At 39.8% G+C, this 122071-nt stretch overlaps 4 protein-coding genes across 4 annotated transcripts; all 4 read left to right on the top strand.

Annotated features, from left to right (window-relative positions):
- Window positions 1–25470: 25470 nt before the first annotated feature.
- On the top strand, window positions 25471–46897 carry LOC116320515 (NLR family CARD domain-containing protein 3-like; the record flags this gene model as incomplete). Its single annotated transcript, XM_039607038.1, has 9 exons — window positions 25471–25705; window positions 25848–27127; window positions 27167–27705; window positions 27790–27963; window positions 29755–29928; window positions 30080–30235; window positions 42929–42975; window positions 43151–43670; window positions 46333–46897. Coding segments are annotated over 9 exons (3690 nt in total), but the record flags the coding sequence as incomplete, so codon positions are not given.
- A 17866-nt stretch (window positions 46898–64763) lies between these two features.
- Window positions 64764–81692, top strand: LOC116320513 (protein NLRC3-like). Its single transcript, XM_039606482.1, has 12 exons — window positions 64764–64806; window positions 65613–65750; window positions 65835–65933; window positions 72181–72262; window positions 72429–72648; window positions 72920–74750; window positions 77294–77467; window positions 77927–78100; window positions 79305–79460; window positions 79812–79858; window positions 80026–80576; window positions 81190–81692. The coding sequence occupies exons 2-11, from the start codon at window positions 65662–65664 to the stop codon at window positions 80568–80570; spliced, it is 3417 nt and encodes a 1138-aa protein (XP_039462416.1). The 5' UTR covers window positions 64764–64806; window positions 65613–65661; the 3' UTR covers window positions 80571–80576; window positions 81190–81692.
- Window positions 81693–89410: 7718 nt separating this feature from the next.
- Window positions 89411–99365, top strand: LOC116320512 (NLR family CARD domain-containing protein 3-like). The gene is made up of 11 exons (XM_039606488.1): window positions 89411–89469; window positions 89554–89652; window positions 89744–89854; window positions 91739–91817; window positions 92936–93164; window positions 93965–95765; window positions 95862–96035; window positions 96266–96439; window positions 96718–96873; window positions 97989–98035; window positions 98211–99365. The coding sequence occupies exons 3-11, from the start codon at window positions 89793–89795 to the stop codon at window positions 98759–98761; spliced, it is 3273 nt and encodes a 1090-aa protein (XP_039462422.1). The 5' UTR covers window positions 89411–89469; window positions 89554–89652; window positions 89744–89792; the 3' UTR covers window positions 98762–99365.
- Window positions 99366–103729: 4364 nt separating this feature from the next.
- Window positions 103730–118919, top strand: LOC116320529 (NACHT, LRR and PYD domains-containing protein 3-like; the record flags this gene model as incomplete). Its single annotated transcript, XM_039606489.1, has 13 exons — window positions 103730–103788; window positions 103873–103971; window positions 104632–104730; window positions 106297–106395; window positions 107347–107425; window positions 108525–108753; window positions 108918–110727; window positions 110997–111170; window positions 111453–111608; window positions 114252–114425; window positions 114959–115114; window positions 116772–116818; window positions 116994–118919. Coding segments are annotated over 13 exons (3714 nt in total), but the record flags the coding sequence as incomplete, so codon positions are not given.
- Between the last annotated feature and the right edge of the window lie 3152 nt (window positions 118920–122071).

Below are 122071 nucleotides of genomic sequence, written 5' to 3'. Positions count from 1 at the left end.
CGCTGGACGTGGACGGCGCGCTGGACGTGGACGGCGTGGACGGCGCGCTGGACGTGGACGGCGCGCTGGACGTGGACGGCGTGGACGGCGCGCTGGACGTGGACGGCGTGGACGGCGCGCTGGACGTGGACGGCGTGGACGGCGCGCTGGACGTGGAAGGCGTGGATGTAAAGATGCATCCTGCACGTCGACCTCCGATGGCGGTGCGCGCTTCTCCGGCCCGCCGAGCCCCTCTCTTGATGGTGGCCGCTCCTCCCACTCGCTGAGCTCCAGCTCGGGCTCGCTGAGCTCCTCCGGCTCACTGAGCTCCACCGCTGGCGACGCGGGCTCCTCCCGCTCGCTGAGCTCCAGCTCGGGCTCGCTGAGCTCCTCCGGCTCACTGAGCTCCACCGCTGGCGACGCGGGCTCCCCCCGCTCGCTGAGCTGCTCCTCCGGCTGCGACGCGGGCTCCCCCCGCTCGCTGAGCTGCTCCTCCGGCTGCGACGCGGGCTCCCCCCGCTCGCTGAGCTGCTCCTCCGGCTGCGACGCGGGCTCCCCCCGCTCGCTGAGCTGCTCCTCCGGCTGCGACGCTGGCTCCCCCGCTCGCTGAGCTGCTCCTCCGCCGCGACGCGGGCTTAGATGGTTGATCCGGAGGCGAAGATGGTGATGCGGTAGCTGCAGGCGGTGAAGATGATGGTCGAGCGGGTGATGTGGATGGTGAAGCCGAGAGTGCTGCGGTCGCTGCAGTCTGATGAGACGCTGGTGGAGAAGTAGCTGCAGAGGGCGGAGGTGACGATGGTGTGGCAGCTACTCGTGGTAGACTGGGCAGCGATGCAGGAACAACAGACGGGTGAAAAGATGGCAGAGTTGGTCCAGCAGGCATACCGGCCTCCAACTGAGGATGAAGATGAGAGGTTGACTGGACTAAAGACTGAGTTATGTGCTGGGCAGCAGACTGAGTTACGTGCTGGGCAGCAGACTGAGTCGAGGATGATATGGCTAACATGAAGGGTAGAGAGGAGGAACATGTTACCGCGGGCTCTACAATGTCCAGGGAGCCAGAGGCAACTGAGGTCTCCAGTTCGGCCTCTGGGGAGGCCTTGGGGAGAATCCCAGCCTCCTGATTGCCTGTAGTGGCAGGTTCATGTTCTAGCACCGGGTCCTTTAACAAATCAACAGTCACAAAAACAGTTTCAGGATGCATATTAGCACAGTGCAGTAACTCTGAATTAACAGCCTCTGTCCATTTAGCTGCCGCACCAGCGCCTTCAGAGTTCACCGTCCCAGAGCTAACTGGCTCAGAAACTAAGGCTCCGCATCCAGCCCCAGAAAAGCAGCCATCACTACTCCTTACATTAAGAAATGACCCAGAATTAGCTTCCGGCCCGCCTCCACTTTCTGGCAACGCAGACCCTTTAAGCTTATCCTCCATTGCGAGCCCAGTTTTATTATTAACTGACTGGGCACTGTTCCTAGGTTTAGACGAAGCCATCTCTGGTTTCATAACAAAACGTCTTTACCAACATCAGAGTCCGTCTCACTCACTGCGGCTCCTTGTGCGGCTAGTCCTGAGTCAGCTGGTTCCTCCGAAACCACAGGAGTGAGGTGAGCTTCGATTTGACGAAGATGACGCCGACGCCGTCTCTTTCGTGATGGCGGGGCCGCGTCAAAGGAATCTGTCCCCTCCTGCTCGTGAGAGACTGGATTAAGTAAGGAGACAGAGTCCGGTTTACTCACTGTGGTTACCAGCGCTGCCGATCCTTTGTCTGCCGACACAGAGGACGCTGAAGGAACGAGAGGAGATGGAGCAGGCGCCGTCTTCCCTGCAGTGGAGGGTCCAATAGGTGAGCAGCAAGCGGTGGTGGAAAAACTCTCCACCTATGAAGAAAAAACCAAGCAGCAAGGGCTGCCAGGGAGGCAGCCGCATCCTCCTTGCCCGGACAGCCCAAACCAAACAGTTCGAAGCTGGAGCTTGCCCGCAGCTCAGTTATAATTTGAATGAGTTTATCAATATCCAGAAAGCTCGTAGAGAAGGTAGTGGAGGAAAGATAATTATCAAAAACACTACCTGTATGTGTCTCATGTGTGGATCCACAGCCTGGGTTACGCTCTGGCAGTAACCCCACAGCTGTGTGAGCGATCCCTCCTCCGTGGCAACTCTTGAGTCTGCTGGGTCCATGGTGGTTGGTGGGATTATTCTGTCACGGTCTGCCATGCAGACCGTGGGGACGAGGAAAGTAGGACCCAAAACGCGGGACTCTTCGATGCCACAGTGCACTTTATTTACAGTGACCAGACAGGTAAGTCCAACAATAAACTCAAAGGTGCAATATTCCAATGGTGCTCGCCTCCTGCTCCCAGTGCGTCCCGTGCTGTAGCTCCCTTAGTGCGTGTGCTCCCCAACTCGCTTCTCCGCTCGGCTATCCTGGAGGAAGACAGAGAGTCCACAATTAGCCACACGCTAGCCGACAAACACGCTCACGCTGCTCGCACGGACTATACCAGTTCGGAGTAATAATCCCACGCCGACTGTCGCCATGAGTCCAGGTTAAATACCTCTCTCAGCAGGGAGGGATGATTACCAACAGCTGGTCAGGTAATCAGCTGCAGGTGGGCGGTAACAGTGAAGAGGGACTCCCAATGACGACAGTCGCCAGGACACGCCCCTCCCACGGCGTGCACTTCTGTGAACAGCCCGAGGACCAGGGAGAGAGAGAGGAGAAGCAAACCCACACGCAAACACACACTACACATTCAACTGTGGACCGAACAGTAGACGACACAGCCCCTAAATAATAATAATAATAATAATAATAATAATAATAATAATAATAATAATAACAACAACAACAACAACAACAACAACAACAACAGTCCATAACGGCTCACGGACCCCCGAGTCCTCCAGAGCCGGGTCCGTGACAATAACACTCCATCACTTTTACCTGTTCCCATGCAAGGGGTGACTGAAGCATGCACAGTAAGTCGGGAGTAAGTATATACAGTACAGTAAGTATATATATATATATATATATATAGAGAGAGAGAGAGAGAGAGAGAGAGAGAGAGAGAGAGAGAGAAAGTAAATAATACCCTCACGGGAGAATCGATATCTCTCTATGAGCACACCGTCGCGCCGAGCTAAAGGATCCTGTCTATCCCGCAATATACGCTAAATTCTGTAAACTCTCCTTATCAATCTTGCACCTTCCTTGCTCGCAGACAAACGGACAGGACATGGCTGCGACAGACTTCCCAAATCCACCTTCGCTTTTATAGTCGTGGTCTCTCATCTTGATTGCACGTAGTAATTTACTATTACTACTCTAAAATATGAATTACATCTGACATGATCTACTACATGTAATAGAATGATTAATAGTACATTTCCCTTTTTTTCGGAAATGACCTGTATGTATCTGTATGAAATCAATAAAAGAATCAAATACATTATCTTTAGTTACATTGCTAATATTTATTTATGGTAAAACAGTGGCGAAATATCGCTCTTGCTTTCATATAACTGCAGCGGACATACCTGAGTGGCCGCGATCTAATCCTGTTTACATAAAGTAAACCTGCTCCCGAGCAGGTTTACGCTTACGGATCTGTTGCTATGACAGCAAGTCCCAGATGAGCTTCGGAGAACCGAACGATCCAAGATCACGCGAAATCGTCAACATTCAAATCCGGCTAACTTACTTAGCGAGGTACGAAGAACGGGCCCCAGGCAATCACAAGATGGTTATCAGAATGGATTCGTGCTGGAGCACCAATCCCAAAAGAGGCCATTTGTGATTTCTCTTTAGCTTTACTTGGTGCTTTAGTGAAGGCTTTAACACATCGTTCAGATTTGAAGAGCTACATTAATGAATGCGCTGGTGTCTTGCTTCAGAAAAAATCCTACAAACTACCACCATGTTTCATCCGAGTGGATGTGGCACACTTCATCAAAATGATTTGCCAGTGGGACTGTTTGAGAAAAAAAGCCTGATCAGGTAAAAGACTTGCGATCAATGGCACAACTTGTCAAGTCCCAATCCTTGGAGGAAGAGAAGGTCCTAACATGCAGCATTGCTATTGTGGTATTAAGTGAGACAGAAGGCAACAACAGTTTTGAAAGCCCCATTATGTCAGAAGTGTCCTAATCAAATCTCAAGAGAAAAATTGCAGATGAGACTATGTTTGTTTCTAATGATGAGGAAGAAGAAGACATTAGATTGGATCCATGCACAGAAATGAACACTGACTTAAGGCGGTGGGTGGCAGATATTTGTAAGGAGAGCAGGTGCCATGCTGAAGTTAATGGTGATCGAGACAATATGCACTATCTACCTGAGCTCGTCCCACACCTAATAAGTTTGGGCGGATACCCACCACTCTGGACTAGAGTAATGGTTCCCCTATTTCAGAGCAAACGCACTGCAACTTCATCTAATGTTGAACGGAGTTCAAGAACATTAAACATCGCCTGTTCAAGCATGAAAATCTCCCTTTTAGGATAGATAAATTCATTGCACGTCATCTTGGTTTCATTGAAGGCAACATGCGGATTTGTTCTGCAAAACAAATACGAAAAGAAACAGAAGTTGCTGGACAGGATGGTAAAGTAAAGCTTCAGAATCCACACCAGGCCTCCACAAACTGGAGAGGTCTTGCAGTCCCACCAAAGAAGAGGAAATTGACTTCATACTTCTCCCCTGGTCCTGAATGGCTCCACTCAGATCCAGCTGTAAAAAAACAAAAAACAAAAGTAAAGCTAGGGCTGTTAAAAATGGAAATAATCAACAGCCAGTCAAGCTTGGCAAAGGACAACACTGTGTCATGAACACCTGTGCCTTTGATGCCTTCTGTCAAAGTCTGTGCTCTGCTTTCTGTGACTCTCTGCTCAAAACATGTTGAATAGTTCAGAGGAGAGTAAAGTATTCCAGCTTGTGAAATCCCTTGCTTCAAGGGGTGTCATTCAACATACCTATTCTTTGAAAGCAGAGTTTCTGAGTTAAGTATTCTGCCCTGTTCAGTTGAAGACTGGTGTGCATCATGTTGATGCACAGTGCCATGTGTCCACAGTAATTCAGAAAACAATGACAGATAATCAAAGTGTTAACTTCACTCACATTGAACAGTCTATTTTGCATACTGTGTTTATACACAGGTCAGGCATAACATTATAACCACTAACAGCTAAAGTGAATAACACTAACCTGTTAGTTGGTGGGATACATTAGGGAGCAAGTGAATACCTTGTCCTCAACACTGAGTTAGAAGCAGGAAAAATGGGCAAATTTAAAGATTTGAGTGAGTTTGACAACGGCCAAATTGTGATGGCTGGACGACTGGATCAGAGCATTTTCAAACGTGCAGCTCTTATTATGTGTTCCCAGTCTGCAGTGGTCAGTATCTATAAAAAGTGGTCCAGGGAACAGTGGTAAATCACTGACAGGGTCATGAGTGACCAAGGCTCACTGATGCACATGTGGAGCAAAGGCTGGGCCCTGTGGTCCCATGAATTTCAACTTAATATTAATGAATTATGAATTAATTACATCATTACAAAGAAACCTTCCATTTCCACAGATTAATTTCACTTCAGATGAACGTTACACTAACTCACTGAGTTATTTAATCTAGAAATGACAATCAGGCTGACCTGATAATAAGCAACTCCACGCATTGATTCCCAGGCCACCCCCCATCCCCACTCAGCCTTTCAGATCACAGCTTCCAACATTTGCTTCAGACTACATCCCCAAGGTGAATAAAACACCATCAGCAGTGAAGTCTGTAGATCTGGTCGGAGGGGGTGTGGTGGATTTCTAAAAGCCTGAATCCACATCATTTCACCCTGAAGAAATTCAGCAAAATTGTTAAAATATGCGACCTGACAGAACCCAATGAGACGCTGAGGAACTGTTTCAAAACCACAAACTGGTAGACTGGTAAAGAGGGCCAGCTTTGTCCTGCCCAGTCACCTACACCCATAGAGCCCCATTATTTACCTTTTTCTGTTTTTACTTTTCTAATATATCTCTAATTCACTTTCTTCTGTCCTGTATGCTGCTGTAACTAGTAGTCTTTCTTCAGTGTGGCATCAAATCATTTCTATATCTGTGTATTTCTATCCAGGATCAGTCAAAATCATCAGTAATTTCATCCATGTATTGATTAAAGTGTATGTGTCCAAATATTCATTTATCAGGGTCTAACAGTATGTATATGAGATGTAATGTCCATGTGTGCATGCTGAAAGAGACTGTGCTGGTCTGACCCCCCTCCTCCTTTCAGGGTGGAGCCTGCTGGAGTCCGATGGTTGAGACCAGGTCTGAGGAAGTGTAAGTGTGTTTTTAATGTGATTCATGAAAACAAACCAGCACACATTCAACCATCTTCAAACTGTCACATCACTCATTCACATCTCTGATGTCAGGAGTCATCATCAAAGTGTCAATCAATGAACAGATGATGGATCAATAACTGCAGCTGGATTGTGTTTGTTCTCTCCATCAGATTCCTGTCAACTCACAATCGACACAAACACAGTGAACAGAGAACTTAAACTGTCTGACAACAACAGGAAGGCGACACGTGTGGAGGAGGTTCAGTCATATCCTGATCATCCAGACAGATTTGATTATCCTCAGCTGCTGTGTAGAGATGGTCTGACTGGTCGCTGTTACTGGGAGGTCGAGTGGAAAGTAGAGGTTCAAATATCAGTGAGCTATGGAACAATCCGAAGAAAAGGAGACAGTAAAGACTGTGTGTTTGGAAGGAATGATCAGTCCTGGAGTCTGTTCTCCTCTGATGTTAAGGGTTACTCTGTCGTACACGGTAACAGAGAAACATATCTGTACCCCCCATCCTCCTCCTCCTCCTCCTCCTCCTCCTCCTCTGTCTCTAACAGAGTAGCAGTGTATGTGGACTGTCCTGCTGGCACTCTGTCCTTCTACAGAGTCTCCTCTGACACTCTGATCCACCTCCACACCTTCAACACCACATTCACTGAACCTCTTTATCCTGGATTTACAGTCTGGTTTCCTGGTGCTTCAGTTACTCTGTGCTGAGTGTAAAGAGTTTCCTCCTGTTAGAGAAACACTCTGACTCTTGAACAGACAGTCTGTACATGTTTGTCTCTTTCACTCAGAAACACGTTTTCAGATTCATGGATTCAATCAGTTGATGTTTTATAACTGTTCTAAATGATTCCTTGTAAACTTCTTTATAATTGGTCAAGATGGAAGCTACGATTATTCCAGGATCCACATCTTGTTTTTCTTTTCCACTTAAAGCTTCACAGTGACAATCAGTATGTTGTGTTTCTCTGAAGCTCAGTTCAGCTGAGACACTTCTGCAGCAAACAAAGTGCAGCTGACTGAATAGAAAATCTCTGATTTCTGAGAGGAATCACTGAACAGCAGTTACCCAAAAGATGGATTTAAAAACTGCTCAGAGACATTCACACATCATTGTCTATGGTTACAAGTTTAACGAGCATCCAGGGCTCATTGTGATTTTTACTTTTGCTGTTAGAATGATGAAGCGATAGCTAGACTTTCGCTTTCCTGTAATGGCATTAAACGATCCTTTAGAAAACAGTTATAAGTGTATTAGTTCCCGGCTTTGTACATTGCTGAATCATTATTTTGTCTTTCTGGGTTCCAGTTTTCTACTTTTATTGTAAGCCTGTTCGGTTTCCAATCTAAAAATAAAACTGTCTGACTAGCTCGCATATTACAGTTTGATTTTCCTGTTTGATCAGCAGAAAAAATAGATATCTTATACTAGGGATGGATCGATCCGATGTAGCTGACAGCTGGTAACTGTCCAGGCGCGGGTCTAGCAAAGTTTTGCCAGGGGGCCAGGTAGGGCATTAACAGGGAAAAGGGGGCACAAAGACATACTTTTCTTTCTTATTATCATTTAAAATGTCTAGCTTTTAATAAATAATTACCTGAATCTTACAACCAAAGTTTTCATCTGATGTAAAATGTATAGAAGTCCATTATTGTATATAGTAACTATTAAGTCTAATATACCCTAGTAAGCTATAGTACTTTTTCCTTTGGGAAGGTACCATCTGTGCAGTCTGCAATTCTGTTGAAGAAAGATGTTGAATCTATTTAATTATTGTAGAAAAATAATTGATTTCAGTGAATTTGTTTTACACATGCATGAAATTAAAGTCGATTACGTCGATTAAGCATCATGAGGTGGAGGGTGGGGGGTGGTTCCCTTTTTTTTTTTTTTTTTGCTGGGAGTTGGCAACCCTATTAGTTAGGTTGTTTAATGTTTCTGCTAAGTACTCTTGAAAATACCAAAATAGGGAGGATGGAGTAGGTTTAAGTTTATTAGATTGATCAGTATTGCTGAACTATGGAATATTTTGGGTGCAGTGTATTTTTTGGATAAAGGTATAACAGAATCGCTTTAGTGTTTTGTTTTTTAAAACTTGAGTATGAACTTCTACAAAATGCAGCAAGATATTTAAAAAAAGAGTTTTATTGATTATAAAATACACTATATCGGATTCATATCGGTATCGGCAGATATCCAAATTTATGATATCAGTATCGGACATAAAACAGTGGTATTGTGCCATCTCTGTCTTATACATGTTCAAAATATGATGAATTTTCAGGGAATGCCTAAATGTGAATGTTAGGTCTAATTGTTGAATGTTGCCATTGTGTTTCTTAAATTTGTACAGTCTTAGTTCAAGCAGTATTATCAAAGCCATTCCTTTGATCCTGAGCACCTCTAACCACTTTGTGTTGGGGGAGGCTTTATTGTAGATACATCCTATCTAGAAGATCTGTTTCTTGTGTTGTAAGCTTCCTGCTTTTATGACCCTTTTGGTCAGCAGGAGGTCACACAAACGCACACACACACACACACACACACACACACACACACACACACACACTTACTTACATACAGAAGTTCACACATACACATACAAAGCCTTGTCTTAGAACCATGTGGGCGTTGCTTTGCTGTGTGAACTGTCTCTCAATAAAAGGCAGCAGGAGGAGGCCATCGTCGGGGTCATTTTCGTGCTGGACACAGATGAGGCCTCCCTTGCGCAAGTAATCGATCGATCGCTGACTGTCTTGTTTTCTTTCATGATGAATAAGTCTCTAGAATTAGCGGGTTTGTGGGAACAGACCCAACAGTGAAAGAGTTTGACTCTAAGTTGATGATTTGTCCCTTTCCCTTTGCATTTCAAATGTATAACTAAAGACAGTATTTTGGTTGGTGTAGACCAGGGGTCTGCAACCTTTTACACCCAAAGAGCCACTTGGACCCGGTTTCCACGCAAAAGAAAACACTGGGAGCCGCAAATACTTTTTGACATCTAAAATGAAGATAACACTGTATATATTGTTTTTTATCTTTATGCTTTGTGTGAACAACTAAGGTGTGCTGCTTATGAAATCCATGAAGTGCTACAGAGAAAATTAAATTATATTTATGTAATCAACACATTTTGAACTCTTAAAGAAATATAACGAAAGGAAAGACACCCAGCTGAACTAAAATGATCCATGTAGCAAACAAAAACTGTTGTCAGCCGCCACCCTTATATCGCCTTTGGGCTGTTGGAGCCTTGACCTGACTCTTAAAAAATAATTGGAAAAAAGCTCTATGCTGCTGAAAAATGAAAAATAGATATTTGCAAAATTCTGCCTAAATATGTATTTTACCTGGTTAATGCGCTTGGCGGGCGTGGTTTGCAGCGCCGCTGCAGGGAGGCGGACGCACCTGAGCGACACCCGCAATCACGCCTCGCTGCCTTTACATCTGCGCTATCTGTGCTGTGCTCTTGGTGGTGTGTGTCGGGCTGTGAGCTGAAAAGCTACAGCCGGCTGTATGCGTACAGCAACCGTGTGTGAAAAGTGCTCAATAAAGAGATTCTCAAAAGCATGCTCATGGAAACATCGTCGGGTCTGCCGTGATTTGTTTACAATGGGACTTCTGCTCCTGAACCTCTGCGCACAGAGTCCGCAAATCGGGGCTATACGAAGTCAGTTTACGCAGGACTGTAAGCTGTCATCTGTCAGGCGTGAACGGTGTTTGTCTTTAACATAGTTCACGGTGGAGAACAGCTGCTGACATAATGTGGATCCGAAGATCCATAATTGGCCTACCTGGGGTTGAAAGTCTCGATAAATGCATGGCGTTTCAAGGGATACCGGCTTCATGCGAGAGTGTGACTCTTATTTTGAGCGATGAAAAAATAATAGAATATAATTTTATTTTTATATTTTAATATCACAATAATCTTCCAGTTTAGAACTACGAGTTAAAAAGAACTAACATAAATAAAATACGCTTCAGCTAAATACTTCTAATTTATTTTCCCAAACCAGGCGGAGCCGCACTTTAAGGACTAAAGAGCCGCATGCGGCTCCGGAGCCGCAGGTTGCCGACCCCTGGTGTAGACTCACAACTTAGGAATGTATGGAGCCCCGCAAGGGACATTGGAGAAAAAAAATGAAGATGAACTTTTGCAAGATCCCGAGTTACTTCTGCGAGACCACGCAAAACTTTTGCGAAATCTCGCATCCTTTGGAGGCCGCCAGGTCGAAGCTGACTGGGAGGTCAAGGCACGATGTGCCGGGAGTGCGGAGTTCTCGCCGGCTCTAGTGGGCCTCGACCTCCTGATCAGCTTTGACCTGGCAGCTTCCAAAGGATGGTGGGTAACAGATGTCTCCAAAAATGTCTGAGCACTTTTGCAAATATGTGATGTCTTGATAAACCGAGCAGATATTTGAAGTTTCCACAGCTACATTCTCGCCTGAAAATATTTTAAACATTTATTTTGTGATCGAGAAAGAGTAATATTAAAACTAAGTAGCTGCCGACATTGTTGGAAACTGGAATTGGCTTGGCCGTGCTATGAATTCTGGGATAGGTTGGGCCACGAAGGATATACCTGATTCATCAGTCAAATTTGGGAAAATGAAGGACGCATTTGGAGCAGCCTTCGAATTGGGACAGCCTTTGTTGCCTGGCTGTGACATAATTGGCCTTCAAATGCGGCCTCCGAAGGATGATATGGCCTAAGTCAGGATCTCGCAAAAGTTCTGCGAGATCTTGCAAAAGTTCATCTTCATGTTTTTTTTTCTCCAATGTCCCTTGCGGGGCTCCGTAGGACTCTGTACTAAATGGAGGGATAGTAACTGCATGTGTATATGTAAGTGTGTAAAATCTGCAGATAGTAAGATTAACAGAAACAGTATTTTGTCTGTATCCGCCAATTGTAGAAATTCATCTCATGTAAACAATAACATGGCACACAGCGCAACGTCAAAAACAGTGCACACCTTTGACGTTGCGTGAGTAAATCTGTTTTACTCGTCCACACCTAAATGCAATAGCGTTTAGGTGTCTGCGTTTATGGCGATAGCCATAGCGTAGACAGATGGAAGAGTAGACCTGCACTCACCATCATCCCAGAACTTTTCATCTGTACATAAATGAACATGAATGAAACAGCGATCTCTGTATGGAGACCAGTTCCAGGGGCAAACCTCTTTGCTGTCTCCTGCAGACTTAATATATATTTATGAGTGTTTCACTTTACACAGTTCAAATTTAGACAGGTTCTCTGCTTGCAGGCTTTTAGTATATGCAAAGCAATACATTCAACCAGTTGAAAAACTTCCACTTTCCTTGGTTTTGTCATGATTCGCTGTGTGGCAGGAAGGATTGGACCCAAATGCAGGACTCGTAGATGGGAGGTTAAACTTAAAGCGCAGCTGTATTGCTGAGAAAATAGACTTTACAAAAACAAAACAAAACCTCAAAGCAAAACTAGAAATTAAACTGGTAACAGGAACTAAGACACTTACACTACAAAGCTAACAGGAGTACAAGAAAAAAACACAGCATGAAGAGGGTACACACAATACAAGGTAAGGAAAACACAGGGCTTAAATACACACTGGAGTAATCAGGGAATATAAGACAGGAGGGAAACACAGCTGAGAGAAATCAGACTTAACAAGACAAGGGAAGCAAAACTAGACACATCGACACAGACTTTCAAAGTAAAACAGGAAACATGACAGGCACAACTTAAAGCAAACACTATGACATCACAGACATGGGAACAGAGGGAACACAGACATGGGACCAGGGCAGGCACAGAGACAGACTAGACACAGAATAGAGGGGCTCAAAATACAAAAACAGAAACCAGAACACAGGATAATAATAATAATAATACAACAAGAGAATCAGAATATAACCCATAATACAAAATCAAACCAAAACATAAGAAACTCAAAATGCTGGGTCAAACTGACCCAGAACCATGACAGGTTTATTTTTATCATCTGGAAGAGCTTAAAGCATACAATTCGATTATTAATTAATACAGTTGTTATTATTTATAAATAGATAGATGACAAACACACCAAAAAATACCAGTGGAAACACACACTCACCTCTCACAGTAGTTTTCTGTATTCCACTTTCATTTTTGGTGCCTGAAATTGAACAATTCCATTAGTCAGAATTTATGTTAAAATAACTGTAGACGTAGATATAGATATCCAGCAGTATTTTTTTTTCTCCCTCTACTTAATACTGGTCTAATGTCTTACTACATGAAACTGTGATTTAGAATCCAAAGAAACAATTATAGGAAAACAGTCACTCACCTCCAGGAGATTTCGCGATTTGAATTTCATTCTTGGAAACATTCAAACTGTCAGAAAAGATGTGGAGGAAAAATATCAGTGTCCTCCACCTGTAAAACCATCCCATAATAACCATAAAGAGTCTGTAGGATTTGGTCACAAAAAAGATCAGAAATTAGATATTAATATTTTTTACCTCAATTTGCAGGGTCGTAATACACAGTCACTAAAATGTTTTATCAGCTGCAACTCCAGCAGTATGAAACAGACTTTATATTTCAAACATAAAAACATTTTCTGCATCACCAGTTGAATGCAGGTAAACTCAGCTGTAACTTCACTGCAGTGCTTCCTTCTTAGTTTTTTGTAGTGAAATACTGCTTCATCAGGTTGCCTATATATATATACCGTACTTCGTCATCAGAAAATCTATAGTGTAATAAAATAAAAGTGTATAAGTGGTATAAGGAGTATTTACTAAATGTGACAGCTTGCAGTCAGTAATGTAGCAGAGACAGAGTCTGACTAAAGAGACATTGCAGTGAGATCTGTTTGATCTGCAGAGACAGTCTCTCTCTACTACGAGTATGTTTGACTTTAACTGTCACACAAAATGAATCAGCTTTGTAAACCCTCCAACAAACATTTACAGATGCTTAGAAACATTTCCACTCCTAAAAACAGAACTTGATTATAAACTAATCAGTTACTAATGTTCCCCAGCCCCCGCTTTCCCACACACTCCTCCTACTCTCACTGTTTCCTTTTTTAAAGCTTTACTGTCTGTCTCCTAAACTTGGTGGTGCAGCTGGTCGTCTTTGTGTGAATCTCCATGTGAAGGTAATGGAAGCAGTGTGTTATTTTTTTTTGTCGGATTAATATCACCTGTGTACAGCTTAGTTCCAGCACAAACAGCACAAATCATAGCATTGTTCATGATGACGGACTCATATGAACAATCATTTGTAAGCCTCTTAAACTTTCTTGCACTTTTACACTAAGTTTTATGGTAGTGCTTCTCCTTCTTTGGTGATTATTGTTCAACAGGCTGAAAAAAGCTGTAATATGTTTTTGAAGCATAGTTAAATTGTTATTTAATAGACTATCACATATCATAATTAGATTTATGATACTGTGTTAAGACACAGTAAAGCTGTGTTTTTGTGTGTCTGTGTGTGTGTCTGAATTTTGCGGTAGTGCACTTCTTAATTGATGATCCGCCTGATTGGACTGGAAAATTATTTCTAGCATAAATTACAGTTTTATATTACAGAAAAAATTTGATATCTGGAAAAATAATTTAAAAAATTCATGCTTACTAGTTGACACTAAATTTTTAACTGATTTCTCTTTTCATCTCAGCCCACTGTGTGATTCCACAGACATTTCTCCACAAATTCAACAAGCTCATTGGAATATTATTACCACATATAAAAAATCCATTTAAAAAATGTTTCTGAATTGTCTAAATGAAAATCTCAGTAGATTCTTGATTCTCGCCTACTCTACAGCCGGCATAGTTTCATTTCAAACTGCTGCCATATTTTTGCCAAATTAAAAAATCAGTTCTACTCAAATTCAACAAGGTTAATTTAATAAACAGTGATTAACAAAAGAGTATGCTCATATTTCATTATTTAATCTAAAACCCATCAAAAATATTGTTTCTTACAATAATCCTTTCTCTTATTGGAGATCAATTTATTTTGCTAATTTTGGTCATTCCTAGTAACCCAACCATTCCAAGTTTACCAGTGTGATATGTTTTCATTTCCACGTACGTTATTTAGTATATAGAGTATTGCTGAACACCTTGCCTTTTTCCTTAATCAGTCCCACACCACTGCCCCAAAACATAACCTTGGGAAGACGGAGCAAGAAAACACAACCATGACATCAGGACTTGACAAAGTACAGCAGAAGATGGGGACAATAAATACACACCGGATAATGAGAAGAGAGCCAACAGGTGGGAGACATGGGTGGAAAATACAGACATGATGATGCAGGGGAAGTAAACAACACGAGTCACAAGAAGCAATACCTTGAAGAGGAAAACAGGAAACACGGATTGTTGGGGAACATGGGTTAAATTACACAGAGGAAAAAAGACTAGACAGCGGAACATGTGATGGGTAAATACAAACAAGACTGGGAAACCAAGGAAGACTGATGGGAACAAATCAGGATTAACCAGATGGAGGAAGTAAAACACAAAACTAAGCACACGAGACATGAGATGATTAAAATAGAGGAACTAACACACACGTATGTACACGTACGTAACACACATACAGAGAAAACAAAGGGAAATATAACTGAATGTGAAGACATGCCAAATGGGGAAACCTGACAATGACACACACATAAGACAGAGAGACAAGACAGACACAGGGACTTGATTGAAGAACAGAAAGGGATCACTAAAGCAGATAGCTAGTATTACAAGACCCAGAAGACAAACCACAATTTAAACAGAGACTACATGGGATATAGTAAATCCTAAAGGAAACTATTAACCATCCTAAAATAGAAAGAGCAGACTCTCAAAATCAAAGAGGAATCACAAAACCCAAATTCCATGAAGAAATTACCAAAACACAAAACCCTGGATAAAAAACCCAGAGATCCTAACAAATAAAGAAGGATAATGCAGTGGTTGGAGATGAAACTTTGCTATAATGTAGTACGAGTGGGTGAGAATGGTAAATGGGCTTGTTCTTATAAAGCACTTTTCTACTCAAAGTGCTTTATACAAATGACTCATGTTTGTATGCAGAAGAGCTTCTATCTAACATTCATACTCTGATGGATGCATCAGAGAGCAACTCGGGGTTAGTATCTTGCCCGTTTCAGATGCTGAGTGGTGCAGACAGGGATCAAACCACCAACCTTCCAATTAATAAGTGACTTGCTCTAACTGGCTGCAGCTACATATTTAGAAATACTGATTCTGTGTACATCAGGGCAACTTTGTCCCTACATGACTGATTCTAAACAGCATTGAATATATTTTTGAGGAGTTACTGAACATCTACAGAGAGTCTGGATGTGCTCTCACAGCATTTTACACTGAAATATTAAAAACTCTTAAATACAGATAAAATATTGCTGGAACATGAAATTTAAAAAAGAGATATCTCTGTTTAAACGTGAACTACATCTACAGGCAAACAGAACAAATGATCACATGAATAATGTTTCCAGTGATAAATTATTAATCTGTGAATATTTATCTGTCACGGTTCTGGGTCGTTTTGACCCAGCATTTTGAGTTTCTTATGTTTTGGTTTATTTTTGCATTTTGGATTGTTTTCTGAGACTCGTGTGCTTTGCTGATTATTATTAGAATTCTATGTTTCTGTTTATTCGTGTTTAAGGATTTGTTCTTCGGTTGTGTCTCATGTTTAGCGTTGTTGAGTTCCATGTGTTATATTCTGTCTGCCTCTCAGTGTCGAGTCTGCGTCCTTGTGTGATGGTTTCTTGTTTCCTGTTTTATTGTGAAAGTCCGTGTCTTATGTGAGTGTCTTCAGTTTGCCTCCCTTATCTCGTCTTGTCAATTACTTCCAGCTGTGTTCCCCACCTGTGTGTAATCTCCCTGTGTTCTCTGAGTGTATTTAAGTCGTGTCTTCTGTTGTTGTAGTCGCTGGTCTGTCTATCGATCTCCTGTGTATCTACCATGTTTCAGCCGTGTGTTCTTTCCCCCCCTCTGTCTATCGTCATTTGCCTCTGCCCATGTTGCCTCCTTCATGTTCGTGTGTTGTAGTTTAGTTTTCCCAGTTCAGGTTGTCTTTAGTTCTATATTGCCGTGTTCAATTTGTGTTTATTTTACAATAAACCTTTGCATCTCCACTAGAGCAGGGCGATATGACCAAAAATATTTATCACGATATACATTTGAAAATTTGCGATAATGATATAACTGACGATATAATTGACACTAGACAAAATACTTTACAACTCCACAACTTTATTAGTACAAAAAAAAACAACCCATCATGTATTTTCACTTAAACAAGCAGCTGTTTTTTATGTGCATTAAAGTTATATAAAAATGTAACAGTGCAAATGCAAATTCCTTGCTGACAGTTTAACCAAAAGGCATTTCCAGTGGAAATTGGCCGACATATACTCAGCATATATAATATCCACGATAATATTATGTTGAAGCACAGGACGTATCACTCCGCGAGGCTCATGCCTACGATAGCCATAATGCTCCGACACTCCATCAAGCGGTGCGGGTTTGTAGCTTAGCAAAGTCATACTAAAACATTTTACAGACTTTCGAGCGCTGTGTACCACATAAAATCGTTTCGAGGTCAGTAAACACAATCAGAATTCATACATAAGGCACACGGGATTATAAGGGGCACTGTCGATTTTCAGAAAAATCAAAGGATTGATTTTAAGTGTGCCATTTTCCAAAAAACACGGTAATAACGACGGCCTGCTAGCATGCTCTACCAAAAATAGTGCTTTGTATCTGATGGACGAAAGCTAAACCAGTTCCACACCACTGAAGTTGCAGCATTTTTACAAACCAGTTCTAGTTCATCCGTTTCATTCAACGATCCGCTTTTGCCCTTCTCATTCTCCGTCGCCGCCATGTGCGTATGAAAACAAAGGCACTGCGCATGCGCGTTTTACCCATATTCTATCGTGATATTTCATTTTCTTATCATTGCCCAACATTATACCGGTATTACCGTGAACGGTATGATATGGCCCAGCCCTAATCTCCACTAGTGCCTGCAATTGGATCCTCCTTTATTTTTCTCCACACGGCTCTTCTCACTCGCCGTGACATTATCAGCTTGAAATGAAAATGATAAATCAGAGTCCTTTTCATGGATCTTTGTTGATCTTTCTCAGAAATGTATTAAATCAAAGTGTTTTTAAAAATGATGATAGATTTCTCTGTAGTAACAACGGTTTAATGTTGTAATTTTAAAGCTGTGAGCTGAAATATTGTGTGTGAAATAATCAGCTTCAATTTGTTCCATTGGTTCATTTTCTGCAGGCAGACTGCAGACTGGGAAACACCAGTCCTTCTTAGTCCTTCTACTCACAACACATAAGAATCCAACTGGAACACGTCCTCTTACTGAAGTCTGCACTACGAAGCAGGATTTGATCTTATCCAGGTAATGTCAGGGTTCTTACAGGGGTATGTTCCCAATGGTAACTTCTGCATCCTCTTCTGTCTCTTGCTCTTGACGAAGGCGGTCACACTTTTCTCCTCTCCTCCTCCTCCTCTCCCTTAGCTTCCCTGCTTAGCCTCTTATGTCCTTGTCTAGTCTCGTGTTTTTTGTATTACTTTTCCCTGGAACAATTGCAATTGACACCCCTTTCTCAACGAGAAGTCTGGGCTCGGGTGAGCCTGAGTGCTGAAGATATCTACCTATTCGGAACCATGATAACAGGGTTCTTGCTGATCGGAGCTGGCTTGGCCCTGGCTTATCGAAGAATTAAGAAAGCGGAACCGGCTGTTCAAACCCCCACAAGGCTGCCCGCTGGGATTGAAACGATGGGACGAGGCGTGAGTTTCTCAAAATGGGCTCATTGAGTGCAGCACGGATAAGATCTTGGAGAAGCTCACGGCTGCCGTGAATACTCAGAATAAGATCTCTGAGTGAAAAACTGGATTACATCTTGGAGAAGCTCACTGCGGTCGTGAGTTCTCAGAATTGGCTCTTTGAGCAGAAGAAGGACAACATCACGGAGCGTAAGTTTGATAACATCATGGAGAAGCTCACGGCTCTCCAACAGGAGATTGAGAGACCAGTGTTGGACTGTTAGAACAGCTTTGAAATTCATATGAGTTGTTCGCACTAAAGTAAAAAACACCATCACTTCATGCGGATACCCCTTTGGCGCCAGCTGCGGTCTCAAGGCTGGAGCTGAACAACGACACCCTGATAACGACTGTGTTTAGACTGTTCTTCCCATTCCATGCAAGGCCACCTGGGTTGGCTGGAAGACTGTTTACTTAGCCTGGCAGGGCAAAGGACACTGTCTCAGCTGAACTCTGGACACACACACGCACACAGACATATATACACATGCAGATATACACTCATCTCCCCTCCCCCCTCCAAACGCCTTCAACACTTATTCCCCTCCGATGCTGACGGTGGATCAAGGAGACCAGCGCATTGGCTGCAGGCCCAGATGTAGTGTCTACATTGGCTGTCTCTCACCCTTTACCCATCCCTGTTGCTTGTCATGTGTTTCTTTGGTGTATTAAGAGTTTTTTCATGTGCTATGTGCAGAGGTGGGTTTTTTTCTGTTCTCAAACTGATCTCCCTGTTGGAGCTCAGTCTGGGGGGGAGTTATTTTTTTCCTCCTTATCCTTCCTCATGTGGTGCATTTTCCATTGTTATACCCCTCTGACCTGTCTTCCCCATGTGATGTTTTTGTGTAATGTATGTATGGTCAGAGGGTAAGATGGCGCCGCCATTGTGTGCAATAGGTCGGCAGCCTTAACATGAAATTTCCCCTTGTGGGACTAATAAAGGTATCTTATCTTATCTTAAGAGTGGCAAGAAGAAAGCCATTGTTAACAGAAAACCATAAGAAGTCCCGTTTGCAGTTTGCCACAAGCCATGTGGGGGACACAGCAAACATGTGGAAGAAGGTGCTCTGGTCAGATGAGACCAAAATGGAACTTTTTGGCCAAAATGCAAAACGCTATGTGTGGCGGAAAACTAACACTGCACATCACTCTGAACACACCATCCCCACTGTCAAATAGTAAATGGCTTTCTTCTTGCCACTCTTCCATAAAGGCCAACTTTGTGCAGTGCACGACTAATAGTTGTCCTATGGACAGATTCCCCCACCTGAGCTGTAGATCTCTGCAGCTTGTCCAGAGTCACCATGGGCCTCTTGGCTGCATTTCTGATCAGCGCTCTCCTTGTTCGGCCTGTGAGTTTAGGTGGACGGCCTTGTCTTGGTAGGTTTACAGTTGTGCCATACTCCTTCCATTTCTGAATGATGGCTTGAACAGTGCTCCGTGGGATGTTCAAGGCTTGGGAAATCTTTTTGTAGCCTAAGCCTGCTTTAAATTTCTCAATAACTTTATCCCTGACCTGTCTGGTGTGTTCTTTGGGCTTCATGGTGTTGTTGCTCCCAATATTCTCTTAGACAACTTCTGAGGCCGTCACAGGGCAGTTGTGGAGCTGTTTTGCAAAGAAGAATGGGCAAGAATTTCAGTCTCTAGATGTGCAAAGCTGGTAGAGACATACCCTAAAAGACTGGCAGCTGTAATTGCAGCAAAAGGTGGTTCTACAAAGTATTGACTCAGGGGGCTGAATAATTACGCACACCCCACTTTGCAGTTATTTATTTGTAAAAAATGTTTGGAATCATGTATGATTTTCGTTCCACTTCTCACGTGTACACCACTTTGTATTGGTCTTTCACGTGGAATTCCAATAAAATTGATTCATGTTTGTGGCTGTAATGTGACAAAATGTGGAAAAGTTCAAGGAGGCCGAATACTTTTGCAAGCCACTGTATGGTGGTGGCAGCATCATGCTCTGGGGGTGCTTCTCTTCAGCAGGGACAGGGAAGCTGGTCAGAGTTGATGGGAAGATGGATGGAGCCAAATACAGGGCAATCTTGGAAGAAAACCTCTTGGAGTCTGCAAAAGACTTGAGACTGGGGCGGAGGTTCACCTTTCAGCAGGACAACGACCCTAAACATAAAGCCAGGGTAACAATGGGATGGTTTAATTAAACACACCCTACTTTGCAATTATTTATTTGTAAAAAATGTTTGGAATCATGTATGATTTTCGTTCCACTTCTCACGTGTACACCACTTTGTATTGCTCTTTCACGTGGAATTCCAATAAAATTGATTCATGTTTGTGGCTGTAATGTGACAAAATGTTGAAAAGTTCAAGGGGGCCGAATACTTTTGCAAGCCACTGTATATCATTAGGTCTTTGGTTCCTGTTTTTACTTTATGGTCATTCTAGTAATGAGTTACAGTTTCTGTGATATTTTGTTCTGGTTCATGTCTGTCTATAATAATTAACATTAGATGCCTCGGGCTTTATCCATTTGTTCTTCTCTCTGTCTTGCTTCTGTGTTAATGCCTCAGTCCTCTTGTGTTCCCTTGTCTCTGACAACTTGTTAAGTGTGTATTTATGTCTGTGTGCAGCTTCACCGTGTGCAGCTAAAAACATCTGTTTAAAAAACAAATAACATAGATGATGCATATGTACGTGAAAGTGGTGTATACACAGGAGTCAGGACGACACCTATAAGTGATTCACTTTATGATATTTTACAAATGAAGGCAAAGTTTCATTGAACAGTAATTTGTGATGTTTAACTTTGCATTACCATAATAGTGAAGTTTCAGACAAAACGGGAATGAAAAGCTGGCACGGAGTAAGCAACCTTGCTGCTGCTGGCTCCTCCTACACTCTGTTATCATCAATGGAGCTCCAGTGGAGAGGGTGCAGTCCTTCAAGTATCTTGGTGTCCACATCTCCTCAGACCTGACATGGGCTGCCCACATTCAGGTCCAGACCAAAAAGGCTAGGCAGCGCCTGTATCACCTACGACAACTGAGGAAGTTCAGGGTCTCTCCAAAGATCCTCAGGATTTTCTATACAGGCGCTGTGGAGAGCATCCTCACACAGAACATGACATCGTGGTTTGGGAACAGCTGTGTGAAGGACCAAAAAGCTCTCCAGAGAGTGATCCGTACAGCAGAACACTGCTGCAGGATTGCTCTCCCCCGCTTCAGGACACCTACACCAGGAGATGTCGGACTAGAGCAGCGCAGATACTGAAGGACCCGTCCCATCCTGGCAACAAACTGTTCCAATTTCTTCAATCTGGTAGAAGGTTCCGCATCATCCGGGCAAGGACAGAGAGACTCAAGAGGAGCTTCTATCCCCAAGCCATCCGGGCCCTAAAAACACACACACACCCGCCCTCTCACATCATCTATAATTGACTGAGAAAGGGACTCTCTTCCAGACACTCTAAACCCAGGCACAATGTACATTTCAAATTCCTTTAATTTTAAATATGTTTATATTGTCTATTCTGTAAAATAGTCAGATGTCTATTCTTATTCATGTACAGAATTCACCTGCTTGCTGCTACTACTGCACATTCACCCAATGTATATACTATATATATATATATATATATATATATATATATATATATATATATATATATATAAAAAATGTTCTTCCTCTACCCCCCCACGTTTTTGCACATGTCGAGGAGCGTGTCAGGATACATTTCACTGTGTGTTATACCTGTATAACTATCCATTCGCTTCCACTGATCCTTTCCAGGGTCGCGGGGGGCGCTGGAGCCTATCCCAGCTGTCATAGGGCGAGAGGCGGGGTACACCCTGGACAGGTCGCCAGTCTGTCGCAGGGCCAACACACAGGGACAGACAACCATTCACGCACACATTCACACCTAGTGACAATTTGGATTATCCAATTAACCTATCCCCACAAGCTGCATGTCTTTGGACGGTGGGAGGAAGCCGGAGTACCCGGAGGGAACCCACGCAAACACGGGGAGAACATGCAAACTCCACACAGAAAGACCCCGGCCTGATGGTGGAATTGAACTCAGGACCTTCTTGCTGTGCGGCAACAGTGCTAATCACCATGCCACCGTGCTGCCATATAACTGTATAACTATGCATGTGACAAATAAAGAACCTTGAACCCTAACATAGAATTGCTCTAACTCTATTCCAGCCACATGATTGGTCATGAACATAGAAAGTGTGTGTGAGATGATGTGGATGTGAATTCAGCAGCATGGATCAGTGTGAGGACAGAGAGGAGGGAGTCCCTCCCTCTAAAACCACTCTGTGTGGGGAACATGAGAGCCAGACCAAAGCTCAGAGGTGAGATGACCATCTCTAACTGTCCATGACTCTTCTCCATGTCACAGCTCAGCACTCAGATCACTGCTCCATCATTATTCACAGGAACCAACCTGGACCTGAACCCAGCTGTGTGTCCTTAAAGAGTGACACGTCAAAGGATCTTCGTATTCATTTTAAAGAAAGACATTTATCTGACACAGAGTAAGTATGTCTCAGTATTAAAATGGGGCTGAAAAATATTTCAGAGGACAAATTGTTGATAATTTGCTCCATCATTCATCATGTTTGTAATTTTTTTTCTTCTAGATTATACAAAACTATTTTAGTTTCGCTATTACTTGTTGGGAAAAAAATCAGAATTTTAACCTAAAGTGTCCTTTTGTTTATTTTTCTCTGTCAGGATGTATCAGAAAGCTGAACTCAGCTGTGTGTCCTTAAAAAGCAACATGTCAAAGGATTTGAATATTAATTGTAAAGAAAATTCTTCTGCTGCACAGAGGTAATCCGTCTTTAAATGTTGTTACTGACTTAGTTTGAACAGTTTGAACATATTTTTCAAACATGGTTAATGTCACAGCTCAGCTCTTTCTCACACACATTTCTATGTTCATATGTAATGCTGTGTTTTTTGGAGTTTGTTTTCATTTCTTAAACACAGCAGTCAAGATTTAAAGAAGGCATATTATAGGATGTGTTTCTGTAGCAAAGAAGCTGAGTGTCATTTTTACAAATAGCACAACTGACCTAAAATCATGCCATCGGTGAATCTGTTGACTCAAGAGGGTTAAACGACTCTTAAAATGAAGTGCTTTGCTAAGAGGTAGAAATAATGAACTGAAAATGAGATGCTGGACAGGCTCTTTCACCTTTTTTTAACCTTACGAAAAGAATGGTGGTCAGGTATGTGCAACAGATTTATGTAAATGTAAACTCTGAACTCTTTGAGAGATGATTTAACTGCTTGATGTTGCTGGATATAAACTGCAGTGCAAACATCATTCCCTCAATCCCATTTCAACTGCCTCTTAAAAACAAGCCTTTGGTTTCTAAACAACTGAAAACCCACTTCAGCAAACAGGAAGTGATGCTGTTGTAGGAAGTTAGAGGAGGTAACACTAACTTTGCTGCACAGATTTCACTTTTATTCATAAAACTCAGAGCATCAAAAATGAATCAAACACTGGTTGTTATTTTTAAACTTCTATCTTAACTCTGAAAATCAAATAAAAATCAAACTCTTATCTGCTAAAGTGTTGAATAGAAAGTTTGATCTTTAACCTTTTGGAGAACAGTTCAGTTGACAGAAACAGAAATTTGAAGCTTTTCCATGTAAATGTTTATTTTGTGTGGTGACCCTGGTTTGGCCTTTCGTGCAAATTAACTTTTAAGGTCGGCAGGAATTTGAGAAAGTTCTAGAGTACATAAGTGTATGTGCAAGCATAAAAGGCTTCATTGTAAATACATTGGGACAGACTTTTATGACACATATGAATTTGATAGATGTCAGCTCACATGTTAAAAAAAAAAAAAAAGGGAAAAACTAAAAAAAACTGATGCAGAATGCAGAGTTTTTATCAAACCATGAATTTTGAAGTATCTATTTAATCAAGTTAGAAGTAAAGCAGTGTGTTTAGTTTGTGGAGAGCATATTGCTCTGTTTAAGTACTGGGGTTTGAATTGCCATTTAACTGTTAGAAATTACCTGAGTCGCATTAGCTGTCTGTTATTATTAACACAGCAGCTAGTGTACTGTAGTTAGATTAAAGATGAATAATTATGGCAGACTGAATGGGTCGTGGGCTGAATATGGCAGAACAGATTAGGGAGAACATGGAGAACCAAGTGGTTTGCTATGCAGAGCAATAAGGAACCCATAGCTGAACTAAGCAGAGAGTCTGGAGTTTGGAGAACTATAAAGCAAAGAATGAAATCCAGAGCAGAATCAGACAGGCTTTCAGGCCTGATAAGCAGAGCTGAGGACATGAAGAGCTGCATACTGATGCAGAGCTGTGTGAACGATAGATGTGAGAGCATATCGAGTATTTTCCTGGGAATCAGCACACAAGTTTGAAATACCATCGTGACAGCCCTAAAAGACTGATTTGCTCATGAAGCCGTGTGCTTGGATTGACTCAGGCTTAATGTGCAAATGGGCAGATGTTTGTTCACCCAAAAATGTCAGATTTGGGTGGACTTTTGGAATCTTTGAAATTGTGTAAAAACATGTACATTTTGTGCAAAATGTTTTTTGAAAATCCTGATTTTTATAAAGTGATACCATGTTGGCATTTTTACTATAACTTTTTTGCATTTCATTGCCTAATTACATATAATATAATTGTATTATATATACATCTACTTTTACCTGTAGCAGTTAATAAAGTGATTAAAAATAAGTTTGAATGGTTTATCATGTGGACCCTTGCAAAACTGATTTGTCCTACCGTATAGAGTCAGAATACAGGTGGACAAGACTTTTTCCATTTTAGTTGATCCACTGTGGAACTGCCACATCCACTCAGTTTGTCTGGTATTTGACACTCCTGTTTTAAATGATCCTTCTGTTCTGTTTTCTCTTCTTTCTTTTTTTACTGAAACATATTTTGGAACTGCCATTTGGAAAAATGCTATATAAATAAGATATACTTGCTCCTAAGATCACCTTGTGGACCTTTAGCTCATAAACTCAAATCTAATGTGAGCTAATTCTTCATGACTCCTCCACAGGTTGGACCAGGTGACTGTAGAGAGACCCAGTGGTCAGTCTGCCCAACAACATCAAACAAAACTGGACTCCATACTTATGGTCTTTACTTATGTGCAGCTTTTACCCATTTTCCGTTTACTGTGATCTCAATCTTGCATTATTGCTCCATTTTCGATGCTATGCTTTTTAGACTACTGTGTCAACCATGGATCTGATGTTTAGTTCCATGATACCTGACTAGGTCCTTCATAAATTATTCTGTTCCAGCTCCTGGAAGCCAAGATTGTAACGTTTGTGAAGAATGAGCTGAAGAAGATCCAGAAGGTTTTGAGTACAGATTACCTAGGTTGTTTGGAGAGTCAGGATGAGGAAGTGTTGGAGGGTGAGGATGAGGTGTGTAAGAGGAGCAGCAGAGAGGCATTTGTGAAGATTGCAGTGGACTTCCTGAGGAGACTGGAGGAGAAGGAGCTAGCTGACTATCTGCAGAACAGTAAGATGATTTCTGTAAAGATTTGAAATATGGGAAAGAATAACCTCAGGTTTCAGAATTTGTGGGTTTTTTAATGTATTTTTAAAAGTAGGAAGTAGTAAAGTTTATTTTGTTTAAGAATATGTCTTTTCTATTCTTAAAGAATTTCTCATTCAGCATCCATACCAGCAAAAACTTAAATCTCAGCTGAAGAAGAAATTCGAGTGTGTGTTTGAAGGAATTGCTAAAGCAGGAAACCCAACCCTTCTGAATGAGATCTACACAGAGCTCTACATCACAGAGGGAGGAACTGCAGAGGTCAATGAAGAACATGAGGTCAGACAGATTGAAACAGCATCCAGGAAATCAAACAGACCAGAAAAAACAATCAGACAAGAAGACATCTTTAAAGCTTCACTTGAAAGAGATGAACCAATCAGAACAGTGCTGACAAAGGGAGTGGCTGGCATTGGGAAAACAGTCTTAACACAAAAGTTCACTCTTGACTGGGCTGAAGGCAAAGTCAATCAGGACATCCAGCTCATATTTCCATTTGCTTTCAGAGAGTTGAATGTGCTGAAAGCGGAAAATTTCAGCTTGGTGGAACTTGTTCATCACTTCTTTACTGAAACCAAAGAAGGAGGGATTTTAACCTTTGAAGACTTCCAGGTTGTTTTCATCTTTGATGGTCTGGATGAGTGTCGACTTCCCCTGGATTTCCACAAAACTAAAATCCTAACTCATCCTAGAAAGTCCACCTCAGTGGATGTGCTGCTGACAAACCTCATCAGGGGGAAACTGCTTCCCTCTGCCCACCTCTGGATAACCACACGACCTGCAGCAGCCAATCAGATCCCTCCTGACTGTATTGACATGGTGACAGAGATTAGAGGTTTCTCTGACAAACAGAAGGAGGAGTACTTCAGGAAGAGATTCAAAGATGAGGAGCAGGCCAGCAGGATCATCTCCCACATCAAGACATCACGAAGCCTCCACATCATGTGTCACATCCCAGTCTTCTGCTGGATCACTGCTACAGTTCTGGAGGATGTGCTGAAAACTAGAGAGGGAGGAGACCTGCCCCAAACCCTGACTGAGATGTACATCCACTTCCTGGTGGTTCAGGCCAAAGTGAAGAAGGTCAAATATGATGGAGGAGCTGAGACAGATCCACACTGGAGTCCAGAGAGCAGGAAGATGATTGAGTGCCTCGGTAAACTGGCTTTTGATCAGCTGAACAAAGACAACCTGATCTTCTATGAATCAGACCTGACAGAGTGTGGCATCGATATCACAGCAGCCTCAGTGTACTCAGGAGTGTTCACACAGATCTTTAAAGAGGAGAGAGGACTGTACCAGGACAAGGTGTTCTGCTTTGTCCATCTGAGTGTTCAGGAGTTTCTGGCTGCTCTTCATGTCCATCTGACTTTCATTAACTCTGGAGTCAGCTTGCTTAATGAGCAACAAAACACATCACATCAGTCTGAAAGAAGAAAATCTGCAGATGAATACTTCTATAAGAATGCCGTGGACAAGGCCTTACAGAGTCCAAATGGACACCTGGATTTGTTCCTCCGCTTCCTCCTGGGTCTTTCTCTCCAGACAAGTCAGACTCTTCTACAAGGCCTGCAAACACAGACTGGAAGGAGTTCACAAACCCGACAGACTCTCCTACAATCTTTACTGACACTGATGAGAAGTAGCTCACAAATTAATCAGAAAACAGTCCAGTACATCAAGAAGAAGCTTAGTGAGAATCTTTCTGCAGAGAAAAGCATCAACCTGTTCCACTGTCTGAATGAATTAAATGATGTTTCTCTGGTGGAGGAGGTCCAACAGTCCCTGAGTTCAGGAAGTCTTTCCACAGATGAACTGTCTCCTGCTCAATGGTCAGCTCTGGTCTTCCTCTTACTGTCATCAGAAAAACATCTGGATGTGTTTGACCTGAAGAAATATTCGGCTTCAGAGGAGACCCTTCTGAGGCTTCTGCCAGTGGTCAAAGCCTCCTCAAAGCTCAGTAAGTACCAAACTTTAATTTAAATCCTATGCTGGCTTTAATTGAAATCAAAACCAAATTTCTTATGACTTAAATTTTTTTTTTCCAGACTCAGTCGCTGTAACCTGTCAGAAAGATGCTATGAAGCTCTTTCATCTTCTCTCAGACTGGAAGACTGTGAACTGAGAGCTCTCAACTTGAGCTACAATGACCTGAAAGATTCAGGGGTGACACTGCTGTTTGCTGGCCTAGAGAATCCATGCTGTAAACTGGAAATGCTGAGGTATGGAAATGTTACATTTGGTTTTATTTGAGACCCGGTTGACAATTGCAAGTTGCATTTCATTTAAACAAGTCTGGAAATGGTTGAGAGTAAATCTTAACATTGTTATTGCTGCTGACATGGACCCTGTTTTGCATGGGCCTGGTCTCCTCTAAGCTTCAGCTGCGATTTAGGGACTGAGAGCAACAGCTGCTCAGCTCACCAGAGTGAATGAGGGGGAACACAGGGCTGCAGAAGATCAGACAAATATACAGGCACCAGACCGTTTAAGAATTTAAAAGCCATAAAAAGAATTTTGAAATAGATCCCAAATTCAATTAGAAGCCAGTGCCACAGCATTTTACACCAATTGCATGCATGACAGAGTCCCCTGGCCAACCCCTATTAAAAGGGAATTGGACTAATCCAAGCGGGACATTATAAAACCATGAAAGACAGTTTCCAAGTCCCACCTGGAAAGAAAATGTTTAACCTTTGAGAGAGTCTTTGAGTCTTAGGTGATAGAACGAGAATTTCACCACCCAGTACTGTCCCGATTCTTAATATTGAGGATAAGAACAAACCAACACTGGCCCAGAAGAGTTCAGTCAAACGATGATTTTATTGAACACACGCGTGGGAAGATGTATATTGCAACACATCAGCATAGATCTCCGCCCAAAAGCACACTTCAAAATGGTTTTAATATGTCAGGGTTCAGCCCCTTCATGCGTCAGCAAAGAGTATGACATACATCAGTTACAGTAAATGATTAACTAAAAAGCTAAAAACAGTTAGACAAGTTCCCTTTTTCATCAACATTTTACCATATATGGCAGTTTGTTTCGACCCTCACATCTTCCAGATGTTTCCTGTTGACTTACAAGTTTCTTAACTCCTCTTTCGTCACTTGTTGCTGGGCAGGACACAAATGCAATTTCAAGCTAAATGAATTCCAGGCCTTCGGCCTAGGCTATCTTCTATAATTGTTTGTATTTGTAAGCGTGCATTCTACTGCTCAAAGTCAGTTACACAATATATCGTCGGGACCATCACGCCATTATGTGGTCATCAAAACTAAGTGCAGTACTGATTTTTACCCCAAGATTAGTAACCAAGCTCTTCAAGTCAGGGGTCAGAGCAGCAAAGTCAACATATGAGGTACTAGAGAAATGACTGGGACCAAATAGAATTATTTCCATTTTACGTTCAGTAAAATTCTTGAAAAATTTAGAGCCATCCATGACTTAACATTGCTAAGAATATCAAGCAAGTGTATAATCGAGGAGCTATCAGAGTGATTAAAAGGTAGCATTGATTGATTGGCTTGACGCGACCTACCATGGAAATAGGGAGAGCCCTCCATTTCTCAATGTCCTTTTTCAGTTTTTCAACTTGTTCAAGATAATTCAACTTAAAGATCAATTTAGGATCCTTGGGCAAAATAACACCCAGGTATTTCAGTCTGTATGTAAATTTAAAAGCCAAAGTTTTCAAAAAATCTACATCAAGGTTTGCAGTTAAAGCCACAAACTCACTCTTCTGCCAATTAATTGTATAACCCGAGATTTTCTAATAGCACAGGAACAGATCGCTCAGGATTTGACAGGAACAAAACCACATCATCCGCATATAAAGAAATGTAGTGCTTGATCAGTCTGACAGGGTCAATGGAGGGCTTTATTTATTTCTAACAGTAGATTACAAAACATTTAGCATTTGAGATTACATTTCACACAAATCAAGTTGAATGAAAAGTTTGAATTTCAACTTTTAAAATAATTTTCTATTGGGTTTGGGGGGGGTTTTCAGACTGAGTGGCTGTAACCTCTCCGAAACTAGCTGTGTAAGTTTCTCTTCAGTTCTCAGTTCACAATCCAATAGTCTGAGAGAGCTGGACGTGAGTAACAATGACCTGAAGGACTCTGGAGTGAAAGTTTTGTCTTCTGGACTGGGAAGTCCACATAGTAAACTGGATACACTCAGGTCAGCTTTCTTAAAATGTTCAACTGATGACTGTTTAATATCTGGTTTACATTAGTGTTTGATTGATGTAGGACTGTGTCAGCTATGATTTGTCAAATTATGAAAGCTGTGGCAGCTCTTTTCTTTTTAAGAGCATTTTTCATGTCTACAGGCTGTCAGGCTGCCTGATCACAGAAGAAGGTTGCAGTTTTCTGATCTCAGCTTTTGGCTCAACTCCTTCCAATCTGAGAGAGCTGGACCTGAGCTACAATAATCCTGGAGAGGAAGGAATGAAGCTGGTGAGGCAGCTGAGACCAAACACTGTCAGGTATGTAGATGGCTGTTGCAGCCACAGATGATGTGAGTGTCTGAAACTGTAATTCACTCTGACCCTGTCTGATTACTTAATGCTAGAATCTTCTTACTCTGCATATATCCAAAAATCTCCATGAACAACAGTGGCATAAGCTTATCAATCTGATCCATGCAAAGGAACAGGAAATTTTTACTTTCTGACATTAATCAATTCAACTTTCATCTCTGTGCATACCCCCTCGAGCGAATTCCCCCTCAAATTCAAGATTTTTTTTACTACTTCTATGTTTAAAACAATGCCCGGGGGACAAAGACAAAGAAAAAGAACAAGAAGATACATGAACCAACTGAACAGTATTTTTCAGAAGAAAGAGAGGACACGCACGCTGATATGGCTAACTCAGATGAAGAAAACGGTGAGGGGGCCAAACTCGAATCTTTGCAAGAGGGCATTAAAAATATCAGCCAACAAATCTTTGACCTCCGGACAGAGATGAAAGCTGACTTCAACGCATTCAAAGAAGATTTGAGGCGTGAGTTGAAAGAAGACCTGAATAAATTCAAGAAGACACAAACCAACAGCTAACAGCCAATAAGCTAGCGGTCCAAGAATACGGCGAGAAACTTGAGGAAGCCGAAACACGAGTGGTGGGGCTCGAAAGCTGGACAACGGTGGCCTACGACGCGCTGAGACAATTGCTAACGGAGCAGAGGAAACTGACCGAAAAGCTAGAAGACCTTCAGTCTAGATCGAGAATAAATACAAGCTTTGTTGATCCGAAGAGAGAGGCTAATACCTGATGGCACCGACCCACAAATATAACGGGCTCACCGGTCTCTCGGTCCTAGGCCAGGTGCTGATGCCACTCCCCGTTCCATTGTCGTCTTGTTTTCTTCAGTTCAAAACAAAGGAAACAGTGCTCAGAAACGCATAGCAGAAGAAGATCCTTGTGAAAGACAAGCCCATTGGTTTTGACCATGACTATACTGCTACGGTAGTACAACAGTCCCGTGCATATAGAGAAGTGAAAAGCACACTTAAACAAAAGGGCATACGATCTCCATTAACAAAACTCTAGATTCACAGGGACACGGGCCCTCAGGTGTACCAAAGTCCGGTATGAGAAATGCAGCGGAGAGGATTTAGGGTGGAGGAGCCACGCTAAAGAGGAGGATTTGACCCTACGTCTCTGATAGAGCCACTGGAGCAAATGTCACCATGGCAACCCGTGACCCGGAGAAGCAACGACGGAGCCATTCAGTGCGCGACAAACTACAAGTGTTCCAGCGCAGAACAACTTAACTTCAGAGAAGGGTTTTATCACGGTCCTGGGTCATTTTGACCCAGCATTTTCAGTTCTTATATTCCTTTGTATTATGGTTTGTATTCTGATCCTTTTGTCATGCTTTGTTTATTAGTATTATTCTATGTTTCAGTTATTCTTTGTGAGGGAATAGTTCTTAAGTTGTGTCTCTCATTTAGTGTAAGTTCAGTTCAGTGTCAAGTCTGTGTCTGTTTCTTGTTTCCTGTTTTACTGTGAAAGGTTGTGCCTCATCTCAGTGTGTCTAGCTTTGCTCCCCGTGTCTCGTTAGCCCAAACCCTCCCAGCTGTGTCTCCCTCCTGTTTTCATTCCCTGATTACTCCCCTGTGTATATAAGCCCTGTGTTTTCCTGTGTTCCCTGTTGCGTCGTACCCTCAACTAGCTGTGTGTTCTGCTTCGGTGTTTCTAGTGTTTAGCCACCTGCTCCAGTTTAGTATTTCTTTTCCAGTGTTTCAGTACTCAGTTCCTCTGTTCAGACTTTTGTTTGTCTTTTGGTGAGTTTAGTTAGTACAAGGTTTTTCCCAGCAATAAAGCTCCGCTTTAAGTTTCACTTCCGTGTCTGAGTTCTGTATTTTGGGTCCACCACTCCTGCTTGCCTGCCTGCCACACAGCCAACCATGACAGGTTTGACTTCATAGATACTCTATCAGTGTGGGGACAGAAAACTCCAAATAGGTATCTGGCTCTCCCGAATAATTAATATGTTCTTTATGGTTCAAGTTGTATATAATCGCTCTACTTTGAGGTAGCCAACAACTTAAGATAGGATGAGTGTGACTCAGATCGTGGTTCTCACTGATTCTGAGAGAGGGCCCTCACTTTTTTTGAGGCTTTCTCTCTCATAATTGTATGGGGGTGTCTCATTTACTTCATATTGGGAGTCATACTGCAGTGTTGTTCCAAGTTTTGGATTTTGCAGCTTCCTTTAATTGTTCATCTATTAGTTCTACCACGTTTTGGTTTAGGTTTCGTTTGTTTTAAAGGTCAGTGGTGGAGGATCATTTCATTTTCACAACAGTATACTATGTCATAGTGTCTGGAAATAATGTTGCTTAATGTTAATGGCCTGGGAAATCCAATCAAAAGTTTAAAAAAAATGAAAAATAAAATAAGAATATAATCTTTCTGCAGGAAACTCATTTGTCACCACAATAGAAATTAAAGAAATTTGGATATAGAAAAACATATTATAGCTCCCATCAACAGCCATAAAAGAGGGGTGGCCATTCTTATGGCGAACAATTTGTTGTTTGACCTCTTTAAAGAAATAAAAGATAAAGAAGGACGGTACATCATTGTGAAGGGCAAAACTTAAAATAGTATTTTGACTCTTGTCTTTATATAATCACCACCCAATAGCCCCAAATCATTCTTTAAAGATTTCTTTGACTTAATCTCAGTGGAGGCAGAGGGAATTTGTATTTGTGCAGGACACTTCAATGTAATACTGAATTATAATTTGGACACAACTAGTCAAACTAGATACAAAACACATATGAACAGACACTTAAACTTGACACTTGAGGAAACGGGACTAGCGGATGTCTGGAGGTTACTGCACCCTTCACAAAGGGATTACATACATTACTCAATTCCGCACTCAGTGCACACCTGGATTGATTATTTTTTTTATGCAAAAGGAAGAATGTCACGGAGTGTTAGACTGTAAAATTGGGGTAGCAGATGTCTCGGATCATAAAGCAATTTTTTCTGACAATTCAGTTGGACTCACTTCCAAGGAACACAGTTTGGCACCTTCATGTAGGGCTTCTCCATAACGAAACCATTACAAATTATGTTAAACAAGAAATAGATACATTCATTAAAGAGAATAACAATGGAGAAGTGAATCCTCTAATTCTTTGGATTCAATGAAAGCCGTTCTGCAGGGAAGCTTGATAGCAAAAGCCTCTTTTGTTTAAAAAAAAAAAAGAAAGAAAGAATTGAACAATATAATCAGCTGACAAAAAAATGAAAAGAGTTGGAACAAATTTTCAGGACTAAAAAGAACCTCATAATACAGAAACAAATTTTAGAGGTTAAAATACAAATAGAAAATGTATTGAATCAGGAAGTGGAAAGAAAGGCAAGATATTTGAAACAAAATTACAACGAACTGGGCCCCAAATCCACCAAATTATTAGTTGCGAAAACAGCAGATAGATACAGCAATACACAAAATTAGAAACTGCTTAACTCAAGAGTTGGAAACTGAACCAGAAGAAATAGATAACATTTTTAACAATTACTAACAGAAACTCGATCTGCAAGAAGGAACTGTAGAAGTACAATCAATAAGAAATTTTTTGTACTCACTAGATCTACCCAGCATCGGGAAAAACCGAAACGAAGTACTTACTAAGGAAATCACAATAGAAGAACTGAACAAGGCAATCAGGAGACTGAAATCCAACAAAACCCCAGGCAGTGACGGGTTCCCTGTGAAATGGTATCAGGTATTTCGGGAGAAACTAAACCCTATCTTGCTAAGAACCACTGTTGGGAAAGTTACTTTGAAAAATTAATTAATTATAGTTACTATTTACTTCTTCAAAAAAGTAACTGAGTTACAAAATTCTAAAAGTAATTAATGCAATAGTTACTTTTCAAGTAATTAATTACTTGAAAAGTAACTATTGCATTATGTCTAACCCCCTGGGGTCCAGGGTATTATTGGCCATTTTTAACTACTTTTGATTTTCCTCCACATTTTACCTTTAAAAAAATATTTATTTTGCCTTGTTTTGTATCATTCTTTTCAGCACAACCTCATGTGTCTAAATTTACAGTTATGTTTTCATTTTGACATATTGTATTAACACAATTGATCTAAAATCAGACAAACAACATAAAATCTCAGTAGAAAAAGTTATATTTATTACTGTAACAACCACAAACATGTTTAATGAATCATATTTCATAACTTTAAATGCAAATATAAATTGTCAATTTTAAAATCCTATGCACAAGTTTTGTAAACAAAGTTATTTGCATCCATTTACCTTTTACCCTTTTTTAAAATAACCATTTCAAACTATTTAAAGAACAATCAGCTGTTCTTCAATAAGATGCCGCACAAATTATTTGTGCCACTCCAAAAAAATAATTTCTCTCCACTATAAAGGAGAACATCACAGCCTGATACCTGCAGGTCTGACAGCAGCAGGTGTATCACTCCTGTTTCTACCTGGAGACAGCAGTCGCCTCATTGTTCTGACACACAACACAAAACTATCCACAACACTACACACTAACTACACAAGACAACACATTAACTACACACAACAAACACGCTAAACGTCACAAATCTCACATCTCAAAACTCGCTCTCTCTTTTCCTGCTCTCGCTCTCTCTCTCTCTCTCTCTCTCTCTCTTTCTCTCTCCGTCACTCCTAAAACTTTTTTTGTTTTGTTTTTTGCTCATAAGCAGAGAGTGCTTGCTAGCGCTAACGTGGCGAAACTATTGAGGAAAAAACGCCGCGTATATATTGTTTATCATGACTCTGGTTTTACGTGGCCTATCGACACAATTTAAAAACTGGTATATATCACCTTGTTGCTTTGTCTTTAAGTGGTCATGTGATTGGCTTACCACGACTACTTTATTCTTCCTCAGTCAAACAGCAGCACTCATGCGATTGTTTTGCCTCCTTAGCTCCAGGTGTTGTGCTAGACAGTGATCGTGATTAGCGTCCGCGGGAGCGCGCAGCTGCTTAAAGCTGTAGCGTCCAGATTACTTACAGCTACTTCCGTGCAACTGATATAACATGCGGTAAGCTGAACACAGCTTCAACCGTCTGTTTGTTGAAAAATAGTAACGGACCGTGTTTCCTTGTTAGTAACTGTAACGCCATTGTAACGATAGGAATAGTAATTAGTTAGATTACTCGTTACTGAAAAAAGTAACGGCGTTAGTAACCCCGTTACTTGTAACGCCGTTATTCCCATCACTGCTGGAGACAGCAGTCACCTCATTGTTCTGACACACAACACAAAACTATCCACAACACTACACACTAACTACACACTCCAAACACGCTAAACGTCACAAATCTCTCACATCTCAAAACTCGCTCTCTCTCTCTCTTTTTCTGCTCTCTCTCTTTCTCTCGCCGTCACTTCTAAAATTTCCCCCTCTTTCTAAACAACCAAATGTCATGTTGCCATATCATTTTTTGATTGGTCAACATGGTGCATTTTTCCACCAACACGAAAGGGCAGTTTTTTTGTTTTGTTTTTTTATTTTTTGGTCATAAACAGAGAGTGCTTGCTAGCGCTGTCCTTAGACAGTAAATGTGACGAAACTATTGAGGAAAAAACGCGGCGTATATATTGTTTATCATGACTCTGGTGTTATGTGGCCTATCAACACAATTTAAAAACTGGTATATATCACCTTGTTGCTTTGTCAACTTGAAGTGATCATGTGATTGGCTTACCACGACTACTTTTTTCTTCCTTAGTCAAACAGCAGCATTCATGCAATTGTTTTGCCCCTTAGCTACAGGTGTTGTGCCAAAAAGTGATTGTCACCCGCAGAAGCGCGCACAGCTGCTTACAGCTGTAGGGCCCAGATTACTTACAGCTACTTGCATGCAACTGATATAAGATGCGGTAAGCTGAACACAGCTTCAACCATCCGTTTGTTGAAAAATAGTAACGCGACCACACCACATTTTCTTGTTAGTAACTGTAATGGCATCGTAACAATAGAAATAGCAATTAGTTAGATTAGTCGTTACTGAAAAAAGTAACGCCGTTATTCCCATCACTGCTAAGAACTCAAATGGATAATAAAGAATGGCCAGAAACCCCCCGTCGTGGAATGATGCTATTGTGTCTTTGATCCCCCAGGAAGAAAAAGATAACTGTGCAAATTATACACCAATATCCATCCTAAATGTAGATTACAAATTGTATACTTCAATTATAGCTAAACGAATTTAACTATTCATTAAAGATCTAATTGAGGACGACCAATGTGGATTCATTCCAGGGAGGCAAACACAGGACAATATCAGGACACTACACATACTTCACAAAATTGATAGTAATAAATGGGATGCAGCTCTTATTAGTTTTGACGCCGAAAAGGCTTTTGACAGGGTTGGGTGGGAATTCTGTCAGACTTTAGAAAGATTTGTTTCCACTCATGGGCAGCACGGTGGCACGGTGGTTAGCACTGTTGCCACACAGCAAGAAGGTCCTGAGTTCAATTCCACCATCAGGCCGGGGTCTTTCTGTGTGGAGTTTGCATGTTCTCCCCGTGTTTGCGTGGGTTCTCTCCGGGTACTCCGGCTTCCTCCCACCGTCCAAAGACATGCAGCTTGTGGGGATAGGTTAATTGGATAATCCAAATTGCCACTAGGTGTAAATGTGCGAGTGAATGTGAGTGTGAATGGTTGTCTGTCCCTGTATGTTAGCCCTGCGACAGACTGGCGACCTGTCCAGGGCGTACCCCGCCTCTCGCCCTATGACAGCTGGGATAGGCTCCAGCGCCCCCCGCGACCCTGAAAAGGATAAGCGGAAGCGAATGGATGGATGGATGGATGGATGTTTCCACTCAAGACTCAATACAATTGATAAGGGCATTATATCACCAACCTGTAGCTAAACTTAAAATAAACGGATCACTATCACCATGCTTCAGCCTTCAACGCGGAACAAGGTAGGGATGTGGATTAAGTCCCATACTTTTCGCATTATATACTGAACCTCTGCCTCAAGCAATATGACAAGAGGTAGAAATAAAAGAGGTCTTTATAGGAAAAAGGGAACATAAAATAGGATTATTTGCACACGATGTAATGTTGTATCTGAGGGACTTGAACAGCTCCCTTCCTAAGCTTTTGGAAGTAATAGCAGAATTTCATGAATGCGCTGGATATAAACTGAATATCGCAAAAACACAAATGATTCACTTCAATTTTGTCCCAAGTAAAGAAATTAAATAATGCTTTAATATCAGTTGGAAAATTACAAAAACCAAATATTTGGGAGTCTTCATAACAAGAAGTCCAGATTCATTGTATACTTCAAATTATTTTCCAATCACAGATGATATTAGAAAAGACTTGGAGAGGTGGTCAACATACCCCGTTGGACTTTAGTGATAAAAATGAATATAATGCCAAGGCTGCCGAACATTTTCCAGGCACTGCCAGCTGAAATTTCATCTCAACAATTTGAGGCCTGGGATAAATTGTTGTTGAGATTCATATGGGGAGGCAAAAAGGCAAGAATACGCTTCTCCACTCTGCAGTTGCCAAAGGACAAAGAGTGTATGGCTTTGCCTAATTTTTAATTATATTTTCAGGCAGCACAATTACATTCTCTATGCCTATGGTGTGATAATTAATAAAAGTGGAAACAGATTGAGACACAAGATAGCACGGATTATAATGTCCAAACACTGTTAGGAGAAGATACCTTACCTGACATTGTTAAATCAAAACTCAATCCCATAACCCAGTTTTCACTTCAAACGTGGTACTCTAACATTTAAAACTGAAAGGTGGCCACAAAAAGTTGAGATGGATAGCAGTGTTAAACCAGGACAATATAACAAGGCTTTCAAAGAGTGGACCAACAAGGGCCTAACTGCTTTCTGTTTAATTACCAGAAAGAACAAAGTTAGGAGCTTTCAAGAGCTTAAAGACATGTTTGAATTGAAAAACCAGAATTTGTTTCGATATCTACAACTTCGAGATTATTACAATAAAGAGATAGCTGAGGCTGAGATGATTAACCCTTTAATTGAAATGATGTGTGATGCCTGCCAACAAAAAACTACCAAACTAGTATCTAAATTATATCTCAATTTGATGAAGAACCAAAACTTTACCTCATTATATGTAAAGACAAAATGGGAAGAAGAACTAAAGCTATCAATTACAGATGAAATATGGTACAAGATATGTGGCTCACTTCAAACATCTACAAATTCCCTACAGTGGCGGGAATTTAATTGGAAATGCTTTATTAGGTTTTTTTTATCACTCCTCACATTAAGAGTTGGCAGTTGGGCACACAGCAGCCTTGTTGGAGAAACTGTGGTGAAATGGCAGCAAACCACTCTCACATCTTCTGGTCTTGCTCTAAAATTCACTCATTCTGGTAAACAGTGGGTGACACTCTACAAAAAGCATTAGGTTACAAGGTTCCTGAGGACTGTACTGCACTATTATTACTGTCCTTTATTTGGACAAACGTCCTAGTTTCAACAAATTTTTAACATGAAGGTTTTGGTATCACATAGGAATCTTAAACTACAGTATTTTATTTTATAATTAAATTCTAACTTGGAATAAGGTTTCTGCAACTGAACTAATCTCCTACTCAATGTAACTCCTCCACTGCCTCCTTTTGTCTTTATTTTTTTAGTTTTTACTTTCTATGATTACTATACAATGTCCTTTAAGTATGTTCTGTTTGTTAAAAATGCTAATAAAAACAGATTTGCAAAAAAAACCAAACACTTTTTCTCAGTAACCAAATACTACATGTTGCCTTATAACTTTGTTATTGGCTCATGTGGTTCATTTTTCCAGCAATAAGAAAGGGGGAAGTCAAACAAAACAAAAAAAAGTATGTGGGTTTTTTTTCCATTTTCCTTTTGGTTTCTTTTGGTCACTGAGATTTGAAGTCGTACAATATTTTTGGTCCTTGATTCACACTGGTCTACACCCCCCCCCCCACACACACACACACAAAACATATTAAGGATTGTACATTAACATAAAACTGTTGTGTACACACACACACACACATATATATGAAGAGAGAGAGAGTATGCATAGTATGCAAACGGCTACCAAACAGCCATCATAATTCGTCATACAATAAGAACAGGACAAATCAACAACTGACAATGACTAATTAATATTAAAATCTGTAACATAATGTATTGTTTGGAGTTTAGTCTGTTACTGTTACTATTTTTACCATTTCTTCTTGGAGCAACTGTAACCCATATAATTTCCTTAGGGATTAATAAAGTATTCTGATTCTGATTGTTTCAGGATGACCTGCCATTATCCAATGACACATCTGCTTACCTGGATCGTTTGCTCGTTTCTCCTCTTCTTCTTTTCTCTTTTTTCTAACTAAGCACCTGATGGCTTTGAACTTTTCTTGTCCATCTTCCATTGGCTTTAATTTTGCACTCCAGCATGAACACCCATCCCTCAACCCGAGGATCACCACAACATAATCTAACAGACCTACACCTTAGTTCACAGATTCACTTTGTCTGCATTTCTGAGATTTCACACAACCCAGGATTCAAATCATGAATACATAATGGGCTTGGATTTACATCATTATAAATGAAATGTGCTCTGTCTGGAAGCAGCAGGCCCCCCCTCCCCTATCGATAGCTTGTGTGTGAGACTTTAAATCATCAAACTGTAAATTTTAAATTGTTATTGTTACCCCGAGTCCTAAAGTGTATATTTATTTTCTTACTCTTCTTATATTTATTGTTTATTTACTTGCACTGCTGTAACTGGAGCCTTGTCGTCTTTTCTCTATATATACTGGACTGTATGTAGCGGAGATGACAATAAAGTTTACTTTGACTTTGGCAGCGCGCAGGCGCACCGAGGGCTCTCGCGCTCACTTTTCGTGATTAGAATTTCAAAAAAAACATCGGTGCAGATTATAAGTCTGTATCATAATGTCCGGTGTTTTCGTATTTGTTGGTTTGTTTTTATTTTGTTTTATTGCGACCTGGTTATTAGATGCTGCTCCAGCCAGCCAGAGAATCCCCCGCCGCCCCGCCCTCTCCTCCCTGTGCCGCAAGCAGCAGGCGCACCTCGCAAACGGAGGGCGCCCTTACTCCCAGCAAATGGGCGATAGAAAACCGATCGGTGCTTATGCCATTCCCAATATGCGCTGGCTGACGTCGGGGCAGCATGATTTTTTTTAAATTTATTTTTTTTGCCGATGCCCGTGATGCCGCCCCGGGCAACCCTAAAACCGCTACTGTTTGTCCGGGTATAAGGTTAATATGAACAAAACTATTGCTATGCCACTGGGAAATCTGCCTATGACATGCAATATTCCATTTACCTGGTCGGGTTTGGGATTTAAGTACTTGGGGATACACATTTCACCTAATATAAGAAGTATATTGAAACAGAACATAGACATAGTTCATAAAAGCGTCAAAAAAGATCTTTCTAGATGGATGGATCTCCCGGTCTCCTGGATGGGAAGAATAAACTTAATTAAAATGAATGTGTTGCCACGGCTTTTATATCCCTTACAAATGCTCCCAATAACTGTTAGCAAAAAAATTGTAAAAGAAATTGAAAAAGATCTGTCAATGTTTATTTGGAGGGGTAAGAAACCCAGATTAAGTATGAAAACGTTACAGCTACCCAAAGATAAAGGGGGTCTTGCCTTTCCTAACATTTTGCTGTATAACTGGTCATGTCATAGTAGAGTTATACATGAATGGATCCACGCATATCGAAAAGAGACAAAGAATCCCCTTGAAGCCTGGACATGTTCGCCATTTAATCTCCTGAGCGAACTAGTGAGTAAATATATTAAAAAAAACATAACAAACTAATGATTGATACTTACTTAAAAACATGGCGTGATATGAATAAATACACTGAAAGTAATCCTATAATAAGTTATCTAACACCCTTTATAAATAATCGGCACTTTACACCGGGAATGAAAAGTGTAATATTTCAGAGATGGTTTGGTGCAGGAGTACGTGTGGTGGGTGATCTGTTTAATGGTAATGTCTGTATGTCCTTTGAGCAGGTCCAAAAGAAATATGGAATACATCAAATGGATTTTTTTGCATTTTTACAAGCTCGTCACCTAATTACTTCAAGTTTTGATACTTTGCACAATACAATGCAACTAGGACCCATGGAAAATTTCTTTTTACACTTAAATGCAGATAATAGTACTATAAGACAGTTTTACAATACACTAGAAGGTTATAACAAACATAATATTGGAAAACTGATTAGGAGCTGGGAGGGTGACCTCCAGTGTCATTGTGATGATCATGCCTGGAGTGAGTGCATACAATCTGTGCATTCTTTATTTCTTAGTAACAGATTTAAAGAAATACAATATAAAATTTTACATAGACAGTATAGAACGCCTATTTTTCTGAATAAAATTGATCCAAGCAGGTCTGCACAATGTATTAAATGTAAATCTACATGTGGGGTCCCTCGTGCACTGTCTTTGGACTTGCTCAAAAATCTCAAAATTCTGGCTCTGTGTAACAAAAGAATTAAAAGGTACATTTAAAAGCAGAATACAAAAAGATCCAGCTCAGTATTTATTGGGGCTGCCAATTCTGAACAAATAAAAACAAATATATACTATTATGTAAATTATTGTTTTTGGCAAGAAAATGTATTCTTTTCAGTTGGATTAATGAAAAACCACCAACAATAACTCAGTGGTATAAAGAAATCTTTAGAGTTTTACCAATGGAAAGACTGAGTGCAAAATTAAGTGCCAATGAAGATATTTTTTTGGATATATGGCGCCCGCTATTGGATTACTTACCTGATGATCTGAAGAAAACCATAGTGAGAGGGGCAGCCCCACTTCACTGGCGGGCTGAGTTTGTCAGGACAAATGTGTAAATGACTGGTAGACCGAATTATATATACTGTATTAGTTTTTCGTTTACATGTCTCAGACTGCTTATTGTGTTTGTTTGTTTTTTGTTTGTTTTGTTTTTTTCTCTCTGTTGTGGTAGTTGTTTTTGTCTTTTGGGGGGTTTTTTTGTTTTAATTCATGAAATAGAAGTCTCAATGTGATGTAAATAAATATTTAAAACAGTCTTATTTGCAGTGACGTTTCATCACAAGATGCTGATTCTCTTGTTAAACTGAATCAATAAACGCTGTCAACTTAAAAAAAATAAAAAAATAACGAAAGATTAAAAAAAAAAAAAAAAAAAACCCTAATTGAAACCTAAAGACCTCTTTCACGCAGAAAGCAGTATGTGCTATGATGACTGCTGCATTTGCCCAAAATGTGTCTTACACTGATGGCTGGTCTGTACCTATGCTTCATCATTGTTTGCACTTAGTACAGCCTTTACATGTACTATATGCAACCACTCCCTGACACCCTGAATGTATGTCAGTGTGTTGAATTTTGACTGTGGCATGTGTCAACTGCTCCCTGAACATATGCTTAATAATGGAGGTTATGATGTCATGTGATTATGATTTTTGCTCTTTTGAACGTTAGACATTTTCTTCAAGTGTATGTGTCAAAATGTATGATTGTTCCTTTATCAGTGTCTAACAGTATGTGTATGAGAGTGATGTAATGTCCATGTGTGCATGCTGAAAGAGACTGTGCTGGTCTGACCCCCCTCCTCCTTTCAGGGTGGAGCCTGCTGGAGTCCGATGGTTGAGACCAGGTCTGAGGAAGTGTAAGTGTGTTTTTAATGTGATTCATGAAAACAAAGCAGCTCACATTCAACCATCTTCAAACTGTCACATCACTCATTCACATCTCTGATGTCAGGAGTCATCATCAAAGTGTCAATCAATGAACAGATGATGGATCAATAACTGCAGCTGGATTGTGTTTGTTCTCTTCATCAGATTCCTGTCAACTCACAATCGACACAAACACAGTACACAGAAATCTCAAACTGTCTGACAACAACGGGAAGGTGACATGTGTGAAGGAGGATCAGTCATATCCTGATCATCCAGACAGATTTGATTATCCTCAGCTGCTGTGTAGAGATGGTCTGACTGGTCGCTGCTACTGGGAGGTCGAGTGGAGAGGAAGAGTTTATATATCAGTGAGTTACAGAACAATCAGAAAGCAGGGGAAACATACAGACTGTGTGTTTGGAAAGAATAATAAGTCCTGGAGTCTGTTCTGCTCTGGAGATGATGGTTACTGTGTTTGGCACAATAACCAGAAGACATCCATTTCCTCCTCCTCCTCCTCTGTCTCTAACAGAGCAGCAGTGTATGTGGACTGTCCTGCTGGCACTCTGTCCTTCTACAGAGTCTCCTCTGACACTCTGATCCACCTCCACACCTTCAACACCACATTCACTGAAGCTGCGTATCCTGGATTTACAGTCTCATGTGGTTCCTCAGTGCGTCTGTGTGTAGTTTAGTTTAAAGAGTGTCTTGTTAGTGTCCTGTAACACTCTAATTGTTGAACAGATAGTTCAGTCTATACATGTCTGTTTTTTCACTCAGAAACACAGTTTTAGATTCATGGATTCAATCAGTTGATGTTTTAAACTGTTTTTCTGTCAAAGCTTCACATTGAATATCAGGCTACGTCCACACGTACCCGTGTATTTTTGAAAACGCAAATTTTTCTATGCGTTTGCACCTTTCGTCCACACGTAAACGGCACTGAAAACTGAGTTTTTTAAAAGCTCCTGCCAGGGTGGAGATTTTCGAAAATTCAGTTTTTGTGTTTGCGTGTGGACGAGGAAAACGGAGAAAATGCAACAGCAAAGGTGTGCGCCTTTTTTGACGTCACACTGTGCGTCACATTGTTTTGGTGAAATGTATTTCTATGATGGCGGACTTAGACAAAATACTGTTACTTTTAATTTTACTCTCTGCAGTGTTTAAATGCTTACATGTACACACACAGTTACTGTGCCTCCACACATAGGACTCAGTTCTGCTTCTATGCACCATCTTTGTTTACTCTTTCCCACCCAGGCTTCTAGACTTCTGATTGGCCAACATTTCTACACGGTTAGGAATATATCATCTGTTGCTTTGGCATGTTCCTAGCTGCGTTTTCCTTCATTTTTGCGTTTACATGTGGACGGGATTTTTTTTTTTTTTTTAAACAAAACCGGAACATCTCAGTTTTCAAAAATACCCATGTACGTGTGGACGTAGCCTCAGTATGCTGTGTTTCTCTGAAGTTCAGTTCAGCTGAGATGATGAAGTTCATTTCAGTGTATAACTTCATTTCAATGAATAATGAACTTAATCAGTGTGATAACACTGCATATTTGAAAACAGATATTATTAAACTGAGAGAAACACTGATGTCAGTAAAGAGGAACTGATTAATGAGTGCTTACTGCCCTCAGATGGTCACAGATGTAAATACAAGCATGTAGATATATTTTAAAAAAGCAGATCTCTTCACATATAATTTTCATCCTGTAGCTCTCTAACATGTTAGCTAGGTAATTTCACATTTGTGTCTTTTTGTGGAATCAGTATGTTTGAACAACACAAATCCTGCCTTTCTAATTTTGAAAGACTGAGCATGATATAAACAAAATTAAATCTGATCTGTCCCTCTACAAATCTGGACAAACCTCAGATTCTGAAGTTCTCAACTTTTACATTTTGTCCTCTCTTCACTTCTGCTGACAACTGACATGTCATCTGTTTGTTAAAAACTAACAGAGGAGGCTATGCACACTAATAAATTATCCAACAGAAGATTTTAGCTTTGAGACAATTGTGTAGGTCTACTTTCCAAACTGAGAGCTGCAAAGATGAGATGATGGTGCAGGTTTCTAGTCTTAATTCAGTCTTGTTGCCACATTGTGGTCACCTGCAGGAAAACAGTATAAAATAAAACTGAAACCTAAAATAACACTAAATAAAACAGAAATTACACACCCAGTGATGAGTACACAGTCCCATGTATTTCATAATGAATAATGTAATTCATGAATTAATGCTTTATAGCAAGATCTTTTGTGACGAAAGGCAACGTCAATGTAAGACATTCTTTCAAAAACACCTCTTAAGATCCAAATGCACTGCAGATTACCTGTCTGCTATTGCAATTATACCAGAATGCATGTGCAAAGTTTTGTAAGTATAGTGAACTATAGCTAAACTTTAGACAAATACAAAAAGCAAAAGATTATTTTATATTTACAAAACCAAAAATGTATTGAAAAGTTTACCTCCACACTGAGGGGCATTAGATAGTTGGTGGATCTGAACCCCAGGACGTCCTTGGTTTTCGGTGGCAGTGCTAAAAACTGAACCACCAATAAACAAAATGTAAAACTAAATAAAAATGGAAATTGCAAAAAAAAAAAAAAAACTCTGCTAATACTGAGAACTCAAATGTGATGCTTTGTGTGTAATCTTGTATGCATGCACACATACAATAGTCTTCACTGTATTTGATAATATGATTCACCTTCTGGTTCCAGTGTGCATAATATCAGGGACATATAATCAAAGAATGACAATTTAAATGTACTAAAGAACTGCTCTTGCTTATTTGAAAGTTGTGCACATTATCTGTATTTTGCCCGTGATTTTACCAGCACCACTTCACATTTTCATCTGATTTGAAATGTGTGAGTTCACTGGGTGAGAGGCACATGTGCACTCTATGAGAAAGTATTCCATCACAGACCAAATATACAGATAATCTTTCATGGTCACTTTAAAACAAAGCTCCCAGTTTGCCTGCTACATCTCTGCACTGACTGACCTGAAGAACACCAATGCAGACACAGGAAATTTTCCAAAACCTACACCAAAACTCTGGATGTTGGTGTAGTGGTTTGAAATGCTCTCTGAAGGTGTTCTTAATCTCTCTCAACAACTGCAACAACACAATATCTAATGTGACTAAAATGAGTTTTCCTAAATCATAAGTTACCTTATTGTCAAATCCTGGCTGTCGCAGAATCTTCACCACTTAAACTGTGAAATAAATAAACCAGATCAACAATGATTTGGATCATCCAAGCTAATATGATCAACATTCAAAATCATATTAGTCACAAATAAATCTTGATTATTTATTATAGCCTTACTCAGGGCAGATACACATGGAGACACAACCAGGTTCTCAGGTGTCTAGCCGAGAAAGTTGAGTGCAAAAGAAAATCCATCAACGCTCAACCTTTCACGAACCAAGAGGAGCGTCAGTTTTCATCAACATTTGTCTGGGAAGGAGACAAGCCGAGGACAAGCCCCTCAACCCCAGACCTGGGCCCGCTGAAGGTTACCAGGGATTGGGAGATGCAAGTGGACTTGGATCAGAGGCTAATTTTTCCCACAGAGATTGTAACAACTACTCTGCGACCAGACCTCGTCCTCTGGTCTAACTCCCGAAATCTTGCATACGTCATTGAGCTGACGGTACCATGGGAGGAAGCAATTGAAGAAGCATTTGAGTGTAAGAAGCTGCGGTATGCCCACTTGGCAGCTGAGGCAGAGGATAGAGGCTGGAACATCAAGGTGCGCCCGGTGGAAGTGGGGTGCAGGGGCTTTGTTGCCAGCACAACAGCAAAACTGCTTAGAGAGATTGGGATCAGAGGACAGGTGCAACGGCAGGCTATAAGAGAACTAGCTAACACTGGCTATGGTTAAAAAGGGCTGACATCACTCGGGCAGCTAAGGCAGTCAGCTAACCGCAAGAGAAAAGAAGTTCTCCCCTCTGCTCTTCTTCCCTTTTCTGGGAGGCAGTGGGGAAGTAGAGCGTACAGCCCGATCCAGCGGGGAGGTGTGGGAAGCCAGATCGGGCGCCCCCTTCCGGCTCTCCTCTCTGCTCTCTCCTATCTTGTCCCTTTTGTCTTACTTCTCTCTATCACCTTTTCTATCCATTTGAAGAAGTTAGGCTCCATAAATGCTAAAGAGGTAAGTATTATTTCTCAGTTGCAGTGAATAGATAGAAAATAAACTGTAGGAAACTAAACAGAAGAGAGAAGAAGAGAAATAACAATTTAACATAAACCAGTGACACACTCCAGGGCCTGATCAACCCTGGCAGGGCCTCCTTGATGAGGGTGTCTAGTGATAATGGCCGAAACACCCGATGAATCCAAGGTCCACTACTGACGATGTGTCCCAAATATCAAAATGATAATCTAGATCAGACCTCTAATTCCTAAACCTAACCAAGGAAGGAAAATGGCAGATTAGCCTGGGTAAAAGACCGAAAGTTTAGGCACACAACGATGTGTGCTGCTGGCAAAGTTTCTGGGCTGCCTTTCGTCATAACAGTACTGGGGAATTCCTCGAAATTTAAGTATAATTAAAATAATCAGCAAAACAGGGAGCAGGGATAGCTCAGTAGGTGGAGTGGTTGCCCCATAATCAGAAGGTCGGGGTTTCAAATCCACCGTACAAGGTACACACTGCTCCCCGGGCGCTGGATTGATAGCTGCCCACTGCTTCACTGAGTGAATGGGTTAAATGCAGAGGACAAAATATCCCAAGTGTGGGACTATAAGGGGTTTGAAACTGAAATTACTTAGAGTTTATAACAATAAAATTATAATTCTACATTGCCCATAGGTGTTAATGGTTGTCTGTTTCTGTGTGTTAGCCCTGTGACAGACTGATGACCTGTCCAGGGTGTACCCCACCTATCACCCTATGATAGCTGGGATAGGCTCCAGTAAACTGATTAGGGGTGTGGCTGATTTATAATATCAAGATGACAAGAAATTAGAGCTTTGTAGCAAAAAGGAATGAAAAGAAAAAGTTTTATGTGAGTTATCTAGTTTATATAGCACTATACACTATTACACCTGTAGCACCATAATAGCTATAGCATAATAATAGTAATTACTTCTAATTCTAATATAAACAATGGGGAAAAAAATCTGTATTCTGAGTGATTCACTGTTAGAACTTGTAAACATTTTTAAGCTCCTAAGCAGCATTGTTTCTGAGGGGGAAAGATGGAGAAACATAGGGGGTGAAGGACAGACTTGCCTATACCATCTATGTTACTGCAGCCTTGATTTTCAATTTGCTCCTAGAAAGCCTCACATGTGGATGGTTGACTGTGAGAAGAAAGTGAAAACAACAATTAACTATGCAATGAAACAATAAGACATAGAGTCAGATGTTTAGAGGATGACATGGAATATTTCACCATAAACTTTCACATAACAGCTTACTTTATCTTACAAAGGGCCATCAGCAACAGAACACCGTGGTCTAAACATTTTAGTCTTAGCTAACTCGGCTAGCATTAGCTAAATGGTTGCATGAAGCCAGCAGAGACCTTGAGTACATTTTTACACAAAATTCACTGTACTGCATGTGGTTGACTCTCCAACTCTGAATGTCCTGCTTTTAAAGTGTTTGCTTGGCTGTCAGCAGACATGAAAACAACCACCTGAAAATGCACATGCTCCATGACTGCCTCTCGGCCATCTGTAACCTCTCTCTTCCCATCACTGATGCTGCAGTCCTTTGGAGGGTGCTGTCTGAGATGAATTCTGTACTAAAGTTATGCCCATGTTAGCTTATTGTTTTGCTCTATAGTTCAGATAGTTCAGTCTGTACATGTCTGTCTCTTTTATTGAGAAACATGTTTTCAGATTCATGGATTCCATCAGTTCATGTTCACTTAAACCCCACGGCCCCGGTACCGGGGGGAAAAAGGAGGAGATCACGTTTAATCGGTTATAACACGGGATCAGAAATATAAGTCCCGGCATGTGTGGTATCCACATAAACCTCTGACTCTTTGCTAAAATCTCATATTAACCATTTCTACAACCACCAAACACAACGAAAACAAGCTAAATTAAACGAGCAGTTACGTAAATGCGCACAGGTCCGCTAAACAACAAAACCGAACCAGAAATTCTTTAGACTTCATGTAACCGGCTAAAGAAAGGCTGGTTATGTTCCAGAGCTATCACCAGTTCCAAACACCAAGTTTCAGCACACTCTGACCAAAATTCACTGAATGAGCCACAAAAAAAGATCACAAAAACACATAGCAGGGCAAATGCGCTAAGACAGAAAGCTTAGCTTTTAGCTACATTTAAGTTTTGGATATCGGCAAAAACACTGTGCAGTTTATTTTATTAGTCGTTTTTTGTGGCTTGGCTCAAGGATTAAATGAGGATTATCGCCTTTGGTGTTACTCTGGGCTGTAACTTATAATTGTGCTCTCTGTAATTTAGTTTGTCAGTCCTTACTTCCTATTTTGCTGCATGTCTATGTAATATAAATTCACACTAAATGCTCTACATTATACAATCTAATGCACTATATGTTTGAATAATATATAATTATAGTCAAATTGGTCAGTTTCTAAATATATAACTAAATATAGTTTGTAATGTTACCATTGTAGGCTATTTATTAATCACTGCAATGCTTTTACTGTTATTTAAATTCTACAAAGTGTACATTAGTATTATAATTGTATTTGTGCATTTATTTGTTTTATTAATTTTATTTATAGCCAAGTCTCATTTTGTTTTTAATTTTCTCTAGGTGTGACTGTTGCCCCAACTGCACAGCTGGCAAACAGAAGAAAATCACAAGAGTTGGAGATCTATAAGATGAGGCTAGAGTAGCAAAAGCATAAAATTGATGAGCTCACCAAAGAAAGGGACTATCTAAAGGAGCAATTAGCAGCATGTAATTCCACTCTTAAAAACATTACATAGCTTTTCACATACTTCCTCTGGTTGAATACTTACATAAGCATTCTGATGAGTAATTTTGTCTGTGTTGTCTTTTTAACTGTTTTACTAGCTCTCTCAAAAGAGCCCACAAGTTCTGTCCAGGATTCCAGTGAGGTATTGAGCATGTCTTCACTGTCCTCTGATGGGTCTTTTGATGAGAGTTCTGACTCCTCCATGAGTACAACTTCATCAGATGAAGACAGTGAGAAGAGGAAGAAGAAGGGCAGAGCAAAAAAGCACAAGAAGTCAAAGAAACATGACCAAAAACCTAGAACAAGAGGTAAAGTGATTAACTCAACAGTTTGATTCTGCATGCTGTATGTTACATTACTACACTATTACATTACATTAATGATTATGTTCTCTCAATTGCAGTCCAGAATCCTAAGCAAGTGGTCACCCGGTATAACAAGATTTTGAGGCTGTTCAAAAGAGGAGGGACCATGTCTGCTGCCTTGAAACGTCTGGGAGTGGACCGGAACACGATTGTGGCAACTGCTCCAATTGCTGAGCTATTCATTGTTGCACCTGAGAAGTATACAGAATTAGAAAAAAACAAGCAGGCACAGAAACTTTCATTGTTTGCTACACAGTGTGCTGCAGCAATCAGTGCAGATCCAGAAGTCTGACATTGTCAGACTGCATGCCACCGATTGGCTGGTCAGTAGCGTCACTCGATCAGTTACGAGAGTGGCTCAATCATGAAAATCAAAACCGCCATTTTTGAAACCCAGCAATGACAGAAATGGCTACAGAAGACAATGCCACATTCCCCAAGTCTGACGAAAAGCAACAGACCGAGCAGCAGGTATATTCTTGCCTCAAAGTCTGCCTTTTTTGTAGCATTCGTGTCGCGTATTAATTACGTCGTGGGATGCTTGAAAGCATTGCTATGACAATGATCATGCACCTTAGGAGGTACTCAATTGTTATGAAAAACTAGTTGAGTCGTTCCTAGTCAATCTGAGTGGGTAGTAACGGAAAAGGGACTTTTGTGTTTAATCATACGGTAATTTCTAGAGACAAAAAAACAGGAGGTAGCGGTTGAACAACTATTCATAACTACTGGAAAATAATTTTTGTACATTTAAAGGATGCAAGCCAGCAGAACCATACCTCTTTATTTATAGCTTTTTTCATAGACAGGTCACAAAGTGGTTTGCAAAGAATTGGAAAGGCATTAAAAGCAATGAAATAGATACATACTCTATTTATCCCCCAAGGGAAGTTGTTGTGTCACAGCAACACGGTAAAGAGTAAGAATTGTACAGTCTACATTGCACAGTAAATAAACAGCACAGGTATAAAAAAGAAAAGATTTTGATTGGGTGTGTTCACCGGTCACAATCTTTATGGCAGCAAGTTTGAATCAGTTTGAGGGAGAAGATTACAAATATGAGTCACTGATTAGATTATGTGTGACTGCTATGCCAGTCATCCACACCCAGTATTTTTTTTTTTGAGTCAATCCATTGCACCTCGTCAACCTGTTCCCCCAACATGCAACAGAGTAGAGGCAGCACTGGTTACAACAGACTCATAGAAAATCCAGAGCATTGTCTGACAGATGTTGAAAGACCTCAGCCGCCTTAAAAAATAGAGACAAGTCTGGCCCTTCCTGTAGATCGTAGTACATGGTGGTACCACCATCTACAGGAAAGGCAGGCATCCTTTCATGATGGTTCCTGTTCTTGCTCCTCTTCGGGAGGTATTCACTAAGCACATGATCAGTTGTGGCCATCTTCCTGATGTACTAATGGATCTTTGTTGTGCTATAACTTTTACAGTCTCACTAAAATAATAACACAAAATAGTCATTATATACTTTTTTTTTAATTGATAATTGCTCAAATGTTTTTTAATTTTTTTAATTGGTTCATGAAATGGTGATTTGGACAAAGCTTTTTAGTGATGTGAATGCACATTTCAAACAGGTTTGTCAGATTTATCTACTAAAGTTTTAAAGAATAAGTCATGAAGTGAATAATGTGCTCCATCCTGTTGAGACCAGCAGGGTGATGACAGAAAAAAACTTTGTCTACACTACAAATTACAATAATAACTGTTTCAAAGAACTGATCAAGTCAGGATCCACCCACATCATCAAATATGTATTACAAACGTACAAATTCCAGTGCATGTGTAAAACTTGCACTCTATTCCTTTATCAGTGTCTAACAGTATGTGTATGAGAGCGATGTAATGTCCATGTGTGCATGCTGAAAGAGACTGTGCTGGTCTGACCCCCCTCCTCCTTTCAGGGTGGAGCCTGCTGGAGTCCGATGGTTGAGACCAGGTCTGAGGAAGTGTCCTGTCAACTCACAATCGACACAAACACAGTACACACAAACCTCAAACTGTCTGACAACAACAGGAAGGTGATGTTTGTGGAGGAGGTTCAGCCATATCCTGATCATCCAGACAGATTTCATAACTGGCCTCAGCTGCTGTGTAGAAATGATCTCAATGGTCGCTGTTACTGGGAGGTCGAGTGTAGAGGAAGAGTCAACATATCAGTGAGTTACAGAGCAATCAACAGAAGAGGAGACAGAGATGATTGTGAGTTTGGATGGAATGATCAGTCCTGGAGTCTGAGCTGCTCTGATCATGGTCCTCTTTATGCAAGGCACAATAACAGACACACATCTATCTCCTCCTCCTCCTCCTCTGTCTCTAAAAGAGCAGCAGTGTATGTGGACTGTCCTGTTGGCACTCTGTCCTTCTACACAGTCTCCTCTGACACTCCGATCCACCTCCACACCTTCAACACCACATTCACTGAACCTCTTGTGGTGGATTTTTGTGTGATATGTATAACTATGTAACTATATACACTATATATCTATGTGCACTGAACATATATATTTTAACTTTCATGTAGAGTCTTAAGCACAAGACATTTTGCTTCACCATGGTTTATTAAGGTGGTACAGTAACAGGGCAGTTAATGCTGCTGAGAGTTCTCCTGCATAACTCACTCTCCAGCTAACTAACCTTCCCTAATACACACTCAACGTCTTTCATGCAGCACAACCAAAACAGTAACATTGTAACAGAGATCCTGAACACATCATGATAAAATATCATACGATATAATCACACACACACACACACACACACACGCACACACACACACACACACACACGCACATACTTTGAACTACACTGAAGTGTTTTAAGAATCTATGTAGTTATAAGATTATATATTGTGAAGATTTAATAATTAGGATTAATGTGTGACCATGTTGTGACCTATTGTCAGAAAGCAAAGCAAAGGGTTAACCTAAGGGTGTCCCTTTGGGCAGGGCCCTCAGCCAGACCCCTGCCCGTACCCTGACCTGTACCTGACCCCTGCAGCTGTGTTTGGGCGCATGGGAAAGTTACCCAGCAGCAGGGGGCGGGGATACTGGTCCCTATAATATTAGGGGACCAGAGGACACCCCCAGCACTTTTTCCCCTCTGCTGTTTCTCTCTGTCCGTCTCTGTGTTGCTCTACTGTCTGTGCTTAAGGCTGTACACCCCGGGGTTTTGCTTTGCTTGCTTTCTGCTATGTAATTATCTTGCTAAATGTCTGTACATATTTTTCCTGCTGTTCATATGATTCAGTGTATTAAACTCTGTTCCAAGAATTCTACTCTTTTCCAGAGCATCTTTTTGAGTGTCTTGATTTTAATTGGATCTAAAAGGGTTGGATCTCCACATCCTTGGTGGGAGAAGGTTATCAGGATGGCTTCAAAATTAGCGACCACACTCTTTATCCTGCATTTTACATCAGTTGTGGTTCTTCAGTGTGTCTTTGCTAAGTCTCATCCTATTAAAGAAATACTGTCAACATTAGTTGCCATGGTGATCTAACAATTAAAAAGAAAATATTAACCTCAACATACCTCACTAACCCATTAATCTTATGCTGTATTTCACCCTTCAGCACAGGTGTTCTACAAAGCTTAGCAATACTCCAAATCCAAAGACAAGGCATTTTAAGCATGTGACTATTATCATCTGGAATGGTTTACCAAACCATGCAACATTAGTGTTTGTGAATGTTATCACTTTGGGGGAAATAGCTGCATGAATCTAGTTTTAATCTAAAAACTTTCATGTGGTGTATTTATTAAATATGAGTGTGTTTAAAGTGTCAGTCAGTAAATGTAGCAGGAATGCAGCAGCAGGGCCAGTTTTTTAGTTTCATTCTTCAGTGTCCACATAAAAAAAACTGAGCCTGACTACAAGGCACATTACGGCGAGACTCTTCTGTTTTAACAACAAAGAAAATCTCTCTCCACCATGTGATTGAAAATAATTTTAACAAACGTCTTCTTTAATTGTAAATGTGTCTGATTTGAAGATGATGGTTTGTCTCTCTGTTCTTGTAAAACAAGTAACTACACTCTAAGATTCATTGCTGGCTTTCATTAAATATTTACACACTTTCATTTATTTCCTATGATGTTGAATTGATTTGGTGAATAACAGTAATGCTCAAAAAAATGTTCACATACTCTCAACTTTGGTATTCTTGTAAATATTCCTACATACCTGGAATTGGAAGAAATGAACTTTTAGTGTGTTACATTTGGACTTTTTTCAAGTCAATTAAACTTGAAAACAAAACAGAATTAAAGTCTAAAAATCATCTACATTTACAGTGTTTTGTGCTTCTTTGTGTATCCTGCTTGGTGTATCCTGCTTCCTGCACGTCAGTGATTAAGGGCACAGCTCAGCCAAAAACAACTCTAACTAAACTACCTTCAGTAACAAAACAGTGATTTCAAGATTTTAAATGGACTGATTTTGCAAAACTTCCCCCAAAAATGCCTCTTTGGGTGTTTCCTCATTATAACGTTTAGCCTCCCTCCCTTGCCAGAACTCGGTGTTATAGATGATGGTCTCCGGGGGAAGCTCCATGTGACGGTAATGAAGATAGTTTTGTTTTCCTCATTAACAGCTCTGTAGTTCATGTTAAGGGAGTCAGAGCTGGACCTGTGAATGTGGGCTGAAGGCGACTGACATTTACATCCACGATTCAGTGTGTGTCTGTGTTTAGTTTTCACCAATGTGTGAGGAGTCCATTGTTGTTTTTTTGTCACTGCCTTTTAGCTTTGATCTAAAGAGCTGAGAATTTCTACTCTCTTGAAATTCTTCTGTTTTATTTGAATTGTTCCTTTTTTCTACTCTACAACTTTTCACAGTTTTCATATTTTCTCTGTTATATAATTGTTCTCGTTTTTTATGCTTTGGTTTTTGTCTTACCTTCTTAATTTTCTTGAATGTTTGTCCCTTTCCTGTAATTATCTTTGTTACCTGTCTTTTGGTTATTTCATGTTTTACTGAAAATCTTTGTTTTACTGCTTTCCTTTGTGTCTACTCCGTCTGATTGTCTTCACCTGCACTTCATTATCCTGTTGATTGATTTGCTGCCTGTTTGATTACTCCTGCTTATTTTTTAATGTATGGGGACTGTTCTTCGCTCACTTATTCAATTCTGGATCTATTTTGTGCTGTTTGTCAGTGTAGGTATACCTGTACTTGAAAAGATGCTTAGTTGCTGGGTAGTAAGAGAGTTAAGGGAATCTCACGGGCTACTTTTTGTACAATGTTGTGTTACAGCTGGATTTGAAAATGAAAATGAAGTTTAAGGTTTGTCCTAAAACACTGTTACATAACTTTTAAAGCTGTTGATCTATTTCAGATCAACAGCTCAGAAACAGCTCAGATCAGAAAAAAATAGACTAAGTTGCGTAACATTTGACAAAAGCACAAAGTTGCACAATCGCAGACTGTCACAGTAACTTTCAGTTATTGCAAGAACAGTCATCTGATTATGAAATTCTAGAGCTCCCCATCCACCCTTTCTCAAAGTGGTGTCCTCACTCAGTGTGTGTGTGTGTGTGTGTGTGTGTGTGTGTGTGTGTGTGTGTGTGTGTGTGTGTGTGTGTGTGTGTGCATGTACAATCCAAGAATCAGAGCAGCAGAACTGTTACTCAGTCATTGTTGCTGCATATCCACTTACTGATGACTGAATCGGTCAGCCTGCTGTAGGCACACAGAAGAAAAGGTAGATGGAGGACAGGTTGAGCTTTGTAAATTATCATTTGTTGATCTCCTGCAGATATAGTTTCAATATGCAGGCCTCTGACTCGAAATAAATACTGCTGGCTCTCCTCCAAGAGGAAGTAATTTTAACAGTTTGTGCCAATACTTGGAGCGGTTGTTGCAACATGTGGTGCATTTGTCACACAGCCAAACCGGGTTGGACCAACCAAAAGTGGATATTTTTAACCTCTGTCTAAAATTATCCAAACCATTTAAAGATAATTAAATACAAATCATGCTTTGATTATCTAAGTTGAAATCAGATGTTGACATATTTTTAAAATATTAAATTTTACTTATTTTCTTGATGTGCATAGTATTTTGATGATACTACTATCTTTATTACTCTGGTATGTGTATTTATGCAGTAATTCTGCATGACATAGGTATTTATTTCATAATGTTGGTCATTATTCTTCACATGAAATAAAATAATAACCTATGAAACATGCTAGATAAAAACAACTGGAGATGAAAATCAAATGACATGTTATGTCATATAAGGCAAAATGCAGACACAGTGTGTGAAAAACTACATCCTATGCTTCAACTTGTAGAAAAACGTTAAGCAGTATTAACTTAAAGTATATATTTTCTGTACTTTCTGCCAATTCTTCTTTACTGCGTTTATTCAGTTTATTGATGTTTGTGGATACTTGTTTGTGCACAGCTATCTTCTCAGTCAGTTTCAGAATTGGACTTTGACTTTGATTCAGTGACTTCAAGGTGGCCAAAACAAGCACACACCATCACCCCTCCACCACTGTGATTGATAGTTGGTATTAGCTGTTTATGCTGATATGCTGTGTGACTATGCATTATGCCAAAACATCTCCAGTACTTATTGTGCTTCATGTTTTCTCTCTTTTTTTTTTATAGATTAAGAATGGAGAAACCTACTGAGCATAGACAGATGGACAATTCAACCCAAGAGGCTTCACCAACAGGTAGGATATTAATAGTTTGTCTGAGGAGTTGTCATTAACGCAGAAACATGTATACACTGATCAATGAGAGCTCTTGTTGTTTTCAAAGAGAACTTGCTGGAAGGGCCACCTCACAATTTCTATCAATCAATCTTTTAAACTCCATTAGGTCAGATAAACTTCAGATAGGTTGTTAACCAGCAGTAATAATTCAGAGAGGAAAAGGGTTCTTGGATGTGATGAGACACTGTTTCTGTGTGTCGATGTTTTTTAATTCACTTAAAATGAATTTACAGTGTAAAATTAAGAGATCTGAATACTTTCTGAATTGACTCACAGATTAAAGAAATGCTTTGGAAGGTCAACATTTGACTACAAGTTGTCAAATAATCTTATAATGTTGTTTTGTCATTCAGATGGTCCTCTAAAGTGTGAGTCAGAACTCAAATCTAAGCTAAAGAGGGAGCTCCGGTGTGCATTTGAGGCGAGCGCCAAAGGAGAAAGCCCAACCCTTCTGAATCTGATATACACAGATCTCTACATCATAGAGGGAGGGACCGCAGAGGTCAATGATGAACATGAGGTCAGACAGATTGAAATGGTATCCAGGAAATCAGACAGGCAAGAAAAAACAGTCAGACAAGACAAGATCTTTAAAGGATCACCTGGAAGAGAAGAACCAATCAGAACAGTGCTGACAATGGGAGTGGCTGGCATTGGGAAAACAGTCTTAACACAGAAATACACTCTTGACTGGGCTGAAGACAAAGCCAACCAGGACATCCAGTTCATATTTCTGTTCACTTTCAGAGAGCTGAATCTTTTGAAAGAGAAAACTTTCAGTTTGGTGGAACTTGTTCATCACTTCTTTACTGAAACCAAAGAATCAGGAATCTGCAGCTTTGAAGACGTCCAGGTTTTGTTCATCTTTGATGGTCTGGATGAGTGTCGGCTTCCTCTGGACTTCAACAACACCAAGATCCTGACTGACCCTAGAGAGTCCACCTCAGTTCATGTGCTGCTGATAAACCTAGTTAAGGGCCATTTACTTCCCTCTGCTCATCTCTGGATAACCACACGGCCTGCAGCAGCCAATCAGATCCCTCCTCAGTTTGTTGACATGGTGACAGAGGTCAGGGGGTTCAATGACCGACAGAAGGATGAATATTTCTGGAAGAGATTCAGAGATGAGGAACAGGCCAGTATTATAATTTCCCACATCTTGTTATCAGAAAACCTCCACATTATGTGCCGCATCCCAGTTTTCTGCTTGATCACTGCAACAGTTCTGGAGTGTCTTACAATAAATAATGAGAGCAGGGATCTGCCTAAAAGCCTCACAGAGCTGTACATCCACTTCATGATGGTGCAAGTCCGATTGCAGAAGGTCAAGGATCAGGGATCTGAGACAGATCCACCCTGGAGTCCAGACAGCAGGAAGATGGTTGAGGTTCTGGGAAAACTGGCTTTTGATCAGCTGCAGAAAGGAAACCTGATCTTCTATGAATCAGACCTGACAGAGTGTGGCATCGATATCAGAGCAGCCTCAGTGTACTCAGGAGTGTTCACACAGATCTTTAGAGAGGAGAGAGGACTGTACCAGGACAAGGTGTTCTGCTTTGTCCATCTGAGTGTTCAGGAGTTTCTGGCTGCTCTTCATGTCAGTCTGACCTTCATCAACTCTGGAGTCAATCTGCTGGAAGAAAAGAAATCTTGGTCATTTAAACTGTTTGGAATTAAACACAAGCAAAAAGTCTTCTACCAGAGTGCTGTAGACAAGGCCTTACAGAGTCCAAATGGACACCTGGACTTGTTTCTTCGTTTCCTCCTGGGTCTATCACTGCAGACCAATCAGACTCTTCTGCGAGGCCTGCTGACACAGACAGGAAGTAGCTCACAGACCAATCAGGACACAGTTCAGTACATCAAGAAGAAGCTCAATGAGAATCTGTCCACAGAGAAAAGCCTCAACCTGTTTCACTGTTTGAATGAACTGAATGATTGTTCTCTAGTGGTTGAGATCCAACAGGCCCTGAGATCAGGAAGCCTCTCTCCAGATAAATTATCTCCTGCTCAGTGGACAGCTCTGGTCTTCATCTTATTGTCATCAGAAAATTATCTGGATGTTTTTGACCTGAAGAAATACTCTGCTTCAGAGGAGGCTCTTCTGAGGCTGCTGCCAGTGGTCAAAGCCTCCAAAAAAGTCATGTAAGTGAGTGTGTGAGTCAGTGTTTTTTTTTTTTCCACTGGTGCATCACTGGTGTTGACATTATTTTCTATCTTTGGCACAATTTGTATTCAGAAGTTAAATAATTAAAGTTAATTTGTTAACTGTTCTATGACAGTAAACCGTAACACTGTAGTTAGGTTTCAGCATTTATTTGATACTATTGTGATAAACACACACACACACACACACACACACACACACACACACACAGAGAGAGAGAGAGATGGAAGAGAGAGAGAGAGAAAATAGAAAACAAAAAGAAAACTGTTAAACCAGAAATTCAAACTGTTTTGAGAGTTTTGGTGCAGTTAGGCAACATTCACTTCTTCGATGTAAACTGGAGCTTCCAGAGGAAGCAAGAACCAAAGAAACATGCCATCTCCATACAGAAGTGCCCCACCCACGCCTGAACATCCTTTGCAGCTGCCGTCAAACTGAATCATACTCCTTTGGTCATTCCATGTGAGATCTGAGTAACATCTCACTCAATGATTCATGACTGCCTCCAGCATCGCTGTTTCACTTTTTCCTCTATCTCTTCTTATCTGACAGGTTTTCTATTTTGTGAGAACTATAAATTTCACCGGCATGCTATATTTTTCTCAAGTCCATTCATCCCCTCCTTCCCTGATTATCCTGCAGTTACAGTTGAATCTCCTTTGAGTGTCTAGGCTGTAGACTCCCTGGAAAAAATTACTTACAAATCATGTCTCTTATTTGCCAAGTCATCTGCTAGCATCCTTCCTCCACTCATCTTCTTTCAGTCCTGCCCCATGTGCTCCCTGCACATGCTGATTGTTATACTAATTTTTAAGTTACCAAACATTTAAAATATAGCAAACTTTCAGCACAACATTTTCATTCAGCTAAATCACACGATGATTGCTAAACATTGCTCCTACCGTCACTTCTGCAAAAGCTACTAAATGAAGCTATCAGCTAAATGAATGGGTGCATTGTTGCTTGTCTGAGCTACTTAAGTGTACAATTACCTCCATACATCCTAAATACTAGAATTTGGAAAGTCACAAATGGCACTACATACCTGTCTAGTTGGATACTGGTCAACCTAGTATAACTAAATCTACCAGTTCCTCATTGGTTTTCATTAGTTTTTGCTAAGCAAATTTAAAGTGTTTCACATTTGTCCTCAGTATTTATTGTTTTGTTTTTCTATTTAATTGTGCAGATTCAACATTAAAGGTGATTTAATTTGATTTTTTTTTTTTTCAGACTGAATGACTGTCAGCTCTCAGAGAAAAGCTGTGAAGCTCTGTCTTTAGTTTTCAGCTCCCAGTCCAACAGTGTGAGAGAGCTGGACCTGAGCAACAATGACCTGAAGGATTCAGGAGTGAAGCTGCTGTCTGTTGGAGTGAAAAATCCACGCTGTAAACTAGAAACTCTCAGGTCAGGCTTTAGACTTTTTCACCCACAACAATTTAAAAGCTGAGTTTTATCAGTGGATAAACTGCAAACTCATTTAGAACTCCATTATAAAAAATCTTTGCCAAAATAAATATGTAGATTCATCTGCTGTGGTGACCACTTGAGAGAGCAGCCAAAAGAAGCATATTAAGATATGATTTGTTAAAGGACATTGTATCTAACCCTCAAGGTTCCTTAACATACCATTTTAGGACAAATTATTGTTAGTTACTTTCAGTCCAAAGTACCACATAGATTTTTTTTTTTGTACAATGCCTGTATATCTCTTGTTTGAAACTGCATTTCTAAAGGTCTGCTTCAAAGTATGTAGTTTGAAATTGGACAGCTGGCCCAGAGACACCAGCATGTTAAAAGAGCATTCCTTCTCCCCACCATCACCAAGAGCTTTTCTCTGGGGCTCATCCGATTGCTGGAATTAACTTTCTAATATTGTTAGGCCTTACTTGAGAACTGTTGTCATCTATGAGGATTGTCATGTTCTAAATCAAGCTAAATTGAATTGGAGATTGAAAGGATGTATGACATTGTATGTGAAAAACAGACGCAAACCAATGAAAGCAAATCTTGAGTGAAGTATTCACAGATAGATTGTTGTTTTGTGTCTATAGTCTGTCGGGCTGCCTGATCACAGAGCAAGGCTGTACTTATCTGGCCTCAGCTCTGAGCTCCAATCCCTCCCGTTTGAAAGAGCTGAACCTAAGCTACAATCATCCAGGTGACTCTGGCACGAGGATGCTATCAGCATTACAGAATGATCCACAGTGGAGACTGGAAGCTCTCAGGTATGGGGAAGAATGTCTAATAGACCAGAAAGTACTTCACTTATTTCCTGTTTCATGCATGTGTGTTATTACTATTCATTGAAACTTGTCAAGTTTAGCAATAACAACAAATGTAAATGTGAGTTTGATTTTGTTTCACATTTAAATGAATTTTAAATTAAGGTGCTTGCCATAGAATATAAAAAAAAGTATGACCTTTTAAACTGTAGTTTAGATACACACACTTATTAATTGTAAGCCTGTGAGAATAAAAAGGGTTTTGAGATATTTGTAATAGACCTCAAGCCATTGGGCAGCTTGTTCCAATGGACCACATGTGGGGGACCAAATCAGTCACCAGTGGGGAGAGTTGTCACCTCGGGCAAAATCTTGTAGACTCTTTTCTTCTCAACCTATTGGTGAAATACCCAGGACATTAACTGGTGAGACCCATAGCTGATGGTCTTCAGCTCACTTTGGCCTGGGTTCAAGCTTGGGTAATTGATCCTCCTCGTGAATGGAGGTAACCATAATTGACTCCCGATATGTGTTTGCTGGGGCACCAAGATATGGAAGCATAGGCTTGTCCAGATTTCAAGAGGCCTCTGCAGCCAGGGAGTCCAACAGAAGTTCATTCTCCTGGATTTGGTAAAGGTTGGAACCTTCCAGTCATACTGTTTTCTTGCTAAGTCGGTCCAGAAATCCTCTACAGGGATAATCTGGGAGCTAACAGGGACTAGTATGCATATTAGAACAATGTAATGTCCCTGTGTGTGTATGAACATACATTGTTCATACGCACATTAAATGCATGTTCAGCATGCACACAGACTGTGCTGGTCTGACCCCCCTCCTCCTTTCAGGGTGGAGCCTGCTGGAGTCCAGTGGTTGAGACCAGGTCTGAGGAAGTGTAAGTGTGTTTTTAATGTGATTAATGAACACAAAAAACACTGAAACATTTTCATCACTCATTCATTTTTCTGATGTTAGTAGTTATCCAAGTGTCAATCAATGAACAGATGATGGATCAATAACTGCAGCTGGATTGTGTTTGTTCTCTCCATCAGATTCCTGTCAACTCACAATCGACACAAACACAGTACACAAAAACCTGAAACTGTCTGATAACAACAGGAAGGTGACACATGTGGAGGAGGTTCATTCATATCCTGATCATCCAGACAGATTTTACTTCTATCATCAGCTGCTCTGTAGAAATGATCTGACTGGTCGTTGTTTCTGGGAGGTCGAGTGTAGAGGAACCGTTAATGTAGCAGTGATTTACAAAGCTGGAAGGATACAAGATGATTTTGAATATGTTTTTGGAGTTAATGACCAGTCCTGGAGTCTGTTCTTCTCTGATGATGCTCCTCGTTCTGTATGTCACAGTGAAAAAGAAATGTCCATCTCCTCCTCCTCCTCCTCCTCCTCTGTCTCTAACAGAGTAGGAGTGTATGTGGACTGTCCTGCTGGCACTCTGTCCTTCTACAGAGTCTCCTCTGACACTCTGATCCACCTCCACACCTTCAACACCACATTCACTGAACATCTTTATCCTGGATTTACAGTCTGGTCTCCTGGTTCATCAATCAGTCTGTGTGAAGTTTAGCACACCTGGATATTCATCTGATTGGTGTAGTATATCAATCAGAAGCATGTTTTCAGACGCATGGATTAATTCAGTTTTAAACAATGATCCTTTGTCAACTTCTTTGTCTTTAGTCCTTTTAAGATGGAAGCTGGAATTATTTCATGAAGCAGATTTTGTTTTGTCTTTTTTTCACTCAAACCTTCACAGTGAATATTATTATGTAGCATTTTTTGTGAATCTCAGTCAAGAACCAGCTCCTCTGCATCTTAGACAAGCCTGAGCTCATTCATTGTTGTTGTTGTTGTCGTTGTTTGCTATTTCTTTCATTTTTTTTTTTCATTTTCAACCTCTCCACATATTATTACTGTTATTGAAGCAGGACAGGAATTAAGGGAGATTTTCACAATAAGAGGACATTTTGGGTTTTGCTTTTATTTTCTCCCAAATAATGGTAACCAGCCTGTGTGGATGTTCCATGACTAAATAAATGGACATTCAACAATTCTAACTGAATTGAAGATATTCATCACTCATGATCACTCATGTCTCTGCCATTCTATAAAAATTACTGCTTTTAAAAATAATCTAATGAAAGAAACAATAACTAATTAATTAATATTAATCAGATAAATATGCAAAGGTCTGATATAACTAACATCTCATTTAACTCTTCATTGATGATCATTTCTTGCACTCTGTTAGTGGGAAGATGAATTACATGAAGTCAGTTTAATGAACGCAGATGACAGAACTGTTTTTCAATCTGCTTTTTGTAATTGTACTGATGACTGCTGTTAACCACAATGATACTAACAGTGATTCCTTGAAGTCACAATATTATCCTGCTAAAGTCTATATTAGTAGATATTAAACATTTCTCGAAGTTAAATTAAATTGTTATCAGCTACCTAAATATGTAAAGAAGTGAAGTAGTTTATGTTTGGAGCTGTGTGTTTCACTGCGTTCATTGTGTTTCATTGTGTAATTACTTAAAGTTAAAGGTTTCCTGGCTTTGGGAGAACTTGATTTTTAGTTTTTGACTTTAATAAAGACGTGTTTAATTCTAGCCCTGCCTCTACCCTTTGTGCCTGTTAAGTTTCTTTGCTACAAACACGCAGAAACCATTGAAATTGAGTGTAAAAATTGTCTGACAGGTATATAAATGATGAAAATCAGTCAGCATGAGCCTGGCAGGCAGCCGGATGATGGACTGATATGAGGTGGAGAGACAGTGGTATGACATTATATTTATGTCAAGACTCACATGCGTGAAGAAAAATGTCATGGGTGCAGATATTCATTGGCACTTATGTAATAAAATTTTTCATGCTCATTTTACCCTCATGGACTCTGTTTTTAACAGTTTGGTCAGAAACATGAACAGCCTGCTGGAGGTCATTTTGAAGGATCTCAGAGTGTAACTTCTGTTCCTCTTTGCACAAAGGTCCAAGTACCAATCCTGCAGCTGGGTTAATGCCCTTCTACCACCCTGTCAGCTCTCCTAGTGTGTCCGGTATGTCCTATAGGCATCATACAGGCATTTACACTAGGACAGCCTTAAGAGTGAATCCATCGCACTGGCTGAACAACTGGAGAGTTGGTAAAGTACGTCAGTGAGTCATCCCCCTCATCTCCAGATTCTGATTCCAGTACAGAGGGCATGTGAGTGGGCTTCGGATGTTGCTCATTTAGAACTTTACAGAAAGCATTTCCTTCCTTTTAAAAGTTTCACTTCACATTCCTGAACTTGGTGTCCCAGATGATTTTCTCCATGTGAAGCTCTGTGTTAAGGTAATGGAAGCCTGTAATGTTTTCCTGGCTAACATTATAGGTTTAAGAATCTTTTTGAAAATGAAAATAATCAGATATTATCAAAATTATCAGATATCAGATAAGTTAACCTTAAAAATGTGTGTGTGTGTGTGTATTAGCAGTACTGAGTCCAGTTTTAATGTAGCCTTCAGTATCTAATGTTCAAATTGCTTTGTGCATGGACTGAGACACGTTGTGAGTGCTTAAAATCACAAAAAAATCTGTGTATGAATTTTTGAATAGTTCAGGCTTGTAGATCATATGATACAAATTTGTGACCTCTATGAGGATTATTTCCCTCTATAGTTAATGTGCATCATCAAGCTATGTTCGCTGTATGTTTCTTTTTGATGAAATATCTCTGGAAACAAAAATAAAAACTCTTTAAGGTTCGCAAAACAAACTAAAACAACAGGTTGCTTTTCTTTTGTTAGTTGAGTTTTAGATTAACATGAGTGAAAAGTCATTTTACTTATTAAGAAGAGAATCTGAGGCAGAGATCTGAGGTCATGTGTTTGTTTGTTTCTGTTTTTAACTGAATATTAATTGAATAAAACTTCCAGTCACAGTGAATCAGTGTGTGTCAGTGGAAGCATCGTGTGTGCTTCATGGCGCCATCTAGTGGACTGATAGTAGAAGTAGAGCAGCTGATGGCAGCTTCCTCTGCCTCACACTGCTGTCTGACACTGCTGGTTTTCTGGTTCATCTCAGTGTTTGGACAACATACACTGCAGAGGGAGGATTTCAGTTGATGTGCACATGAATGATTTGTGTTTCCTCTGCAGGTGAAGCTAGAAAGTGTATGTGAGCTGATGTGGATGTGGATTCAGCAGCATGGATCAGTGTGAGGACAGAGAGGAGGGAGCCCCTCCCTCTAAAACCACTCTGTGTGGGGAACATGAGAGCCAGACCAAAGCTCAGAGGTGAGATGACCATCTCTAACTGTCCATGACTCTTCTCCATGTCACAGCTCAGCACTCACATCACTGCTCCATCATTATTCACAGGAACCAACCTGGAGCTGAACCCAGCTGTGTGTCCTTAAAGAGTGACTGGTCAAAGAGTATTGGTGCTGATTTTAAAGGACAATACTCTGATGTGGAAAGGTAATCTATATCTGTATATATGTTTATTTTTTCAGTAAACTTTCAAACAGGGTTAATGCCAGATCAGCTTTTCACGTGTCTATAATCAAATGTAGTATGAAGTCTTGAGTGAGGTTTTTTTTTCCAGAAACATGGCATGGGAAGCATGTGAAAGCTTTATGATGTATGAGGTATTTGTCAATAAACCAAACTGAGCTGAAGGCTCCAAACAGCTCTAGACTCTGTTGGTGGTTCTCAGTGGCATCAGCAGGACAACTAAACCTTTACTACCACAATGATATGACTCAGTGATCATTTCCACACATCACTTCATGGACCTTTAGCTCAAGTCTTTGTGTGGGCAGATTTAATGTGAGCTATGTGCTTATCACATTTTTTTTTAATACATAAAGTGCGTATTCTCTTACCTGGTTTCATCTTCTAAAAGTGTCAACACAAGAACCAGAGAAGAAATAGACATCAAGCCCCAAAGCAGCCTCACATTTTGACATGATAACAAGATAAACAGGATACTTATGTGTCATCAAGGCCTGAGCACTGACATTGCAAAGGTCACACTGCATCTGCTCCGTTTATTAGGAGTAGTAGTGGCAGTAGTAGTATTTACAAAAAAGAATGGCTTATTTTAGAGCTCAAGCATGCTTAAAAACTTCTCAAAGTTCTGGTGGAAATTTAAACTAGAGATGGACCGATCCGATATTATGTATCAGTATCGGCCCGATAGTGACCTAAATTACTGGATCGGATATCGGAGAGAAATAAAAAAATGTAATCCAATCCATTAAATATCACAAAAGCACCTCACAAAACTTGCAACATGGCGTAACTCAGCTCATAACCTTAGCACGTCGGAGCAGTGTGCGTCACGTGATAGAGCGGCTGTGGCTGTGCGAGACCTGTCGGTGGTCTGGTTGAGCTTTTGGAGCCTCGCTACGAAACCGGCATTTAATCTCAGAGAAAGGTATCCCAGAGAAGTAAAGCAAGTGTGTAAGTTCATCTCTGAATGTTTGTAAAGCATTTTTATGTTAAGCTTAACAACCGATATATGGAGCGACTGCCTCTTCTCTCTCCCTCCCTCTCCTGTTGCTACTTCAATCATGAAACTGATCAATGATCAGCTGATCGGCTTTTCTGTCGCAACTCCGTCTCTCTTGTTTGTTTATCGCCACTTTGCGCCAGAAAGAGGAAACCAGCAGATACACAACAGCAGCACATTTACACTTGTTGTTAGAATTTATTTAATATTACTTTCTACACCAGGATCCTTTTCTACGTAGCTGACAGCTGGTAACTGTGCAGGGGCGGATCTAGCAAAGTTTTGCCAGGGGGGCACAAAGACATACTTTTCTTTCTAATTGTCATGTCTAGCTTTTAATAAATAATTATCTGAATCTTACAACCAAAGTTTTCATCTGATGTAAAATGTACAGAAGTCCATTACTGTATATAGTAACTATTAAGTCAAATTTATAACTTAGTAAGCTATAGTACTTTTTCCTTTGGGAAGATACCATCTGTGCAGTCTGCAATTCTGTTGAAGAAAGATGTTGAATCTATTTAATTATTGTAGAAAAATAACCATTTCTGTGCATTTTTTTTAAACACGTGCATTAAATTAAAGTCGATTACGTCAATTAAGGGTTATGAGGCGGAGGGCAGGGGGTGGTTCTCTATTTTTTTTCTTTTTGCTGGGAGTTTGCAACCCTATTAGTTAGGTTGCTTAATATTTCTGCTAAGTACTCTTTAAAAAACCAGAATAGGAAGGATGGAGCAGGTTTAAGTTTATTAGATTGATCAGTTTTGCTGAACTATGAAATATTTTGGGTGCAGTGTATTTTTTTCATTACAAGTATAACAGAATAGCTTTAGTTTTGTTTTGTTTTTTTAAACTTGAGTATGAACTTATACAAAATGCAGCAAGATATTTTAAAAAAAAAACGTTTTATTGATTGTAAAATACGCTATATCGGATTTATATCAGTATCGGCAGATATCCAAATTTATGATATTGGTATCGGCATCGGACATAAAAAAAAAAGTGATATTGTGCCATCTCTAATTTAAACAGTTTATGGGTCTAGCACATGGTCGCAAGAAAATGACTCTGTGGTGCCCCCTTCAAAAAGATAAGCTCCACAGTTGTGCTTTTCATACATTTTTGAGATTTGGTACACATGTGTAACCAAGAAACACCAAGAATCCTCTTGGAGTCATGTTCTGAACCAGGGGTAGGCAACTCCAGGTCTCAAGTGCCGGTGTCCTGCAGGTTTTAAATGTGTCCTTGATCCAACACAGCTGATTCAAATTGCTAAAGTGCCTCCACAACATTTCTTGAGGTTCTCCAGAGGCCTGGTAATGAACTAATCATTTGATTCAGGTGTGTTGACCCAGGGTAATATCTAAAACCTGCAGGACACCGACACTCAAGGCCTGGAGTTGCCTACCCCTGCTTTAAACCCAACATAAAATCTGCCATCTTGAACTTAATGAAAAATTTTTGTGCTGTTTTTTGTGATTTTCAGGTATTACTTTCCTCATAGGGATTTTATCCAATCAATTTCATATTTATAAACTACACATCCTAATTGTGTTTTTGTTAAAGGGTGTGTCTGTGTGTATGGAAATATTTAAAGATTTTTTTTTAAAGACATGCTTTAAACTTTGAGATACCACATCCAACTAAAATCTATATTTTGGTCAGAAAACACTTGAGGAGTTGGCGTTACTTTATTTTGAAAACTGAGTTTTTGTCAAAGGGCATGACACTGGTGGCATGGCGAACTTTAAAGCCATGAAGCATGAAAATCTTGTAACTCTAATACACCTTGTCCTATCTGCCCTATATTTTACGTTTGATAAGAGTCTTGACCTGAACAGATCTATGTGCCAATACCAGTGTTGGGAAGGTTACTTTTAAAATGTATCCCACTACAGATTACAGAATATATGCCCCAAAATGTATTTTGTAACGTATTCCGTTACATTACTCAATGAGAGTAACGTATTCTGAATACTTTGGATTACTTAATATATTATCATGCTTTTTACAGCTACATGAATGTACTATTGCTGTGTGATTTATTACTTTTACTCAAGGTTACTGAAGCGATCTCGTATAGAAAACTATTTCGTGCGTATATAAAACAGGTCCGCAGCTCAGAACCGTTAAGGCGTAAAACTGTAGTAAAGGGACCTCTGGCTAATAAATCGGGTTCCGTGTCCAGCTCGTAGCCAAAAACTAGCTTTACTTTGTTGTCTGGGTCAACTTTCCTCGTGAGAGACAGAGAGATGCGTTGAAAGGCTGCTCCAAAGGAACTTATTGTTTCGGAGGAAAACACGAACACGGTGTACAGTCGAGTCTTAATAGTTTACTTACAACTGGGCTTGTCAGGCACTCTTTTTGGCTGCAGTGGTTATTATTATATTTATATGCTTCCATCTCCCGTTTCTGGTGGGTGACAACTCATACTTTTCGACTGTCCTATTTCTCCCTCTCTTGCTCTCACAGACACATAACGGGTAAGGCAGTCCTTTCTCCCTGCAGCACAGACTACACTGCCCATGAGGCTACATTCTTTAGGCCGATGCCTGTAACACTTTGTCTATTGCCTTCTTATTAAATAATTTTTCTGAATAATTTTTTTTTAATATTTCTTCACGTCACTATGCAGGCTGCAAGTAGAGGTAACATGGGCCGCGAGATTGGGACGCAGGCATTAGAGCCTCTTAATGCGCGTTTTCAGAATCAGAATCAGAATCGTGTTTATTGGCCAAGTATGTGTGCAGACAAATACAAGGAATTTGGTTCTGGTAGATGGTGGCTCTCAAGCACAGCAATGTAAATCACACACACACACACACACACACACACGTGTCTATATATACATTACACATGCATACACATACATACACAAAGCTGTGTAAACCAACTATAAATAACTAATCTAAACTTATATACATAAAATACAGAAATGAAAAGAGGTGGAATGAATACTACAGAATGTACATAAGGTGCAGTTGCAGTCTTGCAGTGGGAGCAGTGTGACAGGTCAACTGTTTAGAAGGGAGATGGCGAGGGGAAAGAAACTGTTCCTGTGTCGGGTGGTCCTGGTCTGCAGGCTTCTGTACCGTCTGCCAGAGGGCAGCAGATCAAAAAGTCTGTGTCCAGGGTGTGAGGGGTCTGTGATGATTTTCCCTGCCCTAAACCTTTTGTTTAGGTTTCCACCAGGGTGGAATTACCAAAAATAGAGAGAGCATAGCCTAATATATGAAACAGGAAACGACCACCGTGTAATCCATTTATTTCAACAAAGTAACTGTATTCTGAATACCACCCTTTTAAACGGTAACTGTAACAGAATACAATTACTCATATTTTGTATTTTAAATACGTAACGGCGGTACATGTACTCCATTACTCCCCAACACTGGCCAATACTGATCGATAGTTAGAGTGCTATCTATTAGGAATATTTGGGGGGGTTTTCACAAGTTGATCACAACCACCCCAATAGTGGTCTAAATAAATTGATGATGAAAATGAAAACTTTTCATTGCCCTGGTGGCATCATAATGACTCCCCAGGAGAAGTTGTTGTCAAGGAGTTAGGAAAGCTTTAAAAAATCATAACTTAAAACCTCTGACATGATGAAGCTTTTGTGTTAATTGGGCCTAATGGTGGAGATGCTAAATTGGGTTTACAGCACCACCTACAGGATCTCAATGAGGCATCCACGAAACTGTTTCATCTGCATATATGAAATTTGATAGCCTGATGTAATAGCTCAAGAAAAAAACCCTTTTGGATCAATACTCTAAACTAGTGCTGTCAAAATTAACACGTTAACGCAGATTAAGCCGTCATCACGATTAACGCGATAAAAAAATTTAATGCTATTAACACATCTGGAGTGCAGAATGCTTCAAAATCCCTCAAATGTTTCTGTCAACGCATTTCAGACAGTTTGCCCAAGTAGAGTTATCTTCGTACATGTGCAAATGGGCAGTTGATCTGGTAGTGACGGGCAGCTGAACCAATCAACTCAATATGGAAGATGATAAACACACATTGGCCCTCTCGATGGGAAATTTGAGTATTAAAAAATAACCAGATGGAAGAGTCGACCAACATAAAGTATTATGCACATTGTGCAAGAAGGAATTATCTTTTCACCGAAGCACTTCCAGCTTAAAATATCACATTGACGCGAAGCATACCTTAGCCGGGGATGTTGCTTTTTTTGCTCATGCAAAATGAAATGCAATTAATATAGATTAAAAATGAATGAGATTTAATTGTGATTAATCAAAATTAATCCACAGTAACCCTGTGATAAATCTGATTAAAAACTGTGATTGTTTGAGAGCACTAATATATATTATATATTAGTGTATACTGTTACTATATACGTTTTTTAAAAAGTTGTATTTCACAGGAGAGAAACTGTGCTAAAAGACAGAAGAAAACTATTTAAATTCTCTTTGAATTTAAGCATACATTCTTTGTGTTTATTCTCCATTTACTTCTTTATATTGCATAAATGTCAGTTACAAGCTTAAATATAAAGTTGAAAAAGTGTAATTGCAGCCAGGCTATTGATCAAGTAATTGCGATTAATCGCGATTAATTACAGAAAATTGTGAGATTAATTAGTTAATTTTTTTTTTTATCTATTGACAGCACTATTTTAAACATAACAGGAAGTCAGTCATTTTCAATCTAAGATGCAAGTTTTGGTTCCATTTTTGCCATTTTCTGGTCTTGTACTTATCAAACTTCTCCTAGAGATTGGAATGAATCAACATGCTTAATCTAAAGGCTTTGGTGATGCTAAATTGTAAAGCTTTTGAGTTTTCATAGAAGGGTATGTCCACGACGGATTGTCAAACTTTGATCATTTGCCAGAGGAGATTAAACTGTCATATTTTAAATGTACTTTGTCCAGCCTATCCCAAATTTAACATATAAGATGGTATTCTGAGTCCAGAGACATCTACAAGCCAATATTAGCTAATGCTTAATGTTACCTCCAGGCACCGGGAAATCAATATTAACTGATAAAATCACATATGAAATTTAAAATTTTGGATCCAGACAATATACAGCAAAATAAGATGTAGTTGGTTTTCTTATACACAATCTAATGGGCACAGTCAGTTTCATCGCTTCTTGCAGTTTTAATTTATTTCTGTTTTTTTTTGTGTGGAGAGGCATAACATGAGCCAAGTCTTCATGATTTCTCCACAGGGTGAACAAGGAGAGCTCAGAGGTTTCCAGTGATCAGTCTGGCCAGCAGCATCACCACATAAAACTTAACTCAATATTTATGGTCAGTACATGTGCAAAAACTACTTTTGCTATTTTCTATTTTGTTCTCAGTGATCTCTATGCTGCATCTTTTAGACTAGTGTAAGGACAGTGTGTCTAACATTGATCCAATTTTTGGCTCCGAGATTTCAGTATGATCATGTGAATCATATAGTATTCTGTTCCAGCTACTGGAGGAAAACATTATCACTTTTGTGAAGAATGAGCTGAAGACGATCCAAAGAGTTCTGGTTCCAGACTACATGGAACCATTTGAGAGTCAGAAGAAGGATGAGAAAGTGTTTGGGGTGAATGAACAGCAGAGAAGCAGAGAACCCTTCCTAAAGATCGCACTGCACTTCCTGAGGACAATGAAGCAGGAAGAGCTGGCTGACCGACTGCAGAGCAGTAAGAGTATTTCTCTAAAGATCTTATCTGCTGGAAAAATGAGAAATTTTCTAATAGTTCAAGAGAATAATCCCATAGTGTAGTGTTTTATACATTTACTTGGCAAGTGAAAGGTTGCAGGTTGGATTCTGGAAGCTGAAGACACAAATGAAGCTTGTGCATAAGTTCAGTAATCACACATCTGTCTACTACCCAGGTGTTTGATGGCTAGTGTATTCATCACTTCCTCTTTGCTGTACAATAACTTAAGTTGTTTCTTATGTGTTTTCAGAAATGTTTGCTCCAATTTGTACACATGATCTTAAAACTTTGCTGAAGAAGAAGTTCCAGTGTGTATTTGAGGGGATCGCTAAAGCAGGAAACCCAACCCTTCTAAATCAGATCTACACAGAGCTCTACATCACAGAGGGAGGGACTGCAGGGGTCAATGATGAACATGAGGTCAGACAGATTGAAACAGCATCCAGGAAACCAGACAGACCAGAAAGAACAATCAAACATGGAGAATTCTTTAATGCCTCAAGTGGAAGAGATCAAACAAACAGAATAGTGCTGACAAAGGGAGTGGCTGGCATTGGGAAAACAATCTTAACACAGAAATTCATTCTGGACTGGGCTGAAGACAAAGCGAACCAGGACATCCAGTTTATATTTCCATTCACTTTCAGAGAGCTGAATGTACTGAAAGATAAAAAGTTCAGCTTGGTGGAACTTGTTCATCACTTTATAACCACAACTAAAGAATCAGGAATCTGCAGATTTGAAGACTTCCAGGTTATGTTCATTCTTGATGGTCTGGATGAGTGTCGACTTCCTCTGGATTTCAACAACAATATGTTTCTGACTGATGTTGCAGTGTCCACATCAGTGGATGTCCTGCTCACAAATCTCATCAGAGGGAACCTGCTTCCCTCTGCTCATCTCTGGATAACCACACGACCTGCAGCAGCCAATCAGATCCCTCCTCAGTGTGTTGACATGGTGACAGAGATCAGAGGGTTCACTGACCCACAGAAGGAGGAGTACTTCAGGAAGAGATTCAGAGATGAGAAGCAGGGCAGCAGGGTCATCTCTCACATCAAGACATCACGAAGCCTCCACATCATGTGTCACATCCCAGTCTTCTGCTGGATCACTGCTACAGTTCTGGAGGAAATGTTGAGAACCACAGAGGTGAGAAAGCTGCCCAACACCCTGACTGAGATGTACATCCACTTCCTGGTGGTTCAGGCCAAAGTGAAGAAGGTCAAGTATGATGAAGGAGCTGAGACAGATCCACACTGGAGTCCAGAGAGCAGGAAGATGGTTGAGGCTCTGGGAAAACTGGCTTTTGAGCAGCTGCAGAAAGGAAACCTGATCTTCTATGAATCAGACCTGACAGAGTGTGGCATCAATATCAGAGAAGCCTCAGTGTACTCAGGAGTGTTCACACAGATCTTTAAAGAGGAGAGAGGACTGTACCAGGACAAGGTGTTCTGCTTTGTCCATCTGAGTGTTCAGGAGTTTCTGGCTGCTCTTCATGTCAGTCTGACCTTCATCAACTCTGATGTCAATTTGCTGGAAGAAGCACAAACAATCTCCAGTAGGTCTGAAAAAACACATTTCTACCAGAGTGCTGTGGATAAGGCCTTACAGAGTCCAAATGGACACCTGGACTTGTTCCTCCGATTCCTTGTGGGTCTTTCAATGCCAACCAATCAGACCCTCCTACGAGGCCTGCTGACAACAACCGAAAGAAGTTCACAGACCAATCAGACTCTACTAGCATCCCTGCTTACACGGTTGAGAAGTAGTTCACAGTTCAACCAGAAAACATATATCAAGAAAAAACTCAATGAGAATCTATCTACAGAGAAAAGCATCAACCTGTTCCACTGTCTTAATGAACTGAATGATCATTCTCTAGTGGAGGAAATCAAACAGTCCCTGAGCTCAGGAAGTATCTCCACTGATAAACTGTCTCCTGCTCAGTGGTCAGCTCTGGTTTTCATCTTACTGTCATCAGAAAAAGATCTGGATGTGTTTGACCTGAAGAAATACTCTGCTTCAGAGGAGACTCTTCTGCGGCTGCTGCCAGTGGTCAAAGCCTCCAAAAACGCTCTGTAAGTTATCATGAAATCATCAATTATTTTTAAACACATGCCTGTCTCTAACAGAACACAAAATTGTATGTGTTATTATCAGGTTTTCTTATAAACTCCCTGAAAAGCCTCCAGTTGATCCAAAATGCAGTAGGAGTACTAACAGGGACTAGAAAGAGAGAGCATGTTTCTCTGATATTGAGTCTCTTCATTGGCTCCCTGGTGAATCCAAAATCAAATTTAAAATCTTTATAATCACATACAAGGTCTTGTATAATTAAGGCCCATCTTCTCTTAATAGTACCATATCACCCCATTAGAGCTCTTTGCTCTCAGACTGCAGGCTTACTTGTGGTTCCCAGAGTGTTTAAAGGTAGAATGGGAGGCAGAGCCTTCAGATTTCAGGCCCCTCTTCTGTGGAACCAGCTAACAGTTTGGAAGTAGAGATAGTTCACTATCTCTACTTCTAAGATTAGGTTTAAGACTTTCCTTTTTGACAAAGGATATACAGTGGCTTGCAAAAGTATTCAGCCCCCTTGAACTTTTCCACATTTTGTCACATTACAGCCACAAACATGAATCAATTTTATTGGAATTCCACGTGAAAGACCAATACAAAGTGGTGTACACGTGAGAAGTGGAACGAAAATCATACATGATTCCAAACATTTTTTACAAATAAATAACTGAAAAGTGGGGTGTGTGTAATTATTCAGCCCCCTGAGTCAATACTTTGTAGAACCACCTTTTGCTGCAATTACAGCTGCCAGTCTTTTAGGGTATGTCTCTACCAGCTTTGCACATCTAGAGACTGAAATTCTTGCCCATTCTTCTTTGCAAAACAGCTCCAGCTCAGTCAGATTAGATGGACAGCGTTTGTGAACAGCAGTTTTCAGATCTTGCCACAGATTCTCGATTGGATTTAGCTCTGGACTTTGACTGGGCCATTCTAACACATGGATATGTTTTGTTTTAAACCATTCCATTGTTGCCCTGGCTTTATGTTTAGGGTCGTTGTCCTGCTGGAAGGTGAACCTCCGCCCCAGTCTCAAGTCTTTTGCAGACTCCAAGAGGTTTTTCTTCCAAGATTGCCCTGTATTTGGCTCCATCCATCTTCCCATCAACTCTGACCAGCTTCCCTGTCCCTGCTGAAGAGAAGCACCCCCACAGCATGATGCTGCCACCACCATATTTGACAGTGGGGATGGTGTGTTCAGAGTGATGTGCAGTGTTAGTTTTCCGCCACACATAGCGTTTTGCATTTTGGCCAAAAAGTTCCATTTTGGTCTCATCTGACCAGAGCACCTTCTTCCACATGTTTGCTGTGTCCCCACATGGCTTGTGGCAAACTGCAAACAGGACTTCTTATGGTTTTCTGTTAACAATGGCTTTCTTCTTGCCACTCTTCCATAAAGGCCAACTTTGTGCAGTGCACGACTAATAGTTGTCCTATGGACAGATTCCCCCACCTGAGCTATAGATCTCTGCAGCTCGTCCAGAGTCACCATGGGCCTCTTGGCTGCATTTCTGATCAGCGCTCTCCTTGTTCGGCCTGTGAGTTTAGGTGGACGGCCTTGTCTTGGTAGGTTTACAGTTGTGCCATACTCCTTCCATTTCTGAATGATCGCTTGAACAGTGCTCCTTGGGATGTTCAAGGCTTGGGAAATCTTTTTGTAGCCTAAGCCTGCTTTAAATTTCTCAATAACTTTATCCCTGACCTGTCTGGTGTGTTCTTTGGACTTCATGGTGTTGTTGCTCCCAATATTCTCTTAGACAACCTCTGAGGCCGTCACAGAGCAGCTGTATTTGTACTGACATTAGATTACACACAGGTGCACTCTATTTAGTCATTAGCACTCATCAGGCAATGTCTATGGGCAACTGACTGCACTCAGACCAAAGGGGACTGAATAATTACGCACACCCCACTTTTCAGTTATTTATTTGTAAAAAATGTTTGGAATCATGTATGATTTTTGTTCCACTTCTCACGTGTACACCACTTTGTATTGGTCTTTCACGTGGAATTCCAATAAAATTGATTCATGTTTGTGGCTGTAATGTGACAAAATGTGGAAAAGTTCAAGGGGGCCAAATACTTTTGCAAGCCACTGTAATTAGGGCTGGATCACGTGACCCTGAGTCCCCCCTTAGTTACACTGCAATAGGTCTAGGCTGGCAGGGGATTCCCATGATGCACTGAGTGTTTCTCCTTCTTTCAACCCTTTTCACGTATCATGTGTTTATACACCACTCTGCATTTAATAATTTGTTATTATCAATCTCTAGCTGGTTCTCCCTGAGGTTTCTTTCTGTTAAAAGGGAGTTTTTCCTTTTAAAAAAAAACACAGAAAAGAGGAAGTTTTTCCTTACCACTCTCGTCAAAATGCTTCCTTAAAGAGAGTCATATGATTGTTGGGGTTTTCTCTGTTTTATCTGTGTTATTGTAGGGTCTTCGCCTTATAATATAAAAGTGGCAATTGCTGTTGTGATTTGCTGTTATATAAATAAAGCTGAATTGAATTGCACTGAATTGGTCTATTTTATTATTGTTGTCTCTTCAGGCTCAGTAGCTGCAACCTGTCACATAGAAGCTGTGAAGCTCTATCCTCTTCTCTAAAATTAGAAGACTGTGAACTGAGATCTCTAGACTTGAGTAACAATAAACTGCAGGATTCAGGATTGAAGCTGCTGTTGGCTGGATTGGAAATTCCATACTGTAAACTGGAAACACTCAGGTCAGATCATATTTGTCAGATCTATGTGCCTATCAGCCAAATGTTTCAATTTCCCTTCCATAAATAATAATTTCGATTTTACAATGCCATATTTAGATTCACATATTTTGTTCTTTACATGTGCAAAGTCTGGAGTAGTTTGAACTTAACCATTCTATTTGCATTTGTACAGCACCGAGTATCATTTTTCATCATTAGCATTTTCTCAGTTATGTGAATTGAGAAGGACTTGGCATGCAAGAGGGATGATAATGTCCATAGATTATGCAGGGCTCTAGAATAACTTTTTGCCACGGGCGCACCGGCACAAAAGTTAGGCGCACTCAAATTTTTCAACCGCATCGCTTAACACCGCAATCATTTGCGACCAAATTGGTCGCACTCTAGAGCCCTGTTATGTATTTTCAAGAATTCAGGTAAGACGATTTATGTTTTTCTTTTTCATTACTCTCCAATCAGATTGAGCAACTGTAACCTCTCAAAGAGAAGCTGTGAAATTCTGTCCTCAGTTCTCAGCGCTTCATACTCTATTCTGAGAGAGCTGGACCTGAGTGACAATGACCTTACGGACTCTGGAATGAGCATATTGTCTTCTGGACTGGATAATCCACACTGTAAACTGGAAACACTCAGGTCAGCGATTTTAAAATGTACAACTTCTCATGGTTACCCTGTCCTCCAGGTATAGCCCCCTCCTCTCTTTCTCTTTCTTCCTTACTGCTCTAACTTTTCTCTACCCTGCTTGTGTGAGTGTGAATATGAGTGGTATCAACCAATGTTTTTCAGTGGCAGGCATGGTTCCTGGAGTCCTCTGGCAGACACACTTTTCTCCTCTACAAATAAGCTCCGTACTTAAACTGTTTAGACTACTCTGGATCAACTGGAACCAACTCTAAGCCAGCCCAACCCACTCTTACCAACTCCTGTTGGATTGTTCTCTGGATTCAATTCCCCTGAGTTCAGTCAGTCTACTTCTTGAGGATAGGAAGAGAGACTGAAGAGCTGTTCTGGTTTGTAGCTTGTCCCTTGCACACTGAGAAGTGTCCTAAATATTCTGGAAACTGCCTTCTCACCAAATCAAACTGACCTCTTTTGTCTAAGTACCATTTGCTTTCAGACCTACTAAATGAACTAGTTAATACTGATCAGTTCTCTGCTCGAGTACAGCAGAATCCAGGTCAGTTAAGTAGCAGAGGGGGTTGTTGTTTCAGCTGCTTTACTATAAATGAAATGAACAAATTGGAACCTACAAAGTGTGCATGAGAAGCCCGATTGGTATTTGTAGATTGGGCAAGTTCTCCCTATGCAAGTGTAAAATCCATGAAAGGGGTCTGTAGAAATGACAGAGAACATTATGCATGTAACATCATTCAGCATGATCATTTTGGTGCTGTGTCAGTGATATTCTTGGGGGGCATATCCACTGAGCGATGCAAGGACCTCTACAAGCAAGACAACGGCACCATGACTTGCAGCTCAGTGACACCCTGGTCCAGATCTGGGAGGAGATCCCCCTGAACAAATATCTAAAACCTGATATTGTCAGACATGCTCTCAAGCGCACACTACAGAGTACCATTTTGAGTTACTGCAATGAAATTTCAGCAAAATGGACTAGCATGTTGCTTTTTCTTTACTAGATTTTTTGGGTTTTCTTGGAATTCAATTCTCCTTAGATTCATCATTTTCGTGACCATCAAATGATCTGGCTCTTGGTGACGTTAGATTCTAGATCAAAGCGACTTTGTTTCTCCTAACAGTGCCATATAAAGAATACACTTTGTATTTAGCTGCCATGCTGTTTTCTAACAGTATCTGTCACATGTTGTTTTTTCAGGCTGACAGGGTGCCTGATCACAAAATATGGTTGTACCTCTCTGGTATCAGTTGTGAAGGCCAACCGCTCCCATCTGAGAGAGCTGGACTTGACTTACAATCATCCAGAAGAGGCAGGAGTAAAACTATTAGAGCAGCTGAGACTGGAAACTCTCAGGTAGGGAGAGGCTTCTTGATTCATTTAATCAGTAATAAAATATACCAAAATGTCAGGTTGAAAATCTGATTACTTATGCAATATCTAAACTTATTTGACTAGGTTATATTTAAGAAACATAATAAAAGCAAAAAAAACAACCACAGGAAGGGACTTTAGAGACATTTTCATGTGTCAAAATGTTTGACTGTTCCAATGGAGAAAATGAACCTCAGTTTGATTTAAATGAACTAAATAATGCAATTTAAAATTAAAAAATAAAAACTTAACAATATGTGTATGGGAGCAATGTAATGTCCATGTGTGCATGCTGAAAGAGACTGTGCTGGTCTAAACCCCTCCTCCTTTCAGGGTGGAGCCTACTGGAGTCCGATGGTTGAGACCAGGTCTGAGGAAGTGTAAGTGTGTTTTTAATGTGACTCATGAAAACAAAGCAGCTCACATTCAACCATCTTCAAACTGTCACATGACATCTCTGATGTCAGGAGTCATCATCAAAGTGTCAATCAATGAACACATGACGGATCAATAACTGCAGCTGGATTGTGTTTGTTCTCTCCATCAGATTCCTGTCAACTCGAAATCGACACAAACACAGTGCACACACACCTCAAACTGTCTGAAGACAACAGGAAGGTGACACGTCTGGTGGACGGTCAGCCATATCCTGATCATCCTGACAGATTTGATTATTGGCCTCAGCTGCTGTGCACAGATGGTCTGACTGGTCGTTGTTACTGGGAGGTCGAGTGTAGAGGAGGAGTTAACATATCAGTAAGTTACAGAGCAATCAACAGGAGAGGAGACAGAGAACACTGTGTGTTTGGAGAGAATGATCAGTCCTGGAGTTTGAGCTGTTCAGATGATGGTTGTTATTTTGTCTGGCACAATAATAAAAAAACATCCATCTCCTCCTCCTCCTCGTCCTCCTCTGTCTCTAACAGAGTAGCAGTGTATGTGGACTGTCCTGCTGGCACTCTGTCCTTCTACAGAGTCTCCTCTGACACTCTGATCCACCTCCACACCTTCAACACCACATTCACTGAACCTCTTTATCCTGGATTTACAGTCTTGTTTCCTACTTCCTCAGTGAATTTGTGTACAGTTTAGGATGAGGTAGGGGTATTCAATTCAAATTAAACATCCAGCAAGAGAAAATAAAGCAAGAAAAGTCCAGAATATCATAAAATTCCACATTCATTATCATTTAGTGCAATATATTTTAATGTAGCACAACAGTTAGATCAAAGTCTGTGTATAGTTAATAATTGGCTGTCAAGTGAAAGAAATACAGTACAATTCAACAGGATTTAATTTTCACAATGACCTGGAGGGTACTCCATCAATGAAAGATTAATAAACTGCTCTTTCCTTGTTTCAAGGAAAATAAAGTTTGCATTCAAAAATTTTAAAAGTGCTTTTGAAAAAAAAGGTACAATTTTTCAGCCTAAATTTGTGATTTAGTGTGTAAAGAGTGTCCTCCTGTTAGAGAAACACTCTGACTGTTGAACAGATAGTTCTGTCTGTCTCTTTCACTCGGAATTTCAGATTCATGGATTCAATCAGTTGATGTTTTAAACTGTTTTAAATGATTCCTTGTAAACGTCTTCCCCTTCAGTCCTTTAAAGATGGAAGCTACGATTATTCCAGGACCTATATGTTGTTGTTCTGTCTTTTTCCACTCAAAGCTTCACAGTAAATATCAATATGTTGTATTTCTCTGAAACAGAGGTGACCAACTGTGATATCAAGGAGGAATCACTGAGCTGCAGTGCCTTGAATGATGAATTAACAAACTGTTAAAAAACATTTTCACATTATTTTGTTTCTCTGGACTTCAGTTTTGTTTTATCATGAGCCTGTTCAGTGTCCAAATAAAAAAACGAGTCTTAAATGTTTCACAACAGTGAAACTTTTTTGTTTTATGAAGCTCCAACAAAACTAATATCTCATTTAACTTTGAAGGAGAACCCTAATGCTAAATATATTCATGCACCGTTAACCTTAGACTTATTTTGAGTAAATATCACATACAAACCTGTAAGTCGAACTGTTTCTGTCTGTGTTTGCACAACACTTCGAGTTGTTCATGTTTTACATGTTTTAGTTTTTTTATTTACTGATTTATGGATTTTCTTTCACTGATTAGATGTTTTTAATCTCTTTTTGTTCGCTTACTCGTGAAGACAACATTACATGATCATTTCCACCATCTCTGAAGGAACTTTGTTTATGTGTTCCCATTTTGTCAGGGAGCTTTTTTTGTGTTATTAAAACTAAACAAATAAATAAATGAACAAACTACATGATGTTACTTTAATCATTCTTTCATGGGTGTTTAAATTATCAAATTATTTTATATTAATATTGTGTTTTAATTGTACTGATGGCTCATCAACAACACTGATACCAACAGCCTCATATTTCTGAGGATGAAATGGACCATTCACTGCCCTCCACTGGTCATTGTCAGTAACTACAACTCAAATACAATATACTGTCTTTATGACACATTTACTGCAGTGTTTCAACACTAGTGTTCTTCAGTGGGGTAATGTTACAGTATGTAAACGCAGATATTAAACTGATAGAAATACTGACGTCAGCAGGGAGAAACTGTGTTTACTGCCTTCGTGTGGTCACAGAGAGGAACTACAGGTAAAAATATCACAGTCAGACACCAAAACATAAAGAATAAAAAAAAAACATGGCAAATTTTTTGTCAAATGACAAACATCATGTATCCTGTCACACCACAATATAAATAGAACATTTTTGGAGGATGTGTTCAGCAGAGGTGGGACCAAGTCATTGTTCAAGTAAGTCTCAAGTCTTTATCGTTAAGTCACAATTCAAGTCTCAAGTAATGTCAGGCAAGTCAGAGTCGAGTCACTGGTGTAAAAGTCCGAGTAAAGTCACAAGTCTGAAACTTTGAATTTCAAGTCCTTTCGAGTCTTTAAAAAAAAAAGAAAAAAAAAGAATGTTGCAGTTATATGCTAAATGTAAATATTAGACCATGCAATTTTTAAATCTGTTTTTCTCAACACATGATGAAATACTGAACTTAGAAAATATACACAAATTGTGAAATTGCACCTCTATAAAATGCAGCTCAATTAAACTTAGCTCCAAGAATAATTTTCACTGACAGTTCTGAGATAAGCTGCATGTTATTCTTGGATGCGCTTGTAGGACCGGCTTTAAAATCGCATGACAAAAATATCATACACAGTAAAAAAAACAGTATCACCAACGTAGCCTGGACAACATTTGCTAGTTAGATGAAGTCAGCTATCTCATCGTAGCAAAAGAGAAGCACCACCATTCATTATGCAACTTCAACTGTCGGACAAAGTTGGAAGTTGTTCCATCTCTGCCTGTGATTCTCTTCTTGCATGTTTTGCATATTGCATTTCAGTTTTTTGTTGACTACTTCATAGTTTATGTACCTGAAAAAAAATAACTACTCGCAGCATTTTTGAGCGTTTTTTTTTTGTTTGTTTGTTTGTTTTTAAAATCTGGTTAATTTGATTGGCTGTGCTACAGCTCACGCACACATACGTACGGAGTGTGGTTTGAATAAATGAATGAATGAACTGAATTAATGGTGCACACTTTCTATATAATATGCGTGTTAAATTTTAGATTTGGGGTGAAATATCAAGTCTTTTCAAGTAAACCGGTTCAAGTCCAATTCAAGTCCCAGGTCATTGGTGTAAAAGTCCAAGTCAAGTCACAAGTCTTAGAACATTTTTTCAAGTCAAGTCTAAAGTCATAAAATTAATGACTCGAGTCTGACTCGAGTCCAAGTCATGTGACTCGAGTCCACACCTCTGGTGTTCAGTACAAACAATAACAGTACAGAAATGCAGATTTCTGTAAAACCTCAAACATTTCAAACTGATCAGTTCCTGATTTTCCTCTTTCACAATTTCTCCCTAAGCTCCTCATTGTGTGTTTTCTTTCTTTGTAAAGTTTCACTTCACTTTCCTGGACTTGCTGTCAGATGATCCTCTTCATGTGAAGCTCCATGTGATGGTAATGGTTGTTTTTCTTGTTAACACCAGCTTTGTTCAGATTAATTCCAGCAGAAACAAAAGAAATCTGCCACTCCACACATCACGCTGACTGACTCACAGCTGGACCCGAGAAGGAGGCGACCTTTAAGCAGCTCGTCTGACATCTTGTGTGAGTTTGAAGAGAATGATTCACATTTCCATCAAAATGTTCGAGGCAGTTTGTGCTCTATTTAGAAATGTCTGGTCTGCTTCTATAACTTAACATCTACTCAATTCCTGTTCTTCACTGTTCTCTTGAAGTATTTATGCCTTTTTTGAATATTTCTCTTTTTGTGCTTTGACAATTTTTGCTTCAACCAGTTACAAAAGTACGACTTACTTATTTATGTGCTCCAATATTCTGAAATCTTGCTATTATGATGGCATTAGAAGTTCATAGTTTTTGGTCCAAAACAAAGCCAAAAAACTAAAAGTTAAAGCAGTTGCACAATAAAAAACATGTCAGAACAATGACGCTTTTACGGGGGGGAAACAAAAGTGGAAGACACTTTAACCCTTTCATACTGGTCGTGATAATTCGACCTGTTTTTGGCAGCAGAAAAATGTCTTTGTCCAAACCTGATTCAAAATAAACAAAATGAAAATATTCTAAAATTTTATGCTGTCACCACTATGGTGTGTTTAGGGGGTCTCTAAACTCTACATGCCATGTCTGTGTGCATTTTGTTCTTTTATGAGACAATGTTAACACTTTCACTCATATTGTTGATGTTTGCACCACTGCTGATCTTTGAAAGATCATGGGGAAATCTTCAAACAGTGGAATAGTAAAACAGAGTAGGAGTGATCACATGCGGTGCACATGAGGAGCAGAGTTCATGCAAAAGTCACACGGTGCCTTGAGAGTGTCTTGACACAGACATGAGATCTGAAACAGGATGACATGGTGGTGCTCTGTGGTAAAGCACTCAGTGTTTGTGGACTGATTACACTGATCACAGCAACGAGGTCTGTGGTTTAAATTCTGTCTGGGACCTTTCCGGGTTTAGTTTGCATGTTTGAACCTCTCCAGCATGCATGTCAGGTTAACTGGCGATTCTAAAATTGGTCCTTTAAGTAACAGAGATAAAGTGTTGCAAGAATGTCTGGATAAAGTGGGACTTGTACCTAATAGTGCTTTGAGTGTTCATTAAGACTAGAAAAGTGCTGTAGGTGCATTACATGCCTGTCTGTTGGTTCTTTTGCTTTGCTCCTCCAAGCACAAATAATGCAAGAAAGCAAACTTATGCTGCAGTTTTATTGAGTTTGCAATCAGCAAGTTTTGTGTTCTAAATTGTGTTAATGTTGAATTAATATTGACAGTAATGGATGTTAAATATGAGGATTTTTTGTGATAGAGAAGGAAGGACAGTATAATTAAATTACTGTGGCTGTTGTGTAAATGCTAAGAAAATGTCTTCCCTGCTCTCTGAAACATTACTTAAGAATAACTCATCAACTGATTAATCCCGGATGGGCTAATTATACATCCTAAATAGATCTGTACTTCAAAATTGTTTTGGGCACTTATTACCAGGAAATTCTTGGCAGAAGCCACTGAAGACATTAAATATGAGAAGGATTTAAGTGTTAAGTTGGTCTCACAAGTCATATAGACATCTTACAGTTGTACTGAGGATCCAGATCACATGACTAAAAACTGACTGAACTTCGAATACAGTGCATGTCTGTGCACGCTTGACCTGTATCTGTCTACAACTGAATCTGTGCTCTTATATATGCAACTTTAGTAGAATAATTAGCAATTTAAGCCACCGACACAAAGCAGTCAAACCCATGAAAATAAATACAATGCTCATCAGCTTCTCCCAACAGATAAGAAAATACTGTCCCTGTTGGAACTGCAGAAAAACATTCTAACAAAAACAGAAGGAAAGGGGATGTTTTCAACACCAACCAACTACCAATTGTCTTACACTTGAAAGTTTAGAAATGAAAATAAAAAATCTATCAAGCATCAAATTTACAGGTAAAAATGACCATTGAGCTGAGAAGAAAGAAGAGAATAACCTTTCTACTATGTGGGTCTACAAGTTTGGACCTGCTTAGTCTAAAGGTCCTGACATCCTGTACATGTTTAGATTTTTTTTTTTTAATCTTTTTCTAAGTACTTTCTATATTTAGCTTTAAAACTTTCTCAAAGGAGAAGAATTACTAACTGGAAATTAAATTCTAGTATATTGAATAAACAGACATGTGAACAGTTAACAAAAGACATTACCGAGTACCTGGAGTTCAGTGATAGAGATAAGATATCCCCACTGATATTGTGGGATGCTTGTAAAGCGGTGATGAGAGGAAGAGTTATTGCTATAACCTCTAATATTAAAAAATCCAAAGTTGCAAAACTTCAGATGCTGCAGTCGGAACTATCAGACTTAGAGGCTACACACAAAAATATTATTGATACTAAGACAAAATTAAAAATTGCAAAAAATAGAAATCAAATTGATTTCTATTTTTCCAAACAAAACTAATGTTGACCAAACAAAGATATTATGAGGGGGGAACTAAATATATGAAACAATTGGCATATAGACTAAGTAAGCAACAAGCAGATAGAACAGTGTACAGGATAAGAGACCCAGAAACCAAAATGGAAATGCAGTATACAGAGGAAATTAGGCACTACTTTAAGAAATATTACGAAAAACTATATTCAAACCACTCACGAATAATAATGGAAAAATGGAGAGTTTGTTTGACATGTTAGACCTCCCTCCCAAAACCTACGGAAGAAGAAAATAAATCTTTAGTGAAGCAAATTACAAGGGAAGAACTTCACTTGGTGATTGGTAAACTCAAGGCAAATAAGGCTCCAGGTATAGATGGCTTTACTGCAGAGTGATATAAGAAAGTGAGAGACGCTCTGACACTGGTGTTACTTAAAACATTTAATTGGGTCCTTACAAAGGGAGAAGCTTCCCTCTCATGGAAACAAGTTATAATTTCTATTATACCTAAAGATGGTAAAGACAAATTAGAGTCATCCAATTATAGACTAGTAAGTGTATTAAATGTAGATTAGAAATTATTTACATCAATCATAGCACGGAGACTTAAAGGGATCATGCCAAAAATAATACATTTGGATCAAACTGGTTTTGTTAGGTTGCGCCAAACCCACGATATTATTAGGAGAACTTAATTACTAGACACATTAATTTAAATAAAATACCGGCAATATTACTGAGTCTAGATGCTGGAAAAGCTTTTGACTCTGTGAGATGGGAATTTCTATTCAGAGTAATGCTTAAATTTGGGTTTAGTGGGTCGATTATTACAATATTGAGGGCTTTATATACCAGACCAACCGCAAAATTGAAGATCAGTGGTGAACTTTCAGATGCTTTCGAGCTTGAAAGGTCAACAAAATAGGGATGCCCATTGAGTCCACTTTTATTCGCTATTTTTATAGAGCCGTTGGCTCAGTGGATTAGGCAGAATGACACAATAAAAGGGATTAATATAGCTGGAAGTGAGCAGAAATTGGCGTTGTTTGCAGATGATGTTTTGGTTTACTTATTAAACCCTACCAAATCATTTACGGAGCTTATGTCAGTTCTAAGGGATTATGGGTCCTACTTGGGATATAGACTGAATGTCCAAAAAACACAAGTTCTCAATAGTCGTTATAGTCCCCCACAAAATTTGCACAGCAAATACGAATTAGGTTTGGACAAAAAAACTATTAAATATTTGGGCATTAATTTATCAATGGATCTAATTAGTTTGGAAGAAATTAACTACTCTCCACTTTATATAAAAGATATTATCATAGATATTAGTAAATGGACATTAATTCCTTATCTAAACATCTCTTCTAGAATGGATAGCACAAAAACGAATACGCTCCCAAAGATGTTACACTTGTTCCAGTGTGTTCCTATAGAAAACCCAGAAAGGAATAAAATCTTCTCCAGATTTATATGGGCGGGTAAAAAGCCAAGAGTTAAGTGTAAAACACTTCAACTTCCCAAAGATAAAAGAGAACTAGGCCTTCCTTGCCTGCATGACTATTATATGGCAACCCAAATAAAGCCAGTGGTGGGCTGGTGTAAGCCTGGGTATCGCTCAAGATGGAAGGAAATCGAGCACTCCTTGGGCGGTAACTTTCCTGTTAGGGCACTGATAGGAGACCTCTCAATGTCAAGTTGTTTGGGAGACCCAGGTAACCCTTGGATAATAAGCTTGATGAAGACATGGAATGGATTACTTTAAAAGTATCAATTTAAACAGGGGGCTGGACCCCCTAGGTGGGTCACATACAACTCAGAGTTTTTGCCTAGTAAGATTGACTTGACATTTAAAACATGGGCTAATAAACGTCTCGCCACATACAGTACCTTCTTAAAAGAGGGAAAAGTGATGAGTTTCCAGGACCTTAGGAATAATTTTGAGTTGCAAAATCAAGATTTTTTTTTAGATATTTGCAACTGAGGGATTTTCTGAATAAAAAAATTAAATCATCCCCAGTTACTGATGGGGAATGAAGAAATTATTCATATATTCGAGAATGCATATAAGGATGCACCCTATCAAAAACTCTCAAAATTATATTGATCACTGACCAATCTAAAGGGTCATGATAGAGAAAATGTAAAAACAAGATGGGAAACAGAGGGCAATCTAACCTTATCAAGAGAGGAATGGGATAAAATTTGTATGCAGCAGTTGTCAGTAACAAGCTCCCCCTCATAGAGGGAATTCTGCTGGAAGAATGTAACTCGTTACTTTTGTACCCCAGCACAGAAATCCAAAGATTCTCAACAGACAACCTTCTGGTGGCTGTGTGGGCACGCAGTAGCAAATCACTTCCATATTTTTTGGGATTGTCCTCGTGTGGCACCATTTTGGAAGGAAATAAATAAGGTCCTGGACACAGTCTTTAAAAAAAAACAATTTCATTTCACTGTACTGTACTTAGGAAACTTAGAGAGTCTTAACTTGTGTAAATCTGATAAATATCTGCTCAATGTGCTGTTGGTGGCTTCTAAAAACCCATCGTTGGTTTAGTAAAGATACTACTACAAATGAGTGGACTGATTTGATATACATTATATTTGTTATGGAAAGAATAACTTTTAGACTGAAGTCACAGGTGCACTTTTTTAAAGAATCTTGGTCAAAATGGTTGAACTACATACAAAATGGAAGGCCTGATTTTGTATAATCTTGTTGTTTGTTTTTGTTTTTCCCAATGTTGTTCTGTTATTAAATTGTACTGTTGTATTCCCTGTATAAAAAAGAAAACCAATAAAACATAAATGAAAAAAGTACCTTATACAACAAACAAACAATGCAGAAAAACAAATTAATTATTCCAAAATATATGTTTAATTCAAAAAGTATGACGCAAATAATAGTAATCTGACCCAAAAATTGCAATAACTGATGACTATGCAGTACTTAACATCCCAAAATCAGTCAAAACTCCTGTTAAAGCCGTTTGAAGAAGAAAACTAAACTCTGTCACATGATGTTCCCCCGTGTCTCCATCGGTTTCTGTGACTCGAGCCGTGTTTGAACAACTTTAATTGAATATTAATAGACTGAAAACAAATCACATCTGCGAATGTGTCAGTGAATGCATCGTGTGTGTTTCATGGCTCCATCTAGCGGACTGATAGTAGAAGTAGAGCCACTGATGGCAGCTTCCTCTGCCTCACACTGCTGTCTGACTGCATTCAGCTGACACTGAGATGAAGCAGAAAAGAAGCAGCTGATACTTGGACAGCACACATGATGGAAAGGATTTCAGTTGATGTGCACATGAATGATTTGTGTTTCCTCTGCAGGTGAAGGTAGAAAGTGTGTGTGAGCCGATGTGAATTCAGCAGCATGGATCAGTGTGAGGACAGAGAGGAGGGAGTCCCTCCCTCTAAAACCACTCTGTGTGGGGAACATGAGAGCCAGACCAAAGCTCAGAGGTGAGATGACCATCTCTAACTGTCCATGACTCTTCTCCATGTCACAGCTCAGCATTCACATCACTGCTCCATCATTATTCACAGGAACCAACCTGGACCTGAACCCAGCTGTCCATCCTTAAAGAGCGACCGGTCCAAGGGTATCATTACAAAATTTAAACAAAGACAGTCACATGATAAAATGTAATTAATATAACTATCAAAATTGTTTTATTTTTATCATCCATTTATGTGCGGTGACATTTTTAATGAAGAAGTTTTAATATTTTTTCAGAATCCATCAGAAAATCAAATGTGGACCTGAACCAACCTGTGCATCTTTAATGAGCAACAGCTCAAAGGATTTTGAGGTTCATTTTAATGGACAACGTTCTCCTGCAGAGAGGTAATCTGTCTGTCTAAATGTAACTTATGCATCCAGCACACTATTTTTCACGCTTACAGCACTGTGCAAAGGTTTGAACGCCACTCCTCATTTCTTAATATATGTTGTTTCTACGGACTCTTGTAATTATTTACAAGCGTGGTGCTGAACGATGGTTCTCCAGGCTTTTTGAGGCTCTTTCAAAGTTTTTCTTCAGATATTGGCTGTTTTTTCACTTATTCTCAGTCCAGTCTTTGTACAGGATTATTTTTCACCTAATTTTTTTCTTTTAGTTTGTTAATTTAGTTAAAACTGACCTATAAATGACTTAAGCATAAAAAGGCACCTAAGGGTGAACCAGTGTTTTGTCTACAAATAACAGACAGTTTAGTAAAAAAAAAACAAAAAAAACCATGTAATTTATTTCCATTTCTTTTGTCGAATCTGTAATAAATGCCACAGATAACACAGTTTGATAGACATAAATATTACTTTTGCACCAACAAGGTGATTCCCAAGAAAACTTTGAGCTGAAAACTCGTGGGCCCACCACCCACAGGAGGTGTCATAGAGGTCTGGTGCAATGTATATCGGGCAGCACTCAAGGGCAGAGGCCCTGGCAAAACCCATCGCCAGGATTGATAGCCGGTGGTTGTTATATCTTATTCAGTGCTGGGAAGGTTACTTTTAAAATGTATTCCACAGCAGATTACAGGCAGGCACTCTTTTTGGCTGCAGTGTTTATTATTATATGTACATGCCTCCATCTCCCATTTCTGGCCTGTGACAGCGCGTACTTTTCGATTCTCCTTTGTGTCCCTCCCTCACGCTCACAGACACATAACGGGTATGGCAGTCCATTCTCGCTGCAGCACGGACTACACTGCCCATGAGGCCACATTCTTTAGGGCTATGCCTGTAACACTCTGCCTATTGCCTTCATATTAAATAATTTTTGAATAATAATTTTACAAAAAAATATTTCTTCACCTCATTATGGGCCGCGAGATTGAGACACAGGCATTAGAGCCTGTTAATGTGTGTTTTGTTTGGGTTTCCACCGACGTGGAATTACCAAAAACTTAGAGAGGGAACAGCCAAACATATGAAACAGGAAAAGACGTGTAATCCATTTATTTCAACAAAGTAACTGTATTCTGAATATCACCATTTTAACCAGTAAATGTAACGGAATACAGTTACTCATATTTTGTATTTTAAATATGTAACGCCGGTGTTCTGAGAAACAGTCCTACTTTGGCAAATCGTCCTACCCGTATTATAATTTGCCGACGACTTCTGACTAATCCAACCCCTAATCCTAACCATAACCATAACCATAAGAAATATTCACAATGGGTTAAAAAAATGATGTAAATTAAGGGTTTGCGTTATCCCCATGCACAGCGTTTGCACAGAAACAACGGGTAGGATGGTTTGTGAGGTAGGATAGATTCCCAGAACACCGGTACATGTATTCCGTTTCTCCCCAACATTGATCTTATAGTAGCGAAAACAAAAACCATGTACCATTTGTAGAAAAAAAAAACAATCCCTCTATTGCCTAAAATAAGTTTCCTGGAGGCACAGAACCAAATGATGCACAGTGACTAACAAATTTAGTGGACCACCACCCAATGTAAGTGTTTTTGCCACAGCTGCCCTAAATTAATGATGTTTTTATGGTTCTATAAAGTTCTTTAATCAAAATATTTTTCATACTAAAATATAATTGTTCTTGTCAACCATGAATTTTGAAATTTACTGTTTAGCAAAAAAGCAAAAAGTTCCGTGTTGTGCTTGATTAATTTCTGACTTCACAAAAAAGTGTGCTAAAAAATATTTTTGAAAAAGTTAAAAATATGGAGAGATTATGTAAACAGATTGTTCATGATTTCTCCACAGTGCGGGCCAGGAGTTCCTGGAGGTTCCCCGTGGTCAGTCTGCCCAGCAGCATAAAATACAGCTGAAATCCATATTTGTGGTCTGTACATGTACAACAACTCCTTTTACATTTGTTCTATTCAAAATCATCTGCATGGTACACGTTGTAGACCAGTGAATTGTCTTAGTGTCCAACATGGACATGATGTTTGGCTCCATGAATTCAGTCCAACTGAGTCATTCATATAGTATTCTGTTCAATCACAATTGCTTAGGTAGAAGTACAGGTACTAAAATAGTGTTTGGTGAAAGTTGATGTTGGGTCTGCGCTTCCACAGGCCCCGCTGGTTTAGAAACTTATTCTCGTTAACGAAAGAAACAAGACAATCAGTAATCGATCGATTTTACTTGCTAGCAAGAGAGGCCCCTGTCGGTGTCTTAGAAAAGCGCTCTGAATCCAACCGCAGACTGACCCCACCTTAGGCCTCCGCTTGACGCCTTTTATTGAAAACAGTTACAGTACACACAAGCACCTCCCATTGTAAAACCCCCCAATGGTTACAAAAGATAAGGCACTATGTGTGTATGTGTGTGCACGTGTATGCACGTGTATGCGTGTGCGAGAATGTGTGTGTGTGTGTGTATGTTTGTGTGTGGGGGTGCGTTTGTGTGACCTCCTGCCCACAAAAGGATCATAAAAGCAGGAAGTTTACTAAGCAACAAACAGAACCCTCACATAGATGTCACTAATAAAACACTTCAGCCTCCTCCACCAACAAACTGGCTGGAGAGGTGGTCAGAGACAAAGGAATGTCTTTCATCATGCTGCTTGAACTAAGACTTACAAATTTAAGTAACACAATGACAACATTTAACAATATGACTCCAACAGTTGAAGTACTGATTCAGTTTCTTAGGAGTGAAATCAACAAAATGTAAAATGTACTTAAATAAATATAAAAGTAAAGTAGGTCTCAAGGGATTTTTTTTAACCAACCAAACTGGACTTCATGTCATACTGATGTCATAATAAAACAATACAAGCGAATATGATAGGATATAACATAGCTTCCCTCAAATGTCTTAAATCTAAAGCAAAGAGCCTGTAAGGAGTTGAAAGTTCAGATATTTGTCTTCAAATCTGAGAAGAAATATATAATATATATATTATAATATATATAACAAAACACATACTTCCCACCTCTGTTTTTGTTACAGTTGCTAGAAGACAACATTTTGACATTTGTGAAGAACGAGCTGAATAAGATCCTAGGGGTTCTTGGTGCACATGACCTTGAATGTTTAGAGGGTCAGAGGGACATTGTGGACATGTTGGAGGGTGATGATGAAGAGCAGAGGAAGAGCGTCACAGAGGCATTTGTAAAGATCACGCTGCACTTCTTGAAGAGAATGAAGCAGGATGAGCTGGCTGAGCATCTTCAAAGCAGTAAGACGATTTCTCTAAACTGCAGGATAATTAAATTATTTATTATCTCAGTGTATGGGACAGTGTGTACTCAAACATGTATTTTTTAAGGGGAATGAAATGAATGAAACTGACCAACAAATATCCACAATTTCACCATTTTGAGAGATAAAATGTGATTTTGATTGAACTAAATTCAGTTCAGTTTTATTTACACAGCACCAAATCACAACTAAAGTCACCTGAAGGCACTTTATATAGTAAGGTAAAAACCCTACAATAATACAGAGAAACCACCAACAGTCAGAAACCCCTCAATGAGCAAGCACTTGGTAACAAGGGAAGGAAAAAGATCAGTTCTAACAGGAAGAAACCTTTGGTAGAACTAGACTCAGAGAGGGAAAGCCATTTTCCACGACTGCTTAGGGGTGAGGGGAAGAAGACGGCACAAAAGACAAGCTGTGCAATGGGGCCAGGCATTAATAATAACTAATGATTAAATGCAAAGGGAGGTATAACAACATAGCGAATGAAAGAAGGTGAGTGAAGAAAAAACACCAGGGGGTTTATCGCAGCATAATTAAGGGAGGATTCAGGGTCACCTGATCCAGCCCTAACTATATGCTTTATAAACCTAATCTTAAAAGTAGAGAATTCAGTAGTGTCTGTCTCCCAAATCCAAACTGGGAGTTTATTCCACAGAAGAGGGGTCTGAAAGCCCAAGGCTCTGCCTCCTAAAAGATAAAAAGTTATAAGACGTTTTATCTAACATTTCAAATTAAATAATATTGATTTATGTAACTTATTTACTGTCTTTTCAGACATGTTTGCTCCAGTTTGTCAACATAATCTTAAATCTCAACTGAAGAAGAAGTTCCAGTGTGTATTTGAGGGGATCGCTAAAGCAGGAAACCCAACCCTTCTAAATCAGATCTACACAGAGCTCCACATCACAGAGGGAGGGACTGCAGAGGTCAATGATGAACATGAAGTCAGGCAGATTGAAACAGCATCCAGGAAACCAGACAGACCAGAAACAACAATCAGACAAGAAGACATCTTTAATGCCTCATCTGGAAGAGATGAACCAATCAGAACAGTGTTGACAAAGGGAGTGGCTGGCATTGGGAAAACAGTCTTAACACAGAAGTTTATTCTGGATTGGGCTGAAGACAAAGCCAACCAGAACATCCAGTTCATTTTTCCATTCAGTTTCAGAGAGCTGAATGTGTTGAAAGAGGAAAAGATGAGCTTGGTGGAACTCGTTCATCACTTCTTTACTGAAACCAAAGAAGCAGGAATCTGCAACTTTGAAGACTTCCAGGTTATGTTCATCTTTGATGGTCTGGATGAGTGTCGACTTCCTCTGGACTTCCACAAAACTAAAAACCTAACTGACCCTACAGAGTCCACCTCTGTGGATGTGTTACTGACGAATCTGATCAGAGGGAACCTGCTTCCCTCCTCTCGCCTCTGGATAACCACGCGACCTGCAGCAGCCAATCAGATTCTTCCTAGGTATGTTGACATGGTAACAGAGGTGAGGGGGTTCACTGACCCACAGAAGGAGGAATACTTTAGAAAGAGATTCAGAGATGAGGAGCAGGCCAGCAGGATCATCTCTCATATAAAGACATCACGAAGCCTCCACATCATGTGTCACATCCCAGTCTTCTGCTGGATCACTGCTACAGTTCTGGAGGATGTCCTGAAAACCATAGAGGGAGGAGAGCTGCCCAAGACCCTGACTGAGATGTACATCCACTTCTTGGTGGTTCAGGCCAAAGTGAAGAAGGTCAAGTATGATGGAGGAACTGAAACAGATCCACACTGGAATAAAAAGAGCAGGAAGATGGTTGAGTCTCTGGGAAGACTTTCTTTTGAGCAGCTGCAGAAAGGAAACCTGATCTTCTATGAATCAGACCTGACAGAATGTGGTATTGATATCAGAGCCGCCTCAGTGTATTCAGGAGTGTTTACACAGATCTTTAAAGAGGAGAGAGGACTGTACCAGGACAATGTGTTCTGCTTTGTCCATTTAAGTGTTCAGGAGTTTCTCGCTGCTCTTCATGTCCACCTGACATTTATTAACTCTGGAGTTAATCTGCTGGATGACCAAAATACAATCTCCAAGTGGTCTAAATTATTTAATAAACCTAAACTACAGTTTCTCCACCAGAGTGCTGTGGATAAGGCCTTGCAGAGTTCAAACGGACACCTGGACTTGTTTCTCCGTTTCCTCCTGGGTTTTTCTCTACAGACAAATCAGAGTCTCCTACGTGGTCTGCTGACACAGACAGGAAGCTGCTCACAGACAAATCAGGAAACAGTTCAGTACATCAAGACGAAGCTCAGTGAGAATCTGTCTGCAGAGAAAAGCATTAGCCTGTTCCACTGTCTGAATGAACTGAATGATCATTCTCTAGTGGAGGAGATCCAACAGTCTCTGAGTTCAGGAAGTCTCTCTACAGATAAACTGTCTCCTGCTCAATGGTCAGCTCTGGTCTTTATCTTACTGTCATCAGAAAAAGATCTGGATGTGTTTGACCTGAAGAAATACTCTGCTTCAGAAGAAGCTCTTCTGAGGCTGCTGCCAGTGGTCAAGGCTTCCAACAAAGTTCTGTATGTATACTGAAAGTTGTATATATCATTTATCATACACTGATATCTTCCAAGAAAAACATTAATCTCTTTCCACTTGGTTATTTGTCATTCTAGACTAAGTGACTGTAGTCTGTCAGAAAGAAGTTGTGAAGCTCTGTCCTCCATGCTCAATTCCCAGCCCTCTAGTCTGAGAGTGTTGGACCTGAGTAACAATAACCTGACTGATGTTGGAATAAAGCTTCTATCTGCTGCACTGGAGAGTTCACTCGGTACACTGGAAACTCTCAGGTCAGATAAAGTTATATTTTTTTAAAATAAAATAAGCCCATGGAGTCATGGCTAATGAGGAGACGTTCTTCCACATGCATTAATTTATATTAAATATTACTCTGAAACTGTTTAAAATATTAACATTAAAATTCCAACCAGTCCTGAAATGAGATTAAATATTGCTAAATCTAATCGTGACCCCAAATTGTTACCAGTATTACTTCTGTACTTGTTCTTTTTTTTTTCAGACTAAATGTCTGTAACCTCTCAGAGAAAAGCTGTGAAGTTCTCTCATCAGTCCTGACTTCCCAGTCTTCAAGTCTGAGAGAGCTAGACCTAAGTGACAATGATCTGAAAGACTCTGGAGTGAAGCTACTATTGACTGGACTGGAAAGTCCAGACTGTAAAATGGAAACACTCAGGTTGGATTATGTTCTTTGTAGTTTGATGTATGATCTATTTGCCTGAACTTGTGAACTTATGAACTAAAGCTATTCCATATAGAATTGTTTTTTCACAGTTTAGATTCACATAGTACCTTTTTGCAGTGAAAATAAATAGGGGTTTTTTGTGTTTTTATTTAGAAAAGACCAACAATAATTCACCATGTATAGATATTTTATATAGAAAATATTGGACGTCAAGAGTTCAGACCAGATATTTTAACATGTTATTTTTCTGTCCATTATTGTCTTCTCAGACTGAGTAGCTGTAACCTCTCAAAGAGAAGCTGTGAAACTCTGTCCTCAGTTCTCAGCTCCCAATCCTGTACTCTGAAAGAGCTGGATCTGAGTAACAACAACCTGGAGGACTCTGGTGTGAAGATGCTTAAGACTCCAAATTGTACAATTGTCAGGTCAGAAAAAGTGTTGTTAAGTCATTTTTGAAAATAACCAGTAACAATTGTAGCTAATAAAGAGAAGTTATTTTAAAAAAAAAAAAAAAAAAAAAAAAACTTACACTGAAAATTACCAAAAGAAAACCACAAATAGTGAAGGACTGTAGGTGACATTTCAGAAGAAAATAGCCTAGGCAGCCTGAGGCTAGAGAGAAGACAATGGCAGTTCATGAGGTGGATCAGTGCTGGGGGACTTTTCCAGAGACTGACTGTGGAACCAGCACTGGAGGAGAAACCCTGCTGTAGTCAAAGTAGGGAAGAAGGACCTCTTCAGAGGTCATCCAAAGAGTAGCAGAAGAAAAAAAGCAGAGAGGTCGAGAGAATTGCCAGCTAAGGTCTGCCACAGTGATGAATTTCCAGACCCATGTTTCCTCTTTGCAAGGAGGAGGGGAGTGCTAGTCAAAGAAAACAACTTTCAAAATAAAACAGGAAGTCAAATACTAGGAAAAGCTTGCATATAATAAAAATAACATAAAATAACATAAGCACTTATACTAAATAAGCTCTAACCACAATATAAATCGAATCAAGATACATGAATCAACTAAAACAATAATTAAGCCAAAAAAACATTAAATAAAAAATAATAATTGTCTTAAAACAAAAACCTCTAAAAACTCTTGATCAAAGCTCCAGGATCATGACAACAAGTCAAACACCACATAGTGTAGTATAGGGCATATCACCAGGGATGAACATAGGGGGTTACCTGAGGAAGCTGATCAGGATTCTTGAAACAGATTTATATATATATATTGCTGACATATATATATCAGCAATATCAGCATCACTAAATAAATTCATAACGCATGCAGGTAAAAATGACAAATGAAAAAATATAAATGTACCACAAACGTGATAGAGAACAAAGCAGTCAGGGGTCAACATAAACAATGAAAAAGTGTCTTATACAGGAACATTAAAACTGAAGCATATTGTCCCATTTTGAATGAGTCAAAATGTTTGACTGTTCCTTTATCAGTGTCTACCAGTATGTGTATGAGAGCGATGTAATGTCCATGTGTGCATGCTGAAAGAGACTGTGCTGGGCTGACCCCCCCTCCTCCTTTCAGGGTGGAGCCTGCTGGAGTCCGATGGTTGAGACCAGGTCTGAGGAAGTGTAAGTGTGTTTTTAATGTGATTCATGAAAACAAAGCAGCTCACATTCAACCATCTTCAAACTGTCACATCACTCATTCACATCTCTGATGTCAGGAGTCATCATCAAAGTGTCAATCAATGAACAGATGATGGATCAATAACTGCAGCTGGATTGTGTTTGTTCTCTCCATCAGATTCCTGTCAACTCACAATCGACGCAAACACAGTACACAGAGAACTTAAACTCTCTGATAACAACAAGAAGGTGACACATGTGGAAGAGGACCAGCCATATCCTGATCATCCTGACAGATTTGATCGCTGGCCTCAGCTGCTGTGTAGAGATGGTCTGACTGGTTGCTCTTACTGGGAGATTGAGTGGAGTGGAGAAGCTCATATATCAGTGAGTTACAGAGGAATCACAAGAAGAGGAAACATTAATGACTGTTTGTTTGGGAGGAATGAACAATCCTGGAGTCTGAGCTGCTTTGATGATGGTCCTCGTTATGTCTGGCACAATAACAGAAAACTCACTTTCTCGTCATCCATCTCCTCCTCCTCCATCTCTAATAGAGTAGCAGTGTATGTGGACTGTCCTGCTGGCACTCTGTCCTTCTACAGAGTCTCCTCTGATGACACTCTGATCCACCTCCACACCTTCAACACCACATTCACTGAACCTCTTTATCCTGGATTTAGACTTTTATTTTCTGGTTCCTCAGTAAGTCTGTGTACTTCAGCCTAAGGAGTGTCCTCCTGTTAGATTAACACTCTGTATATTTCTGTCTCTATCACATATTCAGATTCATCAGTTCAATCAGTTGAAGTTCATTATAACGATTATTCCAGATTTTTGTGCATATTTCTTATTAAAGCTTCACAGTGGATATCAATATGTTGTGTTTCACCAAAGCTCAGTTTTGAACCAGTTCAGCTGCATCTCGAACAAGTCTGAGCTCATTAAATGAATCCAAATGTTTTATTTCTGTTTATTTCAGTGGTTTGTTTTTGTTGGTTTGTTTGGGTTTTTTTATTTTTGGTTAAAAAAGGGTTTTAAAAAAAAGCTCATGTGTTTAATGTACTTTTTCCCTCCATATGGTGTTTCAGTCATTTTTGGCAGCTCTAATGGAAGCAAGACAGGAAGTTAGCTCCTAGCAAGAGTGGATTTACACAAGAAATGTGATTTAAATAATATTTCATATGTCTGTAATGTTTTATATGTATGACAACAGGACTGTAAGTAAAAGTAACAAGGTAGCACATCAGTATTAGTGTTTATTCAGAAACAGATGTTAGATGTGTTAAATAATTTTCTGTGAAAATCAAAAATAAATGTACTTCTATTGATAAAGGAAAAGTACTTTGAAGTTAATTTGTTTTATTTTGGAAATATGGATAACAGGGTTACATTAGTTAGAATGACACACTCAGTCTAGTCTGAAAAATATCTCAGTGTTAGCAAGTAAGTCACGTGCTATGGTTAACATGATGGTTAACCCATCATGTTAGTATGTGACTCGCTCACTCATTTCTGTTTTTCACTCACTTTTGTTTTAATTTTCCAGACTAATAGGTTTGAATAACAGGGATGTACATATCTTGTGGGGAATAACTTGCAGTGCATGCTTACTGTTCTCTAAAATATGTTGATGTTTAAAGACAAAAGCTATTTCACAATTACTAGAAGCTCATATTAATGAAATCAAAACAAAAAGTGGATTGATAGCTTATTTTTTCAAGAAGTAGGGACATGTGAAAATGCAGCTTTGAGTGCTTCCTGAGAGCTGAATTGTAGTTTAAAAAAAATATGGATGAGACAAAAAAATATCTTGTTATTGTAGAATGGCCCAAAAGTAGTTGAAGGTGAGCCTGATGTTGAAGATGAACTGATGATGAGAGGTGAAGATACCCTTCGATAACCAGAAACAGAGACAGGGATGGCTGGGTGTATTTGATGAAATTATGAAACTCAAACAGGCAGAAACAAAAGGGCAACAAGCAGGTGGAAATCCAAAATAATCAATTTCATGAGACAGAAAGATTTTCTGCATTTAGCTTAAAATGATTAAGTGCAGGAAAAGAATGACTTTCACTTGTTATTCATGGAAATGGTCATAGAGGGACCTGATGACACGTTGAAGGATAAGTGAATAGGGTGGAAAGAGACGTACCCTGGATAACGATGGACCTTTGTTGGAGTTTGTGGAAAATATTAGTTTTTAAAGAGAATTTTTAGAATGTCTGCCCGTGTCTGTGTCTGCCCGGCTGGCCCCACAGGGCTTCACTGGTTTGTTTTTGTTTTGTGCCTGTCTCTCTCTCCCTCTGTCGACACTCTGCCTGGGAGGAGCCTTCAGCAAGTCCCTGCCTTGTCTGCACAGCTGTTCTCAATTACTCAGCTGAGAATTCTCTGATATTTAAGGCTGGGAAGCAGAACGGGTCTTCGCTGGATGATTAAGTGAGACAAGTCAGCATTACTTCTCGTCTTACGAGCTAATTTCCAGTTTGAGAGTTTCGCGTTAGTGATTAATCCTTTTTGTGAACAGTTTCCCCGGACCAACTGCCTTTCCTGTGTGGAGTACAAGTGTGACAGCGTGTGGGAGAGCGTGAGAGGATTTCCCCTTCCCCAATTGGCTTTTTGGACCCTGACCCTGTGGTTTCCCTCTTCACTTGTATATAGCTTGCACTTTGGTGACCTGTAAATAAACCGCTTTATTGGATCTAATCCCGTCTGCGCCTGAGTCCTCCCTAACTCGTGACATAGAATATACCAGCACAGATCCAAATATGTTTTGATTATTTTAGTGCCACAATATTTAAAAGGCTGTGGTAAGAGGAACAACAAAGTAATGTTTGATGTTTCAGGCAAACGTGAAAATGCAGATAAATAATCACCTTTTGACAATCTTCCATTTATTTGCAAGGTGTGAATTTATTGCAGTCGCTTGTGTAAAAAGTTGTCTGATATTTTACTAACACTGTGAAAATAGTATAAAATTGTTTACAAGCAAAAGAAATCAGATTGCACTTAATTATGTCACTATTGTCTGTCAATAGCCACCATCCACCTCTGTAAGAAGAAATCTATATAGGTTTAATCTAATGTGAAGCTTCTGTTGTCAAAGTGAGTCAGATCCACCTGATATGAATGTGTGCATGATGTGTGCACCTCACATAGCTTGAGAAGCAATGACTGACTTGACTGTTATGTTAAAACAGGTGTAGTGTTGTTTTTTTAGGATTAAACGACCTACTAAAGTCTCTGCTTTCATTTAGTGGTTAAAAAATGCCCTAATATATCTGTAATGCTGGGTTACTTTAAATGAAAGCAGGTATTCTAAGTTCAAAATAACAAGCTAATACAATAAGAATTCTACAAAACCTGTTAGCTAAACTGTGGACGTGAGCTCTGTTATACCAGCTGTTTATGGTTGGTTATTAACATTATTAATTCATTATACAATGGCAGCTCATTGTAAATCCCATTTAATGAAAAGTGATAAGAACTCTGTTTATGATTAATGGTATTGTGAATGCTGTTAAATATAAAAATAAACATATTCTGTACTGTGTTTTTTTTCTTTTTGGGGTACCGATTGGAAGAAAACAAATTCTACATTACATATTATCTTGTTAATATATATTTTTATCTAGCTATTGCACACATATCAATCTTCTCTGTATTTCTTTAAACGTTTGGATGATTTAAAAAAAAATGTATATGCTTCAGGTGAAAGTTTAAAGGCTACAGTCTGTAAAATTAATTGTGAAATCTAAGGGAGACGTCATAGCACACCCACTCGGTTGGTTGCATCGGACAACGTGCGCGCTACCGGACTGGGCGCAGCTCTGCTCGAGTGTATGCACTAATGGCTTGCCATACAAGTGAATGGTTCGGGGTTTGCCCCCAAACGCCTCTTTGATTGGTTCTTTTCATTTCGCTGGAGCTCATTGAACAGAAATGTGTCTCCTGTAGGAGGTAAGGGATCAGTCTGTCGTGTTTTCCTCGATAGCTCACGTCAGTTGTGCGCAGTTGGCGTTAACGGACTCAGAGCTGCATCTGGGAAGACGGGAAGAAGCTGGCTGGCCGCTGGAGAACCTCGGACTGCTTTTATTAAAACTAAGGAAGCTTAAAACCTTTTCTGCGTTTGTAACTCGCAGTAGTTACGATAACGATTTACAAGACTTAATGTCTCTTTATTTATTTTATCCTAATGATCTGAACAGGAAGTACAGGGACAAGCCGAGGCTGACGCAGACAGATTTGATTAATAAATCCCTGCAGCTGCTCCGTAACATAACGACGTATCCGCGACTGTCTGTGAGCAAACAGGAGAAATGTCTGTGCTGTGTCTGTAGTTTTTCATCTGTATGGGGCATGTTTCGCATTTTGTGGGTCTCAGTGAAGTTGATCTGAAAAGGAGGGAGGGGACTCCCAGCAAGTCCCAGCCTGCCTTATCATGCGTTCAAGTCCTGTAGAAACTGAAGAGTGGCAAGTCCCTCCTCCCTGCAGTCACTGATAAATGTGGTAGGTGGCTGTTTAACTGTCAGAAGCAGTTTGGATCACGTTAAGGATTTAAATGTGACAGCCATTACTGTCCAATACGGTTATGTGCTTCTCTTCCTGGTAGTTTAATCGGATGAATTTGAGTTGGTGGATGTCAGGAGATAAGTATGTGAAACCAGCTGACATGGAACATCTGTCACTACCCTTAGGCCGCCCTAAATCGAGGAGGGGGCCTAAGGGTACATCTTTCACCATCTTACAATGCTGTGATTGCAGACATTCTCGAACTCTCTGTGAATGGTACTCATGGCCATTGATCAGTGGTCTTTGATCAATGGTCATGACAATTTGCATAATATGCATTACATATTAATGGTTAAGGAGCTGACCTCACAGCCGATTGTTCATTCAGTGGGCTAGTTTCAGTCCTTATGCAAATGTACTGTTTATAAGGTTGGGGAAACCTGCAGTCAGCTGAGACTGAAGAAGTCACTTGGATGAGTGACGAAATGTTTCTCCCACTGAAAACGCCACGTCCAGATGAACAGAATCAACTTTTTTAAAGTGTTCTTGAGCAATGGCTCTCCAGGCTTTTGAAAGCTCTTCTTTACACGTTAGCTACTTTTTACTCATTTTCAGTCCAGTTCTTGTACCTGAGCCTTCAGAAGAATATCTTTTTATCATTTGTTTGCTAAGCCACTGAAGACTGACGTACGAATCATTCAAGCATAAAAAGGCATCTAACCCAAGGGATGAACCACTGTTGTGTCTACAGATCAACTTGGAAAAGAACCAGTTTTAAATTGTATTTTGGGGCATTTTATTAAGATAAAGAGACAATTTGTTCTCATTTCTGTAATTGAGTCTATTAAATAAAATGACATAATACAAGGTTTTCACACCAACAATGTAATTCCGAGCTTTTACCAGAAAACTCAGCATGGTTTGCAGCATGTCCTTCAAAAAAAAAAAAGAGCAATACATACTTTCAGTTATCAACTGAAACAGTTATCAAGTGTTTGAAAATGGACTGGAGCTTCCAGTTAAAGTGAATGTATCATGTGTGCTGTGCTTCATGACAGGAGGATTTAAGTTGATGTGCACATGAATGATTTGTGTTTCCTCTGCAGGTGAAGGTAGAAAGTGTGTGTGAGCTGATGTGGATGTGAATTCAGCAGCATGGATCAGTGTGAGGACAGAGAGGAGGGAGTCCCTCCCTCTAAAACCACTCTGTGTGGGGACCATGAGAGCCAGACCAAAGCTCAGAGGTGAGATGACCATCTCTAACTGTCCATGACTCTTCTCCATGTCACAGCTCAGCACTCACATCGCTGCTCCATCATTATTCACAGGAACCAACCTGGAGCTGAACCCAGCTGTGTGTCCTTAAAGAGCGACTGGTCAAAGAGTATTGGTGCTAATTTTAAAGAACAACCCTTTGCTGCAGAGAGGTAAGCTGATAGTAACATGAACTCTGATAGCAAACAATTTGGTGTCTGATTTAAATGAACTACTTGATGGTGTTTCATTGTCGCCAAAGTGCCTCCCTATACGGGGTCATATGACTGTTGGGATTTATCTGTGTAAATCTGTAGTTCTCCTTAGATCTTCACTGAGTTCTTTGAACTTTCCTATTGTGCAAAGTATTATTGAATCTAATGAGTGCTTTAAAACAAATCCCTTTTATACTGCCAAATAGAAACCTATCAGAAATTATCAGTTGCCCCTGGCTGCAACAACAGTTTTATGTTTAGAAATCAAGGATATACTATCCACTTTAATGTCTGTCTGTTTGGCAGTAAGTGGTTCTTTGTTGTTTGGCTAGATGCACACATACAGGAAAATCCAGCTGTTAGCTGTGATGTTCAGGTTTGTAAAGCACTTTATAAGTGAGGCCTCGCATTGCTTTTCTTCACTTATGATACAACCCAATATCACGACAAAGCGTGTAATAGATGCGCTGTGTGTGCACTGTGTCCATTTCACACTTTGCTATGAGAACATGAGAGCCAGACCAAAGCTCAGAGGTGAGATGACCATCTGTAACTCTCCATGACTCTTCTCCATGTCACAGCTCAGCACTCACATCGCTGCTCCATCATTATTCACAGGAACCAACCTGGAGCTGAACCCAGCTGTGTGTCCTTAAAGAGTGACTGGTCAAAGAGTATTGGTGCTAATTTTAAAGGACAATACTCTGCTGTGGAAAGGTAATCTATATCTGTATTTATTTTTATTTTTTCAGTAAACTTTCAAACACTGTTAAAAAAACATTTCTTTGATCTTTGGGCTGAAGGAAGAACAACACTCTGTGTTTTACTGCTCACTCAACAATCTCTTTAATCAATACAATTCTCTTTATTCCGTACAAACTCTTTGAGCAATACAATCGCCGGACGGGAGATGTGCAGAGGAGGGGGTCCTGCAGATCTTGAAGTATCTGACAGTTACACACACTCTTATAGCCTCAACCCCCACCTGAGTCATAAAACCTAAACATTCACATTCTTTCTTTCCCTCTCAGGCTATGTCCATCGTTTTCTCTCCGTTTTGGCCTCCCGTCCACACTGAGACGGCGTTTTCGCTGATGGAAAGTGCAGCGTTTTCAAAACGCTCTCAGAAACGCATACATTTCAAAATGATGCTTTCGCGTCACAGTGTGGACACTCGAAAACGCAGACTTTCTAAAACGATGACGCATGTTAGTCATGTGACCAATTAAGATCAGATAGTGGACGGCATTATACAGCAGTTGTTTTGTTTGCGCTGAATTTTGACAGTCCTATTAAAGATTAATATCAGTTTGTACATTCTCCAGATAGCTTTTCTTCAAATTCTTTAATTCTAACTCGTTTTTGCAACTTTGTACTTTTGTGTTATTCACAGCAACAACTCCACCTCATTGTTAGTCCATTTAAAAAACTTGGTGCTTTTCCTCAACATTTTGCCGCGGCGTTTCTATGAGTCGGGAAGTAAATAAGCGGCAGACAGAAATGAGGCAGGTCAAATCTTCTTGCGTTTCACACATGCGCAGTACTGGAACATAAGCGTTTTCGGCCATTTCAATATGGACGCGCAACTTTGTGAAAACGACTGAAAACACTAGTGTGGACGGGGAGCGTTTTCGAATATCTCCGGGCTAGTGTGGACGTAGCCTCAGTGAGCTTCAGTTCTGACCTTGGCTTTCTGTACAGCATGTTTTGTTCTCCCTAATCAGACAAAGTGGGCCATGATTCTATGCAAACAGTTTTTCTTTATAAATCAGCAATATAAGGTATCATGAAACAGTGTAATATTCCATTCCTGTCTTTTCTCAAGATAAACAATCAATTAATTTTATTACATGTACATGGGGATTTTCACAGCTCAGCATCCAACATCAAAATCCGCTGGGGCCGTCCCAGCAGCACACATTTATACACAGACATCAACAACCTTGTGATCCCTCTCTATCTCCTGCCTCCCTATCTTGTGTCCTTGCTGCCCACTTCTTCGCACACTATATTCTCCTGGGTTTGGCTTACCAACTCCTTATCCCACTAAAGGCAGCTTTCTGTCGCTCCTGCTTCTCACATACATCTCTGACCTATTCTTCCAATTCTATGTGTGTGCTCTTTGTGTGAATGTTTAGTAACTTGACCTATGACCTACTTAAATGAATAATGAATATAATGCTTTACCATGGTTCAACAACTAAATCCCTACTACTGCGATAATACGATAATCTGTTCTCACACAGCTCAGCACTCACATCGCTGCTCCATCATTATTCACAGGAACCAACCTGGACCTGAACCCAGCTGTGTGTCCTTAAAGAGTGACTGGTCAAAGAGTATTGGTGCTAATTTTAAAGGACAATACTCTGCTGTGGAAAGGTAATCTATATCTGTATATATGTTTATTTTTTCAGTAAACTTTCAAAAACCTAACCACTGATGTAAGAGGCTTTTCTGTCAGAAAGCTGGTCCAGCAGGTGTAAACTTTGTACTTTGGCTCAGAAACGATGTTGGTAGCAACCACTCAAGTGGCATCAGGTCTTGCTAAGTGGAGGCAGCCCTTACTGCTATTAAGAATTGGATGTCAATGGAGACTCCTTTTTTTTAACCAGCTGCTCCTAATTGCCCCACCATTTAGGCACAGAACAAAGGGCTATGGGGCTTTTGCCATTTTACTGGCAGCCTTTGAAGTTAAAATCTAAGCCACAAATCACTTATAGGTTTCTTTCTTGATGGCTTAGGTAAAGTCCAAGAGACTTGCTTTAATTTTCTTTCTCTAAACGTCCAAACCTATGATTCGAATGTAATCTCAGATGAGTAATAAAAAGTTTTGTGACGTCCAAGCATTGATACTAAACTACAGTTAAAAAGGAATAGGTTGATTGTGTGTCATCAGGAGAGACAGCCACAGAAAGATGTGCCATAACTATAGACACATCTCCTCATGATGTCTCCAAGAGGTAAGAGGTAGATCCAAGAAGATGCAGTGTTTAAAATTGGTCCCTGGTGCATCCCACAGGTTATTTTAGAGATTTTGGGGAAAGTTACAGTCAGTTTGGTGTATTTTGCACCTAGTAGCCACAAATCAATTATTAATGTCTCAAAGAAGTCCATCAGTGCCGTGATTCTGTCTCATATGAACATCTGTCTTAGCTGCTGGTAATCAAGCTAAAACAAATTCAAATCATCACTGTAAAAATTTCTAACACTGGTAAAGCATGATTACATGGTTTTCCTTTCCTCTTAATTAGGAAGGTGGGATTGTAAAATAGTTTTTCTGAGAAGTCTTTTTTTCTCTCTTATTTATTCATCTTCATGATTTTTCTACAGAGAGAACCAGAAGACCTCAGAGGTTCCCAGTGATCAGCCTCCCCAGCAGCATCAAACACACCTGGACTCCATATTTATGGTCTGTAAATATACAAACAGTACTTTACATCTGTTCACGGTCATTTCTTAAAAATTTTATGCATGTTCTTACAACCAAACACCGAAGTAAAAAGCGTGACTATTTTTGAAAATGGCTTCAAAATTCAGATGGTGCAGCAGCAAAAATATAACTGTATGGTATTTACATTGTTTTTATTTAAAATTGTATTTCAAGCTCTAATATTTCTAAACCACTTGTTAGTTTTATTTAAAAAATACTTTTAAATCGTTACAGAAAGTTGTATTATAATAAAGTGGAAGCAACTGGGAATGAAAGTCTGACTGCACTGTGCCAAGTGTAAAGTTTAGTGGAGGTTGGATTATGGGAGTTGGTTGTTTTTCAGGGTTGGGGTTCGGCTCCTTAGTGCTGATCCTGTGCTTGGTTTTCACAAAATTGTGTGGTATGACCAAAGGTCTCCACTTTGGTGTCATCCATTCAGAGTCTTGTGGTTTGTTTGGATGCAGCTTTACAAACCTAAGATGTTCTGTTTTCTTCTCAGAAAGAAGAGCTTTCTCCTGACAATCCTTCTAAACTAGCCATATTTGTTTCTCCTTCTTGTAAATGTACTGTCATAAACTTCAACTCTTTAGCTCTTGTGGTTTTTTGCTGTTTCTTTGAGAATTGTACAGTCTAACCAGGTTTGCCGTGACATCCACACCTTGGAAGATTAGCAGCCGACTTGATTATTTTCCACTTGTGAATAATCTTTAGGATGATGGCCTTCAAATTGTTTTTAACTTGCTTTAAAACTCTTCCCAGATTGATGGGTGTGAATGCCCACATGAATGCAGCATTGAGTGCAAAACAAAAGAAATGGTGTATGCAGACCTGCAGTGCTCAGCAGGAATCTTAACATTCCCTGAGACATTTTCCTCCATCACCAAGGTCTAAAGTTAATTTATTCAGCTTTTAAGCGGGATCTAAAAACAGCAAACTGACACCACATGAAGCCCTAGAATGATGTATAAATAAAACAGATTTTAATTCCAGCTGGATTGTAATTGTTTTCAACATGGTTCTGATGTTTGTATCTATGATTTCAGATTTATTGAGTCATTCATATAAATTTCTGTTCCAGCTCCTGGAGGAGAAAATAATCACTTTTGTGAAGAATGAGTTAAAGAAGATCCAGACGGTTCTGTATCCAGATTATGTAGAATGCTTAAACTGCCAGACGGAGGATGAGGAGATTTTGGAGTGTGAGGATGAAGAGCAAAGGAGTAGCAACAGAGAGGCATTTATAAAGATCACACTGCAGTTTCTGAGAGGAATGAAGCAGTATGAGCTGGCTGACCGTCTGCTGAGCAGTAAGAGGATTTTTCTAAACATATAAGCTGCTGGTTATACTAAGACATTTACTAATGTCTGAAGGATTACACCAGCACATGTGTAAACACTCATTCTTTAGAAGAATTAAATGGTGGGATATTTAATATATAACTTAATCAGGTAACAAATTGTCTGTTTTCAGGCAGATTTGCTCCAGTTTGTCAACATAATCTTAAATCTCAACTGAAGAAGAAGTTCCAGTGTCTGTTTGAGGGGATCGCTAAAGCAGGAAATCCAACCATTCTGAATCAGATCTACACAGAGCTCTACATCACAGAAGGGACTGCAGAAGTCAATGATGAGCATGAGGTCAGACAGATTGAAACAACATCCAGGAGACGAAAACCAGATGGACCAGAAACAACAATCAGACAAGAAGACATCTTTAAAGCCTCACCTGGAAGAGATGAACCAATCAGAACAGTGTTGACAAAGGGAGTGGCTGGCATTGGGAAAACAGTCCTAACACAGAAGTTCACTCTGGATTGGGCTGAAAGCAAAACTAACCAGGACATCAAGTTCATATTTCCATTCACTTTCAGAGAGCTGAATGTGCTGAAAGAGAAAAACTTTAGCCTGGTGGAACTTGTTCATCACTTCTTTACCAAAACTAAAGAAGTAGGAATCTGCAGCTTTGAAGACTTCCAGGTTGTCTTTATTTTTGATGGCCTCGATGAGTGTCGACTTCCTCTGGACTTCCACAAAACTAAAATCCTGACAGACCCCACTAAGTCCACCTCAGTAGATGTGCTGCTAACTAACCTCATCAGAGGGAACCTGCTTCCCTCTGCTCACCTCTGGATAACCACACGACCTGCAGCAGCCAATCAAATCCCACCTGGGTATGTTGACATGGTAACAGAGGTGAGGGGGTTCACTGACCAACAGAAGGAGGAGTACTTCAGGAAGAGATTCAGAGATGAGGAGCAAGCCAGCAGGATCATCTCCCACATCAAGACATCACAAAGCCTCCACATCATGTGTCACATCCCAGTCTTCTGCTGGATCACTGCTACAGTTCTGGAGGATGTGGGGAAAAAGAGAAGAGAGGAAACAAGGACAGCACTACCTACAACCCTAACTGAGATGTACATCCACTTCTTGGTGGTTCAGGCAAAAGTGAAGAAGGTCAAGTATGATGGAGGAATGGAGACAGATCCACCCTGGAGTCCAGAGAGCAAACAGATGGTTGGGTCTCTGGGAAAACTGGCTTTTGAGCAGCTGCAGGGAGACAACCTGATCTTCTATGAATCAGACCTGACAGAGTGTGGCATCGATATCAGCGCCGCCTCAGTGTACTCAGGAGTGTTCACACAGATCTTTAAAGAGGAGAGAGGACTGTACCAGGACAAGGTGTTCTGCTTTATCCATCTGAGTGTTCAGGAGTTTCTGGCTGCTCTTCATGTTCATCTGACTTTCATCAACTCTGGAGTGAATTTACTGGAAAAGCAACAGGAAACCACCCAGAATTTGCAAGAAGAAGAATCTGCAGAGACTTGCTTGTACAAAAGTGCTGTGAATAAGGCTTTACAGAGTTCAAATGGACACCTGGACTTGTTACTCCGCTTCCTCCTGGGTCTTTCACTTCAGACCAATCAAAGTCTTTTACACGGGCTGCTGGCACAGACAGGATGTAGCTCACAGACCAATCTGGAAACAGTTCAACACATAAAGGAGAGGCTCAGTGGAAATCTATCTGCAGAGAAAAGCATCAACCTGTTTCACTGTCTTAATGAACTAAATGAACATTCTATATTGGAGGAGATCCAACAGTCCCTGAGATCAGGAAGTCTTGCTGCTGATAAACTGTCTCCTGCTCAGTGGTCAGCTCTGGTCTTTATCTTATTATCAGCAGAAAAAGATCTGGATGTGTTTGACCTGAAGAAATACTCTGCTTCAGAGAAGGCTTTCCTAAGGCTCCTGCCAGTGATTAAATGCTCCAGCATAGCACTGTAAGTCATAAAGTTTTCATGATTTAAACACACTGTTTTTGTTTTTCTGTTTAGCACAGTTCTGTGCTGTCTAGTTTGATGTAAGATTTATGTGCCAATTAGAAGCTGCACTTAATGTATAAGCTCATTATGTCATCGGGTTTCTTAGGGTAAACTGGCAACGATTTAGCATGTGCTAAGTTGATGATTTATATAGTCCATGTATAATCAAAAGTTCATGCTGTACAGTTCACATATTATTATTTTCTTGTCCATTGTTGTCTCCTCAGACTTGGTGGATGTAACCTCTCAGACAGAATCTGTGAAACTCTATCCTCACTACTCAGCTCCCGTTCCTCTTGTCTGAGAGAGCTGGACCTGAGTAACAACAACCTGAAAGACTCTGGAGTGAAAGTACTGTCTGGGGGACTTGAGAGTCCACACTCTAAACTGGAAAAACTTAGGTTACAATTCTTCAAATTTTTCATGACAAGTGTAAAATTGTTCTAGTTGAGATCCTAGATATTACATATTAAATTATCAGGACTTTCTCACTACTTTCTTTTCATGTGGTCTGTTTAGGATCTTTTTTTCTCTTTAATTAAAGAAATGACACTCATGAAGCACTTTGAGTGCTCAGGTAGAGTAGACAAGCGCTATCTAAGAACCAGTACATTTACCATTTACCACATGAGCACCAGTTCAACTTTTTTCTAATAGTTTAATAGTTTCTGTCATGTCTGCAGATTGTCAAGTTGCTCAGTCACAGAAGAAGGTTGTACTGCTCTGACATCAGCACTGAACTCCAAGCATTACCACCTGAGAGAGCTCGACCTGAGCTACAATAATCCAGGAGAAGCAGGGGTGAAGATGCTGAAGCAGCTCCGACTGGACACTCTCAGGTGTGCAGAGGCTGTTTGCAGCCAAAGTGTCTGATAGAGGAAGATGATTTTTGAAAGTTTTTCTTACAGTCACACATAAAGTAGCCTTTTTCATTTAGCTCGTTATAGGAATTCTGCTTGAATGTGAACAAGAAATAAGTGAAGGGTTTGTGAATCTGTAGCTTCGTAGTCTCATGCAGCCCATTTGTCCATATGAATATGAATATAAATGTGAACCGAATAAGCAGAGGGTATGTTTTTGAGGATTCATATTTTCCCCACTACCTCTAGATAACAAGCCATGCCAAGTGTTTTGGAAGGGGTTTGTTTTGTTTTTTTGTTGTTGTTTTTTTTACTGGTTTACTACTTTACAAATGACTAAGCTGCCAATGTTTTATTACTATATTTGGCTGCTTTTAATGATATGGACAAGGAGGATTGAAAGTGGACTGCATTACTTTGAACCACTATTTCCAAAGAACATGCTTAGGTTGGGTGATATGTAAAAAAATTTCCAACCGATGCAGGCGATATATTCACGTATGCGCAGACTTTTTGATGGGCGGAGCAATGTAATGATGCACATACTGATTTGCGCGTTTAGAACACAGAAGTAGTCCAAATATGGACAAAGTAATTGCCAAATTTGCACACTGGACGAGAAGGCACAGATAGAAATAGACTGTTACCTCAGTGAGGAGTTGTTTGGTCGAGTGTGTAAGACAGATAAACACTGGAACTGCCTGTAAACATGGTTATAGTGGAAAAAATAAGCCAGTTTCTCTTTGTTTCCCTCCCCACCATTGTGGGGTTTTTTATTTGATAAAATGCTTTTGTTTTTTCTGAACATAGGCTACTGCCGTTCTTTCTTTCTGTTATTTGAGTAAACCGCTCCAGCACACTAAGGAGGGTGCATTTGCTGACAGCTGAAGGAGGGTGACGTTAAAACAGCGCTATTATTTGTTTCTGTTGACTGCTTCTGTTAGCTTCAGCCAACATTATTAGTAAACTTATTCATGGGTAAATAAATAAATAAATAAATCCATCCATCCATCCATTCGCTTCCGCTTATCCTTTTCAGGGTCGCGGGGGGCGCTGGAGCCTATCCCAGCTGGCATAGGGCGAGAGGCAGGGTACACCCAGGCCAGGTCAGCAGTCTGTCGCAGGGCCAACACACAAGGACAGACAACCATTCACACTCACATTCACACCTAGTGACAATTTGGATTATCCAATTAACCTATCCCCACAAGCTGCATGTCTTTGGACGGTGGGAGGAAGCCGGAGTACCCGGAGGGAACCCACGCAAACACGGGGAGAACATGCAAACTCCACACAGAAAGACCCCGGCCTGATGGTGGAATTGAACTCAGGACCTTCTTGCTGTGCGGCAACAGTGCTAACCACCGTGCCACCGTGCTGTTTTTTCTGAACAAAACAGTGGTGTTTACAGCAGGAAGAACGGTAAAAACGGCGTTTTCTACAGACAGCGCTAGCAAACACTCGCCACTTGCGAGTGAAAAAAAAGGAAAAAACACCCCTTCCCTATTGGTGTTAGAGTTTACCATGCGGCACTTGGTTGTTTAGGGAGAAGGGGAAGTTTTAGGAGTGACACCCGCGACGGAAAGCGGGCGAGCGAAAGAAAGAGAGAGAGCGAGTTTTCATATGTGAGACATTAGTGACGTTTAGCGTGTTTGGAGGCTGTAGTTAGTGTGTTGTGTAGTTATTGTTTTGTATTGTGTCAGTTATACTGCTGAATGTCACATTTGCTCCAAAAAAGCCATCAAAGGCAGATTCCAGTGTAAACGCTGTTCCCACATGGAAAACAGGGCTGATACACCTCCTGCTGTCAGACCTGCAGGGTTTAGGCCTGTGGTATTCTCCTCTGTCTTATACTGAACACAAACTAGTTTTTTGGACTGGCACAAATAATTTGTGTGCCTTCTTATTTGATGCAGCACACATGATTGTTTTGTAAATAGATTTAAATGGTTATATAAAAAACGCCTGAGGCCTTGGCTGCATTTTTAGGTAAAAAGTACCATATAACTTTGTTTGCAAAACTTGTGCATAATTTTTAGAAATGTACAATTTCTATTTGCATTTCAAGTTATGAAAATGATTCGTTAAACATGTTTGTGGGTTTTACAGTAAAAAATATAACTTTTTTCTACTCAGATTTTGAATTTTTTGTCTGAATTTAGATCAATTGTGCTAATATAGTAAAAAATAACTCAAATTTCAAATATTTGAGGTTGTGCTGAAAATAATGATACCAACCAAGGCAAGATAAACAGTTTTTAAAGGTGAAATATAGAGGTAAAATCAAAAGTAGTCAACAACGGCCAATTATACCCTGGACCCCAGAGGGCTAATATTATTGTAATAAAAATGAAGTATAAAGTACAAAATGACCATAAATACGTCACTGCGATTTAGTCAGATGTTAAAAAATATAATTTTTATTATGTGCAAATAATGCACAAAGTGTATAAATAAGGGTTAGGGTTAGGGTATTTGGAATTTGGAATAGACCAGCAAGGATTTAGCATGTGCACAGTTAATAATCAGTATAGACTGCACATTTTAAAGTTTTTTTGTTTGTTTGTTTATTTTGGTTTGTGTGTTTGTTTGGGTTTTTTTTACCTCTTGTTGTCTCAACAGACTAAGTGGTTGTAACCTCTCGGACAGAATCTGTGACACTCTATCCTCAGTTCTCAGCTCCCACTCCTCTAGTCTGAGAGAGCTGGACCTGAATGATAATGACCTGAAGGACTCGGGAGTGAAAACACTGTGTGGTGGACTAGAGAGTCCATACTGTAAACTGGAAATATTCAGGTCAGGATTCTTCAAACTTTGCATATAAACTCCATTTAAATCATATTCAATGCTAACCATGGCTAACCAGGGCTATTGTTGATTTATTCTGCTATATTATGCTATATTATTAAAACTTTATCTAATAAGAGGATTTCTTTTCACACAGACTGTGTAGCCTCGATTTGTTGTTGTTTTTAATTTGATGTAACTTATTACAGATGTTCACATTTTCCTCAGAATCAACTACAGTAATTTACACCAGGCTTTTTTAATGAGAGTAATTATCTGGTCAACTTTTTAAGTAGTGCTTAAATCCCTACAAAACTAATGACACTCATATGAGCATCAGTTCTACTTTGTGTAGGGCTTATCCTAATTCTTACTTTAATAGTTTCATTAATTGAACAAATAAACGTTTAGCTCAAAATATCTCTGTTAAAGCAAACTCTGCGCTTCAGTCGATCACATATTTGTTTTGTGGAGGTGTTGTTTCTCGCTATTTGACTGCGTCACTGTTCTCTTATAGTATCTGTCACATGTGCTGTCTGCAGATTGTCAGGCTGCTTGATCACAGAAGAAGGTTGTACTGTTCTTATCTCAGCGCTGAACTCCAACCATTCCACCCTGAGAGAGCTGGACCTGAGCTACAATGATCCAGGAGAGGCAGGGGTGAAGCAGCTGAAGCTGCTCCAACTGGACACACTCAGGTATGAAGTGGCCTTTGGCAGTGAAAGTTTCTGGCAATGGAGAAAGAGACACTCGAGGAAATAGGAAAAATTTCTTCACACATCAAGGAGCTTTTTTTTTTTTTTTAAATTTTGCTCCAAGCCACATAAAAGAAAAACAAGTCTTATATTAGTGTGAATGTTAAATAAATGAACACTGGTTTGTTTGTTTGTTTTGTTTTTTTTACTTTTAGTACCACACACTGCTGTGCATGAGGCTAGAATGGTTTATTTAATATCACATTAGGATTTTTATTTGATTGTTTTGCACAAACAAGGATTGAAAGTTCTCTGTGTAGCTTTTTTTATACTGGCAATATATATTTTTCTATTACTTTATGACTAAGTAGACCAATATCGATATAATATTTATAATTCATTTGTCACAGTGAGCCGAAGCAGACTGTTTGAATTTGTGAAGAGTGGACCCAAAACCCAGACACAGAGGAATGTGGAACCAAAACTTGAGTATTAACAAAAAGCGAGCCGTTTAATGTGGCTGATGAAGAAATACAAAGTAATATATAAGGCAAACAAAGACAAGAATAAACAATAACCTAAACTGAGGAAACTAAAGATAAACATAAAAAACAAAAACATGAAACTTGGCATGGATACAAAGATACCTGGAACACAGAAACATGGCGCAAAAGACAAAAGATGGCCTGACATTGAACAAAGGAGGACAGAGGGCTAGTACACAATCAGATAATGGGGGGATGGGGAACAGGTGGGAACACAGCTGGAACAAATCAGACCTAACAAGACAAGGGGAAGCAAAACTAGACACACTGCACATAGGACAGGGACTTTCACAATAAAACAGGAAACGGCATGGAACGCAGACATGACAACATGGACAAGAAACATGACAGACTAATAAAGAAAACCTACGTGAAACATAACTAAACTTAAGGCAACCAAATGATAATCTTATTACACAACATACACTAAACAAAAATATAAACGCAACACTTTTGTTTTTGCTCCCATTTTTCATGAGCTGAACTTAAAGATCTGAAACATTTTCTACATACACAAAGGACCCGTTATTATCAAATATTGTTCACAAATCTGTCTAAATCTGTGTTAGTGAGAACTTCTCATTTGCCGAGATAATCCATCCCACCTCACAGGTGTGGCATGTCAAGGTGCTGATTAGAAAGCATGAATATTGCATAGGTGTGCCTTAGACTGCCCACAATAAAATGCCACTCTGAAATATGCAGCAATTGTTGTTTTCAATAAATTGCATGATCAAAAAATTTTTCTTCTTAAGATCCAACCATGCAACATATAATTTGCATATTTTTGGTGCATCGTGTTTTGGGGTTTGAAAATGTTGAAACATTTCTCCCACTGAAAACGCTACATCCAGATGAACAAAATCAACTTTTGGAGGTTTTGATCAGGAACTTTTTAAATTTGGTATTAGTCAGTATAATGAGGCTTTAATTATCTTTCCAGACTGATCTAACTCAGGGTCTCTCATCCAGTGTCCTGAGCTTTCAATGTAAGCTTTCACTTTCTGTCATACAGACTTCATCAGTGTCTAACAGTATGTGTATGAGAGCGATGTAATGTCCATGTGTGCATGCTGAAAGAGACTGTGCTGGTCTGACCCCCCTCCTCCTTTCAGGGTGGAGCCTGCTGGAGTCCGATGGTTGAGACCAGGTCTGAGGAAGTGTAAGTGTGTTTTTAATGTGATTCATGAAAACAAAGCAGCACACATTCAACCATCTTCAAACAGTCACATCACTCATTCACATCTCTGATGTCAGGAGTCATCATCAAAGTGTCAATCAATGAACAGATGATGGATCAATAACTGCAGCTGGATTGTGTTTGTTCTCTCCATCAGATTCCTGTCAACTCACATTCGACACAAACACAGTGAACACAAAACTGAAACTGTCTGACAACAACAGGAAGGTGACACGTGTGGAGGAGGATCAGTCATATCCTGATCATCCAGACAGATTTGACTTCCATCCTCAGCTATTGTGTATAAATGGTCTGACTGGTCGCTGTTACTGGGAGGTCGAGTGGAGAGGAGACGTTTATATATCAGTGAGTTACAGAAGAATCAGAAGGAAAGAAAATGCTAAACATTGTTTGTTTGGATGGAATGATCAGTCCTGGAGTTTGTATTGTACAGATGATGGTCCTCATTCTGTCAGACACAACAACAGACAAACATCCATCTCCTCCTCCTCCTCTGCCTCTAACAGAGTAGCAGTGTATGTGGACTGTCCTTCTGGCACTCTGTCCTTCTACAGAGTCTCCTCTGAAACTCTGATCCACCTCCACACTTTCAGCACAACATTCACTGAACCTCTTTATCCTGGATTCAGAGTCTTGTTTGGGGCCTCTGTGAGTCTGTGTGGCGTTTGATAAGAATCTTCCCCTCTTAGAGACGCACAGAAGAAGAATTTAGAAAATACTCAGACATTCACAAGTTTAGTGAGCAGCCAGGCTTCAGCCTGATGTCTGATTGGGTGCGTAGCCTCCAGCTTACTTCCACATGGGGGACGGTCGTAGCTGAGGAGTAAGCAACATTTTATTCATATGGCACCTTTCAAGACAAGGATAACGAAGTGCTTCACAATAAAATAAAAGAAACGGAGCACTAAAAAAAAGACTTAACAAAAGCAAGTCTAAGATGATGAGTTTTTAGTTGTTTCTTAAAACAACTAATACAGTGAGCTGCTCACAGATGCTGGTTTCTGGAAGTGTTCCTGAGCCCATGCACTGATATTTTATTGCAGCGCTGATGAAGGTAATAGCAATCTCACTGATCTGAAAATGCCACCAAAAAAGCAAACTCATGAGTTGAAGAGGAGTTGGAGGAGATCAGGAAATCGCCAAATTTCATTTTGGACGAACTGAGCAAAGTGGCTAAACAACAAGGTATACTGCATGTCCTAACAAATGAGATAAAACAACTAAAAAAACCTGATAAAGGAGAAGGACAAGAAAATAGACGGCTTGGAACAGCGAATCGAGGGCCTTGAACAATACACAAGAATGAATATTTAATCATAAGTGGACTAGAGATGTAACACTGAACCTACACCAGAACAACAGCTGGCAGAGGTAGAGACGTGAAGATGCCCCAGCAGAGGAGCTGCAAACACTTGAACAGCAAGTGATAAATTCCTCCAAATGAAGAATGTGAGTATTCAGAGTCATCATATCACAACATGTCACACGCTCCGCATAGATAGTAAAACAAAGCCCGTTTTGAAGAAGCTAAATAGGACTGGTGTGTATTTCCAACGAACATTTAATGAAAAAAACTGCTGAAATTGCAAGACAGGCACGCAGCCTGAGAAAACAAAACAAGATACAAGCACCATGACTGAGGAACTGCAAAGTAATGATAAGACTGAATGGTACTCCTAAAACTCCTAAAGAAGTGAAAGTTCTGATAATAAGAACTCAGAGACTTAGAACAATACAAACGATCAGGAGTCTGCTCTTTACTGGAAATGTGATGACTGGATATTATGAACAATGGATGTGGAAACACAAATGACAAGGTTGGATTATATGTTTCCATGAAGAGGAAGACTTTGATTATGAAAAGGACTATCAAGGTGGTTATAATTTCTAATGAATACATTACTTTTAATGTCACTGTGTGGTTTTCATCTGTAAAGCTGAATAAGATCAGAACAAATGTCATTCATTTCTGTTGCTTATTTATTTGTGGAAAATAAACTGATAATAAATTGACTTCCTAATGCCAATGAGAACACTGAAGCTCAGAAGAGCAGAAACAAAAGGAGTACTTACTGGACCAAGTTTTTACAGAGCTTCTCACAACACTTTAGATTTTTTGTTTGTCTTTGGCTTTTAATATATAATGAAAGGTTGAAAGTTTAACGTTGCATCTCGACTGAAACAATCTGACAAATTTAGAATTTTTGAGGCGTCTCATAAAAATGATGAAATGCTCATTCTGCAATCTTTGTCAATCTGTCTTCAAAATGTAAGTTTTGTACCACTGAAGATTCAAACTGTTCTTAGTTCAAGTCCTGCAGTGGGATAGCGCAATGGTCCAAGGTGATGTAGGTTTGGAGGTTGTTAATTCAGTCCCAGAAGAATTTTTAGAATTTGACATTAAGTGGAAGGACTGAGGAGCAGATTTAAGGCTAGCCCTAACAAAAAAATGGGACTAATAGCTCAGTCACCATTAGAATTACTTGACATTGCTATCATGAGCTTATTATATGTTATATTACAGTATCTTTATAACTAACTAGCTCGTTCTCTCTATCGATAATACTTTCTTTAAAGATATAATGCTTTTTGGGGTCTTAAAAGAAGGGCTTATGTGAAATGTAAAACTGAGGGCAGAGGTAAAAAATGACATGATATTTAGAATCTGCACATATGATTCCCTATATGCTTTAATGTTGTTACAAGCCTGCAGTAAGAAACTGTTTTAAATAGTTGTATATAGGATTATTGACCTTCAGCTCAATCATTGACCTTGAAAAAGAGGTCAGAGGTCAAATGTTGCATGATATTTTAAATCTTTCTATGGGACTTTCTATAAGGTGACATTTCACACCACACTTGTAAGAATCATAGGTTCTGCGTTATGAGGCTTTTTTGTTAATTCTCAAACAATAACTCACTAAGCTGACCTTGAAGACCTCGGTGGATGTAAACCAAATTTTAATGGATTGTTAACACCACCCCAGTCTCCAAAGTTTTATCAGAATTCATTCAAAACTTTTTGAGCTGTCAGTAGCCACTGGAGGGTGCTCTAACACAGCAGATAAACTGGAGGAAGACCTCATTAGCTCATTTGAGTATGACTAGAACAGATATAACAGTTGTTTCATAAAGATGCTGAAAGTACACTTCACACATCTGATGACATGAAGCTGTTTTTCAGATTTCCTTAAACTCCTCCTAAAACACGAACACACCGATATGCATATGTGTAGATTTCAGAGGGCACACAGGGGACACTCAAACATGTGCACATCCTAGTGTGCATTTTAAGTAAACCACACAGAGATGTATTAAAATGAATGAATCTATGAGTGATGTGACGTGGTGACACATTTATCAAAGTTAAATAAAATTAGCTTGTTTTCTGGCTCATGATGAATTTGATTTTAGGTGTTTGGACCTCCTCGCTGTCAGCAGGTGTTGCTGAGTGTCTGCAAATCCTTGTTGTCTCTAAACTATGCTGCAGTTAGTGATGAGTGTGCGTTCATCCATACACACCGAGCTTCCTGCCTGTGTCAAGGAGCTGCTAATTAGCCTGTGTGTAATTTTCATTGTTGCCAATTACAGCCAGAGGGGCTCTGTGTGTGTGTGTGTGTGTGTGTGTGTGTGTGTGTGTGTGTGTGTTTACATTCAATGCTAACGAGCCAGCATGCCTTGCCAAGCGGTTGACCCACTTCCCAAAAGGAGGTCCCAAAGGACTAACACACATTCACAAACACGCGCACACACACATACACACACAAAACCACAAAGTAGTGGGCGTGTCCATCAGGCCACATGATCACATCTCTCAGCCTCATATTGAATCTTAGGGTTGAAGGACTAGTTTTGCTTAGGAAGCTGAGGTGGCTTCAATGTTTCCTTTATTATCCCCCTTAGCAGAGAAAACACTGGAGCTTCTTTGAAAGGAAAGGACATAATTCCATCACATAATTCACAGTGACACTGGCCTTTTCATTTCCTTGTGACCATGGAAGACCATGTAAATGTGAACTATTAGTGCATTTTCCATTTCATTGCAAAACCCACTGATTTGTTTTGAAAGTTAGACTGTTAAACACTCAGGTGATATCTGAACATTACGCTGCTGTGATAAAATCCTCTGTGATTGCAAGAAAAACATACGTTTATATGAACAGATCCTTTAATCAAGATTAAGAGCTATATTTGCATGATTAAAGTTCATTCACTCCATCCATCCATCTATCCATTATCTGCTGCTTGTCCATGTCTGGGTCATGGGGGGAGCAGTCTCAGCAGAGAGACCCACACCTCTCTCTAACAACGAGGCATTCTCAAACCAGCTGAGAGGAATAATCTCTCCGGCTTGTCCTGGTTCCATCCTGCAGCCTCCTCTCAGTTGGAAATGCCGAAAATACCTCACCTCGGAGGCATCTTGGTCAGGAGACGAGGCTTTACTGTCATCTCCCCATGAATGACTGAGCTCCTCACCCTGTCTCTGAGAAGGAAGCTCATTCCTGCTTTTAGGATTATCATGACTAAATTTTTACTTTGAAGGATAGGATACTCCCCACCTGCCCCAAATGGGAAAGAACTGGGTAAGTATCAGTTAGGAGCACTTAAACTTTCAAAATAAAAGTGTGTGCACCAGTAGAGCAAGACGGACATAGTATCTGTATACTGCATGCAGTACACTACAGCAAAAAGTAAGGCATGCAAACCAATCAGCACTCAAAGGCATCACAACATAACCAACTGTAAGTGAACTAACCACAGTTTAAATGCACTTCACAAAGTCTAATTTCAAGTGAAGCCATACTTCTATATATATAGTTTATAAGATTTAAAGCTAAAGCCAAAATACCACAGCAGAACCTTAAATCATCACAGTTTAAAAACGAGGCTCATCTCAAAGGCAAACCTCAGGACTGATTTACATTTTAAAAAAGCAGCAACAACAACAACAGAAAGATAATGTCAGCATATTTATTCACATATGTAAAACACTTCAACTACAACAAATTCATTAAATGAAAAATTCATGAAATTCATTAAATATGCATTCTATTATAATGACAATAAAAAGAAGTGCTGCTGTTTCCTAACTCAAACTGAGGTCTTTATCATGTCTTAAAATGATCACAGTGAGACTCCACTGAAGCTCCAAACATTTGGCTTTTGACACTTAAGCTTCATAAAAGCAATGAAGTGGGGAAATGAAGTGCAGTG

The sequence above is a fragment of the Oreochromis aureus genome, linkage group 23, assembly GCF_013358895.1.
Source record: "Oreochromis aureus strain Israel breed Guangdong linkage group 23, ZZ_aureus, whole genome shotgun sequence".
Taxonomy (NCBI): domain Eukaryota; kingdom Metazoa; phylum Chordata; class Actinopteri; order Cichliformes; family Cichlidae; genus Oreochromis; species Oreochromis aureus.
Note: the sequence above shows the minus strand (reverse complement) of the source record. Positions and strands in the feature narration are given on the sequence as shown.

Bases quoted from the DNA above. Each gene is read 5' to 3' on its own strand.
- LOC116320513 (XM_039606482.1), top strand. From the start codon at position 65,662: ATGGATCAGTGTGAGGACAGAGAGGAGGGAGCCCCTCCCTCTAAAACC. The intron at 65,934-72,180 runs GTAATCTATATC...ATTTCTCCACAG, and splicing joins CAATACTCTGATGTGGAAAG to GGTGAACAAGGAGAGCTCAG. The intron at 74,751-77,293 runs GTAAGTTATCAT...TTGTCTCTTCAG, and splicing joins AAAGCCTCCAAAAACGCTCT to GCTCAGTAGCTGCAACCTGT.
- LOC116320512 (XM_039606488.1), top strand. From the start codon at position 89,793: ATGAGCAACAGCTCAAAGGATTTTGAGGTTCATTTTAATGGACAACGT. The intron at 93,165-93,964 runs GTAAGACGATTT...CTGTCTTTTCAG, and splicing joins GGCTGAGCATCTTCAAAGCA to ACATGTTTGCTCCAGTTTGT. The intron at 96,036-96,265 runs GTCAGATAAAGT...TTTTTTTTTCAG, and splicing joins GGTACACTGGAAACTCTCAG to ACTAAATGTCTGTAACCTCT.